The sequence below is a fragment of the Perca fluviatilis genome, chromosome 3, assembly GCF_010015445.1.
Source record: "Perca fluviatilis chromosome 3, GENO_Pfluv_1.0, whole genome shotgun sequence".
Taxonomy (NCBI): domain Eukaryota; kingdom Metazoa; phylum Chordata; class Actinopteri; order Perciformes; family Percidae; genus Perca; species Perca fluviatilis.
The window spans coordinates 10,354,520-10,498,698 of NC_053114.1; the positions used below are offsets into that span (position 1 = coordinate 10,354,520).

General features: G+C 41.4%; 2 protein-coding genes and 1 long non-coding RNA gene across 3 annotated transcripts; 2 read left to right on the forward strand and 1 right to left on the reverse strand.

Moving 5' to 3' along the window:
- Window positions 1-40,399: 40,399 nt before the first annotated feature.
- LOC120556222 lies at window positions 40,400-47,715 on the reverse strand. The gene is made up of 3 exons (XR_005638828.1): window positions 47,572-47,715; window positions 41,077-41,156; window positions 40,400-40,717 (listed from the first exon to the last, which is right to left on the reverse strand). It is a non-coding gene; the product is annotated as an uncharacterized LOC120556222 (long non-coding RNA).
- A 22,928-nt stretch (window positions 47,716-70,643) lies between these two features.
- On the forward strand, window positions 70,644-111,035 carry LOC120555943 (mucin-5AC-like). The gene is given in 28 exon segments (XM_039795154.1): window positions 70,644-70,846; window positions 75,523-75,608; window positions 75,929-76,153; window positions 77,146-77,188; window positions 78,250-78,364; window positions 78,695-78,785; window positions 78,869-78,975; window positions 79,620-79,848; window positions 82,982-83,083; window positions 83,213-83,330; window positions 84,524-84,662; window positions 85,569-85,679; window positions 85,903-85,972; window positions 88,732-88,873; window positions 89,930-90,093; window positions 90,173-90,261; window positions 90,375-90,501; window positions 91,802-91,900; window positions 92,009-92,057; window positions 97,709-97,761; window positions 107,738-107,867; window positions 108,094-108,226; window positions 108,346-108,525; window positions 108,641-108,880; window positions 109,279-109,435; window positions 110,499-110,519; window positions 110,522-110,626; window positions 110,881-111,035. Coding segments are annotated over 28 exon segments (3,483 nt in total).
- An 18,908-nt stretch (window positions 111,036-129,943) lies between these two features.
- On the forward strand, window positions 129,944-130,792 carry LOC120555947 (heterogeneous nuclear ribonucleoprotein A/B-like). The gene has a single exon (XM_039795167.1). The coding sequence runs from the start codon at window positions 129,944-129,946 to the stop codon at window positions 130,790-130,792; it is 849 nt and encodes a 282-aa protein (XP_039651101.1).
- The last annotated feature ends 13,387 nt before the right edge of the window (window positions 130,793-144,179 follow it).

Here is a 144,179-nt window from a genome sequence, read left to right on the forward strand (position 1 = left end):
GTTTTGCACGTTGTGCGACACTGCGAAAAAACTTCATCAAAACTACAGCAGGCAATTCAGCATCATTCAAGGAACACGTGGATGTAAGAATTTCTAATGTGTGATGTGTATTGTGGGAGTTAATGACAAAAAACCATTACAGCGCCACCTAGTGGTCCACATGTGTAATTTTTGGTAGGTGTGGTCCATGGTCCATTATCAATCTACCCTGTCAATTTGAAGTTGTTCACATTAGTGTAAGTGGTGAATCTAGAGTTGGGTCACATCGGGTCCCATAGGCCACGCCCACTTTGACCCCACGGTACTCCATTCTAGGGATGGCCTCAGGATTGGCCCTTGATGGTACCCATCAAATTTTGTATCAATCGGATGAGCCGTTCATGAGATATAAACTTTTTGTACTTGTAGCGCCCCCTAGTGACCAATTTTCATAAAACGCATGGGGTACCTCCAGAGGCTCATGACAAAGAATAATCTAAAGTTTGGGGTTGATGGCATTTATTTTGGCTGAGATATGGCAAAGTTGGTGTTTTCATCGTTAGCTACACAAATTTGTTTGTGCGTTATATGCGCAATTTTTATCGGATAAAAATTCTTTCCATAACTTTTAGTCAGGTCAGTCTGGAGATGCTAGATTCCAAGTTTCGTGCAGATTGGTCGCACGGTCTAGGAGGAGTTCGAAAAAGTATGTTTTTGATAAATCATGATATTTCATGCATAAAAGTCTAGGCGGAAATGGGCGTGGCCTATATCACGTGATTCAGCTGGATCCAGGGAACGCGTAGATGTATTGCTTTTGAATGTCGGGTGTACGGTGTGGGAGTTATGGGGCCAAACGCGTTTTTTCTGGTATAGCGCCACCTAGTGGTGGAAATGGGTGAATTTTTGCGCCTGAGGTCCTTGCAGGGTTGTGGACCAGTCCTGAAAATGGCAACTCCCCACTATTTACGGTTTAGGCTGCAGTCGGAGTTTTACGCGGAGAAGAAGAAGAAGAAGAAGAAGAACTAGAACTGCAAGCAGTTATGACGGGGCCCAAGCCTCCGATGCCATTCGCCTCCGATGCCATTCGCCTCCGATGCCATTCGCCTCCGATGCCATTACGCCTCGATGCCATTCGCCTCGGTACCCCCTCGATGCCAGGTCGTGCCAGAGCTCGAATGCGGGAGCCGATGCGATACGTAGGGGGAAACGTTGGTGAATATCGAGAGGTTTGATGCACAAGGTCTGCGGTACTCTGCAGTTGCAAATGTAGTGGTTAACAGTGCGTCTCCATGCATATACAGAGTAGCTTTAACACTTCTCTACCATAAACAAACATCTTAACCCCTGACCACAGGGGACAGAAAGAAATGAGAGAGTGACTGAAAGGTTGGAGGGGAGCCAGGTGTGGTGGTTGAAAGAGCAGGGGAGGTGGTCAGGTTGTTGTAAATGGTGTCGTGGCGATTGATATTTTCCTCCGAGGATGCTCACGAGACGCGTGGTTTAAAAAAACATAAAGTAGTCAAAAGTTGTTTGCATTTCAGAACCTCAGGAAATGGACAGTGGCCGACACGAGCAAACGCGCCTATTAAGTCGATAATAAAGCCGTAAAGTAGGCTTTCAACTCAGTAGGAGGTAAACATCACTATATATTGAGAAGTGTGAGCTGCAAGGTCTGTGATACATTCCCATTGCAAATATTCCATTAACATTGATTAACAGGGCAAAACACTTATACGTTGATTATAGCGCCCCCTAATGGCTGATCTTTGCAAAATTTGGTACAAATCCTCAGAGCGGCATGCCCAACGATCAACCTATCTACAGTTCTATATATTTTGAGTCATCCAGTGGAAAAATAAACATATTGAACATTATAACTCATAATGGACAAACTATTGACATTTCTTACACACAGTGTATCAATCTTGGATGTAACAGTATGGATTAATTTCACAAAGACCCTATAAACTCTGGACTTCAAGGCTGTACGCAAAACCTTCTGTAAGGGCTAGGAAGACAAAGAAAACACCAGCAGAAAGGGGCAACTGTTAGCTTTTAGCTCCAAAAGACCCTACGCTTTGACTATTTATGATTATGAAGTTATAAAGTTATTATTAAGAAGTGCCGTTTGGCGTTGCATACAACATGCTCGACCTCAGAAGGGAATAAAAGGCCCAAACTGGTATATTCCAACATATGTTGACTATATCGCCCCCTAATGGCCCATCTTCGCCAAATTTGGTACGGAGCCTCAGAATGACATGCCGAACGAGCACCACAAATTTCGTGTTAATTGCTTTTACTGTGGCAGAGATATTGCAATTGCAATTTTCCATTGAAATGCATTGAGTTAGTGGGCGAAACAAATAAACGTTGCTTATAGCGTCCCCTATAGGCCGATCTTCGCCAAATTTGGTACAGAGCATCGTAGTGGAATGTTGAAGAAGGATCTCAAGGTATTTGTTGATCACCTTCAATTTAACCGAGATATGATATGATACGTGCGTGGTAGCTAGCTAGGACAATTTGTTTGGTTGTCAAATTGGCATACTTTAACGTAGCAAAATGATTTCCATAACTTTTTGTCAGGTCCATCTGGAAATGCTAACTACCAGGTTTCCGTGCAGATCGGTTCGCGACGCCTAGGACGAGTTGAAAAAGTAGGTTTTGCACTTTGCGCGCGATACTGCGAAAAAACGTTTGCACCGGAAATGGGCGTGGCCTATATCAGGCAATTCAGCATGATTCAAGGAACACGTGGATGTAAGAATTTCTAATGTGTGATGTGTATTGTGGGAGTTAATGACAAAAAACCATTACAGCGCCACCTAGTGGTCCACATGTGTAATTTTTGGTAGGTGTGGTCCATGGCCCATTATCAATCTACCCTGTAAATTTGAAGTTGTTCACATTAGTGTAAGTGGTGAATCTAGAGTTGGGTCACATCGGGTCCCATAGGCCACGCCCACTTGACCCCACGGTACTCCATTCTAGGGATGGCCTCAGGATTGGCCCTTGATGGTACCCATCAAATTTTGTATCAATCGGATGAGCCGTTCATGAGATATAAACTTTTGTACCTGTAGCGCCCCTAGTGACCAATTTTCGCAAATCGCATGGGGTACCTCCAGAGGCTCATGGCAAAGAATAATCTAAAGTTTGGGGTTGATGGCATTTATTTTGGCTGAGATATGGCAAAGTTGGTGTTTTCATCGTTAGCTACACAAATTTGTTTGTGCGCTATATGCGCAATTTTTATCGGATAAAAATTCTTTCCATAAATTTTAGTCAGGTCAATCTGGAGATGCTAGTTTCCAAGTTTTGTGCAGATCGGTCGCACGGTCTAGGAGGAGTTCGAAAAAGTAGGTTTTTGATAAATCACGATTTTCATCGCATAAAGTCTAGGCGGAAATGGGCGTGGCCTATATCACGTGATTCAGCTGGATCCAGGGAACGCGTAGATGTATTGCTTTTGAATGTCGGGTGTACGGTGTGGGAGTTATGGGGCCAAACGCGTTTTTTCTGGTATAGCGCCACCTAGTGGTGGAAATGGGTGAATTTTTGCGCCTGAGGTCCTTGCAGGGTTGTGGACCAGTCCTGAAAATGGCAACTCCCCACTATTTACGGTTTAGGCGGCATCGGTCGAAAAAAAAAAAGAGTTTTACGCAGGAGAAGAAGAAAGAAGAAGAAGAAGAACTAGAACTGCAAGCAGTTATGACGGGGCCCAAGCCTCCGATGCCATTCGCCTCCGATGCCATTCGGCCTCCGATGCCATTCGCCTCCGATGCCATTCGCCTCCGATGCCATTCGGCCTCCGATGCCATTCGCCTCCGATGCCAGTCGTTCGCGATGACCCAGGAAGCTGCGCCAATGCGGGAGCCGATGCATTACGTAGGGGGAGAAACGTTGGTGAATATCGAGAGGTTTGATGCACAAGGTCTACGGACTCGCAGTTGCAAATGTAGTGGTTAACAGTGCGTCTCCATGCATATACAGAGTAGCTTTAACACTTCTACCATAAACAAACATCTTAACCCCTGACCACAGGGGACAGCAGAGAGAAATGAGAGAGTGGCTGAAAGGTTGGAGGGGAGCCAGGTGTGGTGGTTGAAAGAGCAGGGGAGGTGGTCAGGTTGTTGTAAATGGTGTCGAGGCCGATTGATGTTTTCCTCCGAGGATGCTCACAGGCGCCGCGTGGTTTAAAAAACATAAAGTAGTCAAAAGTTGTTTGCATTTCAGAACCTCAGGAAATGGACAGTGGCCGACGAAGGAGCAAAAAACGCGCCTATTAAGTCGATAATAAAGCCGTAAAGTAGGCTTTCAACTCAGTAGGAGGTAAACATCACTATATATTGAGAATTGTGAGCTGCAAGGTCTGTGATACATTCCCATTGCAAATATTCCATTAACATTGATTAACAGGGCAAACACACTTATACGTTGATTATAGCCCCCCTAATGGCTGATCTTTGCAAAATTTGGTACAAATCCTCAGAGCGGCATGCCCAACGATCAACCTATCTACAGTTCTATATATTTTGAGTCATCCAGTGGAAAAATAAACATATTGAACATTATAACTCATAATGGACAAACTATTGACATTTCTTACACACAGTGTATCAATCTTGGATGTAACAGTATGGATTAATTTCACAAAGACCCTATAAACTCTGGACTTCAAGGCTGTACGCAAAACCTTCTGTAAGGGCTAGGAAGACAAAGAAAACACCAGCAGAAAGGGGCAACTGTTAGCTTTTAGCTCCAAAAGACCCTACGCTTTGACTATTTATGATTATGAAGTTATAAAGTTATTATTAAGAAGTGCCGTTTGGCGTTGCATACAACATGCTCGACCTCAGAAGGGAATAAAAGGCCCAAACTGGTATATTCCAACATATGTTGACTATATCGCCCCCTAATGGCCCATCTTCGCCAAATTTGGTACGGAGCCTCAGAATGACATGCCGAACGAGCACCACAAATTTCGTGTTAATTGCTTTTACTGTGGCAGAGATATTGCAATTGCAATTTTCCATTGAAATGCATTGAGTTAGTGGGCGAAACAAATAAACGTTGCTTATAGCGTCCCCTATAGGCCGATCTTCGCCAAATTTGGTACAGAGCATCGTAGTGGAATGTTGAAGAAGGATCTCAAGGTATTTGTTGATCACCTTCAATTTAACCGAGATATGATATGATACGTGCGTGGTAGCTAGCTAGGACAATTTGTTTGGTTGTCAAATTGGCATACTTTAACGTAGCAAAATGATTTCCATAACTTTTTGTCAGGTCCATCTGGAAATGCTAACTACCAGGTTTCGTGCAGATCGGTCCGCCGCCTCCGCCTAGGACGAGTTCGAAAAAGTAGGTTTTGCACTTTCGGCGATACTGCGAAAAAACGTTTGCACGGAAATGGGCGTGGCCTATATCAGGCAATTCAGCATGATTCAAGGAACACGTGGATGTAAGAATTTCTAATGTGTGATGTGTATTGTGGGAGTTAATGACAAAAAACCATTACAGCGCCACCTAGTGGTCCACATGTGTAATTTTTGGTAGGTGTGGTCCATGGCCCATTATCAATCTACCCTGTAAATTTGAAGTTGTTCACATTAGTGTAAGTGGTGAATCTAGAGTTGGGTCACATCGGGTCCCATAGGCCACGCCCACTTTGACCCCACGGTACTCCATTCTAGGGATGGCCTCAGGATTGGCCCTTGATGGTACCCATCAAATTTTGTATCAATCGGATGAGCCGTTCATGAGATATAAACTTTTTGTACTTGTAGCGCCCCCTAGTGACCAATTTTCATAAATCGCATGGGGTACCTCCAGAGGCTCATGGCAAAGAATAATCTAAAGTTTGGGGTTGATGGCATTTATTTTGGCTGAGATATGGCAAAGTTGGTGTTTTCATCGTTAGCTACACAAATTTGTTTGTGCGCTATATGCGCAATTTTTATCGGATAAAAATTCTTTCCATAAATTTTAGTCAGGTCAATCTGGAGATGCTAGTTTCCAAGTTTTGTGCAGATCGGTCGCACGGTCTAGGAGGAGTTCGAAAAAGTAGGTTTTTGATAAATCACGATTTTTCATGCATAAAAGTCTAGGCGGAAATGGGCGTGGCCTATATCACGTGATTCAGCTGGATCCAGGGAACGCGTAGATGTATTGCTTTTGAATGTCGGGTGTACGGTGTGGGAGTTATGGGGCCAAACGCGTTTTTTCTGGTATAGCGCCACCTAGTGGTGGAAATGGGTGAATTTTTGCGCCTGAGGTCCTTGCAGGGTTGTGGACCAGTCCTGAAAATGGCAACTCCCCACTATTTACGGTTTAGGCTGCAGTCGGAGTTTTACGCGGAGAAGAAGAAGAAGAAGAAGAACTAGAACTGCAAGCAGTTATGACGGGGCCCAAGCCTCCGATGCCATTCGCCTCCGATGCCATTCGCCTCCGATGCCATTCGCCTCCGATGCCATTCGCCTCCGATGCCATTCGCCTCCGATGCCATTCGCCTCCGATGCCAGTCGTTCGCGATGACCCACGAAGCTGCGCCAATGCGGGAGCCGATGCATTACGTAGGGGGGAGAAACGTTGGTGAATATCGAGAGGTTTGATGCACAAGGTCTGCGGTACTCTGCAGTTGCAAATGTAGTGGTTAACAGTGCGTCTCCATGCATATACAGAGTAGCTTTAACACTTCTCTACCATAAACAAACATCTTAACCCCCCTGACCACAGGGGACAGCAGAGAGAAATGAGAGAGTGACTGAAAGGTTGGAGGGGGGAGCCAGGTGTGGTGGTTGAAAGAGCAGGGGAGGTGGTCAGGTTGTTGTAAATGGTGTCGTATGCGCCGATTGATGTTTTCCTCCGAGGATGCTCACAGGCGCACGTGGTTTAAAAAAACATAAAGTAGTCAAAAGTTGTTTGCATTTCAGAACCTCAGGAAATGGACAGTGGCCGACACGAGCAAACGCGCCTATTAAGTCGATAATAAAGCCGTAAAGTAGGCTTTCAACTCAGTAGGAGGTAAACATCACTATATATTGAGAAGTGTGAGCTGCAAGGTCTGTGATACATTCCCATTGCAAATATTCCATTAACATTGATTAACAGGGCAAAACACTTATACGTTGATTATAGCGCCCCCTAATGGCTGATCTTTGCAAAATTTGGTACAAATCCTCAGAGCGGCATGCCCAACGATCAACCCATCTACAGTTCTATATATTTTGAGTCATCCAGTGGAAAAATAAACATATTGAACATTATAACTCATAATGGACAAACTATTGACATTTCTTACACACAGTGTATCAATCTTGGATGTAACAGTATGGATTAATTTCACAAAGACCCTATAAACTCTGGACTTCAAGGCTGTACGCAAAACCTTCTGTAAGGGCTAGGAAGACAAAGAAAACACCAGCAGAAAGGGGCAACTGTTAGCTTTTAGCTCCAAAAGACCCTAGCTTGACTATTTATGATTATGAAGTTATAAAGTTATTATTAAGAAGTGCCGTTGACGTTGCATACAACATGCTCGACCTCAGAAGGGAATAAAAGGCCCAAACTGGTATATTCCAACATATGTTGACTATATCGCCCCCTAATGGCCCATCTTCGCCAAATTTGGTACGGAGCCTCAGAATGACATGCCGAACGAGCACCACAAATTTCGTGTTAATTGCTTTTACTGTGGCAGAGATATTGCAATTGCAATTTTCCATTGAAATGCATTGAGTTAGTGGGCGGAACAAATAAACGTTGCTTATAGCGTCCCCTAAAGGCCGATCTTCGCCAAATTTGGTACAGAGCATCGTAGTGGAATGTTGAAGAAGGATCTCAAGGTATTTGTTGATCACCTTCAATTTAACCGAGATATGATATGATACGTGCGTGGTAGCTAGCTAGGACAATTTGTTTGGTTGTCAAATTGGCATACTTTAACGTAGCAAAATGATTTCCATAACTTTTTGTCAGGTCCATCTGGAAATGCTAACTACCAGGTTTCGTGCAGATCGGTCGCACGGCCTAGGACGAGTTCGAAAAAGTAGGTTTTGCACTTTGCGCGATACTGCGAAAAAACGTTTGCACGGAAATGGGCGTGGCCTATATCAGGCAATTCAGCATGATTCAAGGAACACGTGGATGTAAGAATTTCTAATGTGTGATGTGTATTGTGGGAGTTAATGACAAAAAACCATTACAGCGCCACCTAGTGGTCCACATGTGTAATTTTTGGTAGGTGTGGTCCATGGCCCATTATCAATCTACCCTGTAAATTTGAAGTTGTTCACATTAGTGTAAGTGGTGAATCTAGAGTTGGGTCACATCGGGTCCCATAGGCCACGCCCACTTTGACCCCACGGTACTCCATTCTAGGGATGGCCTCAGGATTGGCCCTTGATGGTACCCATCAAATTTTGTATCAATCGGATGAGCCGTTCATGAGATATAAACTTTTTGTACTTGTAGCGCCCCCTAGTGACCAATTTTCATAAATCGCATGGGGTACCTCCAGAGGCTCATGGCAAAGAATAATCTAAAGTTTGGGGTTGATGGCATTTATTTTGGCTGAGATATGGCAAAGTTGGTGTTTTCATCGTTAGCTACACAAATTTGTTTGTGCGCTATATGCGCAATTTTTATCGGATAAAAATTCTTTCCATAACTTTTAGTCAGGTCAGTCTGGAGATGTTACGGTCCAGGTTTCGTGTAGATCGGTCGCACGGTCTAGGAGGAGTTCGAAAAAGTAGGTTTTTGATAAATCACGATTTTTCATGCATAAAAGTCTAGGCGGAAATGGGCGTGGCCTATATCACGTGATTCAGCTGGATCCAGGGAACGCGTAGATGTATTGCTTTTGAATGTCGGGTGTACGGTGTGGGAGTTATGGGGCCAAACGCGTTTTTTCTGGTATAGCGCCACCTAGTGGTGGAAATGGGTGAATTTTTGCGCCTGAGGTCCTTGCAGGGTTGTGGACCAGTCCTGAAAATGGCAACTCCCCACTATTTACGGTTTAGGCTGCAGTCGGAGTTTTACGCGGAGAAGAAGAAGAAGAATAATAAAAACTAGAACTTCAAGAAGTTATGACGGGGCCCAAGCCTCCGATGCCATTCGCCTCCGATGCCATTTGCCTCCGATGCCATTTGCCTCCGATGCCATTCGCCTCCGATGCCATTCGCCTCCGATGCCAGTCGTCCGCGATGACCCACGAAGCTGCGCCAATGCGGGAGCCGATGCATTACGTAGGGGGGAGAAACATTGGTGAATATCGAGAGGTTTGATGCACAAGGTCTGCGGTACTCTGCAGATGCAAATGTAGTGGTTAACAGTGCGTCTCCATGCATATACAGAGTAGCTTTAACACTTCTCTACCATAAACAAACATCTTAACCCCCCTGACCACAGGGGACAGCAGAGAGAAATGAGAGAGTGACTGAAAGGTTGGAGGGGGGAGCCAGGTGTGGTGGTTGAAAAGAGCAGGGGAGGTGGTCAGGTTGTTGTAAATGGTGTAGGTATCGCCGATTGATGTTTTCCTCCGAGGATGCTCACAGGCGCCGCTCGTTTAAAAAACATAAAGTAGTCAAAAGTTGTTTGCATTTCAGAACCTCAGGAAATGGACAGTGGCCGACACGAGCAAACGCGCCTATTAAGTCGATAATAAAGCCGTAAAGTAGGCTTTCAACTCAGTAGGAGGTAAACATCACTATATATTGAGAAGTGTGAGCTGCAAGGTCTGTGATACATTCCCATTGCAAATATTCCATTAACATTGATTAACAGGGCAAAACACTTATACGTTGATTATAGCGCCCCCTAATGGCTGATCTTTGCAAAATTTGGTACAAATCCTCAGAGCGGCATGCCCAACGATCAACCCATCTACAGTTCTATATATTTTGAGTCATCCAGTGGAAAAATAAACATATTGAACATTATAACTCATAATGGACAAACTATTGACATTTCTTACACACAGTGTATCAATCTTGGATGTAACAGTATGGATTAATTTCACAAGACCCTATAAACTCTGGACTTCAAGGCTGTACGCAAAACCTTCTGTAAGGGCTAGGAAGACAAAGAAAACACCAGCAGAAAGGGGAAACTGTTAGCTTTTAGCTCCAAAAGACCCTACGCTTTGACTATTTATGATTATGAAGTTATAAAGTTATTATTAAGAAGTGCCGTTTGGCGTTGCATACAACATGCTCGACCTCAGAAGGGATTAAAAGGCCCAAACCGGTATATTCCAACATATGTTGACTATATCGCCCCCTAATGGCCCATCTTCGCCAAATTTGGTACGGAGCCTCAGAATGCCATGCCGAACGAGCACCACAAATTTCGTGTTAATTGCTTTTACTGTGGCAGAGATATTGCAATTGCAATTTTCCATTGAAATGCATTGAGTTATTGGGCGAAACAAATAAACGTTGCTTATAGCGTCCCCTAAAGGCCGATCTTCGCCAAATTTGGTACAGAGCATCGTAGTGGAATGTTGAAGAAGGATCTCAAGGTATTTGTTGATCACCTTCAATTTAACCGAGATATGATATGATACGTGCGTGGTAGCTAGCTAGGACAATTTGTTTGGTTGTCAAATTGGCATACTTTAACGTAGCAAAATGATTTCCATAACTTTTTGTCAGGTCCATCTGGAAATGCTAACTACCAGGTTTCGTGCAGATCGGTCGCACGGCCTAGGACGAGTTCGAAAAAGTAGGTTTTGCACTTTGCGCGATACTGCGAAAAAACGTTTGCACGCGGAAATGGGCGTGGCCTATATCAGGCAATTCAGCATGATTCAAGGAACACGTGGATGTAAGAAATTTCTAATGTTTGATGTGTATTGTGGGAGTTAATGACAAAAAACCATTACAGCGCCACCTAGTGGTCCACATGTGTAATTTTTGGTAGGTGTGGTCCATGGCCCATTATCAATCTACCCTGTAAATTTGAAGTTGTTCACATTAGTGTAAGTGGTGAATCTAGAGTTGGGTCACATCGGGTCCCATAGGCCACGCCCACTTTGACCCCACGGTACTCCATTCTAGGGATGGCCTCAGGATTGGCCCTTGATGGTACCCATCAAATTTTGTATCAATCGGATGAGCCGTACATGAGATATAAACATTTTGTACTTGTAGCGCCCCCTAGTAACCAATTTTCATAAAACGCATGAGGTACCTCCAGAGGCTCATGGCAAAGAATAATCTAAAGTTTGGGGTTGATGGCATTTATTTTGGCTGAGATATGGCAAAGTTGGTGTTTTCATCGTTAGCTACACAAATTTGTTTGTGCGTTATATGCGCAATTTTTATCGGATAAGAATTCTTTCCATAACTTTTAGTCAGGTCAGTCTGGAGATGCTAGCTTCCAAGTTTCGTGCAGATGGGTGCACGGTCTAGGAGGAGTTCGAAAAAGTAGGTTTTTGATAAATCACGATTTTTCATGCATAAAAGTCTAGGCGGAAATGGGCGTGGCCTATATCACGTGATTCAGCTGGATCCAGGGAACGCGTAGATGTATTGCTTTTGAATGTCGGGTGTACGGTGTGGGAGTTATGGGGCCAAACGCGTTTTTTCTGGTATAGCGCCACCAAGTGGTGGAAATGGGTGAATTTTTGCGCCTGAGGTCCTTGCAGGGTTGTGGACCAGTCCTGAAAATGGCAACTCCCCACTATTTACGGTTTAGGCTGCAGTCGGAGTTTTACGCGGAGAAGAAGAAGAATAATAATAAAAATCTTTAGAAAAACAACAGGGTTCCACGGTCCGCTGGAGTGTGAACCGCGTTGCCTTGCAACACGCGGTTCCCTTGCCCCCTCGGGCTTGGACCCCTAACTAGAACTGCAAGCAGTTATGAACGGGGCCCAAGCCTCCGATGCCATTCGCCTCCGATGCCATTCGCCTCCGATGCCATTCGCCTCCGATGCCATTCGCCTCCGATGCCAGTCGTCCGCGACGCCCCTGGGAGCCGCGCCAGTCGCCCCCGATGACCCGCGAAGCTGCGCCAATGCTGGACCCGAAGCATTACGTAGGGGCGGCAAACGTTGGTGAATATCGAGAGGTTTGATGCACGAGGTCTGCTGTACTCTGCCGTTGTTCATCTCCATGCATGTACAGACTACTTTTAACAATTCTCTACTATAAACAAACTTCTTTACCCCCCTGACCACAGAGGACAGCAGAGAGAAATGAGAGAGTGACTTAGAAGGTGGAGGTACCGGCAGGTGTGGTGGTTGAAAGAGCAGGGGAGGTGGTCAGGTTGTTGTAAATGGCGTCATAGGCGCCGATTGATGTTTTCCTCCGTGGGTGGTCACAGGTGTACGTCGTTCATAAAAAAGAAATTTAGCCAAAAGTTGTTTGCATTTCAAAACCTTACGAAATGGACAGCGTGTTGATTATAGCGCCCCCTAATGGCCGATCTTCGCCAAATTTGGTACGGAGCCTCAGACCGCCATGCCGAACGAGCACCACATATTTCGTGTTGATTGCTTTTACTGTGGCAGAGATATTGCAATTGCAATTTTCCCATTGAAATGTATTGAGAAAATTGGCGGGAAATAAATAAACGTTACTTATATCGCCCCCTAAAGGCCGATCTTCGCCAAATTTGGTACAGTGCCTCAGAGCAGCATGCCGAATGAGCATCACAAGTTTTGTGTTGATTGCATTTACTGTGGCAGAGATATTGCAATAGCAAATGTCCCATTGAAATGTATTGAGTTATTGGGCGAAACAAATAAACTTTACTTATAGCGCCCCTTAAAGGCCGATCTTCGCCAAATTTGGTAGAGAGCATCGTAGTGGAATGTTGAACAAGGATCTCAAGTCATGTGGTGATAACTTTCAATTTAACTGAGATATGATATGATACGTGTGTGGTAGCTAGCTAGGACAATTTGTTTGGTTGTCAAATTGGCAAACTTTAACGTAGCAAAATGATTTCCATAACTTTTTGTCAGGACTATCTGGAGATACTAACTACCAGGTTTCGTGCAGATCGGTCGCACGGCCTGGGACAAGTTCGAAAAAGTTGGTTTTGCACGTTGCGCGATACTGCGAAAATACGTTTGTGCGGAAATGGGCGGGGCCTACATCAGGCAATTCAGCTTGATTCAAGGAACACGTCGATGTAAGAATTTCTAACATGGGATGTGTATTGTGGGAGTTAATGACAAAAAACCATTACAGCGCCACCTAGTGGTCCACATGTGTAATCTTTGGTAGGTGTGCTCCATGGCCCATTGTCCATCTACCCTGAAAATTTAAAGTTGTTCACATTTGTGTAAGTGGTGAATCTAGAGTCGGGTCACATTGGGTCCCATAGGCCACGCCCACTTTGACCCCTCGGTACTCCATTCTAGGTTTGGCCTCAGGATTGGCCACAGATGGTACCCATTAAATTTCGTATCAATCAGATGAGCCGTTCATGAGATATAAACTTTTGGTTCTTGTAGCGCCCCCTAGGGTCCGATTTTCGTTAAACGCATGGGGTACCTCCAGAGGGGCATGGCAAAGAATAATCTAAAGTTTGGGGTTGATAGCATTTATTTTGGCTGAGATATGGCAAAGTTGGTGTTTTCATCGTTAGCTACACAAATTAGTTTGTGCGTTATATGCGCAATTTTTATCGGATAAAAATTCTTTCCATAACTTTTAATCAAGTCAGTCTTGAGATGTTAGGTTCCAAGTTTCGTGCAGATCGGTCGCACGGTCTAGGAGGAGTTCAAAAAAGTAGGTTTTTGATAAATCACGATTTTTCATGCATAAAAGTCTAGGCGGAAATGGGCGTGGCCTATATCACGTGATTCAGCTGGATCCAGGGAACGCGTAGATGTATTGCTTTTGAATGTCGGGTGTACGGTGTGGGAGTTATGGGGCCAAACGCGTTTTTTCTGGTATAGCGCCACCTAGTGGTGGAAATGGGTGAATTTTTGCGCCTGAGGTCCTTGCAGGGTTGTGGACCAGTCCTGAAAATGGCAACTCCCCACTATTTACGGCTTAGGCTGCAGTCGGAGTTTTACGCGGAGAAGAAGAAGAAGAAGAATAATAATAAAACTCAGTCAACTCAGGGTTTCCCAATCCAGCAGCACGCACGTTCACATAAAAGAGGCGGTGTTTGCGCACCACAACCAATCGCAAATATCTACCAGAGCCGCATGTTATATAAGAAGAGCAAATTATAATTCTCCATAAATATGAAGAACACAGACACGGTTTTACAGAGAAAACGCAATACAGTCGCTGCTTCCTAAAACAGGAAGGAAAGCTGAAAAAAATAAATAAATGAATAGCCGACGCTGTAGATGTTTAAATCACAACGCTTATTAATATCACTTCCCCATCAGTCAGGACCAAGATCTGACCATAATTACACTTGTGCTTTCCATAAACTGTCGTTGCTTTAGCCTATTATTTCAGTTGCAACCCTGGCAGTGGGAAGCGATTGTGAGAGCAAATAAAAAATATATAAAAACATAATTCAAACCGATGTGCGCACTGGCGACACATGGCTCAAGAAGCCGATATGTAATTCCCTCCCATTAAAATATATAGGCTATATTTCATAAAAATACCCATGTTAACGGGGTTGTTGGTCTCTCAATGTTTAACTTTTATGAGTGCACCCCTCTCTCTCTCTCTCTCTCTCTCTTTAAATATTGAGAAGTGTGACCTGCAAGGTCTTTGATACATTCCCATTGCAAATATTCCAGTAACATTGATTGACAGGGCAAAACACTTATATGTTGATTATAGCGCCCACTAATGGCCGATCTTTGCCAAATTTGGTACAGCGCCTCAGATCGCCATGCCGAACGAGCACCACAAATTTTGTGTTGATTGCTTTTACTATGGCAGAGATATTGCAATTGCAAATTTCCCCTTTGAAATGCAATGAGAAAATTAGCGGGAAAACAAATAAACGTTGCTTATAGCGCCCCCTAAAGGTCGACCTTAGCCAAATTTGGTAGAGAGTATCGTAGTGGAATGTTGAACAAGGATTTCAAGTCATTTGTTGATAACTTTAAATTTAACCGAGATATGATATGATACGTGTGTGGTAGCTAGCTAGGACAATTTGTTTGGTTGTCAATTTGGCATACTTTAACATAGCAAAATTATTTCCATAACTTTTTGTCAGGTCGATCTGGAGAGGCTAACTACCAGGTTTCGTGCAGATTGGTCGCACAGCCTAGGACGAGTTCGAAAAAGTTGGTTTTGCACATTGCGCGACACTGCGAAAAAACCTTTGCGCGGAAATGGGCGTGGCCTACATCAGGCAATTCAGCATGATTCAAGGAACACGTGGATGTAAGAATTTCTAATGTGTGATGTGTATTGTGGGAGTTAATGACAAGAAACCATTACAGCGCCACCTAGTGGTCCACATGTGTAATTTTTGGTAGGTGTGGTCCATGGTCCATTATCAATCTACCCTGTAAATTTGAAGTTGTTCACATTAGTGTAAGTGGTGAATCTAGAGTTGGGTCACATCAGGTCCCATAGGCCACGCCCACTTTGACCCCACGGTACTCCATTCTAGGGATGGCCTCAGGATTGGCCCTTGATGGTACCCATCAAATTTTGTATCAATCGGATGAGCCGTTCATGAGATATAAACTTTTTGTACTTGTAGCGCCCCCTAGTGACCAATTTTCATACAACGCATGGGGTACCTCCAGAGGCTCATGGCAAAGAATAATCTAAAGTTTGGGGTTGATGGCATTTATTTTGGCTGAGATATGCCAAAGTAGGTGTTTTCATCGTTAGCTACACAAATTTGTTTGTGCGTTATATGCGCAATTTTTATCGGATAAAAATTCTTTCCATAACTTTTAGTCAAGTCAGTCTGGAGATGCTAGGTTCCAAGTTTCGTGCAGATCGGTCGCACGGTCTAGGAGGAGTTCGAAAAAGTAGATTTTTCACGATTTTTCATGCATAAATGTCTAGGCGGAAATGGGCGTGGCCTATATCACGTGATTCAGCTGGATCCAGGGAACGCGTACATGTATTTATTTTGAATGTCGGGTGTACGGTGTGGGAGTTATGGGGCCAAACGCGTTTTTTCTGGTATAGCGCCACCTAGTGGTGGAAATGGGTGAATTTTTGCACCTGAGGTCCTTGCAGGGTTGTGGACCAGTCCTGAAAATGGCAACTCCCCACTATTTACGGTTTAGGCTGCAGTCGGAGTTTTACGCGGAGAAGAAGAATAATAATAAAAATCTTTAGAAAAACAATAGGGTTCCACGCTCCGCTGGAGTGTGAACCGCGTTGCCTTGCAACACGCGGTTCCCTTGCCCCCTCGGGCTTGGACCCCTAAAAAAATAAAAATCCTTAGAAAAACAATAGGGTTCCACGCTCCGCTGGAGTGTGAACCGCGTTGCCTTGCAACACGCGGTTCCCTTGCCCCCTCGGGCTTGGACCCCTAAAAATCCTTAGAAATACAATAGGGTTCCACGCTCCATTGGAGCTGTGAACCGCGATTCCTTGCATTACGCGGTTCCCATGCCCCCTCGGGCTTGGACCCCTAAAAAATAAAAATCCTTAGAAAAACAATAGGGTTCCACGCTCCGCTGGAGTGTGAACCGCGTTGCCTTGCAACACGCGGTTCCCTTGCCCCCTCGGGCTTGGACCCCTAATAATTATATATTATAATAATATAGTTATATATATGTCAATGCAGAAAATCTGCGCACAGTATACCGGAAGTAAACAAGAAGGTAAACATGGCGAGACGCAGCACAGCACCACACTTTTGGAGCGAGGAGGAAACCAATTTCTTTATTAGTGTGGTGAAAACCATGAATATAATGTCTTTTGTTGACAGCAGAAAGTACAGAGATAGTGAGATTTATAAGAAGGTGACCGAAAAGGTATTGCTTCTTAAGGTTGTCCGTAGGCTACGTCCAGATGCTAACCGTGCGTCGCCGTTTACGTCGGGATATTGCCAATTTATTACAAATTCCATGTATACAGGAGTATCTCTCTCTGCTCACGCATGTAAACGGGTTATTCCGAATATTTCAGAAACCCGAATAGTGACCTTAACCCGACCATAACCCGAAAATTGACAGCTTGTAAACGTAGTCAGTGCTGCTAGTCCTCAGCCTGGCTCTGGGTTTGGCCCCAGCATCATAGGCCCGTTGATTCGGACAGGTTTTACAAATTAATACCATTGAACAGGTGGCTCGTTGCCATCTCATCAGAGCAGAGAGGGGGGAGAGACAGAGGACACTGCAGCTTAAGAAACCTCAGCACACCGGGCCCAGGTGAGTTGAGTTTACTATTTAGTGAACACACCTCCACAATGTCAACAGCCAAAAACACCATAGGGCAGTGATCATCAACTGGTAGCCTGCGGGCCATATCCGACCCACCAAAGCTTTTAGTCTGGCCCGCAGAATAATAATGAATTCTGAAAATATGAAGAAGTAAATGCGTTCTGGTATTTAGCATTTCGAGCATTCACAGCAGATAACATTCCACAGGGAGAGTGCAAACCCCCCTGTGCGTTTAACGTTAAGTCACATTTAACTAGACAACACCCAGGTAAAACAGACAAAATCTCATGCAGCTTCAAGCACACTTCGTTTGGATACAAGCGTTGCATTTTGGAACAGACTGCCGCTGGCGCAGATAAACTAACTACTACTACTTTAAGTAGGTACAATAAAACATCCATGAGCAAAAAATAAATTGAGTGTCAGCGTCAGTTCTGGCAGGCCAGGTAGTCAAGACGCTGCTAACGCTATTGGCCAACAATACGGTCTCATCAGCTGATCTGCTCCTGCTGAGCTGCATCAGCTGATCTGGATTGGCGCATCAGCTGGTCAACACCCCTCGCTGCTTAATGGCTACGATCAAGACAGGGCGCCCTATTTAAAGCAGATTCAGTTTGCTCCTACCTGCTTGCTGCTCGCTTCTCTACCGCCCGCCACCTCCCCGGCTCGGTTTCTGTTTATCTTAGTTTGCCACGAATCTTGCAATTTGGACAAGTTCTTGTAAACTTAACTGCTGGCTAGGGCTGTGCAATTAATCAAAATGTAATCGTGATTATGATTTCGGCTCCCAATGATCACAAAAACAGAATAATCGAAAACAAGAATTATTTAGCTCATTACGTTTTACAAGTATACTCTTATTTTCTCTAGTGTTCTGAATGAAAAAATAAAGTTTAAATAGGAAAAGTATTAATGCAAATTTCCCAGTTGTATGTGTTTTTTTACTGTTGATTTATTTAACTTTTTACACTGTTTTTTAAGTTCAATAATTGCTTTCCAGAAGTCATCGAGTAATCGTGTTAAATTATCGTGATTTCAATATTGACCGAAATAATCGTGATTATATTTTTTCCATAATCGCGCAGCCCTACTGCTGGCTAAACACACCATCTTCTCTGCTGGAGCGGTAAATCTTTGGATGCATTATAAAACCAAAACTAATGCATGTGGATACCTAATTTGCACGTGAATGATGCCATCGTCATTCTACGTTCCTGATGATGATGCTGGTTGTATTCTTTTGCAACAGCATACTACAACAACATTTCAGTAATCACAGTCTTTAACCCATCACTCCTCAGTGAACTGCCTCCTAATCTGAGATCATTTTCTAGTTAAAGAGGCAGTTATCATGGATTTTTTTCCCATGTTAATTTAGGAGTTTTATTGTATATTGTGAGAAGGGCAATATTTGAGATTTGAATAGGTCAAACGTGAGTATAATACAGATCTATTGCATTGCATGTTGAATACAGGTTTTGTGTGTGAAAAATACCAAAAGTCACCAAAGAGACAAGAGGGGCAACATCTCAAGGGCTTGTTCAGCTTAAGCGAAAATTCCTTCAGGACGACGACTTAAACATAATCACTTCTCACTCCCCTGAATGGATCAGCTGTCGAGGTGTTCAATTTAGTCTTAACCAATCAGAAGCGGCCATGAAAATCACAAGCCAATCACTGCACGACATCCCTGTTTTAAACCTGTCTCTCTCTCTGCTGCTCAGTTGCCATTTCAGAATACGAGCACCAACTCACCTTTTCACGGCCCGTGTCTCGCGTTGATCGCGGCGATGTCTATCCTAGAAGTTATTTTTTCTCTCGCTCTCATCCTACACACTGTTTTTCCGCATCTCTGGTGCATGACCCGCGGGTGCAATGGTGGCTCTGGCGCCTTCCCCTCCTGAAGTTATTTTCGATCGACTGCAGTCCTGGGGATTTTGCTCGTTCGCTGCACCTGACTCGCCGCACGGAATGCTCTGACCTGCTCATATTCATATTTTCATGAATATGAATGAATAATATTTTAGCGTGCTCTATCATTCAGTTGACGTTTTAAATTCACTTGTGCATTTACATGTGCATTTACAATGGTTTCGGCTTACAACTGATGTTGCTCTGGACCATGGATATATTAGCCCTGGCAGGTGACAGTGAAGTATGTTAGGGCTGAGCGCTACTGCGCAGCAGCTACCTGAGCTTGCCTACGTGGTTGTGGTATGACCAGCCGTCCGACGTGTTAGTCTTCTGGTGGCTGCATAGTTGCTCTCAATCATTCAATCTTGCTGAGACGGAGATTGAGTTATATGCTAGGTCATAATGTCAGCAAGGGGTAATTGTTGCTACCTAGAATGCTAGTTAACCATTAGTTATTTATCTTACCAGCTATCGGTAGCCTTTTTCCAATCATACGTCCGTTATGGAGCACACCGTGTGATACAAGGCATGGAGCATCTATACATTGTGTAGTTCTGCATATAAGATGTACTAATTAAGTCTTCAACGCTTCAGATGGAAGTTACGTGTGTCACGTGACGTTGGATATGGCAGTCAATGGAATGCTACCTCGGGGGTGTGCGTTAGCATCAACTGGGCTAGAAGGTTCGTGTTTTTGTCCCGTATTTGCGAAGTTTCTGGGCTTAAAGTACGTTCTAATACTCTGGCAGGGGTAAGATTCTTTTCTTGATAGGGAATGACACGTTGTTAAAGGTTCGTCTTCGGCGCTGTCGCGATATCGTCGGTAGTCATGCTGACGTCAGCAGGATGCATAAGGCACTATATTCTGCTTTTGTACATAAATATACTTGTTGTTGCCTGCTTGCTATCGTTTTGTGCATTATGCGCACTCATGGTCGGGTAGCGCACATTCAATATTTCATATATGGTCTTTCAAAGCAAGTATTCTCTGCACATTATTCATATTGTGCAATGGCGTCACATCGTCGTTCAACAATTTTAATTATTGACGATCTATCTCACAAGCTGCATTGCTCGCATCGGCTATTACTTTATTTTATCTTATATCTGCGGGGGCCTCATCGAGTTTTACATTTTATTACTTCTATTTACTAAGATGAGAGTTGATCATTTCCACTAACTTTCCTATGTTGGCAATATATTGGTGTGAGTCCTGCAAATCAGATTCTGACTTATTCCGGTAGATGTGTCGGAACCAGTGGCAGCCCAGGTGTCTAATCACTGCGCCATATTTCGGTCATGGCTGATCTCGGCGGTTGGTCTTTCATCATTAAAGTGCGTTTCTTACTCATGGGCGTGCCAACCTCAGCATGGTGCATATGGGTCGCGTGACTTCATGTCTGCATTGTGGTCATCGCAGCCTCCTATTTCATTGATCCTTCTTGCGGTATCCTATGTTTGATTTTGTTTACTTTTACCTAGATTCTGCAATGCCCGCTGAAGGTGAGTATTTTCTGTATCTACCCAGACACTTTCTATCTTATTAAAGATTACTTTAGGCATGTCGACACATTTAAATTGTCGTGGTTGGCATTCACTTGCTTCTCATAATCGTCATCGTGCGGATGGCTTCTCTGTCTTAACCACTCTAGCGTCAGTTGGTATCTGGGTACTACTAAGGCACTATGTTAACAATACCTGCGTGGCACTCGTTTTTCTTTTGCTAGTTAAGTTTTGGGGGAATCCCTATCCTAAGTTAGGTGGTGGTAGTCCATCTTACTGGGCAAACGGTGGTCGTTATTGTCTTACGTCATTGATCAAATTTGGCAGCAAGTCGTACAGTTTATCTCTGCATTATGTTTAAACAGCATTCATCTTGCAATGGAATTCTCCTATTTGCTACACCCTATGGATCTCATCATATCAATGTCTCATTATGCGCATGTTTTACACAATGTCTTTGCAGCACGGCCAGCTAGACTTCATATTCTGCATGTTCAACTGGTTTTTCTTGCAGCATGTTTAACCTGTCTTTTCTCGCAGCATGGGTAAAATACCACTTGTAACTCATCATCTATGCAGTGCATTAAGTGACATTTTCACTGACCTCGTATGCAGCTAACTCATGTCATTTGACCTCCTCAGGTGTACTCCTTACAACACTAAACTTCAAAACGCGGAGACGCTGCTTCTTTTCATTTGCACACAGTCTCTCCTCTGCGCTTTAATCTATGATCAACTACTCATTGCCAGGCTCATACTAGAGGTTTTCCCGGCTAACTTTTGGTTTAGCATCTTCTCAGTATTCAGAATAGGGGTGGCTTACATTGGGCTTATCAAGGCATTCATGTACGTCCCTGCAACATCTCGGCAGATGGTCTTCCTCTACTTAGTCTCTTACATTCGTCCCGATGTCAGCGACATCCTCGCAACCCAGAGATCTCTCAGGCAATCCTAGTAAGCATGCATATAACTGGTAGTGGTGTGTTTTATGATCTTTGATTCATTCTCACATTCATTGAGTGATTTTGCATAATCGTATGTTGGCATCTCTTCTACTCATGCTTTATTCTTATTTACACACCTGTACGCCGTGCGACGGTCATACATATATAAATCAAAATGAATAAATATAAAACCCGGACGCAGCAGCTGAGGATAAGACCAGGCTAACCCGGACGCAGCAGCCGAGGATGAGAACGGGCTAACCCGGACGCAGCAGCCGAGGTTCAAGTCGCCATGCCCGACATCAAGCGCAGTCAAACCCGGACACAGCAGCCGAGGTTCAGGTTACCATGCCGACAACAAGCGCAGCCAAACCCGGTCGCAGCAGCCGAGGCTTTAAGTCGCCATGCCGACATCCAGGGTTGTCTAACCCGGTCGCAGCGGCCGAGGTTTAAGTCGCCATGCCGACATCCAGGGTAGCCTAACCCGGTCGCAGTGGCCGAGGTTTAAGTCGCCATGCCGACATCCAGGGTAGCGTAACCCGGACGCAGCAGCCGAGGTTTAAGTCGCGAAACACCTCCATGTAATCATCGTCATCTTCATCCTCCTTATCATCGTCTTCACTTGCATTAATATTGTCGTTCTGTCTAATAATGCGTTTAATATCATCATCATCATCATCATCATCATCATCATCGTCAATATATTCATTTCTTATCGTATCATTTTCTTGGTCGGCTACTCTTGACGGCCTCAATTGCGGCCTAATTACATTTCACGCGGTATCATTCTCAGTTTCATCATGACATCATATAGTTCACCCAGTTCTCGCCACTTTCTTTTTGGGGGTTCATACTTCGGCTTCTACCCCTTTTTAAAAGTTTCTCAGAATTTTTAAATGATGGTGGAGTCTAATCTCCAAAGACTGTACTGTACATTTCACGCACATGTACAAACTTATCACTGTTGGTTAAAGGATTTGAATGCTGTCCCACCCAATGTTATCACATCTCAGGTAGACTCAAAACTCAATATTGTGCAACATTTTTACTTTACATACAAGTCCATGGTTACCACTAAATACACAGGTTATGTTTTCAGGACTGGTCCAGATCCCTGCAAGGACCTCGGACAAAAGAATTCAGCCACTTCCACCACTAGTTGGCGCTATAGCAGAAGAAACGTGTTTGGCCTTACAACTCCCAAACCGCACATCACACATTAAAAATAAACATATCCACGCGTTCCCTGAATTCAGCTGAATCTCCTGATATAGACCACGGCCATTTCCGCCTATACGTTTATGCACGAAAAATCGTGATTTATTGTAAACCTACTTTTTAGAACTCCTCCTAGACCATGCGACTGATCTGCACGAAACCTTTTAATCGGATGAAAATTGTAAAAATTATGCACGAACAAATTTGTGTAACTAGCTACGAAAACACGAACTTTGCCATATCTCGGCCAAAATAAATGCTATCAAAATGAAACTTTAGATTCTTGTTTGCCATGACCCTCTGGGCCTCCAGACGCCACGCCTACAGTGGGGTACTGATTCGTCAAAGTGGGCCTGGCCTATGGGACCCCAGTGGGAGACCAAAACATTGCAGAATGGAGGACGAAACAGAAACCTCACAGAATTCCCAACAAAACCCTGCAAAAAGCCCCAATAAAAGAAAAAGTCCTAAAAAAAACAGCTCGCCCTAAATCATCGAAGGTAACGGAATACTTCAAATTTAGTCCCAAATGTAAAGGTGTTGTTATTTGCGCTCTTTGCCAAATGGAGTTGGCATACCACACCAGCACAACAGCAATGTGGGAGCATCTGAAACGGAGGCACCCCATTGTCACTCGTGAAAGAGACAATAACAAGTAGTACTAACGTAATTTCATGTTTGCATAGTGTGTTGTGTAGCTTGAGCACTTCGGTGGTGCTAGCTAACTATCTTAGCTCTCCATGCAGTTTGTTCGTGCTAGGTTAGTAGCTAACGTTAACATTAGCTAGCTACTGGTGCCTAGTCAGCTTTGTTTAGCTAACGTTAGTTATCATCTAATGTTGGCTTGAATGGTAACTAGCTTACGGCTGCAGAACACAGCTATCTATGGTAGCTAACGTTAGCTAACGTGAACGTTAGCACCACCAAAGTGCACAGCTGCTAGATCTAGCTAACGGTAGCAAGCAGACTGCAGTAGCTTTGTACAGGAGAGATTTATGTTGGGACTGTAAAACTGAAAACAGGAATTTTATATTGTGTTAAACACTCTCAGGAACTGTGTTTTTTTTTTTGCACTACAACTTCAGAATTTTTTGAACAAGAGAGTTATGTTGGTACTGTAAAAGAGTAAACAGGCTGGCCTTTCATTTTGTATAACAGTAAAATAATTTTATTTTGTGTAAAGCAGAAGATTTTTTGCTGGTATTTATTTGAGATACATTATGGTTTTTATTAATCGAGAAACAGAAAAATAATCGTTATATTAATCGTCCAATTAGTCGTTAGATTAGTCAACTAATCAATAAAATAATCGCCCGATTAATCGTTTAATAAATAATCGTTTACCCCCAGCCTTAGTTTTGGCCAATAACTCAATGCATGTAAATGGGACACTTGCGATTGCAGTTTTTCTGCCGTAGTAAATGCCATCAACATGGAACTTGTGATGCTTGTTTGGCATGCCGCTGTGAGGCTCTGTACCACATTTGGTAAATGACCCCACTAATAATGCCCGAAATGATACCAAAGGTCTACACTAGTATATATAGGTTATGCACTCATAAAACGATGGATTGGAAAGTTTGTAAGTACACCAGAAGTTTATGTAAATAACACTTGCCTGCTGGCTTCTGCTCTCTGCTGTTGTTGTTGCTGCTGTGAGACGAGTGCTTAGGGACATCTACAAATTACAACACCGAAAAGAGATGCAACAAAAATATTTTTTAATTTAACTTATTTTTTAAAGTAAGTGCTGTAATATAACTAGCAGGAGACAAGTAATAATTGAGGTAAGTTTGGAGACATTACCTTATTTAGTCATTAAATTAATACATATTTTTGTTGTATCTCTTTTCGGTGTAGTAATTTATAGACGGCCCTAAGCACTCGTCTAACTGCAGGTAGCAGCAGCAGCAGCAGCAGCAGCAGCAACAGCAACAGAGAGCAGAAGAGAGCAGGCAAGTGTTCATAAACTTCTGGTGTACTTACAAACTTTCCAATCCATCGTTTTATGAGAGCATAACCTATATATACTAGTGTAGACCTTTGGTATCATTTCGGGCATTATTAGTGGGGTCATTTAAGAGATACAAACGTGGGTCCATTAGCCCCGCGCTAAGCTACTCAGCGGGTAACGCTACTCTACGCTAACTCGCCCAGTGTTAGACCCAGGTGAAAAAAGCTTCTGGGGGGGTGTTTGGCTCGAGGTCATGGTGCAAAGGACCCTAGGGTAAATTACTCCGAACCATCACTTTAACTGCTCCTCAGATCTCTGCAGGGTAAATCCAGACAGCTAGATATCTGTCCAATCCGAGTTTTCTGTTGCACAACTAAAACAACCTTTGAATGTACACATGTTCCACCAAAACAAGTTGCTCCGTGCGGTGCTTAATGCCGCCGAAGACGATTGTGATTGGTTTGAAGTAGAGATGCACCGATTACAATTTTCTAGGCCGATTCCGATTTCCGAGTTTTCATTGAATTTGACCTGCAGATACCGATTTTAGCTGATTCCGATTAAATTTTTTCTAACCACTTTACAGCACACACAAATATTTATTTTCTATCTTTTGTTTAATAGAACATTTTACATCTTGCATAGAACTTTTTTTTAGCAGATAATTGATCGCTATAAAATAGAACTTTATAAATGACTCCTGGTGTGGGAAATTCACACACTAAAGTGCCCAGAACCATTTCCTTCTTTTCACATCAAATATCCAACAAAAAAATGTTAAACTAAACATATGTATGAAAACAGGGAAAACAGGTAATGCATTTGTACAAAAGGCCGTCTATAAGCAGTGATTGTTAGAGTGCATGTCGGAAAATAGCGTGGACACGCACTTCACACTGCGAGCGGGCACACGTGCCACCCAGTGGAAAAGGGAGAGAAAGGAAAAGGAGACTCGCTGTACAAGGGATAACTAGCCAGTGGAGATCACGTGTGTGCATCCTTGAGAACTGTAAGTCGTATAACTTATGTTGTCAGTTCATTGTTAACTGGTGATTTCGTTGTTTGTGTTCTTCACCTGCTAGCTAGGTTGCACATGGCTGTTTAGTCGATAATTATACAACAATCACCATTAGATTGTTTGTATTTTATGTGCATTATTTACATGCTACAGTAGTTACACTGCATTAAGATAATGTAATTAATAGTGGGTTTATTGTTATTATGTGCTAGCCTATATATAATTCCTATGCATTGTGTATGCTAGCCTTTACAATATTATTTATTTACAACATTTGACTGGCATAAATGTCAGAATGACTCGCCGGTCATGGCCGATCATGTGAAAATCGGCCAATTCCGGTCACCAACCGGTCAATCGGTGCATCTCTAGTTTGAAGAAATGCCAATAAACCAGAGCACTTTTTGTGTGAAGGAAGGTCTGGCAGTGAGAGACTATCATCCACTTACTTTGTTTCTACATATTTTTATGGGATATCACTTTCAAAACAGGACTAAAACCCTAGCTACGTTTTTTATCAAACAGCTAAAAGTGAAACTTTGGGCAAAATAAGGGTAAAACCCCTACTTGAATAAAGAGAGGGAGAGCCGCCCTCGCAAGAACAAAGCTGCATATCAGAGTACTAATGCGTTATTTTCTGATTGTTTCACAGCACAACCTCAGCACATCTCCGCACAACCCTGCGGGAAGGTACCGCATTGCAGATTTTTGTGTAAATGCAAAGTTTCATCCTTTCGCTGCACGTGTGTGTCAATCAAAGAGAAACACCGACAGCAGCGCTCTACACACAGCAGACGGGAAAGGCAAGAAGCAGGAGAAATGTTGGTTACGTACTGTAATCCCAGATTCTATAAATATAGGCTTTACCCTCCAAGAGCTGTAGCTGTTGGGATAATGACAAAGTTGATGTGGTCAATGCCCAACTGTGCCACCATAGTACACAAGCATTCAACGCAATTCAATGAGTCACTCAAAAATCTAGCTAATACCAAAAACTACAGGGACCCATTTCAGGAAGGAGGTTTAACAAACTCTGAGTCTAACCCTGAACTATTACATGTCATTTAGCTGACTTCCAATTAAGTGCTTTCAACCTTGAAGGTGCAAACTCCAGACAACAAATAGTAAGTAACATTAGCTTTAAATAAGCAAAACTACAAAGAGCTATATGAAAGTGCAGCTTCAAGAAATATATATAATTTTTTTTTTATTATGTTTATCCGAGGTGTAGTCGGAAGAGATGTGTTTTTAGCCTTTGGCGGAAGATGCGTAGGCTTTCGGCCATCCTGATGTCAATAGGAAGCTCATTCCACCATTTAGGAGCCAGGACAGAACAACAGTCAGGATTTCGTTGAGTGATTAGTTCTCCCTCGCTGTGAGGGGACATCAAGCAGGTTGGCTGATGCAGAGCAGAGTGGGCGGGTTGGGGTATAGGGTTTGAACATGTCCTGGATGTATGCTGGGGCTGATCCGTTCGTCGCCCTGTATGCAAGTACTAGTGTCTTGAAGCAGATGCGGGCAGCAATTAGTAACCAGTGAAGAGAGTGGAGGAGCGGTGTAGTGGGAGAGAACTTGGGGAGGTTGAAGACAAGTCAAGCTGCTGCGTTCTGAATGAGCTGCAGGGGCCGGATGGCACATGCAGGCAGGCCAATCAAGAGGGATTTGCAGTAGTCTAGACGTGAGATGACTAGAACCTGAACCAGAACTTTCTGCGATAGAAGGGGACGTATCCTTCTGATGTTATGCAGCATGTATCTACACGATCGGGTAGTTGCAGCAATGTTGGCAGTGAAGGAGAGTTGGTCGTCAAGTGTCACACCCAGGTTTCTAGCAGTCTGGGTTGGGACTACCACAGAGTTGTCAATTGTTATAGTCAGAATTTGATTTAGAGATAAAGGGGTGAAAGAGCAAAGACTACTGGATGTGATGGATGGTAAGATGATTTCAGGAAGTGTAGTGGAGAATGAAGAGCATATGTCATATCTTTTTTACAAAGTAGTTGACAAAGTGGGTTGGTAGGAGGGAGGAGGTGGACTGGGGGAATCTAGGAAGTTAGAGAAGATGGAAAAATGTTTGTTTGGGTTGGAGAAAGAGGATTCAATTTTGGTTTGATAAAAAGAGGTTTTTGCTGCAGAAATAGAGACAGCGAAGTAGGAAAGAAGAGACTGATAGGTAAGCAGATCATCTGTGTTTAGATTTCCATCATTTCCTTTCCGCTGCCCGTATAGTTGATCTTTCAGCATGCACAGTCAGATAACTACGGAGCTGGGGAGGACTTGCGAGCCTGCCGTGAAGTAAGAGGGCAGAGAGAGTCAAAAGGACAGAGAAAGTCAACTCTGAGTTGATTTACCCTGAGATGTGAAACTCTGAGTTTTCGGTTCCAGAACAGCTGATTTGCATTGGTTCACTCAGAGTTAAAGGAATATTTCCCCATTGGAAAGATGAATATATATTTAAATTGGGTCACTTATGTAGTAGAAATTGGTGGCTTCTAGGCCAAGAAAAGCCAGAAAATGTGTTTTTGGCTCATGTGGATGAAAGACACTAAATCCCAGAATGCACTTGCTTTGCTGCTTTAGCGTCTACTCCCAAGCCACGCCTACCCTTTACAGACAGAGGCGATCATCTCAACAAGTGTGTTTTATTGTCATTTCAACCATATACACGAAAAAACGTTTCAAGTGGTGTTACACATTTAAAATATATACTTTTTTGCCACAGCTGATACATTATCCGGACTTCTTTCAGCGGATTGATTGATAGTTCCAGAGTGAACAGAACTGTGTCCATGGCAACGCTCTGCTATGCATGGCAACGGTGTGTTAGCCTTAGCAGCGGTCTGTTATCAAGAAAATAACAGACCGCATTCTACATTAGAATTCAACCAAGCCATAAAAGAAGGCTAACACATAGCTACTAGCATTAGCTCTTGGTGGGCTGTGGTCAGGGCTGGACTGGGACAAAAAATTGGCCCTGGCATTTTTGGCCCAGGCGGCCCACACCCACCGTGATTGGTCAGACACATTCCCTGCAGACAGTCCTCTTAAAATATGCGTGCATTCTATGATATGAGTTGCCTAGTGTTCTGCGTTCATGTGATCATTTTGGATCCTTCAAGAGGGGTCTAAAGACTTATCTGTTGATTTTACACTTAAATAATGAATTCATTCTTAGAGTTATGATTTGTATATTTATGGTATTTTTATTATTTGTTATTGATATTTGATATTGTATTGCCATTATTGTTATATTACTATTTTGCTTAATATTGGCTTAGCAACTTTAAAACAGTTTACTGTTAATTTTAACTATTGTAAGATTCACATTTTGTCGCTTTGGACATAAGTGTCTGCTAAATACACTCTTAGAACAGATGTGTTAAAAACAACACATAATGTGTTATATTTTAACACGTGCTGAATCAGCTCAGGGACAACACATCTTGTGTCAGATTTGACACAACTGATGTGTCAGTTTTTTTAACACATCTATTGTGTTAAAAAGCTCAACACAAAGATGTGTTATTTTTACACAAAGATGTGTTATTTTAACACAAAGATGTGTTATTTTTACACAAAGATGTGTTTACTTGTGTTTTGATGGATTAATGTGGAATTACAAATTTATGATTAAAAACATTTTGTTTAGATAATTTACATTTGTGCAATCAAGAAAGAAACACGTACATTTGTTCATGTAAGTTTATTACAGATTGCAATTTAGACTTTCACATTAAAAAATCATGTACTTAAATCTGTTTCTGTAATAGGTAATACATTACACTTAAACCAATCATTTATTTGAATTACTTAATTCCCATGTGAAGACAATTTTGTTTTAGGGACTCTCATCCATATCATGAAATAGCTTGTGCCTAACTAACTCCACAACCATAAAAACAATGCACTTACATTTACCTTGTATATTCTGATATCATGTTGAGACAGAATACAAGGCATTGGAAAAACATAAAAACAGGTAATAGGCAGCAATTGTCATCTTAGTGCTTTCAACATTAAACAATTGGAAAGTTGCAACCAAAGAGCGAAACATATTTACAGTGTAGTGAACATAACATCCAAGCTATACAATTTTGTACCTTGGGTTCAAATACAGCTCACTGCTGTCAAAGCTTGTCATATTATCTAAAGACTGAAAATCTGAAGTTTCAGCAAATGTAATCAGTTCATATTCTTTTGTTCTTTGCACTGCATAGGCATAACAATGGTCTTCAAAGTACTTGACTTTTAGGATCCTCACAAACATAAGAATCGACTCATTTACTGCCTGTGGCAAAATATGAATGACTTCACCGAACAAACGTTCTTCTCTATGGTCTGTTCTCAGTGGCAGTATAGAACCAGTTCTATGAGCCTGGCCATACACATCAACACAGTGAGACACAAATATGGTACTGGTCAAAGAAAGGTCAGTTTCAAGGGTTAACCTCAAGTTTTCTAACAAAAAATAAACGCTGTCTCAGTTCAACCCATTTAGGAGGAGGAGGAGCGTTGAACAATTTAATTGAAACTGATGATCCTATTTCTGATGTTTTGGAGATGTCCACTGATGCTGTAGCATCAGAGTCAAGGAAACTGTCTGATCTTGGTGACTGTGCAGCCTCTTTTGTGGACCAGATGTATGCGTCGTCAAATTTGACTTTTTGAGATGTGAAAGGAGTGTTAACTGTACAAAAGGAGTTGCTTTAGAGACCTGTAGACAGTTTGCAACAATCAACTGCTTCTTTGTTGAGTAGTTTGGATGTACCACATGACAGTGAGGCTGTTCAAGCATTAATGGAGGAGTTTTCCTTTGTTAAACCAAAAGAAATATCCATCATTGAAACTTTAACATTTCTATTCAAACATAAGATAATGCAGGACCTGTTTCTACAGAATAAGAAGAGCACTGATGACAAGATGCGTGATTACTGTGATGGCTCTCAGTTCTCCTCACACCTGTTGTTTAATATGTCCCCTGATGCTCTTCAAATACAACTTTATTACTTTGGAACAGCTGAATGACCAATTTCAAGTTTTCAGTATGGATATGGAAATGTAAAAAACAACACACGGATAGAGACGCTCTCTTTCTCCTTTCTCTCAACTTCTCCACCGTGTGTGGCGCGTACCCGCCCGCGGTGTGAAGCGTGTCAGCGCTATTCTCCCACATGTAGGGAACCTGGTGAGTTAACCTGCAACATGTCAGCTGTTTGGGGATTCTTCAGCGTGTGAGCAGAAGATAACAAGTTTACAATATGCAACACCTGCAAGGAGACAGTAGGGCGTGGAGGGACCACACCAAAATCTGTAGTAAAAACAACTTTGAACTCTCTTAAAAATTCCAAATCTAGGGATGTTTTTGGACTGGATGCCATGTTTATAAAAAGACATACAGGTACCTTAATTGAGCCAATAACAAAGTTAATAAATGCTTCAATTAGAGAACAGAAATTTCCGAAAGATTGGAAGTCAGCCATAGTTGTCCCAGTCTATAAAACAGGAGATCCATCTGATGTGAGCAACTACAGACCTATTAGCATTTTACCAGTTGTTTCAAAAATTGCTGAGAAATGTGTTGTTGAACAAATGACCACTCATCTCAACACTAGTCCTTACACACTGCATCCTATGCAATTTGGTTTTAGAGTAAATCATTCCACTGAGACGGCAAATTGCTTCCTCCTGGAGAATATCAAACTTAAACTAGATAAAGGAGGTGTTGTTGGGGCTATATTCCTGGATTTTAAAAAGGCATTTCATACTGTGAATCATCAAATACTAATTTCTAGATTAGCAAATTTTAATTTTTCATCAAACGTGCTAAACTGGATAAAGTCTTATCTTGCAGATAGGGTTCAGTGTGTAAGAGTGGGTAATGAAACATCACCATTTATGATTAATGAGATGGGTGTGCCCCAGGGTTCAATTTTAGGACCTCTTTTGTTTAGCCTATACGTAAATGACTTGCCATCAATTTGTATAGGGTGTGAAGCTCAGATGTATGCAGATGACACTATAATATATACGCTCATGCAAAACCAAAAAGAAGCAACTCTTTAAACTGAATTCAACAATGGAAAAATGTAACTACATGGCTTGAAAATTCTCACCTGTGTTTAAATGTATCAAAACTGTTTGTATGTTTTTTCTTTAAAGACACACTCTGTTTCAGATTGTGAGCAGAGTTAAGCAAAATTATACTTGAATTAAGGATTATTCTCATCTACTATAATATTGTATGATAAGGTGGATTAAAACTACGCTGAACCTTTAAGCCTGTTTTTTCTCTCTGTATAAAACAGCCCCAAAGTGCTAGGACAGAAAACATAATAATTTTATCATTATTTTGTAAGTAAATTCTTTTAACAAATAGCATCCTTAGTTGGGAAAATCTAAATTTCAAAATATACGACATCTGTCTAATGTTCAAGATCCCTAAATGCAAGCTCCTCCAATTCACTTGAATTTTATTAAATGTACCCAAGAATAGAAAGTCCACCTGGTCTGTTTCATTATACTTCGTTCAATTCCTTTCCCTTTCTGTCCTTTACCTCTCTTTCTGTCTCTTCTCTTTCTCTTTCCTCTTTCTGTCCTCTCGCTCTCTCTTTCTCTTTCCTCTTTCTGTCCTCTCGCTCTCTTTCTGTCCTGTTCTCTTTCCTCTTTCTGTCCTCTTTCCTCTTTCTATCCTCTGTTCTCTTTCCTCTTTCTTCTTTCCTCTTTCTGTCCTCTTTCTTCTTGCCTCTTTCTGTCCTCTTTCTTCCTTCTGTCCTCTTTCTTCTTCCCTCTTTCTGTCCTCTTTATTCCTTCTTTCCTCGTTCTTCTTTCCTCTTTCTTCTTTCCTCTTTCTGTCCTCTTTCCTTTTCATTTTTCCTCTTTCCTCTTGCTGTCTTCTGTCCTCTTCTTTCCTCCTTTCCCTCTTTCTTCTTTCTCTTTTCCTTCCTCTTTCTTCCTCTTCTGTCCTCTTTCTTCTTTCTTTCCTCTTCCTTCCTCTTTCTTCTTTCTGTCCTCTTTCTTCTTTCCTCTTTCCTCTTCTTTCCTCTTTCTATCCTCTTTCTTCTTTTTTTCCTCTTTCCCTCTTTCTTCTTTCCTGTCCTCTTTTTCTCTTTTTCTGTCCTCTTTCTTCTTTCTGTCTCTTTCTTCTTTCCTCTTTCTGTCCTTTTTCTTCCCTCTTTCTTCTTTCCTTTCTTCCTCTTTCCTCTTTCTTCTTTCTTTCCTCTTTCTTCTTTCCTCTTTCTTCCTCTTTCTTCTTTCCTCTTTCTGTCTCTTTCCTCTTTTCCTCCTCTTTTCTCCTCTTTCTTCTTCCTTTCTGTCCTCTTTCTGTCCTCTTTCTCTTTTCTCTTTCCCTTTCTGTCCCTCCTTTCTTTCCTTCCTCTTCTCTTTCCTCTTTCTGTCCTTCTTTCTCTTTCTGTCCATTCCTCTTTCCTCTTTCCTGTCCTCTTTCCTCTTTCCTTCTCGTTTCTCTTTCCTTTTTCTTCTTTCCTCTTTCTTCTTTTTCCTCTTTCCTTCTTTCTTTTCTTTCCTCTGTTTTCTCTTTTCCTTTCTCTTTCCTTTTTCTTTCTTTTCCTTTTTCTCTTCTTTTTTTTTCTTCCTCTTTTTTTTTCTTTTCTTCCTCTCGCTCCTTCCTCTCTCTCTTTCCTCTCTCTCTCTCTGTCTCTTTTTTCTTTCCTCTGCCTCTCTCTCTCTCTTTCTCTCTCTTTTTCTCTCTCTCTTTTTCTCTCTCCTCCCTCTTTCTCCTCCCTCTCTCTCTGTCCTCTCTCCGTCCCTCTTTCTCCTCCCTCCCTCTCTCTCTGTCCTCTCTCCATCCTCCTTCTCCTTCCCTCTCTCTGTCTCTCTCTCTCTTTTTTCTCTCTTTTCTCTCTCCCTCCTTCTCCCTTCCTCTCTATCTCTCTTTTCTCTTTTTTTTCTCTCTCTCTCTCTCCTGTTTCTCTCTGTTTTCTCTCTCTCTGTGCTCCTCTCCATCCCTCCTTCTCCCTCCCCTCTCTCTGTCTCTCTCTCTCTTCTTTCCTCTCTCTCTCCTTCTCTCTCATCCCTTTCTCCCTCCCTCTCTCCCTGTCTCTTTCTCTTTTTCTCTCTCTCTCCTTCTCTCTCATTCCTCCTTCTCCCTCCCTCTCTCTCTGTCCTCTCTCCATCCCTCCTTCTCCCTCCCTCTCTCTCTGTCTCTCTCTTTCTCTTTTTCTCTCTCTCTCCTTCTCTCTCCATCCTGCCTTCTCCCTCCCTCTCTCCCTGTCTCTTTCTCTTTTTCTCCCTCTCTCTCCTTCTCTCTCATCCGCCTTCTCCCTCCCTCTCTCCTGTCTCTCTTTTCTCTCTCTCTCTCCTTCTTTCTCCATCCCTCCTCCCTCCCTCTCTTACTTTCTTTAACTTATTGAACCAATTTCCACTTTTTCAACTATTCTTCAGCTTCAGCTAAAGACTTCACAATGTTCTACATATTTTGTCATTTTTCAGCTTTTAAAGCCAACTTTTTAACGATTTCCACTTTTTCAACTATTCTCACTATTTCAACTTCTTCTTACAGATTTCAACTATTCATCCAGTTAGCTTTAGCAGTTCAGCTATTCAGCATTCCCACGCATTTTCCGCAGGAAATGCATTTTCTAGTTCCGTCTTCCGTACGTTTTTTGGCTCTCTGTAACTTCTGCATACTTTCACCTATTTAAACCATTCAACTTTTCAAATGTTCAGCTCTTTCAGCTAATGATGGGACTTCTTCAACTTTTTTTCTACTATTTATACTTTTTTAGTAAGCTTTTTTAACATTTTTTTTAACATTAAAGTCAATGAGGAGCAGCCTTCAAATCCTTCAAATCCTCTTCTGCTTCAAAATGTATCTCCTCCTACATTCTTCCACCTACAGACGTGATTCAAAATTTAAAATGTTCACAAAATATTCAGCTATTCGGGGTCTACTTTTCAGGTTGATATCTTTTACAGTTTTTGTGAAAAAGCCTTTTAAGTTTAGTAATCTTTTCAGGATTTTTTATCGATTAAACAGGGTGTGTATTGCATTTGCTAGAGTGGATGACACTTTTTTAAATCGCTGATATGCCCACATTTTTACATTTATCCATATAAATTTTACACCGATACGTTCACAAAGGCCTTGTGTCTCTAACGGTCAAGTCGCTGTTTCGATAGCATGTACTGTTGTGGATTTATTAAGGATTGTTTGAAGGGTTCTCTCACACTGTCTCTCACTAATCAGGTGTGGGGATTAATGATCAAAGAGATGCTTTATAAATACTAAAGGGAAAGATGTTTGTCTGTTCTGAAGATAGGCGCGATGGTTATGGCACATGGCTAGGGTGTGGGGGGCCCGGGTTCAAATCCCACTGTGGTATATCAATCAGTGTGTCCCTGGCTAAGGTTTTATTTGACTTTTCAACTACTCTCACTACTTCAACTTATTTTTACGGTTTTAAGCTATTCATCCAGTTTAGCTTTAGCAATTCAGCTATTCATGTTTTATTTTGCAAACACACACATGCACACGCGCAAACACACACACACATATACACACACACAGACACACAAACAGACACACACAAAGACAGACACACATGCAAACACACACACAAACACACACACACAACACACACACATTACTCAAAAACACACACACACTCCCCACACACACACACACAAACACACTCCCCACACACACACACACACACGCCCGCTCGTCGTACACACACCACACTCTTCTCTCTTCTCATCTCTTCTCTTCTGCTCTCCTTTCTTCTCTCTTTCTCTCCCTCTCTCTTTCCTCTCTTTCTTCTTGTTCAGCCCCATTCTTTTCACCTAATATATTTCACATCTCATCTCAGCTAGATTGATGCTTTTTCGTTCTATGCAGTATATATCTGATAATAATGAAAATATTTCTTCTGCTCTCAGTGTCTGAAGTGCTGGCGTGTACTACAGGAGACATATTAAAGGCAGGTGCTATCGTTATCAGATCAAAGAGAAGTGTATAAACATTGCCCAGGCCCTTAGTAACCATGACAACACTTTCACAGACAGTCTACTGATTACTCCAGGCTTGCTGTAGGAGTCAACTAACTAGACTAACTATGATCATCAGTCTATATCATTTGCGTTCCACTTCTGTCTGTCTGTCTGAAAATCTGGGGAAAATCTGCTCAGTTTTGTGATACGCCTTTTACTTTTGGCTGGTTGAGCTTCCAAATGACAAGATGTCCATTTCGTTCTCCATTTGCTTCAATGATCAAACTCCTGGATATTTCCCAGCGAAACACTGAACAAACCACTTTTTGAAATCGCTGATATGACCACATTTTTACGTTTATCCATATAAATTTTATACCGATACGTTCACAAAGGCCTTGTGGTGCTCAGGATCACGTCATTTGACTGATAGCAGTTATGGTGTTGCCACAGTGAGGCTTTGTTTGAGAGCTTGCTCTCAGGGACTCTGAATAGCTGCAGCACCAGTGGTCTTCCACTTCTCTCTGAATGTCTTCTCTCTCCCCCTCTCTATCTCTGTTTCTCTCTCTTTTCTCTCTCCATCCCTCCTTCTCCCTCTCTCTCTGTCCTCTCCATCCCTCCCTCTCTCTCTCTGTCTCTCTCTCTTCCTTTCTCCATCCCGCCTTCTCCCTCCCTCTCTCTCTGTTTCTCTTTTCTTTCTCTCTCTCTCCCTGTTTCTCTCTCTTTTCTCTCTCTGTCCTCTCTCCATCCCTCCTTCTCCCTCCCTCTCTCTGTCCTCTCTCCATCCCTCCTTCTCCCTCCATCTCTCTCTGTCTCTCTCTCTTTCTCTCTCTCTCTCTCCTTCTTTCTCCATCCCTCCTCCCTCCCTCTCTTACTTTCTTTAACTTATTGAACCAATTTCCACTTTTTCAACTATTCTTCAGCTTCAGCTAAAGACTTCACAATGTTCTACATATTTTGTCATTTTTCAGCTTTTAAAGCCAACTTTTTAACGATTTCCACTTTTTCAACTATTCTCACTATTTCAACTTCTTCTTACAGATTTCAGCTATTCAACCAGTTAGCTTTAGCAGTTCAGCTATTCAGCATTCCCACGCATTTTCCGCAGGAAATGCATTTTCTAGTTTAACACAAAGTCTCAAGACCTGGCTCTTGGATAGTCAGACTTGTGAACATTTTTAGTCTCTTAGTATTTTTTATATTAATGTAGTATTGCTAACCTCTTGCTAACATGTTTAATTTTTTTGATATCTTGCTAGGTATTAAACTTAGCTCGCTTTGCATTGCTTGAATATGTATGAATAACAAATTTGTATTTTAAATATTTTTACCATCATATTAACCTGTCCTATATTAACGCATCCCTAATGAGTGATGTAACATATTTTATCTTTTCGTTATGGCTTATTACTGTTTTGCATGGTCGAACGCTGTTGAAGATGGCTTGTGGCCTATGTTGCTTGGCCGTGTTTCTATGCTTGTATAATATCTTGTACGAAATGTGAATACTGTTTGATGTTTAGATATGCTGGTGCTTTGCTGCTTCTTGTGGCTCTGCATGGCAAACAGGGATAGCTTCTCTGATGCTCTAGCTGTCTGTGTTGTGTCTTGTTGACTTCTGTCTGTATAATTTAACCTGTACTAATGTTTTCTTTCTTCCGGTTGCTCTGGTCTAACATCATCTGGCCAAAAGGACTACAGTTGAAAATTAGCCGGCTGGCTAACACTGGCACATTTACAGAAATGTTGATTAATGTGTGTTGTCCTTTATAAATAAAGAATAAGAATAAGAATAAAAACCCAAATCACATTTCTTTAGTGTGATATTAGATGTGAAAAGAAGGAAATGGTTCTAACATTGCTCTTTAGATGTGTGTGAATGTCCCACACCAGGAGTCATTTATATAGTTCTACTTTATAGTGATCCATTATCTGGTCAACACATGTTCTATTAAAGAAAAGATAGAAAATAAATATTTGTGTGTGCTGTAAAGTGGTTAGAAAAAATTTAATGGGAATCGGCTAAAATCGGTATCGGCTGGTCTAACTCAAAGAAAATCGGAAATCGTTATCTGCCTAGAAAGTTGTAATCGGTGCATCTCTAGTCATAATGAACTTCAGATCCAATGAGAATGCAGTTAAACAGACGGCATCTCAAATGTGGTGCCTTTTACTGGTCTTGCCCTTTTTATTAGGAGGTCTTGTAGACAGAAAACGTCAACATTGGCATTTATTTATTATACTTAGGGAAATATGCATCGTCATCTTTGCACCAGTTGTTACAAATGGGCTTGCTGTATACCTAAAAGAGCTGATAAAAGAGCACCATACTCTCTTCAGACTACTTTATGACAAAAACCTCATTCCAAAACATCATTTTATGATACATTATCCGAGGATGATGATTTTGTTTGGAACTCTGTCTAAACTTTGGTGCATGCGATTTGAAGCCAAGCACAATCCATTTAAAAGACTAGCATGCAGTTTGTAACTTTAAACGTGTCAAAGACATTGGCTTTTAAACATCAGGTTCAACAGATGTATCACTATAAGCATTGTGATAATATATCTAAGAAAATAGAAGTGACCAATGCCTATCTTGTTAGTGTAGGGTCATTGAAAAAAGCTGATGTTTTGTTAGAAAACTTGAGGTTAACCCTTGAAACTGACCTTTCTTTGACCAGTACCATATTTGTGTCTGACTGTGTTGATGTGTGCTGCGTGCACCTCCCATCCCAGCACTGTTTCGTGAAGCAGTTAGGTGTGCATGTCACCCTTTGCAGGTACTGTGGAATTACATGGTTTCTTTTTGTTTTATATTTACTGCACATAAACCATGCAAACATTTTGTGAGTTCATCCCGTTTGAGAGGAGTGGGACTAAATAAGCCAGTCACCAAGGAATGAAGCAACCTACCAGACTTGGCATGTCCAAAAACCGTGGGTACTTGTTGAATATTTCAAAGTCAAAGTCAAAAGTCAAGTCAAAGTCAAGTTTATTTCATCCATAAAAATGGAAATTACAGTGCTCACACCCGCCTAATACAATACAATAAATACAATACAATACAATACAAAATTTATAAAAATGTACGTTTAAAGGTACAATATGTAACATTTCTGCTTTAAAATGTCTAAAAATGACCATACCTATGTTATATATTTTTATGAGTTGTGTTCTTACACTATCCCAAATGTTTCCACCAAATGTCAAACCCAGAGAAATCTGTTATTTTATTTTCAGACACGGCACGTTTCCTTTAGTCGCCTGTCAGTGGCGTCATATAACCTTTCACCCTCCAGTTATTCTAACTTCCGTCAGAACACTGGCACCAAGATGATACGTTCAGGAGTAATTGTAAATCATGCAATGTCACAGAAAAAAAATACTTGTAACCGTAATACTGCTTTTTTTTTGGCCATAAAGCATCATTTTGTGATTAATTACATCCCACTTTTTATCACAGTAATACAACAGATACCTTATTTATTTAGAAAGTTCAATATCGACAAGTAGCTAACATTGATGCTAATGCTTTGTGGGTAACATTATGAGGTTACAACATCATTCAACACGCTTTAGTATGACTGTTTCGACCACAGTTAACAGGACTGGGCTAACCCACGAATAACTTCACTAGCAACGTTAACTGTATAGATAGACGATTAATCTAATGCTAATTTAGCCAGCTAGAACACCCCGGTCTGTCTGCCTCACTCCCCGGGGGCAGAGACTCAGTCGGGGATGACAGCTGACAACAGCCCCGGGATATATAGCTAGCTAGCTATCGTTAGCCCCCAGTCAGCTATCAGCCAGCTACTTTTATTACAGCAACCCCCCGGCCAGAACTTATCTCCAGTGCCTGGTGCTTACGACGCTAACGGCAGTTTAATTAAACGTCGGGAAACGGACCATATCAGAGCAGGCACCGAGTCACAACAGCGGCCATCCATAGAGTTAGCTACATCTCCGCAGCGCTACCGGTGTATGTGCTGAAAATCTCCTCCCTGCCGAATTTCTCCCCTCTTCGCGTTAAGCTGTCTTTACGGTTAGCTAAATTAACCTGACAAAAGGTGAGTTAAGCACCAAAACGAAAAGTTAAGATTACTGAAAAGTGAAGGGGAGATAATTCCGGGCAGCTGGGAGATGTTCTGCTGCTGCACAACCGGCATCGAACGTCCTGGCTCGCTGTCGCGGAGATTCCCCCGACAATCCCCACCCACACCTGTCTCTCAGCCTCGTTTAGTAGCTAGCTAGCGTTACAACAAACCCCGTCCGCCCCGGTGTTGAAACGATCCAAAAGGTGACACTGATATGTGAAATATTTTGTGTTTTAGCTGCTGGCTACTGTTAGCTTGCTGGCTCACGAGCTAACTGGTCAGCTACAAATAAAAATCTAATCAAGAAAAACGTAATTATGTTGGGGAAACTGCAGCTATTTTATTAGAATGAATAAACGTAACGTGAATAAACTTGAACGGGTAAACTCGTCCGTGAACTGATGCATTCTAACTGGCAGCGAAGGTGTTTAACACTTAAAACTCCCATAATTCCACGCAACTTCCCAACGTCATCAAAAGTCCAGTTTTACCGTCCATTGTTTTGGTTGAGAGACCCCTAGTGGCAGAAAGTTACATATTGTACGTTTAAAGTGGGGGAGTCCTTAGTAATCCAGGATCTGCGACATGTGTACGTTTTCTCCATGCCTGACTTGATCGCTGAAAGGTTCTCAGCTGAGGGCCGCAACCGTTGAATCAAGGTGGCTCACTCATTTGTGCTGCTGGCATGCCCATCCTCTGTTGTATCAGGCTTCTCGGGTCCAGTGCAGTCATTGGTCACTTTTCGCTTCCTATAATGCCTCTGCTTTTGCTCGAGATTGCGTCTAAGGTTGTGCAGTTTAGTCTCTAGGAATCCACAGTGAGAGACTGGATCATAGTAATGCTCCTGAGAATGAAAGGAGATATCAGTGAACAACAATTTTTCAGTTCTCCTTAGTGGTATGTGGGTCGCAAGCAAACAGATTAGACATTTGCTAGAACATTTTAATTGAAACAGAACAAAGGCTGTGGTTTTAGGCTATGGAAGCTATATGTTGTATAGCAGTAAGACCAACCTTAAAAAATAATCATGAGATTAAAGTTACCATAAAATATACATATGCAATTATCTTCACCTACTAAACACTCACAAAGGATACTGCACTGCCCTGATGACCTCTTGAAGCACTGTAAGTTCAATAATGTATTCTGGAGCCTTATTGTAAAATTAATATTTAAAAAAATCAATTCTAAAAGAAACTTTACAAATCCTTCCCCTTGTCCTTCTGCTCTGACACTCAGGGATGGGAAGGTGGTGATGATGCTTCTCTGCACTAAGAGGGTAACTGGAAAAAAGGACAAAAACATTGTCACTTCCTCATTCAGTGACACTGGTCATGCTTAGGGTTGGGCATCGAGAACCGATTCCTAATCGGAATCGTTTCAAAAATTACGATTCCATCGGAATCATTTCTGTATTGGAATCGTTTTGGAATCGTTTGGAGGATTTGGTTTCAAATCCGATCATCACTTCCCAATTTAACAAGTGCAAGTTTGGGTTTCCGTAGCAGCCAGGTGCTTGTTGTGTTGCAGCCATGGAGCACAGTAAGCGGCGCTCTAGTGTGGCTTTTAGTCCATGAGCCAGGGCCCCAAATTTGGGCCATCGGCATCATCTGGGGGGACAAAGGCTCATAGTGATTTTTGGCAAGGTATACACCCCTAGTGCTAGAAAAATCACGATAGCAGTGCAGGGGTGGTAGCGAATCACTTTTTTTCAGCTCATGAAGTTACTAACCCCCTAAGATAAATTCCGTTTTTGAAATCTGGTGTATATCTGCTTTAGGCTCGTGGTAGGGATATTGTCAATATTCTATAATATGGTGCTTGGTATCGTTGGAAAGGGGAGCTTTTAGGCTTTCATTTAAGCTCAGTACTGAATCTGTCTGTCAATCACAGAGGTCACATGACTTCTTTAAACCAGAAATAACACACATTTTCTCCCAATTTCCGCCTAAACCGTGTGCTTTCTTTTATCCCTGGGGCATGACAGAACACCAGGGACACAAAACTCAACAACTTCAATACTCAAGGCACTCTGATGATTCAGAAAATGTACAATATAACCATACTATTTATATGTGAGAAGCCTTAAATTAGACTTATGCAGCCGGCCACAAGTCTTCAAAATAGAATTTAGAAGCCAATAGAATTTAGTAATATAAAATACTTTATTAGTTCAACAAAGAAGCCGCCAAAGCCTCTTTATTCATGTACAGTTGTAATAAAAAGTAATTGTTTCAATAGTGTTGTCAACATAACACTTGTAAGTGGTTTAACAAAATTCTACTATCATGTATTTTGATATTCAGCCACTTTAAGTTAGAATGTCAGAAAGTATCATGCACGTAATGTTGATGGATCTTGACAGTTTGACAAGGTTTTGTCAGTTTTGTGAAAAGATCGTTGGTTCAGTTGACTGGTTATAACAACACTACCAACTATGCCATCTTCAATCAACTTCCAATGAGTTCCAGGGGTATTAAATGTAAGTACAAAATACTTTTTCTCTTGTGCTTGTGAATTGATGGGGAATAGACAGAGGGACATTATAGCTATAGTAAGGGTGGGCGATATATATCGTCTACGATAATATTGTCGTTGTTGTGTTAACGATTTGCAAATTGACATTATCGAGTATTTAAATTACTTAGAAAATAACACTTCAAAACACGCATTGGAACGCTACACATTCACTAATGTCAACAAAGATGGCGGCACACGAATGTGCAGCGGCTGCTAGCTCTCCTGTCGGTGTATATTTATACAAGTACAGCCACACTGACCTAACCAATATAGGACTACGATACAACACAGCCGTTACAGGAGCCTTCCAGGCGGCTCATAACGCGTCCGAGAGAGCTACCAGCCAGAACGGACGCTCCGTGGATTGTTGTCGGCATCTAGCACGCTGAGCTAGCTACCGGCAGGATCGAGACAAGAACTCCGGCAAGACCAGAGGAGGAAGACTGCATTTTTTTGCAGAATGAATGGAGTACTGACCGCAGGGTCGTTGCCCAGCACTGCTCACCTGACCTGGAAGCCCTGTTGGTAATATACAGGCCATTTTATTTACCACGAAAACAGCACGCCGCCGTCTACACAGCCCCCGATGCAAACGTACAACGCACAAATGTGGCTCACTGCTAACCATAGTGAACAAACTGCAGCGCGATCACCTGGAGGGGATACATATTGTAGCAGGGGACTTTAACAAAGTGACCTTAAAGTCCGTACTCACCAGCTTTACCTCTCCCTTACCTGGGCCAGTCAGATCATATCCAACTACTCCTGATCCCAGCATACATCAGATCACATCCAACTACTCCTGATCCCAGCATGCAATAGATCACATCCAACTACTCCTGGTCCCAGCATACATCAGATCACATCCAACTACTCATGAGCCCAGCATGCAATAGATCACATCCAACTACTCCTGATCCCAGCATGCATCAGATCACATCCAACTACTCCTGATCCCAGCATGCATGCGTCAGATGACATCCAACTATCCTGGTCCCAGCATGCATCAATCAGATCACATCCAACTACTCCTGGTCCCAGTATTGTCAGATCATCATCCATACTTTCTGATCCCAGCATGCATCGGATCAAATCAACTACTCCTGATCCCAGCATGCAATAGATCACATCCATCTCCTGATCCCAGCATGCATCAGATCATACAACTACTCCTGGTCCCAGCATATCAAATCAGAGCTCCTGATCCCAGCATGCATGCAGATCACATCCAACTACTCCTGATCCCAGCATTCATCAGTCAGATCACATCCAACTACTCCTGGTCCCAGCATACATCAGTCAGATCACATCCAACTACTCCTGGTCCCAGCATACATCCCGGTCAGAAGGAATATACAGCCAAGTAGGACTATCAAAACCTGAGCTGACACTGCCCTATCCCAGCTCCAGGACTGCTTCCAACAAGGACATGGTTGTGTGCAATATATATAAGAACGGTTTTCATTCAACATTGAGCTCATTATCTTATTTATTTTCTTTAAAATGTAAGTATTTAAGTAAAAGAAATTCAAAGACATAAAATACTAATACTATACTAATACTAATTGAACTAGTGTAGTACCATTGAATTCTGAGTAAACATTCAGTTGTACACCTCTGCTGTAATGTAAATTGTGCAGCATACAAGCACGATGAAATCATAAAAATAACAAAAGGCTCTGTTCTGTAGATCAGGAGTAGTTGGATGTGATCTGACTGATGTATGCTGGGACCAGGAGTAGTTGGATGGGATCTGATGTATGCTGGGATCAGGAGTAGTTGGGTGTGATCTGATGCATGCTGGGATCAGGAGTAGTTGGATGTGATCTGACTGATGTATGCTGGGATCAGGAGTAGTTGGATGTGATCTGACTGATGTATGCTGGGATCAGGAGTAGTTGGGTGTGATCTGATGCATGCTGGGATCAGGAGTAGTTGGATGGGATCTGATCTGATGTATGCTGGGATCAGGAGTAGTTGGGTGTGATCTGATGCATGCTGGGATCAGGAGTAGTTGGATGGGATCTGACTGATGCATGCTGGGATCAGGAGTAGTTGGTGTGATCTGATGCATGCTGGGATCAGGAGTAGTTGGATGTGATCTGACTGATGTATGCTGGGATCAGGAGTAGTTGGATGTGATCTGACTGATGTATGCTTGGATCAGGAGTAGTTGGATGTGATCTGGTGTATGCTGGGATCAGGAGTAGTTGGATGCGATCTGATGTATGCTTGGATCAGGAGTAGTTGGATGTGATCTGACTGATGTATGCTGGGATCAGGAGTAGTTGATGTGATCTGACTGGCCCAGGTGAGGGAGAGGAGCAGTTCTGTATGCTGTCTTGATGTTAGAGTATACATGGTCTAGTGTGTTCTTCCCTCTAGTAGCACACTCTACATGCTGGAAAAAGCTGGGGAGTACAGACTTTAAGGTCACCTTGTTAAAGTCCCCTGCTACAATATGTATCCCCTCCAGGTGATCGCACTGCAGTTTGTTCACTATGGTTAGCAGTGAGCCAAATTTGTGCTAATGTTTGCATCAGGGGCTGTGTAGACGGCGGTGTGCTGTTTTTGTGGTAAATAAAATGGCCTGTATATTACCAAGAGGGCTTCCAGGTCAGGTGAGCAGTGCTGGGCAACGACCCTGCGATCAGTACTCGATTCATTCTGCACAAAAAATGCAGTCTTCCTCCTCTGGTCTTACCGGAGTTCTTGTCTCGATCCTGCCGGTAGCTTAGCATGGGTAAACCCTGACGAACTTCCGGCAAATTTTAGATTTGCTCTGCAAGTCAGTCTGGCGAAGAACCCATTCAAACCCATTTCCAATGTCCTCAAAATTGAGGAACCAATCCCAACCATTGAGGCGGGCTTTACACCAATCCCAACCATTGAGGCGGGCTTTACGCGACGACGATAGCGTAGCGACGGCGAGCAGCTTTTTGTTTACATTCAACATGACTGCTACCGAAGCCGTGCTTCACGTGCTCGGTCATGACCAGCGAGCGGCAGGTCAGTCTGACCTATGCCGATTTCATGCAGGTCAATACTACAATTAACTGACAACTTAAGTTATACGAGTTACAGTTCTCAAGGACGCACGCACACACGGACAGAGACACGGTCTCTTTTTCCTTCTCCTTCTTCTCAACTTCTCCGCTGTGTGTGGCGCGTGTCCGCGCTATTCTTGCACATTAGGGAACCTTGTGAATTAACCTGCAACATGTCAGCTGTTCTGTTCAAATTCTTCAGCGTGTGTGCAGAAGATAACTTTGCAATATGCAACACCTGCTGCAAGGAGAAAGTAGGGCGTTGAGGGACGACACCTAAAACCCAAATAACATTTTTTTTTTGTTGGATATTGGATGTGAAAAGAGTCACCCGGATCGTTGGTCTGATTGGTTGAAGGACTATCCAATGGCGCCCAGAGGCATTTGAGCGGCGTACCTTTGGAAATGAACTGTCAGTGAACCTTTCCCAGACCCACTCTCAGTTACAACTGAGAAGGGTCTGGTGTCAACCAGGCTACCGGTAGCTAGCTCAGCGTGCTAGATGCCGACAACAATCCACGGAGCGTCCGTTCTGGCTAGGTCCTCCGGGACGTTATGAGCCGCCTGGAAGGCTCCTGTAACGGCTGTGTTGTATCTTAGTCCTATATTGATTAGGTCAGAGTAGTGTAGTGTTCCAATGCGTGTTTTGAAGTGTTATTTTCTAAGTAATTTAAATACTTGATAATGTCCATTTGCACATCGTTAACACAACGACAATATTATCGTAGACGATATATATCGCCCACCCTTACTATAGCTATAATGTCCCTCTGTCTATTCCCCATCAATTCACAAGCACAAGAGAAAAAGTATTTTGTACTTACATTTAATACCCCTGGAACTCATTGGAAGTTGATTGAAGATGGCATAGTTGGTAGTGTTGTTATAACCAGTCAACGGAACCAACGATCTTTTCACAAAACTGACAAAACCTTGTCAAACTGTCAAAATCCATCATTACGTGCATGAGCTACTTTCTGACATTCTAACTTAAGTGGCTGAATATCAAAATACATGATAGAAGCATTTTGTTAAACCACTTACAAGTGTTATGTTGACAACACTATTGAAACAATTACTTTTTATTACAACTGTACATGAATAAAGAGGCCATTTGGCCCTGGACTAATAGGGTATTCTATTTGTCCATTCTATTGGCTCCATTCTATTTTGAAGACTTGTGCCGGCTGCATAAGTCTAATTTAAGGCTCTCACATATAAATAGTATGGGTATATTGTACATTTTCTGAATCATCAGAGTGCCTTGAGTATTGAAGTTGTTGAGTTTTGTGTCCCTGGTGTTCTGTCATGCCCCAGGGATAAAAGAAAGCACACAGTTTAGATGGAAATTGGGAGAAAATGTGTGTTATTTCTGGTTTAAAGAAGTCATGTGACCTCTGTGATTGACAGACAGATTCAGAACTGAGCTTAAATGAAAGCCTAAAAGCTCCCCTTTCCAACGATACCAAGCACCATATTATAGAATATTGACAATATCCCTACCATGAGCCTAAACCAGATATACACCAGATTTCAAAAACGGAATTTATCTTAGGGGGTTAGTAACTTCATGAGCTGAAAAAAAGTGATTCGCTACCACCCCTGCACTGCTATCGTGATTTTTCTAGCACTAGGGGTGTATACCTTGCCAAAAATCACTATGAGCCTTTGTCCCCCCAATGATACCGATCAACCCCCCTGGCTCATGGACTATTTATTTTATGTTGAAAAAGCTGTAAAACTGCAAACCACCGTTGAATCAAAATAAAACTTTGCTCTTATTTGTGAAAATAGGCATGTGACCCGTTTCAACTCCAGAGAACCGGAATCGAAAGGAAGAATCAGAATTGGAATCAGAATCGTTAAAATCCAAACGATGCCCAACCCTAGTCATGCTGATACTGGTGTTTTTGTTTCAGTGCAAAATATTTTTAAAGTTAGATATTCTTGCCAAAGTGTGGTATGGTGCAATAATAAAAATCTAATTTTTAGAGCGCGTTTCAAAACAATGTTACAAAGTGCCTTTACAAGAGCAAAGACAATAAAACACAAACAAATGACCAGATATAAGGTAAAAACAGCAAGAAACAAATAATATTAAAATACAGTTAAAATAAAAATAGATACTTACAAACCACACCTCTCCACCAAATCTCCTATGCACGTCTTCACAAGGAGCTTCCTCGATGGCACTGCCAGGATACCTGTAGTCTCATACTCTGTAAGAATCTGTGGGGCTTTCTTCTGAAGGGGCTGACTGGGTTCTTCCATGTTAGTGGTAGGTTGAGTAGAGGCAACAAGAGATACATTTTATTGCAGTCATATTCAAGGTCTTGAAAAAACAGTTTCAACAGAACTTAGAGACAAGCATTTACTCAAGAAGCCTAATTTTTAACTTTAGTACATACATTCATCAACACCTTACCCAGCTGCCCAATATGCTATATCAGAACACTGCTAACTGTACACACACACACACACACACACTCGCGCAGTACACAAACACTTTCTTATAAGGACCATGAATATCTTCTAGTGACAGTGACTGCTCCAGCAGACTGTTAAAATAACACACTGCTAGCATACAACGGGCATATGGCTCATAGAAGCAAATGCAACGTTACTGTCAATTACCGATATATGTAACGTTGACGTTAACCTTATCTTATGAAATAAAGTAACAACTCAACTGTTAGGTGCACCACTTGTTACGGGGTTTCCAATAACCGCAGAGCAACTGCAGCAACTTCATGTTATCAGACGTTAGCTAACGTTCACATTAATGGCTGTGTTATGAGTCGCTTTTGAACTGCTAACTTCTAACCTAACGTTATTATATTAACGTTACCACGTTTCATGCCGACTTTATCGATAGAGCTGGTAACTTGCTGTCCCACTCCCAAACTGAATTTTACATGGTGTAATTTTGATAATAAATACAGCAAAAATAAACTTCAAAACCACAATGGACGTTTGGTGTAACTTAAGTAACGTTACTTTATGTTACAGTTAATGTTGAACAAAATGTAAAGGTTATTGTTGATTTACTTAAAAATAGAATTTAGTTGGTGTATTATAATAGCCTGGATGCCAGCCGAACTTAGCCCCGCCCACAAAATTCGAGGTCGGGAAGTTCGGTCTGGAGTCGCTCCGTTGAGAAGCAATTATTGCCCGAACAGTCAACCACGTCACCAAAGAACGCTTGGGTTGGATTTGTTGAGATGTGTAGATTCCACCATCGCGTCTGTTACAGAAGATATCGACAGCGCATTCATTTTAAAATCCTCAGCGGAGGAGCCTCAACAACTGCCCGAAAGCACAGTAGCGTTATATGGTGGAGCGAGATAGAGAGAGACTAAAGAGAGAGAGAGCGTTATATGGTGGAGAGAGATAGAGAGAGACTGAAGAGAGAGAGAGCGTTATATGGTGGAGAGAGATAGAGAGAGACTGAAGAGAGAGAGCGTTATATGGTGGAGAGACATAGAGAGAGACCGAAGAGAGGGACCGCCGGCGCTAGAACAAAGCCGTGAATCAGAGAAATAAAACGTGTTTTCGCCGATTCATCTCTGGAAATGCGACTGTAGCGAGCATGTCACTATCATTAACGTTATCCACATTTATATTTACAAGAAACAAATGATATATCCAGCTTCAAAAAAGTCTAAAAGTCGGAAGTTAGAACGAATGCATTGTGCAAAGAGTGGTTGCTATGGAGACGATATACAGTGTTGAGTTCTGTTGACGGTTGAGTTGAGTTCTGTTGCTCTGATTGGTTGGAGGTCTATCCAATGAATGCAGAGGCATTTTTTTTTCCTGGTTCGGTTGGAACACGCCCCATAATCACAGCCCAATGGAGCGGTTTCAGACTCACATTCTGACTAGAATCTGAGTATGACCACGTCAGGCTAGTATTATAACGTTATACATGCCGAATTTACCTTAACACGTGGTTACCATTCTAGCTTGAGTGAGGAGTCCCCGGTAGCGTCATGCTCTGGACCCGTGTGATTTCAGCAAAAACTACAGCGACACTTGACTGGGGTGTGGCTGTTTAACGTTAGCTAAGGTTAAAGCATGCAGGAATATTAGTTAACATTACTTTAAGTTATTGTATTTAGCCAACGTAACGTAAATAATTAGCTAGCTCGAGATATTTGGAACAACAGCCAGCCAGTTAACTGTCAGCAACTAACCAACATAATAAGTTACACCAGATGTGTTTTATAGAGACAGGCGACTTTAAGAATCCTCAACACAACTCTATCAGAAAAGCCCGAAACGCTAAAGATGGCCGTTTCCCGCCCCTCCCGCTAGAAAGCTAATCTGGAATTGAACCTTGCATAAATGTTAACTTAGCTACTTGAATATGAGATTTGCGCGGAATGGAGAATCCAGCCAACAACTAATATCAACAACACTTTGAATAAACACTCAATTAAATATGATCAGATTGACTTGATATGTCAATAAAATAGCTAGCTAACAGTTAAAGTGATGGTTCGGAGTAATTCACCCTAGGGTCCTTTGCACCATGACCTCGAGCCAAACACTCCCCCAGAAGCTTTTTTCACCTGGGTCGAACATTGGGAGAGTTAGCTAGAGTAGCGTTATCAGCTGAATAGCTTAGCGCAGGGGCTAACGGACCCACGTTTGTATCTTGTAAGTTACCCCACTAATAATGCCCGAAATGATACCAAACGTCTACAAGTAGTACAAATAGGTTATGCTCTCATAAAACGATGGATTGGAAAGATTGTAAGTACACCAGAAGTTTATGAACACTTGCCTGCTCTCTTCAGCTCTCTGTTGCTGTTGCTGCTACCTGCAGTTAGACGAGTGCTTAGGGCCGTCTACAAATTACTACACCGAAAAAGGGTTACAACAAAAATATTTATTAATTCAATGATTAAATAAGGTAATGTCTCCAAACTTACCTCAATTATTACTTGTCTCCTGCTAGTTATACTACAGCACTTACTTTAAAAAAAAAAAAGTTAAATTAATAAATATTTTTGTTGCATCTTTTTTCGGTGATGTAATTTGTAGACGGCACTAGTAGGCACTCGTCTTACAGCAGCAACAACAACAGCAGAGAGCAGAAGCCAGCAGGCAAGTGTTATTTACATAAACTTTTGGTGTACTTACAAACTTTCCAATCCATCGTTTTATGAGAGCATAACCTATTTGTACTACTTGTAGACGTTTGGTATCATTTCGTGCCTTATTAGTGGGGTAATTTACGAGATACAAACGTGGGTCCGTTAGCCCCTGCGATAAGCTATTCAGCTGATAACGCTACTCTACGCTAACTCTCCCAATGTTAGACCCAGGTGAAAAAAGCTTCTGGGAGGGTGTTTGGCTCGAGGTCATGGTGCAAAGGACCCTAGGGTGAATTGCTCCGAACAATCACTTTAAGTTACCAAGAAAAACAATTCTAACTTAACAAGAATGGTCACATTAGCATTTGCTCTCTAGCGAACGTTAGCTAGCTAAATTTAGCATTACCTTCTGCCTAACCAACTGTATGGTCCTTACTCCAAAATCTTCATATATTTCATAACGTTGACATATTTTTCATTACATGAAAAATTACATTAAGATGAACTAGTAACGGATACATACCGTAGTGTCTGACGGCATACCAGGCGATGCGACCTCCATCGTTGTCTCCTTTGTCTTTGTCTCTGTGGCGCGAAGAAAGGTTTCTTTTTTTTTTCTTTTCTGTTCTGGCTGCACTAATACGTCACGTTGCTGGGCAGGATTAGATTCATGTTGTGGCTTTGTCATTATCTGCATTTTAATTGTTGTGTATTTTCATTTATTTCATTTTCTACTTTTAGGATTTTATTTGCTAGTTTATGTCTAAATTATAACTATGTTTTGTGTGGTTAGGGGTTATCAATGCCCATAATTTCTATAGGCCTAGTTTCTATGCTAATACCATACTCACAATTGAGATATATCAGATTAATTAGGCTACATTAGGATACACCTCTTTTCAAATTTTGTAAACTATACGCATGTTGGCCCAATAAATCTTCAAATATTAGATTTGGTGATTTGATGAAGATTATGATGAGGGTAAGAAAAAGTCCAATAACTGGACATTTCATTTGGCTTTTATAGTAGATATAGGCCTACAATTTAATTGAGTAACATAAAACAGGCCTACAATTTAATTTAAAAAACAGGTCCAACACAGTTACTGAGATACTTGTTTTTGGTGAGGCTGTTGTTGGACTGAAAATAACACATCAATTGTGTTAAATTGTCCAACACATGCAGTGTGTTAAGATATTTTTATGCTTTTTTACACATTTTATGTTGATATTTGCACAAAATGTGTAAAATGTGTAACAACACATTTTTTGTGTCATTTTTTAACACAACCCTTCTAAGAGTGTACTATAACCATAACTACAACCATAACCCTTCCCAAAAGCTACAATAAAGCTGAGAGTAGTACAGTAGGCCTATATGCCCTGGAAAAGAGCACCAATACAAGAGAAGCTAATTAAGCCATTCAAGGAACACTGATGCTTGTATCAACACTGATTTTATAGATCACACAGACTTTCCAGCTACCCAACAGGCCAACCGCTAGCATTTTCAATGTAAGCTTAAACAGTTAGGTTACCTGACAACCACTAACTTTAATGTTACTGCCAAACTGCTTGTTATCGTTATGATGTGACACACCCACACACACACACCCGCGCGCACACACACCCGCGCGCACACACACACACACACACACACACACACACACAGTTCCTGTTAATTTGCCTACTCCTTACCACGTCGTCATCTACCTTTTCCTCACTCGCACCCATGGCCCTGTCATGGTCAATCTCCTCCTCCTCGGCTTCTTCATGTCACGTTATGATGCTGTTTCTGCTTCTCTGTATAGCCAGCCATCTCTCCTCCTCCTCGACTTCAGGTAATGCTGATGTCAGAAATTTTGGCACATTTTGAGGAATCCGCCTGAATCCCCTTTTTCTCCTGAAATTTCTCTGCACCTCCCTTGCACTTTAGTGGTCGTTTGTCATTTTAACGTGGATGCTAAACTTCCAGCATAACTATTTTACAGCTCGTGTCTCACGGCTGGGAGGCGCGGCCATAGTGGAAATCATAAATTTGCGGCCCAGAGTGGGGAAGGGGGGTTCCTGGATTTGATTGGGTCAGGCCAGTGCCAATAAAGAAAATTAACCAATGGGCCGCTGTGAGTTCTTTATGGGCCGGCCTGGCCATAAAATAAAAAAAGGCCTATTTATATCGGCGATTCGGCCCAAAAGTGCGTCGGCCCACCGGGAAAATGCCCGGTATGCCAGATGGCCAGTCCAGCCCTGGCTGTGGTATAAACATCGAGTATAAACACAGCCGTAAATTTGCGTGGGATGTAGAATGGTCGGCCTTTTACAGTCACAGACTCCACCAGCAGTTAGCAGTTACTTGGATACAAATCACCCCATTTCTGCAACAGGCAGTCCGTGGTAACACAGCCCACCTCCACTAGCTAGTCTTACCCGGTGACAGAGCAGCAGGCTGGATTGTCCACAGCAATATTTCCAACAACAAAAACACAGGAGTCTCTGAACTCACGTTGGGAGTTTCGTTGAAGTTGGATGTAGTCCAGTTTGTTTAATGAGCGGACACTTGCGAGCAGGATTGGTGGAACAGGTGGCCGCTGATGAGGTCCCTTTACCGGCCAGAGCCATCGAGCACCACCGCTGGTCTCCATGCAGGCGAAGCTCGCGTAGTGTGTCGAGTATTGCGTCTGTAATAAAGTGTCCTGCATATTCTCCGATCCGTACCAATGTATCCCGGTGGTACACGTGTGCGGTAGTTTGAATGCACATAATTGTTGTTCTAAAATTTCCTACGGGATGAACAGTTTCTGCTCCTGCTGAGAAGCTAAGCGAGGATTCATGATGGCTGACACTCGTTTTTTCCTCGGCAATCTCTGGAAAAAGCCGACAGTCCAAGACCCCTATGGGCTATGCGGAAGGGGCTCCTAATACTGGCTGTAGTCTTACAATACAGAGATCTCCCCTCTCAGGGGGACATGAGGGAGGGAAGCACGGTCATTCAAAAATACTACCGGGTTTCTACTGATACAAAGCTTAATGCTAAATCGGTGAAGTGTCCCTTTAAGCATGTGCACCACCACTATAAAAAGGCAGCATTAATGGAGCCATGATACTAAGATTCACCATTGCAACAACCACAAACAAATCGGTCGGCATACTTTACCTCTCTGGAACTGGAACTACCCATGTGCACATACAGCGAGTTTGAATATATATTTTGTTAAAACCGCAACATGGCTGCTGCTGCAAAAAAACACCTATAATTTCATTTAGGTGCAATTCTGCGGGCGGAAAAGTAAGCTACTAATCCCATTCTGAGGCTGCAGCACCATGTCATTAACAGAACTATAATTTATAATCATTTATAAAGCCATTAATTATTTTTAATGGCTCTCACTGGTTTATGTTCAGGGAACACTACAAAAACGTTTAAAAAACATTTCAGAGCAAGGCACACTCTTCTGACGGCTCTGCATACAGTGGCTTTACTAATATGCTCCGCATCACCAATGTTGTAAATAAAACTTCTGTTTGCCAAAAACGTAATGCCACACAAATAGCATGTCCATGATGGGTGATGTTAGTGATATGAGGACGGATAAGGTTATGTAGGCTACATATCTGATCGACTATGAAGAAAAACGAGACTTCTCAAAGGTAGTTATCTGGAAATGAAAATACATGTAGTCTGGCCTCAATATCATCTCCCGACGTATGTTTAACTCTCTGCGGTAACACTTTACAATAAGGTACACAAAAAAATGGGTAGTTAATGATTAGTTACTGTTTTTGAAAGGGTAGTTACCCTTTTTCGGAAGGCTAACGAATGGTTAGTTACCCTTTTTGAAAAGGGTAGTTACCCTTTTTCAGGGTAACTACCCAGCCGGCAATGACATGTGGGGCCCAGATGAGGGCTTCATGGGCGGCAAATGAGGGCCCCATTATGGGCTTGCACCCAGGATCCACATTGGGGCAAGTCGTGGAAGCCCAGACATACTAAAAGTGGGACCTGTAAGGGTACTGCATGGGTCTTAATTGGGCACTTCATGTTAGACCCATTTGGGACCCACCTGCCCAAATGGGTCTAAAGTGGGTTTGCACCCAGGATCCAGCCGTGGATGCCCAGATGGGCTTTAAGTGGGACCTGTAAGGGTCTTATGTGGGTCTTAACTGGGTAATTCATGTCAGACCCATTTGGGCCCCACCTGCCCAAATGGGTCTAAAGTGGGCTTGCACCCGGGATCCAACCATGGCTACCCAGATGGGCTTTAAATGGGCTCTGTAAGGGTCTTATGTGGGTCCTAACTGGGTAATTCATGTCAGACCCATTTTGGCCCCACCTGCCCAAAGGGGTTTAAAGTGGGTTTGCACCCAGGATCCAGCCGTGGATGCCCAGATGGGCTTTAAAAGGGACCTATAAGGGTGTTATGTGGGATCTTAACCTGGCAATTCATGACAGACCCATTTGGGCCCCACCTGCTTAAAGGGCGTTTAAAATGGGCTTGCACCCAGGATCCATACGGGGGCCAGCCGTGGATGCCCAGATGGGCTTTAAGTGGGACCTGTAAGGGTCTTATGTGGGTCTTAACTGGGTAATTCATGACAGACCCATTTGGGCCCCACCTGCTTAAAGGGCGTTTAAAATGGGCTTGCACCCGGGATCCACACGGGGGCCAGCCGTGGATGCCCAGATGGGTTTTAAGTGTGACCTGTAAGGGTCTTATGTGGGTCCTAACTGGGTAATTCATGTCAGACCCATTTGGGCCCCACCTGCCCAAAGGGGTTTAAAGTGGGTTTGCACCCAGGATCCAGCCGTGGATGCCCAGATCGGCTTTAAAAGGGACCTATAAGGGTGTTATGTGGGATTTTAACCTGGCAATTCATGACAGACCCATTTGGGCCCCACCTGCTTAAAGGGCGTTTAAAATGGGCTTGCACCCGGGATCCACACGGGGGCCAGCCGTGGATGCCCAGATGGGCTTTAAGTGGGACCTGTAAGGGTCTTATGTGGGTCTTAACTGGGTAATTCATGTCAGACCCATCTGGGCCCCACCTGCCTAAAGGGCGTTTAAAATGGGCTTGCACCCGGGATCCACACAGGGGCCAGCCGTGGATGCCCAGATGGGTTTTAAGTGGGACCTGTAAGGGTCTTATGTGGGTCCTAACTGGGCAATTCATGCAAGGCCTATCTAAGCCCAACCATGAAAAATGGTTTAAGGAAACACTTGACGCTTTGAACTGCAGGAAATATATTGTTAAATTGAACGACAAAAATTATCTTTAAAAAAACAATTTAAATGTCACAACATACCGGTAAACAAATCAAAAATATATTTTAATTGAATCTCTGAAAAAACAAAATCTCTCCAAAAAATACATTAATACAACATTGTTACATCGAAAAACAAACATAATCTTTAAAAAACAATTTAAATGTCACAACATACCGGTAAACAAATCAAAAATATATTTTTAAAAAATCTCTGAAAAACAACATCTCTCCAATAAAATACATAATACAAAATTGTTACATCGAAAAAACAAACAATCTTTAAAAAACAATTTAAATGTCACAACATACCGGTAAACAAATGGCGTCTGTGTGGTGGACGCTCCTTTTTCTCTTTGGGCTCTTGCAGCCCTCTCCCCTCCACGGTCACGTGCGCCGGTAAACCACTTGAACAGCGCCATTTCCACTTCTTTGCGGTTCACATTTTGAGTCATTGCATTACTCTTCAGTGCACCTAAAAACAAAGGAGCATAAGTCAATTAGCAAGGTTCATTTTTGCTCCAACAAGTGCATGTTCTGCTCTTTCAATGGGTTGACGCACAGGTCTGCTTCAGAGCTCCGTCTATCGTGATATATTAATTATTGTCCAACCTCTCCCGCTGTTTTTCCTTTTGGTTAGATTCTACATCAGATTAAACAGCACAAACCAAAATTACAGACCACTGTACAATCTGCAGTGTTATTTTTCTGGCAAAATAATATTTCAACTTACCTCAATTTGTGAATGTCTGATAGAAGTTCTCCTTGAAGTCACAGCTAGCAGCAGTGCTTTCCGAATGGACTGCTAACGTTTTGAGCGCGAAACAAGGCCTTTGCATACAGGCCCCTTATAGATGTCCTAAGAACTGCCTGACCAAATAACAATTAAATACAGTAAAATTCGTAAATTGAGAGAATTAACAAACGTTAACTGCTCCGCTGGCTTCATTATGAATGGGCCTAATTAGGTGTTGTGTGCATAACAGGCGGAAAGAGTACTGAAAATCTGTACTCAAGTACAAGTACTGTTACATTGCTAAAATATTACTCTGTTACAAGTAAAAGTACTGGTGTTAGAGAAATACTCAAGTAAAAGTACAATTTGTAAAAAAAAAAAAAAAAACTACTCAGAGTATTAGTTACTTTTAACCACCGTCACTTCTCCAGACTAGGGCTGGATGTGTGTTTTCCTTTACCAAAAGTTAAAATGCCAACAATCTATTAATCATTAATAATTGATTAGATACAAATCAAGTGTTTTTCCCTCATTTTTTTCTCAAACAGATCTACTGTACCTTTTACAGCCAACACATCAGTCATTGTTGGTGTATGAGCTACACCTTGATAGAAACACATGCTACTCCTTGGTCCAAGGACATCCAACAACACAGAAGTGGAAGACAGATTGATGATGAGGCCTCCTGCAAGTCCTTTTCTAACAAATATTGAATTACAATTTCCTAAGAGGTAATAAATGCATCATATTCATGTCCATAAAGGGACTAGCTGTCTGTGAGCTATTTGGCCTCATCTTCAAAAATGAAGTACCGTAAAACTTCGAATAGGATCCCGGAGTTTTATTTGATCAAATAGACCATTGGGACAGGCATCTATGGGATGTGGATAACCGTATGGGGTTATTTGTAGGGATGCTTGACATTGATTTTGTACCGATATCCGATATACCAATATTGTCCAATGCTTAATTTCCGATGCCGATATTAGCCGATACAGATACCGAAACATATGATCGTTTATAGGCTTACTGCCCACTGTTCCATGACTCCCTTGATACTGGGGATTTGAATGTTTTGAAGGACTAGCCAGCAACCGGTAGGCTAACTGGGGTGCGGTGCTTACTACCCCTTCGAGAGAAGATGCCAACTGAACATTTCTTTGACTGAGGTAAACTGAAAACAAATAGCCACACAAGAACAAAAATTCAACTCATTCCACTCATTGGGGCTTAGATCTGCCCTGCTCAAGAATTTATTTACTCTACAAACCCTGTGTGTATGCTGGTTGGCCCAAAACCTACAGCAACACCCAAATTTTGTCTGCATTCACTTTGAGAGGAAACAAGCTTTCCAATAAGGTATAAAATGACATACTTTAGTCATTTTAATCCATTTCAAAAACCGATACTGATATTTACCGATATTGAATTTTAAAGCCAATATCGGCCGATAATATCGAGCATAGTTATTTGTCTAAATATGTGTTTCTGCCCCAAGGGACAGGCGTCTGGGACTGGGCTATTATTTGAAGTGTTACGGTAGGCCTGCAACCTTTCTGAGAGTCCACTAATCAGCATAATTCAACACAGCGTAAACTTTGATCTATTTTGATGTTTTTTACATTTTTGGGAAGTTACATTTTTCATTTTCTGCATGATTAACAAAAATGACTGATGGATTGTTTTGGCAAAAGATCTACATGTATGCAATGTTTGTTCTATATACCCATATATGTGTTCCCAGTTCAAACCCATGCCCACTCGGCACATAAAAATGCCATGCAGGACCCATATATGTGTTCCCAGATCAAACCCATGGCCACTTGGCCCATAAAAATGCCATGCAGGACCCATATATGCATTCCCAGTTCAAACCCATGGCCACTTGGCCCATAAAAATGCCATGCAGCACCCATATATGTGTTCCCTGATCAAACCCATGCCCACTCGGCCCATAAAACTTCTATGCAGGATCCATATATGCGTTCCCAGTTCAAACCCATGCCCACGGTTCACATAAATATGCCAACTTGCACAGCAAAATGCCATGTAGACCCAATATGCATTCCCAGTTCAAACCCATGGCCACTTGGCCAATAAATATGTCATGCAAGACCCATATATGTGTTCCCAGATCAAACCCATGCCCACTCGGCACATAAATATGTCATGCAAGACCCATATATGTGTTCCCAGATCAAACCCATGGCCACTCGGCACATAAAAATGCCATGCAGGACCCATATATGCGTTCCCAGTTCAAACCCATGGCCACTTGGCCCATAAAAATGCAGGACCCATATATGTGTTCCCAGTTCAAACCCATGCCCACTCGGCCCATAAATGTGCCATGCAGGACCCATATATGTGTTCCCAGTTCAAACCCATGCCCACTTGGACCATAAATATGCCATTCAAGACCCACATATGTGTTCCCAGATCAAACCCATGCCCACTTGGCCCATAAATATGCTATGCAGGACCCATATATGTGTTCTCAGTTCAAACCCATGCCCAATTGGCCCATGACTGTCCCTCATGGGGCCCATGTAATCAGCTCATATGGGCTTCCTATGTGGGACTCATACTACAAAACCTACATGGGACCTGCTGATTTCACCCAGCCAAAGCCCATGCCCACACAGTAACCATGGAACCCGTACTTAACCCATCTGGGCCCCACATGTCATTGCTGGCTGGGTACCCTTCTGAAAAAGGGTAACTACCCTTCTGAAAAAGGGTAACTACCCTTTTCAAAAAGGGTAACTACCCTTCTGAAAAAGGGTAACTACCCTTCTGAAAAAGGGTAACTACCCTTTTCAAAAAGGGTAACTACCCTTCTGAAAAAGGGTAACTACCCTTTTCAAAAAGGGTAACTAACCATTCGTTACCCTTCTGATAAAGGGTAACTACCCTTTCAAAAACAGTAACTAATCATTAACTACCCTTTTTTTGTTACCTTACTGTAAAGTGTTACCCTCTCTGCAGAGTAATACAGCTTTTTCATCAACAGGATCATTGACAAAAAGACATGCCATATTTTTAGAAGAAAAAAGAACTTTTATAGTCTGCACACTTTTAAACACAGTTAATAAACCAACACGTCTTTTTATTCATGCAGATGACAACACTGTGCTAAAATGCGCCTGATACAGACTGAATGAATGAATGAGGAAATGAAAGAGAGCTGTGTCAGAGGGAGGAGACTGAGAGAAACTTGAAGTTTATTTAAGAAAACCTGCTTCCGACCAGGTTATGTTCACAGACTCAGTTACCATAGTAACTGACTCTGAGGTTAAGTTACCTCTCTTTCTGAAACGGGCTGGAGTTACCCCTCCTTCTCAGGTTTAAATAACCTCCCTTTCTGAAGAAACCTTTCTGTCATCTCACTAAACCTGCTTTCTGAAACGGACCCCTGGTCGACTGTGTACAGTAATGAAGTTTACTGATCAGAAAAGTGACGCCGCTCCCTAGCTGTGTCTCCATCCGCCAAACCAACAAATCAGATATTAGTAAAACATATTGTTTTGATGCGGCATTTTATGATGGTGATGGTTGAACCAACAAGGACAAAATAAAATGCTTATTTTTAAATATGGGATGAAGGAAGGACACTGGCGTTAGTTGGGGCAGGCGGAGCATTTTTTGGGGGAGTGGGATGGAGTGGGGGGTGCCCCACGTGCCCATGCTTAGAACTGGGACTCATACTATTTATATCTATATATCTATATAGTGAAACCCCTTACTGTGTATTTTAAATTACATTACACATCTATATATTTCATTCTATATAATTCTATACCTATACCACTTTACTGCTTTTTGCACTTCTGGTTAAATGCTAAACTGCATTTCGTAGTCTCAGTACCTGTTCTCTACAGTAACAATAAAGTTTAACCTGATCTGATCTAATCTAATGAACTGTGTTGTGGCTGTGATTTGCTGAACCTCTTATGAAACAACAGGATTCAAATAGCATGACTGAAAACAATTGCTGATTAGCAGGCCCTCTTCACCCAGCCACATAATCTCATTTGGGTGCAGTAAAACAATATTAATGGATCTATAATGAATTGAGGTGAATTGAAGTAATCTCTGCATTCCATTCATATTGAGTCACTGTTAAGTCTTGCTATTGTTAAGGATGACTGCTGGTGATAAGAAAACAAAAGACAAAATTGTTTCTCTCTCAGATATCTGATCACACCTTGAATAGGTTTAAGCTTTTATCGCTTGAGTCAAAATTCATAATGGTGATCTATTATTCCCACAGGTCTAAATCAGATTTGGTAGTAGTGGGCGTTTCCTACTTGAACACTGAACAATTGCCTAAGCTGTATCCTGAATGTCTGAGCCTGAAAAGACAGAACCTTTACTTTCCTTTTCACTGGTCAACAACGAAATACAACTACTCAAATACAATACAATACAATTACACATTTGGGTTTTAGTTTTAAGCAATGGTTATGCCCAGTCCTTAAAGTTCCTTTAAAACTCACTGGTAATGTTTTGAATGGCTCAGTTCAACCAAATTAAAAAACAACACTTTCTTTCTAGTGGTATGTCTTCATACTGTTTTTGCTTTTTGCTTTGCTTTGTGCAGGTATTGAGAAATCAGTCTCTTCTCCTGCCCCAAAAAAACCCAATGGCAGCAATTTAGTATGTGGTGCTCACAGCATTGAAGACTTGGAAAATTAACAGCATCCACTTTTTCTAGGAATAATTTCCCTCCAGGGTTTTTCCTGGCTCAGAATGGGCCTTTGACGATACAACAAATGATACCCACTTTATTTCCTCTGTTCTAATGATTTGTTATGCACCACTTTATGGTGGAAATGTCAATCAATCAATCAATCAATACCATTTATTTGTCACATGAAATCATACGAGGTACAATTCCAGTAAAATGTAATCCCATCAGGTCCTTGAACTTGTGCATAATTCATTATAAAGCAGAATGGCCATCAGATCGACACACAGAAAAAGAGTCACCCAGTTGAATGGCTCTGGCACTCAAGGCTAGCCCGACAAGCCAGCAGAGGTGGAAAAAGTACTAAAATATTGTACTCAAGTAAAAGTACCAATACTTTGATTAAATATTATTCAAGTACAAGTAAAAATACCTATCTGAAAAATTACTCAAGTAAAAGTAATAAGTAGTTCATTTAAAATGTACTTTAAGTAAAAGTTACTTAGTTACTTTTAAAAAAAACTGTAAAACAGGGGGGGGGGATCTCTCCCATGTAGTGAAAATAGGACAAGGGGTCATAAATCCAAAACTATTTTGTTTTTAATTAAAGAAAAATCTATACAAAGGTATAAACATCTATACAAATGTATACACATATAATAACAACATAACATATGTCAGACAAGTTATTTAAGACCCTTAGAATGGTATAATGTGCAATTTTAGTTCAGACCATCCCATAAAATGTTTTCAAACAATAAATTGAAAGTGAAAGTACCATACATTGTTAATTCTGAGGGTCATCCTTCTTTTCTTCACAAACAAACAACAGATATAATGCAAATCAAGGCCAAATCACGTGTTTTGACTCCATAAAAGGGTTAGACCTAGGGCTGGGCGATATGGAGAAAATCAAATATCACGATATTTTTGACCAAATACCTCGATATCGATACCGCAAAGATATTGGATTGTTGACTATTGGTGCTTTCACAAATTATTTACACAATGAGATTTTTGATAAATAATCATCAGTAATGTGGATATAACGACTAAGTGGGTAAAGGTAAATAATAGAATAGTTACAACAGTCTGATAAGTTCAGAAAATGACATCACTTTACTGTAATGACCTTCGAAGTCACTGTTCCATTATCTTTAATGTGACTATTATTTGCCACTGTTCATCACACCCCCAACCGGCCCCGTCAGACACCACCTACCAAGAGTCTGGGTCTGCCGAGGTTTCTTCCTAAAAGGGAGTTTTTCCTTGCCACTATCGCAGTAGCCACTGCTAATGCTTGCTCTTGAGGGAATTACTGTAATTGTTGGGGTTTGGGAATTTATAGAGTGTGGTCTAGACCTACTCTATCTGTAAAGTGTCTCGAGATAACTCTGTTATGATTTGATACTATAAATAAAATTGAACTGAATTGAATTAATGCAGCCTTTAAAACCAGGAAGAGGCAACACTCATGCCATATTACGATATCCAAAATCTAAGACGATATCTAGTCTCATAACACAATATCGATATAATATCGATATATTGCCCAGCTCTAATTAGACCCATAGACTGTTAATTATATCAATATAAACAGACCCTAATGTTCACAGCCCAGACTAGCAGCTAGCTTCTACACACCTAAGTAGCCCCTATGACCTAATTAGATGTACGTGAATTAATTTAGCCAGTCTCCTACATACATTGTCCTGGCAGGAGTGGGGAATTCATTTTCCCAAGGGGCCACATGAGAATCAGGGTCTGTTGTGGAGGGCCGGACCAATAGGCTAAACTTAATTCTGTTCAATATTAATTTTATGTCAGGCGACACATTCTCAAACATCTCTTTTTTTCCTCTGGGCATATTAACGCAGCAGAGTCCACCAAACACTCTTTAATAAACTCCCCTTCAGAAAATGGCTTACTGTTTTGGCGATTTGTGGTTTGTCACAAAGATGGTCCTGACAGCTGCATACCTGGATGCCTTGTTGCTTTTGCGGCATACTAGCAAAGCTTCAGATGTAGGTGCGCACTCTGCCTCAGTCAAGTCATTTTTGAGGGATAACAGCTGATTTACATCCATGCTAACGTCTCCCGCTCAGTTCGCCACTCGCCAACACATCCATGGGTCCGACGGTGCGACCGGGTGCGACCGGTGCGACACATGCAGTTCTTCTTCTACTTCTTTTTAATTGCGACTTGCAACCAGAGAAGAAGAAGCTGCATACGTTCGCGCAAAATAAAGAATGCTGGTGCATTCAGGGTGCATTATGTGCATTACATTACAGTCTATGGTCTGGTGTAGTCATTCTGGGCACGATTTCTTTTCTTCCTTTCGTTTTTTTTTTTACTCAGTAACGGATGGGATTTGTAATGTAGCGAAATACAATCCTTCAGTCAAAATGTAATCAAGTACATTTTAAAATACTGATTTTAAAAACTACTTGAAAAATACAAAATACACAAGAAAACTCAAGTAGTAACGTGAGTAAATGTATTTCGTTACTTTCCACCTCTGCAAGCCAGACCCACATCAAGATGTTGGGTCTGGGAACACACCATTGGCAGAGCTCAATCCAAGGGGCGGGATAAACGGTTGTCTTTCAAATTCCCTTTGCACACAATAGGATAGTGCTACAACCAACCAGAGCAACGCTAGTTGATAGATTAAACTTTTGCCGTATCCGGTCGGCAAAACTCCGAACACATCTTCCTTTTTTAACCCTCATATTATGTTAAGGGTCAATTTGACCCATTTGCGTTTTTGTGTTGACCAAAATACTGGTTAACCTATCTTTTTCTCCATGAAATTGTATGACATTTCCTCATTTAGGGTCATGAACTTGTTCATAAAATCTGGACACACTGATGTGTAGTGGAATGTCTGTTCAGAGTTTGTATACAAAGATGATGTTGCGGGTCATTTTGACCCGGAGACTTTCAACACCCATTTAGGTGTCTGTGTGTGTGTGTGTGTGTGTTTGTGGGTGTGTGTGTGTGTGTGTGTGTGTGTGTGTGTGTGTGTGTGTGTGTGTGTGTGTGTGTGTGTGTGTGTGTGTGTGTGTGCGTGCGCGTGCGATGCTATTGACGATCCGGATTGTGAATTTTCCTATGATGAAGAGGATTCAGGGGACCAGTCTGGTGTAGTATACATTAGCTGAAAACAATGGGCAGCAATCATCCTCAACATGGACAGCTAAAGAATCTAACATAAAATGGTCAACATCAAAACACTGACGCCAAGGCAGACTGTCATCAAGATGACTCCAAGCCCCACAAGATTTTCTGCCACACTAGTTGATGATATTCAATCACCATTTCATCTCTTCATATCCCAACCAATAGATAGGATCATAGTGGACATGACCAACTTGCAGGGAGGTGTGTATTTCAAAAGAAATGGAAGTCACTGGATCAGATTGACTTGCATGCATACATTGAAATCCTAGTCCTCTTAGCGTCCGCAGCATCCACCCATGCTCTGCAGTGCCACGTTACATCCCGCAACACCCTGCTGTGATGCTCATACGCGCAAGAGTAGTCAGGATCCGGTATTGGAGACTGCACTACTCAGTATGACACGATGTGCCCTGCTATGACATGAACTTCCATGACTACCTCAAAGTCACTGTTCAATTATCTCTAATGTGACTATTATTGCCACTGTTCATCACATCAGCAACCGGGCCCGTCAGACACCGCCTACCAAGAGTGTGGGTCTGCGGTGTTTTCTTCCTAAAAGGGAGTTTTTCCTCGCCACTGTAGCAACAGCCACTGATAATGCTTGCTCTTGGGGGAATTACTGTAATTGTTGGGGCTTTGGAATTTATAGAGTGGTCTAGACCGACTCTATCTGTAAAGTGTCTCGAGATAACTCTTGTTATGATTTGATACTATAAATAAAATAAAATTGAATAGTATTAGCTGGAGTGTACAAGTCAAAGGGAGAAGCAATTGTCAGTCTGTGGAATGATGAGAGTGGAAGGCCAATATTTCTAGCAACAATGTCTTTTGAGTCAATTCATACGAAAGCTTGGGTGTTCCGCAACACCAGAGCTGGTCGAGTGAAAGAGACAAACTAGCTGAGATCAGAGATGTATGGGATGAATGGGTCAAAATTGTACCTGTCTTGTACAATCCTGGTCCCCATGTCACTGTAGATGAACACCTTGTTCCATTCAGGGGGCGCTGTCCCTTCAACAAGCCCAACAAGCCTCCCAAGTATGGCATCAAAATATGGGCATCCTAGGATGCCAAATCTAGCTACTATGCATGGAATATGCAAGTGTATACCGGAAATATTTTCACTAAATAATTGGTAAAAACAGTTTTGGGGGAAAAAATGTTTGTGATGAGGAAAAAAAGTTTGTTTTGAGTGTATTTGCACTGTACGGGTCATTTTGACCCGTAACATCATCAATGTCATTTTTTTTCAACATAATACGAGGGTTAAGAATGACTTCTGTGCCTAACTCCAAGTCTTCCAGAGTCGCAGCCAAAGCTGATTTGAAAGACCGCTGTTCGCCAGCAGCAGCAGCCATCTTCTTTGTTTTCAAGTAGCAGGGAATTAGGGCCGTTACAGAGTCAACGCATCGGTACGCATACGAGTCCGCAAGGTTACGCATCGCTACGCTTCGGCCGCCATTATGCGTCGATGCGTAGCCAAATGTGTCGTCCCAGTTTTTGATACGCGACGCGCCGATGCGCACAATACTATGCGTTGTCGGTGGGGACGACACTGCACGTATTGTACATTAAAAATATTGAATCAACATATCTGTGCAATTTCGTCAAACATAGGACTACTGAGTCACATTTTTCGGTATGTATTAACGTTGTGTGTAGTCTATGCTGTGTGCCCTCCTCAAGAGGCGAGAGAGAGACCCAAATGTATCTATATATTTTTAAAACCTGCTAAACCATTTATAAGCGACCTTTTATCAATGTATTGGTCAGTGCTACCCAATCGTAGCATACTGTACTGGTGGGGAAACAAGCATCTGATAAAAAGAAATCAGCCAGCCAGCTGCTCCCTGACCATAGGTATATATCTATGCTCCCTGACAAGAGCCACTCTCCGGGAGGGTCTGGCTCTGTCGACCGAACACCGTGGAGCACTCTGCTACCCCCTGTTGCATGGGCGGTGTATTGCATTTCACGCATTGCCCGTGACGCTTGGGTCTACTTGCGTCCGCTGTTTAGACTATGAAAGGGAGCGCGTCGCTCGCGATGCTTGTTCGCGTTGCTCGCGTTGACTCTGTAACGGCCCTTAAAGCGGAACCGTCGCAACTCTGCCGTCCTTATGTTAAGCCCGCCCATTTACTGTGACCAGAATTTGTTTTTTCCAGCTTGCAAGGCAACAGAGAGTTGCTAGACGGACCATGGCTGCAAATTACATTTGCTGCCGCTAGGGTGCGTCTAGATTTCTAGCATCTCCAGGCAGCATCCAGCCAAGTCTCAGCAAAAGGACACCACAGCTCCTGACATCCTGTTGGAACACAGCACACTGACACTGCATACTGGCCAACAGGATGCCTAGCAGAGAAGTGGCAGTCGGTGTTTAATTCCTCCACACTCCTTTGATGTAGAGATGGAGATGGACGCAGAGATGATCTTGCTTGTCCACATAGTTGGGAACATAGCCATAGGTCGTAGCTGATAGCCATATTTACCTTTTCCTCTGTTTTTACTCTGATGTTTACTTTTGAAAATTTGACTAGCCAGCTGGTTAGCTAGCTTAAGCTACCCGAGTCGGCAGGAGGTTAGCAGAGTCGGCAGTAGACTGGCAAGTGGATTTCCCTAGTGGAATCCCTATAGCCACATGTTATGACCGTCCAACATCAACCACAAAGCACAACTAATATTTGTAAAATAGAAATAAATTATGCATACGGAGAGGCAACTGGAGAGTTTTGCGCTCTAGAGCAGTGGTGGCTCCTGAAAAAAATTTCAGGGGGTGCAATTTTTCTGATAATGATTACGGTGACCCATTCAATGGGTACATTAAGAATCAGAAAGATTTCCCCTCTAGCTACATAAGTTACAGGTGGAGAGCTATGTAAGAAATTAGCATCCAGGAGCCTTCATAAGCAAAAATGAGGCTCCATATTCCACTTATTCATTACTTACATTAATCCAATGTTGTGTGATGTAAAATAGCTAAACAGGACACATTTTTTAAAAGATAAGTCCAGCAACAACATAAAGACAGGTGCAGCATATAAGTCAATACCAGAAGCATTTATTGACTGATCTCAAAAGTATTGGCTTACAAAAGCAAAATACGTTATCACAGTACAAATAATCAAGGGTGTTCTTTCACATTTCTCAACACTGCATAAACAATCTGCATTTCCATAAACACATGAAATATCAGCTGAAAATACAGCATCTTGGTATTTGTTCAGATTGCAGGATCAGCAAGAGCTTTTACCACATCTACAACATTTCAAATGTAATAATCTTTTAGAGTAAAGGGAAGTGCACACTTTAAACAATAAATAGTAACAGCATGACAATAACAAGTAGACAAATTGTTGAGAGAAGTGGATCTTTAGAACAACATTTTCTGGAATGTAGGATATCACCAAAGTGCAGGGCTGGACTGGGACAAAAAATTGGCCCTGGCATTTTTGGCCCAGGCGGCCCACACCCACCGTGCTTGGTCAGACACATTCCCTGCAGACAGTCCTCTTAAAATATGCGTGCATTCTATGATATGAGTTGCCTAGTGTTTTATTATTTGTTATTGATATTTGATATTGTATTGCCATTATTGTTATATTACTATTTTGCTTAATATTACAACCATAACCCTTCCCAAAAGCTACAATAAAGCTGAGAGTAGTACAGTAGGCCTATATGCCCTGGAAAAGAGCACCAATACAAGAGAAGCTAACTAAGCCATTCAAGGAACACTGATGCTTGTATCAACACTGATTTTATAGATCACACAGACTTTCCAGCTACCCAACAGGCCAACCGCTAGCATTTTCAATGTAAGCTTAAACAGTTAGGTTACCTGACAACCACTAACTTTAATGTTACTGCCAAACTGCTTGTTATCGTTATGATGTGACACACCCACACACACACACCCACGCACACACACACACACACACACACACACACACACACACACACACACACAGTTCCTGTTAATTTGCCTACTCCGTACCACGTCGTCATCTACTCTCTCTTCCATCTTTTCCTCACTCGCACCCATGGCCCTGTCATGGTCAATCTCCTCCTCCTCGGCTTCTTCATGTCACGTCATGATGCTGTTTCTGCTTCTCTGTATAGCCAGCCATCTCTCTTACCTCCTCGACTTCAGGTAATGCTGATGTTGAAGCAGCTACTGCTGTAGTAGCTGCTTCAACATGTCAGAAATGTTGGCACATTTTGAGGAATCCGCCTGTAGATTTTTAATCTTTTTCTCCTGTAATTTCTCTGCACCTCCCTTGCACTTTAGTGTTCGTTTGTCCATATTAACGTGGATGCTAAACTTCCAGCATAACTATTTTACAGCTCGTGTCTCACGGCTGGGAGGCGTGGCCATAGTGGGAATCATAAATTTGCGGCCCAGAGTGGGGAAGGGGGGTTCCTGGATTTGATTGGGTCAGGCCAGTGCCAATAAAGAAAATTAACCAATGGGCCGCTGTGAGTTCTTTATGGGCTGGCCTGGCCATAAAATAAAAAAAGGCCTATTTATATCGGCGATTCGGCCCAAAAGTGCGTCGGCCCACCGGGAAAATGCCCGGTATGCCAGATGGCCAGTCCAGCCCTGCCAAAGTGCTACTTAATAAAAGCAAAGTAACATCCCAAATAAGTGAATTAACAAGTGAGGCTTGACCTAGTGTGGTCTGTGCATCTTGGCGTTACACATTGAAGACCAAACCAGAATGGTGAGGTGCTGCTAAGTTTAACTAAAGAATTCTGATATTTATTTTATTCCGAATTACTTACTTCAAAAAGGCGAGCAGGAGCTTTTGATAGAGGCTACTGAAAACACTGATGCAAGTTATTAATAAGCAATTTGTATAGACTTCCATATTCTGCCCTCTTGTATAGATTTGTGAAAATGAACATGAACAGTGATAGACATTTTGCCTGAAAACAGCATTTGAAAATAATTTATAGAAAGGTAAACACAGCTATTTGGCTTTGTAAAAATGAACAACCATATTCTGGCCATTTGCATAGATTTGTAAAAATGAACAACCATATTCTGGCCAATTGTATAGATTTGTAAAAATGAACATGAACTAATAAGTTCAGTCAGGTTGAAAATCGCCCCAAAAGGGGCGGGGCCATTTGAAGCACGACTTTAGCCTGATTGGACATTTAGTGGCAGATCAGACGTCTAGATTAGAACACTGATAATGACTGTTGCTGATAGAATTGGTTAGAAAAAAAATCCCTTCCTTTTCCCGTTTGGCAGTGTGTCACCATATCGCCCTAATGAACACACCGCCCCTGCTCTAGAGCCTTCTGTCTTTATTTATGTAAAAGAAAACACAAAACTAAGGCAGCAGGTGACAATTCAAAATATTAAAACATAAAGAATATAAAACTTGAATAAAACTTTAATACATGAACTCACCGTGAACATTATTTCTGCCTGAATCACGTCAGATAGACTTTCATCGGCAATGGTGATTGTCGTTAAAGATGTCATCAAAACCTCAGTGTGGACCTTATTCTTACGTTAGAGTACTCGCGTATGGAGGACTAAAAATGACAGAAGGAAAAATAAATAAATAAATAAAAATAGAAATAAATAAATAAATGCAGAAATATAGTGAAAATAAATACATTTTGGTAACATAAATGGCTATTTCTGTATTTTTACATGTATTTATTTATGCATTTCTATATGTATTTATTTATGTATTTATACATTTATTTATTTATTTCTGTATTTATATATTTATTTATTTATACATTTATTTATTTATTTATATATTTATGTATTTATGTATTTATATATTTATTTATTTATATATTTATTTATTTATACATTTATTTATTTCTGTATTTCCACATTTATTTTTCCCTGCACTTGTATGCTAATTGAGTAGGGGGTGCCAACACCAGTCTGAAGAAGGATTGGTTAGAGCGATGTGATCATATCTACTACTACTGCCTTGATTTCACTGGTACAAAGAAGCCTACTCTGCTGCTTATGTGCAGGTTGAACACCCCTATACAGCATAGTGTATATTAATGATAAACAACTAGTTTTTCAAAACTGGAGGAATATATAACCACCATAAACGATATTTTGAGATGAAATTGTGATAAAATAACTTCTGCCGTGGAGTCCACCCAGGCCATGGATGTATTAAGAGAAGCAGGTTAGCACTAGAACATAATCGTTTTGTTGGCTAGGTGTTTGTGCGGACATTGTGAGGCTATGGCGTCGGCGGTGGACAGCATGTGTTGTCGAGAGGTGGATGCCTACTGGGCACTAGTTGAGGGTTTAGTCCCGGCCACGGACATTACCTGCCTGACGCTCCATCCCGGCTTTGATGCCTGCTGCCTCAACCCGTTCTCGCTGCAGGTAGCATACCTCAACTTCAGACAGGAGTATGGCCCTCTCCAAGCCAACAGACCAGAGTATGTTTAGATGAGAGTAATTTATAACACTATTATATTATTATACACTTCTATTATAGTCGTCAGTTTTCTACACAAATAACAAACTGTATCAAAATAATTAATGTACATACTGTAACTACTTATATATAGCCATATTCTACTGCACTTCATACTATTCCTCCTGCACATACAGTACACTTATTCTTACATTACCGTTTCTGCACTACAATGGTACTGTTACCACACTGCACATATCTGTCTATGTGGTTCATACTGAATATCCATATTTATCCTGTTTTTCTTATAATATATTCTGTTAATACCTTGCATATATCTATATTCTTACTATGTTACATGTACATGTTGTTCATTACTTACACTTAGTTATACATATTTGATTTTTTTTCAATTCTGGTTGGACGCAAACTGCATTTTGTTGCCTTTGTACTTGTACTCTGCACAATGACAATAAAGTCTAATCTAATCTAATCTAATGTGCTTTATTGATGCTGAGGGATTAGCAGATTTTTAAACTCTGATGTGCATACATACCTTCATGGAATAGAATAACTGAAAATGTTACATCAAATAAGTCTATCACTCTTGATCATATTGACTATGTTAACAGGATTATCAATATCAACATTGCACCCCTATCATTCTCTAGGCAATTCCGATACACAGCCTACAGGCAGGTGGTCCGATAGACATATGGGTTTCTGGGCAGGGAGATCAGGAAGGCAATACCAGCTTGTGTTGTGGCCGCAATCAGGAGGCAGTTTCCAGAGGAAGGGAGGAAATCAATAAATATATTTTGTTTTCACAAAATGAACACAATCACAAAGTGTCTTGTTGTATAAAATGTATTCATAATTTCATTGATAGTAACTAGGAGTGTTGGGCAAGTTACTTCCAAAATGCAGTTCATTTTAGATTAATAGTTACTGTCATTTCAGAGTAATTAGTTATATTACAATATTACTGTCTCTGAATTGTAATCCTTTACACTACTTTTGCATTACTTTTAGAAGTTTGACTTGGCAGGTAGCTTGTGAATTTCACCACCAGATCAGTAAAGTCTCATCTTTATCAACTTTAATACATCATAACAAGAGTTATCTCAAGACACTCAAGTCACAAATAGAGTAGGTCTAGACCACACTATAATTTACAGGGACCCAACAATTCTAGTAATTCCCCCAAGAGCAAACATTCAGTGTGACAGTGGCGAGGAAAAACCTCCCTCAGGAAGAAACCTGGGACAGACCCAGGCTCTTGGTAGGCGGTGTCTGACGGTGTTGGTTGGGGGTGTGATGAAAAGTGGCAATAATAGTCACAATAAAGATAATTGAACTACGACTATAAATAGTAGTTGCAGTAGTTCATGGCGTAGCAGGGCGTTACAGGATGTAGCAGGGAACTGCACGGCGTAGCAGGGTGTAGCAGGACCACGGCGACAGCTGCAGCCATGATTTAAGGGCCACCCAAGTCCAAGGAAAACTGCTAGGCAAAAAAATAAAATAAATAAATTAAAAAAAGAGAGTGGTCACAACACATGCACAACCTAATACAGTCCAGTATGAAATGTCTTCTTCCTACCATTAGAAGTAATTTGTAAATGTTTATGTGTCATATACAGCTAATGATAGATACGAGCGAGTCTAATGTAATCAAGCGGTGTCTTGGTTCTTGGCAAGTTTGAGTTATTAACCAAGCCTTGTTTCTGGTGCATCTTAGAGGATTGTGTTCACGGCAATTCACACATTATCGATGGGGAAGTACAGTACATCACATACAAATACACGTCATGTTATTTTGGTAGTTATGTTAAGTTAAATGTTAGAGAAGTGAATGTTGCTACGTGGTAGCTAGGCTAGGCTGTCACAAGGAGACCGCGCACCAGGCTACCGAACGAGACCGTAAGGACCGTAACCGAGGGTAGCCTACTGCACGAGTCTATATTCAAACAGGTGTCTAGGTTCTCGGCAAGTTTGAGATATCAACCGATAGCAGAAGCCTTTATTTCTCGTGCATCTTAGATGATTGTGTACATACAAATTAATAGATTACATTATTGATGGATATCACATACAAATGCACGTCATGTTATCTTAGGAGTTATGTTAAGTTAAATGTTTGTTACGTGATAGGTAGGCTGTCACCAGGAGACTGTGCACCAGACTACTGAACAAGACCGTAACCGTGCCTAATGCATGAATCATGTAATCAAACGGGTGTCTAGGTTCTCGGCAAGTTTTAGTTATCAACCGATAGCAGAAGCCTTTATGTCTCGTGCATTTTAGAATTGTGTTCATGGAAATTCATATGCTACATTACCAAGGGGAAAGTATTAGGCCTATATCACAGACAAATACACGTAATGTTATCTTGATAGTTATGTAAAGTTAAACGCGATCACCCCCACCCCGCCGCCGAGGGCACGCGAACCGGTGACCGAATCTATTAACTCGGTAGGGCAACCAACGACCGTCCGGTTGAACCGACTCCCGTAAAAGAGTCGGTTGTCCCATCACTACTCATAGCTAGCTTAATAAAATGCGGGGAAAATGGGGGTGTTTGGGCTAGCTAGCTGCCTGCCAACAGCTCATAGCTAGCTAATAAAATGCGGGGAAAACGGGGGTGTTTGTGCTAGCTAGCTGCCTGCCAAAAGCTCATAGCTATCTTAATAAATGTGGGGGTAACGGGGGTGTTTGGGCTAGCTAGCTGCCAACAGCTCATAGCTAGCTTAATGAAAACTGCATTGATGTCAAGGCAGACAATTACGAAAACCTGTTCTAAAGCTCATTCTCTCCCTCTCTCTGTATACTGAAGCCCTGATGTTAGGATTTTGCAATCAGCGCATTTTTAATCCAGATGAGGGAATGATTTCAGACGCAATTTTAGCTACTCCTGTCATCAAATCATCAGCTACCAAATGTTTGCTAATGCAATAGCCAAGTTAACATGTATACTAGTTAGATGGTGGATTGCCCAATACATACACGCTCAAATCACTTCTTTATTCTGAAATTATTAGGTTAAAACATTACAAAATCAGACAAATTAAGAGTTACAAGAATTAAAAGTAAGACTTACTCTGCTAAGAGCTCTTTTTCGGTGCAGGAATTTCTGCAAGTGCAAGCTAGCACTTGGTCCTCCCGCGCGCCAGATTCAGGTGAAAGCTTTGATGGTGGTGGACTTGATTCCATCGAGTGCACCGAGGGAACAGCATCGGTAATCAGCCTCACATTGTCCTTACTCCAAAATCCCATCCAAGACTCCAACAAATCTCCAGGTCTATAACTCTCCGGAGTGAAATGAGCACCACAAACGACCGAGTGTGTGGTGACAGACGCGGCAGTGAAGTCTGCTCACTTCAACTGCACAAAACGCACCCAAAAACGAAAAACCTTACTTTTCCTACAAGGAAAATGATGTACACGATTTCCTGACAGACTGGACTTTGTGCAACCAGCACAAACACAATAAATTACTATTAATTCAGTTATGAATTGAACCTGCACATTGCTCTTTAAGCACCGCCCGACTCATTACACCGTATTACACACTAGCTGCAGCATTCATAGGTAGCCTGCGTCCAGAGATGGATAGATGGATCGTTTGCTTCTGTCTGGTTAGCGACACGGCCCCCAGCTAACCAATCCTTCTTCAGACTGATGTTGGCACCCCCCACTCAATTAGCATACAGGCGCAGGGAAAAATAAATGTGGAAATGTGGAAATACAGAAATAAATAAATGTAGAAATGTGGAAATACAGAAATAAATAAATGTATAAATAAATAAATGTATAAATAAATAAATATATAAATAAATATATAAATAAATAAATAAATAAATATATAAATAAATGTATAATACATAAATAAATACATATAGAAATGCATAAATAAATAAATAAATACATGTAAAAATACAGAAATAGCCATTTATGTTACCAAAATGTATTTTTTTTCACTATATTTCTGCATTTATTTATTTATCTCTACTTTTATTTATTTATTTTTCCTTATGTCATTTTTAGTCCTCCATACTCGAGTAGTCTATAATAATTTAATGTGAATACTGGAATATGAAAATTTCTTAAAATGTCAATCCCTAATATGTACCTACCATTTCTGGTTTGAGTCCCACCAAATGACATTAGAAAGAACGCATGTACCGCATTGGCTTCACTTTTCAGACCCGGAGGTTGCCACTTGGTTAATTTGGCACTAGCAGATTAGACATCTTTATTGTCCACTCAGTGGAAATTTTCATTTGGCCTTACAGACATGCATACACTTAATACTTAAGACTTCCTCTGCCATGTGTTAGAATGCATGAGATAAAACAATCAATTAATAAAAGAAATAAGTGGGCCAAACGGCTGAGATAAAAGTATGAAAATAATAACAATTAGAACTTAATTAGTCTTAAATAGACATTGTAAAAATAAGCGGCAGTAACTAAGTAAGAGATAATGTAGAGCGAGCATCTGTTTGCATGCTCTGTGACCTCACCCTTCATATTAGTTGTTTAACAAGGAGTGAACCAGGGACCATGGAAATAAATGGGACAAGCAGTCCAGCATGAATCACCATGTAAAGCTATGGGATTGCCACTCCCTCACCTGCCACATTAAGACCTTGCCCCCTGCTATAAAGAGCTGGGCTGCCCTCCCATCTTACCTCAGAGTTTCTGTGGATCAGCAAATGGCTATGGCAAACGAGTGGCTGCTGTGGCTGACCCTGTCTGCCATCGCAGCTGCTTGGCACAGCGGTACATATATTCATTTCCATTAGGCAGCCAGAAAAATATAACAAATGGGACTGTTAACTTTTAACATGTTTACTCATGTGCTACAGCCTTATTGTGTTCAATGTAGTTTGAGATTTAATTATTGATTACTTGACAAATAACAGAGGCAAAGTCTGCTGTGAACACCTTCTCCTCCCAGATTCTGGAAAAATTAACAGGTGAGTTTGTTGGTTAATAACTGTAAACTGTTTTCTTATGTGTGACAATTTATTAATGTAGGTAAATACCTGGGTAAAACATGGCTGCTGTTGTAGTGTTATGTCTGATCTGTTTTTTTGTAGGTGTGAGTCTCATCCACAATGGCCAGGTTTGCAGTACGTGGGGTAACTTCCACTTCAAGACCTTTGAAGGAAATGTTTTCCAGTTGCACTCGACTTGCAACTACGTCCTGACCTCTTCATGCAGGAGCAGTTACAAGGACTTCAACATCCAGATAAGAAGACAGGAGGCTGGCAACCATCACACCATCAAAAACATAATTATGAAGCTGGAGGGTTCAGAGCTGTGTCCGGGTTCTCGGCAGTAAGTCGGACTCGTTTCAGGTGAGGGTTGGCCTCCGCCAGGGCTGCGCTTTGTCACCAATCCTGTTTGTAATATTTATGGACAGGATATCGAGGCGTAGTCGGGGTGGGGAGGGGTTGCAGTTCGATGGGCTGGGGATCTCATCGCTGCTTTTTGCAGATGATGTGGTCCTGATGGCATCATCGGCCTGCGACCTTCAGCACTCACTGGATCGGTTCGCAGCCGAGTGTGAAGCGGTTGGGATGAGGATCAGCACCTCTAAATCGGAGGCCATGGTTCTCAGCAGGAAACCGATGGAATGCCTTCTCCAGGTAGGGAATGAGTCCTTACCCCAAGTGAAGGAGTTCAAGTACCTTGGGGTTTTGTTCACGAGTGAGGGGACAATGGAGCGGGAGATTGGTCGGAGAATCGGCGCAGCGGGTGCGGTATTACATTCCATCTATTGCGCCGTTGTGACGAAAAGAGAGCTGAGCCAGAAGGCAAAGCTCTCGATCTACCGGTCAGTTTTCGTTCCTACCCTCACCTATGGTCATGAAGGCTGGGTCATGACCGAAAGAACGAGATCCAGGGTACAAGCGGCCGAAATGGGTTTCCTCAGGAGGGTGGCTGGCATCTCCCTTAGAGATAGGGTGAGAAGCTCAGTCATTCGTGAGGAGCTCAGAGTAGAGCCGCTGCTCCTTTGCGTCGAAAGGAGCCAGTTGAGGTGGTTCGGGCATCTGGTAAGGATGCCCCCTGGGTGCCTCCCTAGGGAGGTGTTCCAGGCACGTCCAGCTGGGAGGAGGCCTCGGGGAAGACCCAGGACTAGGTGGAGGGATTATATCTCCAACCTGGCCTGGGAACGCCTCGGGATCCCCCAGTCGGAGCTGGTTAATGTTGCTCGGGAAAGGGAAGTTTGGGGTCCCCTGCTGGAGCTGCTCCCCCCGCGACCCGACACCGGATAAGCGGACGAAGATGGATGGATGGATGGAGGGTTCAGTAGTGGAGCTCTCAGAAGGCTCAGTGGTTATCGATGGAAAACCGTAAGTTTTTGCTAAAAACCCTAACCCTTTCCACTCTGCCAGCACAAAGTAGAGATTCTTACTTGACGGTACATATGGGTCATATTTAATATTATAAAACGTGTAGCTCAAATCAAGCAATCTGATTGGTTCATAGCCATGATATAATAACCATATACAACACCTATGATTCAAATGAATTTGCATAATAAGTATCATAAAAAAAATAAAAACAAACAGACGTACTGATAGCTGGTGCCACGGAGGGAAGCCGTTCATCTGCACACACTGCCATGAGAGAGAGCTGGTTAAAATTCAGCAAAGTATCCCTGTAAGTGTACGCTATATTTAGAATATTTTCACTGTTTAAGCTTGCTGTCGGACAGCCCTTTCCGACAGGAAACTGAAGCCATTGTCTATGCTTTCTTCAAAGCCACCAGACTCCATTGACAAAAACAGTAATTTTACCTATCAGAAAATGGGCGTTGCTTTTTCTACCGTTGCCTTGATCAGTTAGTTGCTGGTCTACTCCTGTCTTGATTGGTTAGTTTGTTTGTGTTATTGTGTGCCTTTCTTTAGCGTTAAGCTACCTGTGCTGCGTTCCATAGCAACCGCCTCAGTATGTGCAGGCAGCCAGCCCAAAAGGGCCTATTTTATTGTGAACATTATTATTTATTAATCTAAATTTGAATGTGACTTAACATTTTATATTGTCATACTTGATGACCGTTTTATATTGCTCACTTCAGTCCATATGTTGTGATATATCACAGCTAAGGGGACTGTCGTCCCTCCATTTTGCTTTGGGCCGAACAATGCCCCTTAGGTGTGATATAATCACAACATACCACCATAAATGATGCTCTATGTAACCTGACAGGAACCTGGATTGATAGTCAGAACCTAAAGACATCAGGCCCAGAAGTAAAATTCTAAATATTGGCATCCACTGCCACCCTTTGCTTTTACACCTTCTCACATGGTTAGATACCACTGACAGCTCTATTCACAATGTGCCTTTGGCTGTAGGAAAAAAAGTAAAATAATGGCCAAAATAATGTGACTTCTTTTTGTTTTTCCAGAGCCAACCTACCATTCAGTCAAGCAGGAGTGCTCATTGAGAAAACTCCCACCTACATCAAAATCAAAGCAAAGCTGGGTTTAGTTGCTATCTGGAATGAGAAGGACACTTTTATGGTAGGATTGTAGCTACATAGTAAAGCCTGTTATGACCATTATTGTTAAAATTACTGTCAAAGTATTTTAGTTGAATAGAAGTATAACAGTGTTATATTCATGCTTTATGATGTAACAAGTGCAAACATTTTTTGGTGGGTTTGACCACAAAATAACTGACCGAGGATATGATTTAAGGCATATACATATATGTATACTTTGAATTTCCAAAATGAGTTTTGTGATCAGAATTACCATTTGGAAACAGTGGAAACTGTGGTAAACTTGGCGATTGTAGTCTAAGGCTGTGCTGCAGAGTGTGTGCTTATATCAATGGCTTTGTCCTCCCAGGTGGAACTAGACCTTAAGTACAAGAACTAAACCTGCGTTCTTTGTGGAGACTTCAATGGGGTCCAGCTCTATGATGAGTTCTACAGCCATGGTACACTTTGACCCACTTTAACAATTCTGTCAATGTAGGCATGGGCACAGAACTAAAATGTTTCTTTATTATCATCCACACAGGTGTAAAAATATCCCCCATGGATTTTGCTAACTTCTGGAAAATGGATGGTCCAACTGAAAGCTGCTCTGACTACACGCTGGAATCAACACAAAGCTGTAACAACATGGTAAGGCTTAACCAAGAAACCAAAATGGAAAAAAAGTTCTACCAATGCTCAAACTCCAACCAGTGCAAATACAAGAAGTGATACCCAGCATGGGAGCAACAACAGTTATAATCCCTCAGCATACTAGTGGCAACTGGCTGATAGGTTCCGCTATCCATCCGTACCATGGAGGCCATTCCCAACTTTAAAACCTTCCTAAAAACACAGCTATTCCAAAAGGCCTACCCCACATGACTCCACTCTCCATCAAAATCATGGATAGATTGCTCTCTTTTAATTTTCTATCTCAATCTTCTAAATATGTTTGTTTTAATGTAATTATATTTGCCTTTTTAACTGTATTTTTGCTTGTTTTAACTGTAAGGTGTCCTTGAGTGCTATGAAAGGCGCCATAAATAAAATGTATTATTATTATTATTATTATTATTAACAGAAGCAGGAGTATAGAGCATACAGGAGTGGATAGTATATGTGTGGCCTTTGTTACAAATTTGACAGACTTGATACAGAAATGTTGCATCTTCTTGGCTTTGCATGCCTAATAACTTGCTCTCTTCCTGTCTTTTCCTCTGGTTCCATTCCTGTCTGTCTGTCTGTCTGTCTGTCTGTCTGTCTGTCTGTCTGTCTGTCTGTCTGTCCTGTAGAAACCTCTGTGTGAGCAGATCCTTACAGGGCCATCCTTCAACAGCTGTCACAGTCTGCTGGACATTGCCTCCTTTACTTCTGCCTGTGTTGCAGACCTCTGCAACTGTGACAATGGCATGAATGAACACGTTGACCCCTTCTGCCTGTGCAACACTGTGTCGGAGTTCTCCAGACAGCGTGGACATGCGGGTGGCAAACCCCAAAACTGGAGAACCAAAGAGATCTGCTGTGAGTACACTCATTAGACACTGCTAATGTAATAGTCCATGGGAAGGAGAGGTTGTCTACCCTGTCTGACTCTGGGCTTTTGCCCAAACAAAATGTCTCAGGCACATGGGTTTACTGACTCAAAACATCCAAAGACCAAAAATCAAATGAAGATATACAAATCCAAGGAGAGGGCAAATTAGTGAAAAATGCTACAACTGAGCTATGTACATTTTGTGAACTAAAAGTCCTCCATACAACGATATCCGTTGTTTATTCCTACCCTCCAACACATAAGTCATAATTGCTGCTTGAACAAAAGACTTTGTCTCACATTCACTTACACAGACCAGTCCCTCATTAAGTAAACAGTGAGGTCAGAGTGAATGAGCTGATTAATATATTGGAGGTATCCAATTTATAACCAGAGGTGGGTAGTAACGAGTTACATTTACTCCGTTACATTTACTTGAGTAAGTTTTTGAAAAAATTATACTTCTAGGAGTAGTTTTAAATCACTATACTTTTTACTTTTACTTGAGTAGATTTGTGAAGAAGAAACTGTACTCTTACTCCGCTACATTAGGCTACAACGAGCTAGTTACTTTTCTTTTTACCTCTTTGGTATTCTACGCGTCATTGTATTATCCCCCCGCGTATGCCTCATTTTAATGTTTTATTTTGACCATTGACATATATATAATGGACCAATAGACCCCGTTGCTCTGGACGGAGACCAGTGAAGGCTATTAGAAGCACTTTTCCGGTGATCTCTTGCGTTACTGCGCAGCCTCCAACTGAGAGAGACAACGTAAATGTGACGTGAGCAACGTGTCTGAAAGTTGTAAGTCTTCTGGTAGCTGTGCCAAGAGAAATCTCAATCATTCCCAATCTTACAGATGGAGAGCGTAGGTATATGTAAGGAGATAACATAAGCACAGGCTAATTATTGCTAACTAACATGCTAGTTAACATTAGCAATTAAACCTAACAGCTAATGTAAGTCGAAACTGCCTGCGAGCTTCTCCTGTACTATACGGTAATTCCTCTACTGTGCGACAGTAAGTCACTTGGTTATGACACAATCGTTAGCCTCATCTGCTACGGAGCCATAACGTGAGGTACAAGGTAATGGAGCCTTTTATAGGTTGTTGTGTTTCTTTAGAACTAAACAATGGACAAATAGAGTCTTTAAACGCTTCAGATGTAAAGTTATTCGCAGTCAAGTGACGTAAAAAAAAAATGGCGGTCAGTGGAATGCTAACAGGAGGTGATACCTTTGTAGCAACAAAATGGCGCCATCGGAGGTTCGAGTTCTGAAGCGAAGCTTACCCCCTTGATTTTGACAGAGAGAGAGAGACTTCCACTAAAGGCTCTACCACGTGACTGTGTTTCACCAATCAAACGTAGTTGTGCAGTCTTGTCACGTGACCATACTCAATCTCAGCGGCGGGACAGGTTAGCTTTACACCCGCAGCAAAACAAAAATGACAATGCCAGAATCAACTGTCGGCAGAGGCCAGATCAACATATCCTGGATTTATTATTTATTACCCGGCTTCACCTAACTTAACAACCTCGGTCCCGCAAGCTGTGTCACGACGGTGGTTAACAACTAGTTCAATTAACCATCAGGGTTTCCCAATCTAGCGGCGCGTGTTCACATAAAAGAGGCGATGTTTGCACAACATGACCAATAGCCACATATTTTACATAAGAAGAGCAAATTATAATTCTACATAAATATGAAGAACACAGATACGGTTTTACAGGCAAAACGCAATACAGTCTCTGCTTCCTAAAACAAGTGGACAGCTGGCAAAAAAAAAAAAAAGCTGACGCTGTAGATGCGTACATCACAACGCTTATCAATGTCACTTATCCCCTTCAGTCAGGCACAAGATCTGACCATAATTACACTTGTACTTTCCATAAACTGCCGTTGCTTTAGCCTATTATTTCAGTTGCAACCCTGGCAGTGGAAGCGATCGTGAGAGCAAATAAAAAATTTAAAAAACATAATTCAAACCGCTGTGCACATTACACACGGCTCAAGAAGCCGAGAAATAGCCGATATAATATAATAATATAAATATACCGATCAGGGAATGTTAACGGGGTTGTCGGTCTCTAAATATTTTTTGTATGAGCGCACCCCTCTCTCTCTCTCTCTCTCTCTCTCTCTCTCCGCGCACCGAGCTCCGCCTGATCTTCTAAGAACGGTGATCGCCGTTATCAATCGAGTATTGATTGGTCAGTAGGCGGAGCTTTTAAACCGGTTGATCTCTGATCTCCAATTTAACCTGCTCCCGACCATGTTAGGCGTCCAGCATAAGTTACCACGGCGATTGAACCCGGTAACAAGTGATCCACTTTCGTGATACAGAAAACCCTGGTGAACCTGAAGTTACCTCATTAATGCCAAATCTTGCTTCGTAGTACAGGCCTCTGGCCTCATAATGAAAGCATGTTTACCTTAGTAAAAGTGCCAAACAGCAGCTACATTACCTTGTTCTAGTTCTGCCTGCAGAACCTGGTAAAAAAAGTATAAAGGTTTGGAAATTTGTGTTACTTATTTTTGCTTATTTATTTTTTTTATGTATTATTATTATTATTTTATTGATTTTATTTTTTAAGTACTTGAATTTACCTGGATTATTTTAATTTAGGCTATTTTGTAATTAATTAATTAATTTTAATTTATTTAATTGATTGGATTAACTATAATTTGCCTAAAGATGATTATTTTGTCTGATTGAATGCTTGTGTTAAAAAATAAATCAGAAGTTACTCAACAGTTACTCAGTACTTGAGTAGTTTTTTCACCAAGTACTTTTTTACTCTTACTCAAGTAATTATTTGGATGACTACTTTTTACTTTTACTTGAGTCATATTATTCTGAAGTAACAGTACTTTTACTTGAGTAAAATTTTTGGCTACTCTACCCACCTTTGTTTATAACATGCGGTCAACCCCACCCCTTCTCAAAGCTTAGGAGTTCTGGGAGGATACTTTTGAAGTGTAGGTAGGCCATTGAGGGGCTGGAACCAAGCTACGATAAGGTAGTTTGTGTGAACAAATGTTCAGAATAAATAAGTAGTAAAATAAGGTAAAATAAGTCAAGTGCTGAAAAAACAATTGATGTAATCACAGGGAAGTCATGTCCCGACAAAATGGAGTACAAGGAGTGTGGGAGTCCCTGTGCTGATACCTGCCCCAACCCAGAGGCCAGCCACACCTGCTTCTGCCCTGCAGGTACAGCACAGTCATGACACACACACACACACACGCGCACACACACACACACACACACACACACACACACACACACACACACACACACACACACCTGTTACAGTGCAGTAATTCTTTGATCACTTTTAGGCACTGTGCTGGATGATTTAAACGGAAAGGGTTGTGTCCGATTAAACGAGTACTCCTGCAGCTACAACAGCAAGATCTATGGACCGGGGGAGTCCTACTCCAGTAACTGCAAAAAATGGTATGATATAGGCTACATTATATCAGTCTGTCTGCATGTAACAGAACACTTCATAGAATTACACATATTTTATACATATGACAGGATGGATATGGTGGACCTATGTACCTTAGTGGGATTATAAGTGATTATAAGTGGAGGTGAGTGAATATTGGTGTGCAAATGAGTTTCTATGTGCCATTCATTGTCTCAATTCTGTATGCATGCAAATGCATCAATTCGGCTGCGAAGGAGAGTACCAACGTTAATCCGCACTGCTCCTGGCGACTGAAGTGGGTGTTTTTGTAAAAAGTCAACTCTATAAATTACCCTGAGTCGAGGCAGAACAGCTGAAGGACATCAGAGTCAAAACCAGAAATTTTTTTCTCCATAAGATATGATCCAGTTTCAGTTTTTCTGTTGGCCTAATAGTCAATTCAGAGAGTATTGAAGACCACATTTACTCACCATTTTTGGGGAACCTTGATTTGCAGCCCAAATTATTATGCGACGATTCAAATGTAGCAGTGTCGTACTGCCACTGATTTTAGTTAAGCACTTCTCCCAGGAGATCATACATAGTGTGAGAACAGCCGTTTAGGGCTCAGTGGGGGAATCACAAGTCAGTGTAGTATCAAAATGATTTTTGAAGCTGTTATTTAAAGGTCCCATGACATGGTGCTCTTTGTAGGCTTTTATATAGACCTTAGTGTTCCCCTAATACTGTATCTGAAGTCTCTTTCCCAGAAATTCAGTCTTGGTGCAGAATTACAGCCACTAGAGCCAGTCCCACAATGAGCTTTCCTTAGTATGTGCCATTTCTGTGTCTGTAGCTATTGAGGAGTAGAGAGGGGGGGGGCAAGGTAGAGGGTGGGGGTGTGGCCTTGACCAACTGCCACTTTGCTCGTTTGAAAGCCATGATGTCTCTCTCTCATGGATGGGCCAAATTCTCTGGGCGGGCAAAGCAGAGAAAGGTGAGGTAACCTTCCAGATCGGCCCATCTGAGCTTTCATTTTCTCAAAGGCAGAGCAGGATACCCAGGGCTCGGTTTACACCTATCGCCATTTCGTGCCACTGGGTGACCATCGGCAGTCTGGAGGAATGCATATTAATGTTAAAAAACCTCATAAAGTGAAATTGTCATGCCATGGGACCTTTAAGGTTAAATAGTTACATAATGTTGCTTCAAGATTAATTTGTGTGTGTGCTGACAGTGTGTGTGCGAGTGGCCAGTGGATGTGTATGGAGCAGAACTGTCCAGGAACCTGCGCTGTGGAGGGAGGAGCCCACATCAACACCTTCGATGAAAAAGTCTACACCTTCCATGGGGACTGCTCCTATGTGCTGGCTAAGGTAATACACATCATCATCTGTGCTTTTATACCACACACACTTCTGTCATGGTAACACATGCCTATACCAGCCATCAACCTGTCAAAGCTATTAATAATAGTAAGTTGTGATTAGTGTTGTAAGGGAAAAAAGGGAGTAGAGGTATGAATGTCATCTCTGTACCATCCCATATAATAAATCAGTCTATTTAAAATTTAAAAGGGGAAATCTAATATGTGACACAAATGTAATCACCTAAGATCAAGGCTTGAAAACTGGTATCACTTTACAACTGATTGGCATGTTTTAATAGCTCGCTAACATTAACAAAAGAATCAACTAAATATAAGTTATAATACAAAATGTGTGTTGAACATAAGAATAAGTTGATATTGTTTTTTTGCGATGACTCATTTTCACTCCTGCCACCTAAAAAGAAGCAAAATTGTTGGATGTTACTGTTTTCAGGTTACATAATGTAGGTATTGTAGGAATTTGGTGTAAACAGCATTACTAACTTCAAAAACTATTTTTGTTACAGTATGCAGGAATATAGTTCATTGAATAAATGTTTAGCTGACAAATCCTCTACATTTGAATCTATCCCATAATAATCCGGGCTGCTCTAATTTCAAATTAAAGATCCCCAAAAATGCAGAGTAAATGTGGTCTTCAATACTCCAACAGCAGAATATTTACTTAACTATATTAGATTAGAAGCCATGCACAACACATGAGCTCTCTGTGTCAATAGATAACCAGTACAGTGTAAAAAAAATACATAGAACACGCTTAAATTTAAAAATAAAAATGGGACTGATACATCCACTGATACATCTACTGGTATTCTTTACCCTATACACTCTTATCTGCAGGTATGTCGTTTCAGTTCAGCAGTAGTTAAATGTTTTTTGTTTGTGTGTTTAGGACTGCAGTGGATCCCAGTTTGTGGTACAAGGAGAACTGGAGTAGTGTGGACTGACTGAGAGCGAGACCTGCCACAAGTCTGTTACCTTGGGTTTGTCTGGAGGGGTTAATGTGAGAATTATACACACACACACACACACACACGCACACGCACACACACACACACACACACACAATGTGTATGTAATTCAGTATTTAAATATTCCAATCTTGGAACTAGATTGCATCCCTCGCAGTAAATATCAGGTCCACTTTTATTTTTATTTTTTTATCATTGAACACACTCAGATTGTAAAGTTTTAAATAATAACATCTCATCTCCTTTCATATAAAGGTGATCAAAATCCAGTCCAATGGCAAGGTTTTTGTGAATGGCATCTACGCTCAATTACCCTTCTCTGCTGGTGAGAGACACTCCACTGTACACTATTCACCTTAGACTTTCTCTCTGTCTGTCTGTATGAAGAAAAAGACAGCCACATTGTAAGCTACAGAATATTTTTCTATATACTTAAGTTACAGTTAAGCTGAATTAGTGAATGAAGAGTGAATAAACACTTAATTTCTCTTCATCTGAAGCTTCTCAGTTAGTAAAGGTTTCATTGTAAGACCCAAAGATATCTGATCTCTTCCTTTTTTTCTCCTCGTTTAAATAATGTCTAAAATCCTTCCTCATGTACATTTATATAATAAACAATTAGAGCTGGTTTCTATATTCCATAGATTCTGAATTCTGTAAAGTGAAATACTGTAAATAAAATATAAATTACTTTATTAATTAATATTAATTTAATAAATTATATTAAAAAAGAAATCTTTATCACATTGTGGTTGCAGCCACTGCTTTACAATCAAAAGTGTCATTTTTGGACATGGAGCCGCAAAATATATTTGAGCCTTATAATTAGGCTATCAACATTAGTAATAGGTCTCAATGAGCATTATCTAAGAATAGAGGCTTTGCTATATTAATGAATGATTCTTTGATGGATTCACAGTCCGTGAACAGATTTACACGCCTTACTATCTCCTGAGCTGCCAAAAAACTAGCAGCAGTAGTGGAGTTTTGAGATTTGATCCAATTCTTAAGTGCATTTGCACTTAAGCAAAGCACTCTGCTCTGCTTTATGCAGCAGTTCCAAAATCGTTTTCTCTCTCTCCACTCCGGCTTAATAATTTTCAACAAATGCAGTGTGCTTGTTCTGGAAACATCTTTTAACATAACTTTTTTTGGATTTGGAATCCATAGCTATTCTAAGGAAACTCAAAACCGAGGATTAGGCACCGTACCGTAGACATAAGTAGGCTAGAATGCACATTTTATTTTACTGAAATGTTATGAAAAGGAATAATGTAAAAATCACTTTAGGCCTACAACAATGAAAATAAACCTTATTCATTTCCATATAATTTTTTGTCAAAGCCACAGGGAGCAACTGGAGAGAAAACTCACGAGACTCGCTGCCTGACGACCTATCCTAACCTTAAAGTGATGGTTCGCAGTAATTCACCCTAGGGTCCTTTGCACCATGACCTCGAGCCAAACACCCCCCCAGAAGCTTTTTTCACCTGGGTCGAACATTGGGAGAGTTAGCTAGAGTAGCGTTATCAGCTGAATAGCTTAGCGCAGGGGCTAATGGATGTATCTTGTAAGTTACCCCACTAATAATGCGCGAAATGATACCAAACGTCTACAAGTAGTACAAATAGGTTATGCTCTCATAAAACGATGGATTGGAAAGTTTGTAAGTACACCAGAAGTTTATGAACACTTGCCTGCTCTCTTCAGCTCTCTGTTGCTGCTGCTGCTACCTGCAGTTAGACGAGTGCTTAGGGCCGTCTACAAATTAGGCTACTACACCGAAAAGAGTTACAACAAAAATATTTATTAATTCAATGATTAAATAAGGTAATGTCTCCAAACTTACCTCAATTATTACTTGTCTCCTGCTAGTTATACTACAGCACTTACTTACTTAAAAAAAAAAGTTAAATTAATAAATATTTTTGTTGCATCTCTTTTTGGTGTTGTAATTTGTAGACGGCCCTAAGCACTCGTCTTACAGCAGCAACAACAACAGCAGAGAGCAGAAGCCAGCAGGCAAGTGTTATTTACATAAACTTTTGGTGTACTTACAAACTTTCCAATCCATCGTTTTATGAGAGCATAACCTATTTGTACTACTTGTAGACGTTTGGTATCATTTCGGGCATTATTAGTGGGGTAATTTACGAGATACAAACGTGGGTCCGTTAGCCCCTGCGCTAAACTATTCAGCTGATAACGCTACTCTAGCTAACTCTTCCAATGTAAGACCCAGGTGAAAAAAGCTTCTGGGGGGGTGTTTGGCTCGAGGTCATGGTGCAAAGGACCCTAGGGTGAATTACTCCGAACCATCACTTTAACAGTTCAAGGGATTATCATGATCAATGCCTACCTCAACCACCTTGCGAGACTTTTGCAAATCTTGGGTTACCATCTAAACACAACCATGGGACAAAAACCATGAAATGAGCTGTGTGGTTTAATTCCTGACAGCAGTCAGTGAATATCGTTGCCTGTGGCTGTGGCTGTATCAATGACCTTGCTGTTGCACTAGCAACACCTACTGGTCGGCCAGGGAGTAGGAAGAGGGTGTGTAAGTGTGTGTGTTGTATGTTAGACTCTGTTATACTCCCCTGATGAATCCCATTACTGGCTGATGAAAAGGAGTGGCTGGTGTCCTCTTGTGTCTATGTGAGGTCAAAGATCAACATTAGAGTTAACAGAGACAATGACTGCCATGTGCAAAAGAAACATGGAAATGGCACTGAGAGTGATTGGCACTATGTTAGTTATTCCAGGCACTGAAATAAACAGCATGAGCTCAGTAATATCACATTTCATGAGAATCGTTATCCAACTTCTACAGAAGCTGATTCTAATAAACATATATGTTTCCACATAATCCTCGCCAACTACTTGACCATCTTAACTGCAGATCTAGCATTATTTGATTAGCCTCTGGCCTGGATAAGAACACAGCTTGCAGAAAATTAGATATTTCACTTTTAATATGCTTAACTGTGAACTGTTTTCCTATCTGATGAATAGTATTTCATTGTCTCCACCCTTCCACCCTTTTAACAAACTCCCATCCTCAACTTTTCTCGTAACCCCTAGCTGGGTTCTCCGCCTTCAGAGGGTCCTCTTACTACCTGCTGGTGCAAACGTCTGTTGGTGTTCTGTTGGAGGTGCAGCTCCAGCCAGTCATGCAGCTCTACGTCAAAGTGACTAGTGACTACCAGGTCAAGACCTGTGGTATGCCTATAAAAAAAGATCTGTATGTGCCCTCAGACATGAAAGACTAATGAAAGCATCCAACAGAACTCAAACAGTGATGGCGTTATTGATCCCAAATGGTTGTTGCAAAATATGTTGGGTATAGGCATATCATGTATGCTTGTTAAATTGTAAAAGAAAGTCAGTATTACAACAAAAACACGTAAATATGCATCAAAAGTAAGTGTGAAAAAGCTAGTAAGGATTGTGACATAAATACAAGTTATCCAATGATGTAGTACTGGTTGCCTTGATATCTTATTTTGTATTTCTTTGCTTCATGAAGCCAGAAGTGCTTAGTAAATATTTGAAGCAGTAATGTCAAGCTACCCTAAACCAACAGGAGTGTGTAATATGTATTCCTATTTTCAAGGTTTGATCAATTTTCAAACCATATAGAGAAGTTACTTCTTTGGAGGTGCTGCCATTTTGATAAAATTTAAACAAACTGTAGAACGTTTTGATTATTTTTATTGATCTTAAATATGTCATTGATGGACTTCATGATTGGCTGTAATTAATAAAAGAACAGCATGTAAGTGAAATTTGCAAATCCCAAGTGCATAGAGCAGATTTCTCTCAAATTTAGGCAATATTTGCTAGTGGCACAATGTGGATCACTTTCCCCATATTGAATATTAATGTTTTGGAATGTGGCAATATTGATTAATATTCAATTATCAGCAGGGCCACACGAAATCTGCGGACACAAAATTTTCTGCTGATTTTAAACAAATTTAAAAATAAAAGCTCAGAATGTTAATACATCTCCACTCTAAGCAGAAAAACTATCTAATTCCGTAGTTTTTCATTCTGGATCACCGCTGAAAACTGATAAACAAAAATCAGCAGATTCCATTTGGGTCTGCTTATCACCCTGTTTTGGTATGAAAGAAGAAGAAAGCTATAGAAAGACAAAAAGATGATGAAGCCATGGTGACAAGTTTTGATTCTTCTGCCCTGTGGGGAAAGAGTACCCACAGAATCAATCCAATGTGCTGCTTATGTGTTGGCATTATTATACTTGTCTGCCTGCAAGTCTGTGTGGGAACTTCAATGGTAACCAAGCTGATGACTTTCTAAAGCTCAGTGGCGTTCCAGATGCCACAGCACCTGGTTTTGTCAACAGCTGGAAGACACATGCTGGTTGCCCTGATGTTAAGAGCAACTTTGAGAACCCCTGCAGTCTTAGTCTGGATAATGGTAGGTATCATTTTAATTCTCTGTAATCCCTGTGGGTTCTTCAGAATAATTAATGTTGGTCTGTGTTTGTCAATAATAGAGAAGTATGCCCATCACTGGTGCTCCATGCTGAGTGACCCTCAGGGAGTGTTTGCCTCCTGTCACTCAGAGATCAGCCCTGACAAAGAGGTAAGACTCATAGCTACAGATTTGACATATTTCTGTGGACTGTACCTGGACCACTCTTAGGACCTGTGACATTACCTCACACTGCACCGCTTTTTTATTTTGTCTCCTCACAGAACTGCATGTATGATAGCTGTAACTGTGAGAAAAGTGAGGACTGTATGTGTGCAGCAGTCTCCTCCTATGTCCATGCATGTGCAGCTGCAGGAATCCAGCTCACCGGCTGGAGGGCGACCATCTGTGGTGAGTAATGACTTCTTGTGAAACAGAGCCAAATCAAACCTTTGGTATTTTATTTGTATGGAAGCAATGTGAGACCATGATACAGTTGTTTTTACCTTGTAGAAACATCTTGCTGTGCTTTGAAACTTGTGCTTTAGAAGGTTTATACTGTGTTCAGTAGCCTGCTTTGAGTAATAATAATAATAATAATAATACATTTAATTTATGTAGCACTTTTCATAGTACTCAAATACACTTTACAGTAAACACAGCAAAATAAAAACATTTTAAAAAAGTGAAGCAATAAAACCAACACAAAATCAATCATATTAAAACCAAATGAAACAATACGACCAGCAACTAACAGTAGATGAAATGTAATATAGTGTAACATCCCTTTGGAGTCTTCTGACATATAAGCTCAAGTTTGATTATAAATAAAGCAATAAGACTATCTGCAGTGTTCTATTCCAGCTTTGGCAGCACAACCAGTTTACAATGTTCAAATGTTGAAACACTATGATAAAAATATCTCTACCAAACAGGAGTTGAACCATTAACCAGAGCATTATGTAAGAGTTCATCTAAACACTGTGCTATGGAGGACACCGTTATTAGTATAGATGGGGAGACAGAGAAAAGAGAGGGTTGAAAAGCTCCACAGATAAAAGACAATCCTGGCATAGGCAGAGAGATCGCAACACTGCAAGAATGCTATTACTCTGAGAGTCCACTGGGGAGTGGTATGTTTCCATGGGACCATGTTAATGATCCCTTATCATGGTCCCATGGCAACATACCGCTCCCCAGTGGACTGTTTAAGTCAGGCTTGAACTAGCAAAAATGCTAATGTTTCTACTTTAAGCTACCATTGTACCATTTGAACCCCCACTGTGTGTGACATGTAGTTGGGACCATTGTCCATTTGTCTACAGAGGACACTACACTCCATGAAGACAGTAAGACAATAAAGTATGAGTTGAGACAAGCCCAGCAGTAGAAAGTCTCTCAAAGGTTCTCTTTTAGCTGACATTTCTTTTCAAACAATGTTTTTATTGCCCTGTCACTAGCATATAGGGCACAAGATGGCAGCCAACCAAAAGCAATAGAGTTCTAACACTCTGGGGCCCCTAACTAAAACCGGTAGCTGCCTGAAGAGTAAGAAAAACAAATTCAACAACCTGAAACACTACAGCAAAATAACATCTGCTGTAAAATTGTAGCACAATAACACTGGTATGGTCCTTTAAACATATTCATGTGGCAGGATTGTGCAACAGTCTCACAGTTCTTGACTGATTCTGTGCTCTGACTTCCTCAGAGAAATATGCTAGCTCATGCCCCAGCAGCACGGTCTACTCCTACAACGTCACGTCCAGCAGTCGCACCTGCCGCTGCATCAGCACCACAGACCCCAGCTGTCACTTCTCTTTCCCGCCAATCAATGATTGTATCTGTGCAGAGGGAACCTATCTGGATGACACTGGGAAGTGTGTCCCGTCTCAGGCTTGTCCTTGTTATCCCTAAGGCTCAGTGGTGCCTCCTGGACAGGTCGTCAACAAGGATGGGGTCATGTGGTAGGAAAATGTTTTTATTGTGTTATTGCAGTGATGTATATGGAATTTGGTAAGTTCAAATGTTACACCTCATATCTTATTTTTAAAGCCCCAATCCATAATGTTGTAATGAAGTAGGCTTATATTAATATAAAGAAAATGAAGAGTTTGACTCATACATGAAAAGGCATTTTGTGTGTTTCTAAACCAATCATAATTACAATTATTGACTCGTTGTAGTCCCTCAGTGCGTTTCCATGCAGTTTAAAAACCCAATTATATTTGAGTTAAAGAAATACCCTGGTTTCTCAAAAGCCATGTGAACACCTTACCCAGCCAAAATATGAGTTTCCATAACCCGGTTAAAAGACCTAGCTCCTTTAGTAACTGGGGTATGTGTGTGTGTATTAAGTGTCTAAATCCACTGAGGACTTTGTCATGGCAAGTACTATCAAGAAGACCCATTTCTGGATGGACAAAGAGACATTACATTTTGGGTGAGGCTATTTGCACCCCTGGTACAATTAGCAGTGTATGCTATTCGTACCCTGGTACAATTAGAAGTGCTATTCGTACCCTGGTACAATTAGAAGTGCTATTCGTACCCTGGTGCAATTAGAAATGAATGCTATTCGTACCCTGGTGAAATTAGAAATGAATGCTATTCGTACCCTGGTGAAATTAGAAATTAATGCTATTCGTACCCCACCGGTGCACACAGCAATGTGTTCTATTAATACCCCATCTGGTACAAATATCAATGTATGCTATTTGCACCCCTGTGCATTTACAGTACCTTGACATATATTTACACACAGTTATCCATACTACTCATGTATTACACCTTTTTGGAATATTATCGCCCTGACATTCTTACCCTAACCATAACCAATCCCACTTATCTTGCCTAAACCTAACCAACCCAACCAGAGCAGGCATATTCATGAGTCTTCCCCTACCACCCTGCAAAAAAATGTTTGCGTTCCCCACTAACACAGAACGTTTAGGGAACGTTGGGGATCGTTAGTTTTTGGTTTTCTAAAGGTTAGTTCAAACCAAACCAAAAACTAATCTGACTTTCGCAATTGCATGCAAATTATCTAATCCAAAATGAAAAAAAACAAGATCACCTCAATGGGGAATCAAACTCCAGACTCCCAGATCAAAGCTCAGTGGTCTAACCACTCACCTAACAGCTCTTGCAGAATGCTGTACAACTATTTACCACTTGGTGTCTTCAAGCTGCGGTTGCTAGGTAACCATACTGTATACAAAAAATAGGTACTAACCTATATTTACTGACTGATTCAAACATCGATTACTTATGCCTCACAGAGACTTGGTTAACCCCAACAACCCCTTTATCTGTTTTTTAAAATCCCAGGGTATAATGTGTACAGACGGGACAGAAGGAAAGGGAAAGGGGGTGGAGTCCTGATATATGTGAAAAACAGCATTCAAAGTCAGCAAATAGTCTTTCCGGAAAATAACTTGGAATGCGTGGGGGTAAAACTTACACTATCTCCCCAAATGAATTTTACTGTCTTTGCAGTCTACCGCCCCCCTACTGCCACAAATGAATTTTATGATTGTCTAAATGTCATACTTAAACAACATGGAAAAATGGAAGTTATTCTTATGGGTGATTTTAACTTAAACTGGCAAGACAAAACACGTAGGAAAAAGCTTAAAGATATTGCCAAAACTTGTCAGATGAAGCAGATGATCCATAAACCCACAAGAATAACAAAGTCTTCCCAAACGCTTTTAGATTTAATTTTTACAAATAAACCAGATCGAATTAGAAAGATTTATAACCTCATTACTGGGTTATCAGATCATAATCTTACTCTGCCATCCAGAAAATTGTCAAAAACTCGCTTTAAAAATCAGAACTCAATGAAGGGGAAATCCATGCCTTTTATCGCTCCAAAGGACATGGCCTTCATTGAAAATGAAATAAAGCAAGTAAATTGGCATACCACCATTGGTAGCATGCCCTGTGAGCCAGCCTGTGCTGATTTAATGTCAACTATTAAAGACATTATATTAAAATACACCAATAAAAGGGGCAAGAAAACAAATAAAAAATATAATCTACCCTGGTTCAACACAAAACTCTGGGAATTAATGAAAAAAAGTGATGCTTCTTTGAAAAAGTTTTTAAAATCAAAATTAAATACTGATCATCTGATTTTTAAAAGTTTAAGAAATAATGTCACACAACAACTTAGAAAGGCTAGAGCAAATTTCTTCCTTAATGTTATTAATGAGGCAACAGGAAACCCAAAAACGTTATGGAAGAGCATTGACAAGATACTTGGACGGGAAAAATCAGCAAATAAACATTTAAAACTCATGGTGGATGGCTGTATCCAGGATGATGACCAGATTATTGGGGAATGTTTTAATGAGTATTTCATAAATTCAGTACAAAAATTGAGTCTAAGTTTTCCAAAAACTCAACTCACACAAGCTTTTACCTATGATGATTCTGCTTTCAAGTTTTCCCTTATTAACACAGAGAAAGTGGAAAATGTAATCTCACTTTTATCTAATAGCAAAGCTAAAGATGTATATGGTTGTGATACTGCTTTTTTAAAACAACACAAGACATCTATTATGATACCTATCATGATTATAAATAAGTCTTTTAATGAAAATGTCTTTCCTAGTGTGCTCAAGCCTGCCATTGTCACCCCTGTGCATAAATCTGGAGATACTCAAGTGGTCTCTAATTATCGACCCATCAGTATTCTCCCAGCTGCATCAAAGGTTATTGAAAAATGGTGGGAGCAGTCGTCTTAGATTTACGCAAAGCCTTTGATACAGTTATCCATGAGGTACTGATACACAAACTGGCCAAATATGATATCTCCATAAATGTCCAAAATTGGATAAAATCATACTTGATAAATCGAAAACAATGTGTGCAAGTAAATGGAACATTGTCTACATTTCTTGCATCCACTGTGGGAGTTTATATATTAATGACCTGCCTTCGGTTTGCAAGGGCATAAATATTGTTATGTATGCTGATGACACCGTTTTATATACCCATGGGAGAAGTGCAACAGACATAGCAAAGAAATTATCAAGCGTCATGAGCAAGGTTAGTGACTGGTTACATAATTCGTGTCTCACATTAAATGTTGAAAAAACTGTAACCATGTTCTTCACAAATCGATCTAAACTTAAAACTTATCCTGAAATTTTAGTAAACGGCCAATATATAAAACACGTGGAGAGATTTAAATATCTAGGGGTAACTCTAGATTCAACACTTAGTTTTAAAGGTCATGTTAAAAATTTGTGCAACAAACTGAAATTCAATTTAGTAAATTTTAGATACATAAGAAACTCTCTCACCACTGAAGCATCTAGTACATACTTAAATGCAATAATCATTCCCCACTTTTTATACTGCATTACATCCTGGTCTCAGGCATGTAAAACAGTCATAAAACCCTTGGAATCTTTGTATAAAAACTGCCTCAAGATTCATGACAAAAAAACACGTCATTATAATCATTGCCATATACTTGTCAAATATGATCTACTTAGTTTTGATAATTTAATAAAACACTCAAATGTGTCTTTGTTACATAAAATCATATTCAGTGCTACTGCTCCCCCTCTGAAAAAGTTCGAAACACTACTCCGAAATAACAGTGCGAACAACTCGAAGCGTTACAAGGGGGGAGTGTAGCATCCCACAACGTAAAACCCAATTTGGGAGATCCTCTATCTCATGTGTTGCCATGAGACAGTGGAATGCCCTCCCCACGGAACATATTTTATGTACAAATTCTCACACCTTCTCATGCCTAACAAAGAGTTGGTTGTTGAGTAAACAAGTTTGCTCACATCTATAAGATACTGTATTTATGTGGGTGTGTGTGTGTGTGTGTGTGTGTGTGTGTGTGTGTGTGGGTGTGTGTGTATGTGAGTGTGAATGTGTGTGTGTGTGTGTGTGTGTGTGTGTGTGTATCCTTTATGAATGAATATCTGGAGTTGCATGTACTCTAATGTGCCTAAGCTGCTGCTGAACTCTTTCAGTGTGTGTGCTGGGAGGGGAGAGAAAGAGAGAGTGAGTGGGCTGATGGCGCCCCTGTTTTTACTAAACTGTTTGTTCTTAATTACTATGCACATCATGTCATTTATATATAGTTTTTAAAATTGTAAATTTTTTGTTTTGTTTTAAATTTGTCATACCTGCCCAGGGACTACAGATGGAAATTAGCAATTGTTGCTATATCCTGGCCCAAGACATATTCTCTTGTTTAACAAGTTTAAAGTGCCTATATTATGAAAAAAACACTTTTTCTGGGATTTGGGGTGTTCTTTTGTGTCTCTGGTGCTTCCACACACATACAAACTTTGAAAAAAATCCATCCATGCTGTTTTGAGTGAGATACGGTTTCTGAATGTGTCCTGCCTTCAGTGTCCTAGTGAGCTGTTCAAAATCGGCCTCGGACTGTGACGTCACAGTCCGAAATGAGCTGGCTAACCACAACCGTTAGCTCGTAGCGTTAGCCGGCTAATGCTAGCTTTAGCCAGCTAACGCTAACGCTAACGCTAGCATGCTACGTCGTTCTCAATAGCAAAGCACTGCTACAACACACACAAGTTCACCATAATCTACAAAAGAACTACTTCCATGTGCACCCTCATTTAGAAGTCTCCCAGCTAATCCTGCCTCTTAACTGACCAAAGTTGGAGAAACAGGCTCTCTTTTACTGTCTCTAGAGTTAGCTAGCTGACATGCTCTACATCTGAGCTACTGCGCATGTGCGAGTGCAATCAAAGATAGTACAGAAGAAGAAGATGAAAAGAGGTCTCACTCTGTAGCTAAAACAGAAACCAGGTGAAAAGAGGATCTGCAGCAGTGAGAGAGAGCTGTGCAGTACAACAACAATATGGTGTTTTTTGGTGAACCATGTAAACCTATTCTGGTAAAACCTTAAAATACAGTTAAGAACTTGAAAATGAGCATAATATGGGCGCTTTAATGTTTATTTGTGCACTGTCCCTGTTTCAAATAAATCAATTTCCATTTCCAATAGTACTAACTAACAAACTAACGGTTGTATGCTTTCACTGAAGACAGAAAGCGCAACTGTAGTATCCATTTTCCGCTAGAAATTCAATTGTTATAAACTTTAGAGACAAAACTTTCCTAATATGCCAGTTTCTGCGGTCATGGAAGATGAACATCCCCCAATGATTTCGGTGCACGCGAGCAACGTTTTTGTTATTGTTACGTCACAGGGTGTGAATAGCTCAGCTGTGTGGCCGAGGCTATTCGTACCGGGGGTGCAAATAGACACTCCGTTAAATTACACTTTATTTAGCTGGTGCTTTTATCCAAAGCCACTTCCATTCACACACTGATGGTGCAGCATAGGAATGATTCAAGGTTCAATGTCTTGCCCAAGGGCACTCTGATTTTAGGATCGGTAGGTTCTACCACCTGAGCCACAGACAAAGACAAATTTGTTCTTGCTTTCAAAGTTGTTGTGATCTTCCACTCCTTTTGTTCACAGTTGGAATAAGGGCCTTTAGAAAAACAAGTGAATATTTGTTATTTGATCTATTTGTGATATACTGAAAGTTTCCTGCAAGGTTTTATATGTATGCATATTAAAGTTTTTTTTATATTTCTCCACTAGCACCTGTAAAGAGGGCAAACTCAGCTGCATTGGAGAGGTTATTATACAGCCAAGTAAGTTTTATAATACAGAATCATCTGATATATAATAGCCTAAAAGTAAGTGCTATTACAGTTGGTATTCACTAGCTGTTACTGGAATTTGTGTTTATGAATGTTGTGGACTAGGAAAGAGCAGGCCTTAATAGATCTTATACCATGGTCTGGGTGAATACTCGATTCTGATTGGCTGCAGGGTGTCCATTAAAAAGTGATGTCCCAGCTAGCAAAAAGTCGTCTATTAGACGTTGAATAGACGTAAATCTTCACGTAAGTCTCCTGAAGGTTGAAAATGAAAATTGAAAAGACGTCAAATTTGTCCGACTTTTCAACGTTGAAAATTGGTCGATCTTCAACGTCTAATTACGGTCTCCTGAAGGTTGAAAATGAAAATTGAAAAGACGTCAAATTTGTCCGACTTTTCAACGTTGAAAATAGGTCGATCTTCAACGTCTAATTACGGTCTCCTGAAGGTTGAAAATGAAAATTTAAAAGACGTCAAAGTTGTCCAACTTTTCAACGTTGAAAACTGGTCAATCTTCAACATTTACTCAATGCCTATTTACAATAGTCAATTCTCAAATCACAACACATTAACATGCCAAATAACATTTTAGATTATCATTTGAATGAAACAGAGCTTTAAAAAGTTTAGTTAGAATAGCTTTATTTTATAAAACAGCACATTTTAAATAAAATAGTGCAATAAACGTAAAATAAAAAAGTTTTTAAAAATGAGGTTATAGATGAGTGAGGAGGTTTTCTGGTCAGAATAAAAACACTTTGAAATGAGTTATGACTATGACATTTAGATATGTTGTACAGTGGAGAGTGCTCTACTAAACCAAGCTGATTCCAGCTCCATAGTCTGTCACTAAAAGAAATGGCAGTCAGGAAATGTGGAAGTTCCCATTCACTCTATGACAGTTGTTAAGTATTGCACTGGATATCTATGTATTTTAATAAAACTAGATACTTTGAACCTTTTCAAACTCAAAGGTGGGCCTGTGTTGACAATACCTGACCAATTTGGTGTTCCTAGCTTCATGTTTAGGCTAAGCGTGCTCAGTATTATAGTTGTCATTTTAAGTAAAAAGGAACTTGTATTGAACACATACCAAAATTGAACAACATGAAAACACACTAAAAGAAAATTAATCTTAACATCTACTAAAATAGAACATCTAATAAAAAAGGAATCTTAAAAGTACTAAAATAAAACATCTTATAATACAAAATTAATCTTAACCAATCTATAAAACACAATTAAAAAAAACTTTTACGTGTGAGTGTTTGTGTGTTTGTCTAGGGCTGCAACTCTTTTCTGTCACCCAATGCGCTGTCCTTTTCTCTGAAGTCTTTTTTGACAGGTGGAGTTGAGCCTTGAGCGCAGTCAACGCCACCATCAGCCTGCCGTACTGGCTCATCCTGATCGGCCTTCTCTGGTGTCTGTTGAGAAAACACAAAACACAGTGAGGTCTGGTGTAACAGACATAAAATGGATCGAGTCTTCAAAGTACATATCTTAGAGTTTTACTTACATTTTGCAGCCTCGCCATAAACTCCCTCTCCTCCTCCAGTCCCGAGGTCCCTGAGGGGGTGAGGGCCTTGTGGAAATGCTCCCTCATCCTCTTTGACTGGGCCACGTTCATGCTGAGGGTGTAGAAGCAGTCAGCTGTGGCCGTGTTGTAGCACATAAAGGTGGCCACCATCTTCCGCTAATCGGCAGGCCGGTTGTTCTTGGCCTTAAAAAAGTATAAGAGAAAAGATTGCTACCGTTAGTTAAGCCAGCAGATACACACACACAAACACACATCACTTTGCATGGCAGGCTTCCATTGGAGATAGACTATTTTGGCTATTTTGGAAAGAGGGATGCACACTTGCAACTCTGGGATCGTCTGTTTGGCCCCCGTAGGATATTAAAATGGCCATCTTGTGGCTTTTCACTGCCAGCTGGTGCAGGACAACGTTCCAGGTTATGTCTGTGAGGCACTTTGTGACGGTGCGCAGCATGCTCACCGCATCCATCGCAGTCAGGCGAGACTGGGCAGACGGGGTTTCCCGAAAAAATATTTGAAGAACTGCTGTATGTTCCTCAGGTAGAAATTTGCCGTTGTGATTGTCTTGCCTACGGACTGGAGGTGGGCTGTGTATCTGCAGAACATAGGCTTTGAGTTAGTCACTGTTCACATCAGGTGTGTGTCATAACCACTTCACAATAATTCACACTAACTTTTGGAGGCCATCAATGTTCCTTAAAAACAGCCAACTGAACAATTCTGTCCGTCCCGTTGCCAGGTAAAATATAAAAGACCTGACCCTCGACACCTGGTAGTCCCGGAGGTAGTTTTCTGTGAACACACATATGTCCTACTTTTCTTTCTTACCAATTGAAAGAGGGAATTTCAGGTTCCTCATTCCAGGGCTACGTCCACTGCCCTGGAAGAGGTTTTTCAGGCTTGTTACTGGCTCCTGCTCCATTTCCTGCTGGTCCAGCAGCATGAACGGAGGCTGCTCCCCAATAGGCTCTAGCTGCTCCTGTGTGTGTTGAGGATGAGGCTGATGCTGCTGAGGCTGAGGGGTGTGCAGCTGAGAGCTATTTTTCTTCCATAGCATGTCTTCTTTCAGACTATTACAAAAAATACAGATGCACATTTAGATGTTTATTTTACCCTACTTTGTTTATCAGCCCAAAAGTTAGCATTAGAAAAAGCCTTGTTTGCATTTAAACAATTTCAGAAATATACAGGAAAATGATTGTCTTAATGTCCGTAAAAAGGAAGAAGAGGGAAGTGTCATATTGTTAAAATGTATTACCCTATTCACCTGTACTGTATGGAACTTACATTAAGTTACCCCAAACTTTCCAGTTTCCTTCCTCTCTATATTCTGAAGGTATAGGGATTAGTTCATATTAGGGGTGGTACGGTTCACAAAACCCACGGTTCGGTTCGTATCACGGTTTTAGGGTCACGGTTTTCGGTTCTGTACGGTTCTTGTTATTTTTTCTTTTACTTTAACACTCCAGAATATACTTCAGCATATAGCTAAAATTAGCATATTGAGTGCATGTTGCACAAAACATGCACACAGTGGCAGTGGCATTGTTTTATTTCATCATAGCTACCATGAAATCCAAAATGTTCCCACACACCAGACTATAAACGACGCTGGCGCATCCTCCAGCTCTGGGCAGCCTCTCTCCCACTTGACATTTCTGCAGGTGACGTGACCTGCAGCGGCACCCCACTCCACTTGAGGAGCGGTCGGCTCGGTGTCTCTCAAAATCTGATGAAAATCTTTTAAACTGACCTTTGTCGATCTGAAATGAAGACAGATTCAGCAACTGCATGGCCTATTTCTTGCTTAAAATATTTTCAGAAACACTTTTCGGTGAACTTTTTTAGTACAATATGAGATCGTATTCTGAACGAGCCGCCATGACAGTCTGTTTTGAAATTAGGGACCAGCCAGACCCATGTGACGCAATCGTCCAATCAGCTGCCATGGGTTGCGTTTTTCACGCCCATCCCGCTCGTCATTTCCAGTAAGTGTTAACATAGGTGTATAAAGTGGGCACTACGGCAGTAAGAGGTTAGTGCACATTAACAGTGTACTGACGAACCGTGCGGTACACACATGCTCCGAACCGAGACTAGCGAACCGAGCGGTTCGGGTGTTTTTTCATGAACCGTACCACCCCTAGTTCATATATCATTCAAAAGCCTGATTTATGTAAAAGGTTATACCTAAAAACGGCACACTTCTTGGCTGTCCAAAATTCCATCTGTAAAAATGTGTGTAATCTACTCTATAAATTTGTTCTGTATATTCATCGTTAAAAATAAAATGACAGAGATAATGTCCAGGGTGTTTTTTAAAACAGTGTACACCACAGCCCCAGGCAGGAACCAGCGATGTGTCCGCCTGTCTAGGTCAGCCTTACATTTTGCATTTTTTATTTAAAAGGAACTACATAAAGTATTTAATACATAACTTTTAGTAATGTTACACAAACAATTAAAAACACATGCAATATGGAAACGTGAGCATTCAAAATAGGCTACATGATAGCTGAATACAAATTTTCCTCCTTTTTCTGCTTGTTCACTTTTCAGCCAGTAAGATGGCGGCGTTTTAATACAGACGTAACGTACCGCCGAGGACGGTGACAGAGTTTCCGGTGAAAAAAGCTTTTGCCGCCCATTTTTAAACTTCTAGCTAAATTAAAATATCCAAAAATAATTTACCATTGGCATGTCTATTACTAACGGTCGGTGGATTAGCTATCGTTAGTAACATTTTATTCATAAACCTCTCCTTAAACCAAGCTAAACCAAGTTAGCTAAATCAACGTTTTACATTTTAGCATGCTAATATTTGTTGTAGCATTAACCTGTCTAGCTAGCTAGCCAATGTAGCATATGATGACTCAGATATATCTAAATAAAAAAGAAAAACAATTAACTTATTAGATAACGTAAATTTGAATGTGCACACAGACATAGAAGATAACAACGATACAGCCTTGAAATGTCTCAATTAACGACTCATTTGAAATAACTTAATTAAGTTAGTTACCCTTTATAAGCTAGCTAGCTGAGTTATGTTAGCTAATGTAACGTTACAGAGTTTATTCTACAAGCACTGTTTTAAACAAGCACATTTCCAGCAACAAACTACAGGTAAAATGAAACTGCTTGCCTCGCCTCCCTGCCGTGTGTCGTTTAGAGGAGAAAATAATAATATAGCCGATGGTCCGATGCCAATAGCCAACTCACCGGGAGACAATGTGGGGGTGACTGGGTTACGCCAGTTGATGAGGTGCGCTCCTTTTTACTCTGTGTGAAGATCCAGCAGGCGGGGTGCCAGATAGAGCGCACTCTTCAATGAGTTTCTGTCTCCGCCCCCGATATTGTCCTTTGCTGGGATCTATTTGCAACGCATATCGTGTTGGATTTATATTTTATAAACGAACCTAGCTAGCTAAATCAACAGGCTATTATTATGAAATTGACCAAGTATTTCTAGTCTTATTACTCACTAAGCTAAGAGCACTTTTACCACTGCAGTAAACCAACCACACCGTTATTTTAGCATGTATGGCTTAATCTGTCTTAGATGATCAGTTGAAAACACGTAGTCAAACAGTCTGGCCGAAACTACTTAGTTGAAATCACGTTGTTAAACAGTCCAAGGCGGACCGACTTATTTTCAACCATATTTCAACGTTGAAAGACGGTAATTGTTTACTGGGGTAGGACACCTACTAAAGGAGTTCCGGTGAAACGGACTGTTTACTGTTCTAAATGAATGCGCTACATTAAATCAAAAAGGAAATATGGATTTATTATTTCCAACTCGTCCTCTGAACACCACAGGATGGCGCTAAAACACACAGGCTGCAAGAAGTAAGTTATACTGCCCCTCTGGACTGACTTTGTTTCACAGAGAATAACGTTATCTCACATCCTGTTCACTGTTCAGGTCGCTGCTTCAGGCTGCGCCGCTGCAGCCGACAGTAACGTTACACATCGCGGATCAAATTCTTCGTAAAAGTCGTTATATTGTTTTGGGGACAATGACATGGCTGATAGCTAACTTGTCTTGTTGTTCAACATACTGTCAAATTATTTTTACTGATTGCCAACTGTACAAAATGTTATTGACTTTGGATCTTGCTAGCATAACGTTAGCTTTCTGGCTCGTAGCTAAACTGAAGGGTTCTATCAGCTGAGCAGACTATATAAATATCTCCGGTTGCTATGGGAGGCATGTCGTATCTAAGGTCCTTCCTAATTCCTGGGGGAGTCTACAACGTTTGCATTGCATAAGAACCTGATGGATGGGAATGATTGTTCCAGGTATTAGTCAAACCGTCAGGCGTAACCAGGGAAACGGAGTTATTGTTTGGATAATCTTTAGATTTCGATGTTTTAAAACTTTCGAACTAATGTTTTAAAAATATGTTATTTGGCAAGTGACCATGGTATAAGCGGGTTAATGCCCTTCGAGGTGTCCATTGTCAGGTATTAATGGACTTCAGCGGAGGCAACCGTCTGATGCCGTCGTCCATTAATACCTGACAATGGACACCTCGTCGGGCATTAACCATTACTGAGCTGACAGTAATCTCTATTTTAAAGTGCCCATATTATGAAAAAAATCACTTTTTCTGGGATTTGGGGTGTTATTTTGTGTCTCTGGTGCTTCCACATGCATACAAACTTTGAAAAAAAACCTATCCATGCTGTTTTGAGTGAGATACGGGTTTCTGAATGTGTCCTGCCTTCAGTCTCCAGGTGAGCTGTTCAAAATCTGCACGGCTTTCTACGTCACTAGCCGAAACGAGGGGCCTAGGGGGCTAACCGTTAGCATGCTAGTGCTAGCATGCTAGCTCGTTCTCAATGGCAAAACACTGCTACAACACAAGAACACACAAATTCACTAATCTACAAAATAAATTGTATAGAACTACTTACATGTCCCTGTTCTGCAGGTATTCCACGCAAGGTTCCAGCTAATCCTGCCTTGTACTGGCCGAAGTTGGAGAAACAGCTAGCTAGCTCATGTAATCCTTACCTAGCTACTACACATGTGCGACTGACAACAAAGATGTTACAGAAGTTGAGAGGTCTCACTCTGTAGCTAAAACAGAAACCTGACACATGGGTAAAAAGAGGAGCTGCAGCAATGTGCAGTACAACAAAAATATGGTGTTTTTTGAAAATTAAACCATGCATCCCTATTCTGATACAATCTCAAATTACAGTTATGAACCTGAAAATGAGCATAATATGGCCACTTTAAAGCCAAATCTAGAAGGAGAGCCTTAGCATAACTAAAATAATTGGCTGTGCCATTTTAACTAATTTTATATATTTTATATAATATATATAATTTTATATTTAGATATACAGTAAAAGGATAATGATCTCATGTATGTGTGTTAAGTACAGAGCTGGAGTCAAGACGTGGTTAAAGATTGGAGGCAGGAGGAAACGCTAGCTTTGCTGGTTTAATGCACCTACCAACACATTTTAAAGCTCATTTGTTAAATCTGTACAAAAAACAGCTAAATTCTGTGAAGCTGCACACAGTTACTGTGCCCAGCTGTTCCAACACGTAGCTGCCTCTAAAACCTTTAATGATCATTTTTACGTTTCTGTACAGGTCAAACAAACAAGATACAACGTGAGCTTTAGATGTGTTGGTGTCAGCTCAGTATTTACTGTAACACACAGACAAAATTGATGAAAATACAATAAAACTACAATAATACAAAAGTCCAGAGGAAATTGACCTGCAGCACACAATTTTATTTAACGATTTGTAGCTTAGAGACTGGAAGCACTTTCTGTTACAAGGGGAACTCATTCAATCAAAAGTACTCACTTCCCGTACTCAAGTAGAATACAGATATTTGTTTAAAAATACCCTGGTAAAAGTAGAAGTACTGATTTAACTTCTTCTAAAAGTAACAAAGTACAGGCTTTGAAATTTACTTAAAGTATAAAAGTAAAAGTAGCCGTGCGAATGACAACCATTTTTTATGCAAAGCTACCTGGACCACACAAATGTTACTAGAGTGCAAGCTGAGAAACTTCAGTGGACATGGAAAAAAGGCTCTTTATATGTCATTGCCTTAAATGGATGTCTGCCAATAGGCCTAAAACATCACAAATATGATTATTGTGACAGAGACTGGGACTCCAGGTTAATAAGATTCTGGCTGAGTAGCAAGATATGAATTCACAGATCCAGTTTTTCTTTTTTAATCTTTTCCCTTAAAATTTAAAGGAATCTACATGTATGTGTGTGCTCAAATATGGCTTCTTGAAAGAAAATAAAAGATAAAATATGAATTACTAAACAGACATTAATTAAGAAGTTACCCATACTTTTAGAGTTTAGAGCACATTCACCAGGAGTCATTCTTGATGCCTACTATCTCAAACATCTCTCTCAGATAAGGCCAAGGATGACTGGAAATGTCTTGCTGCTTCATTTTCAATCATTTCGCCGTCCATACTACTATGTGCTAACGTTACCGCCATCAAGCCGCAATGATTTGCCGCAAATTAATGCCACCGAATCTGTCGAGTCGTCTTGTGGTGGTGCGTCAAGTGCAACCTATATTCCCATCCAATTAGACTTAATTCGGTATTGATGACGTGAAAAATAATAACGATAACTCCACTGAAATTATTTAAAACTAAAGTAACGAGCCAATTTTGTAAATGTAAGGAGTAGAAAGTACCAATATTCGTGTTAAAATGTAAGGAGTAAAAGTAAAAAGTCGGCACAAAAATAAATAGTAAAGTAAAGAAAAATATCTGAAAAATCTACTTGAGTACAGTAACAAAGTATTTGCACTTCGTTACTTCCCATCTCTGATTCTGGGGTGAAATTTTGTAAAAAAAATAAAAATGATTAGCCCTAGAAAAATTTTACATTCAATCACATCAAATAGGCTTATGGTTTAGTTTTACATTAGACCATCAGTTGTTTTTTTTTGCATGCTTCTGCCTTTAGCCTCCAAAAGCTGTGGTGTTTTTTGCTGCCAGGAGATATGTTTACCTCACTTTACGGCAAATATGCTCCTCTGAAGGCTTTGAATATTCCTCTGGTATCCCGGGAATAAAAAATTTGAAATTGATATTGAACAAAAACAAAAGAGCTGCTGACTCTCATGCATCATCTTGATTCTCAGGCTGTGTATGTGTGTGAACAAGATTCATTTTAGAAATACATGAAAGTAATTTCAGATATGTCTCTTCTCAGCAGCCTGTGCTCCTCCCATGGTGGCCTTCAACTGCTCTGCTAATGACCCAGTTGCAAAAGGAACTGAGTGTGAGAAGAGCTGCAAACACAAGTAGAGTGAAATGCTATAACAATAAAGCTATAACTTTTCAGCAGGTACTTGATTCTTTTGGTTACACCTCCATCTGTGACTGACATGTACTACACTTTTTTTTCCGATTGCTAAACAACAACTAGAACCACGTGCAAACCTCTAACTACAATCTGCACAGCAGCAGTTCATGTGGACCAAACTCTAGTTCGTTTTTCATAGCTTGAACAGTTTTCAAAAGCTAACACACTTATCTCATGGCTTTAACAACCATTTACAGAACTTTGTTTAAATGCTAACACACTGCTTTCAAAACTGTTAACCACACATTCAAAACAGAATGGATTTCAACCTGGTGCATTTCAAACACTGCTGATTGCAATTTAAGCTGCAAACTTAAGCATGTGTCTTGTTCGACACTTGTTAGTGAACACATCCAGTACCAGTCAAAAGTTTGGACATGCTTTCTCATTACTGTATATATATATATATATATATATATATATATATATATATATATATATATATATATATATATATATATATAGGAAAAACATCAGAAATCCTTTTTTTCCAGAAATGTACCAAGATAGACAGGTTGGTGGAGGGATAAGAGTGGTAGGGAGAGTGCAAATGCGGAGGAGGAGGAAGACCTAGAAGAAGACAACAAGATGTAATTTTCTAATGAAATAAGGGCTACACTTATAGACCACATTGTTAAAAAAGATTTTTAGAAATGAAAAATGCATGTGGAAGAAGTTCACTTTAAAGAAAATATAGATTTGTGTCTCTCAACTTATTCAAACTGTAAAGATTAAAAGTTTATAATTTCTGTATTGGTTTTTGATGGTAGTGTTTTTCTCTCAGTGTGTTCTGAGTGACAGTGTGTGCTAACTCGATGAGGATTGTTCAAAGAGTTTCACTGTACTGAGCCTGTTTTGACATGTGTGAAGAGTTGTGTTGCTTGGAATGAGTTTTGCAGGTGATGTTAACTGTTTAGGTGACTGTTCGTAATGCAGACTGTGGTTAGAGTTTTGCACATATGGCTTCAGTTGGGACCACTGTTGTTTAGCAAATGAAAAAATAACTGTTAACAAAATGTGTTTTATTATAAACATGATGCCATCTAATCAGTATCTGTTTACAGCACTTGTAAAGACAGGAAGTGGCACTGCACTACCAACCAGTGTGATGGAACCTGCTCTGTCTATGGTGATGGACACTACATGACTTTTGATCAGAAGCGCTTCACGTTTGATGGCACACATAGTACTAAATAACAAATAATGAAACCAAAATCATTAACTTTTACCTTGTCCTACAAAAGGTCTGGTTTGCTGCACAAAATCAAAGGGATGCCATACTCTTGGATGTTGCATGCAAGCAGAGACAGACAATAAGCATTTGAAATGTAAACAGTGTGTGTGTGTGTGTGTGTGTGTGTGTGTGTGTGTGTGTGTGTGTGTGTGTGTGTGTGTGTGTGTGTGTGTGTGTGTGTGTGTGTGTGTGCAGGACTACTGTGGCAGTGCTCAGAGTAATGGAACCTTCAGAGTGGTCACTGAGAATGTTCCCTGTGGAACCACAGGAACCACCTGCTCCAAGACCATCAAGATCTTCCTGGGGGTAAACAGTCATATAAAATGTTTCAAAAAAACAACTTCAGTTTCCTGAGATGTTGAGATGAGTGAAATTAGCAGTGCATGTATAAAATTAACCAAAATACATTTTGGTTAATTTTTTAGAGTGCAGAACTGATTCTAGCAGAGGGAAGCTACCAGCTGCTTTCAAGTGGAAATGAATAAACAGTTCCATTCAGTTACAGCACTATGGGCATCTACTTGGTAATTGAAGCCAACAATGGACTAATTTTCATGTGGGACAGGAAGACCACCTTGTTCATCAAGCTCAGCCCAAAATATAAGGTAACACTGCAGTATGTGAAAGGAGGTGACTACAATTGATCTGTTCAGACAACAAAAGACAATCTTTGTTTTGATATTGATGTTGACCAACATAATGTAAGGAACTCTTTTTCAGGGTTATGTGTGTGGTCTGTGTGGCAACTATGATGACAATGCAAATAATGACTTCACCACAAGGTGCCATGCTGTGGTGGTAATCCCACTGGTGTTTGGGAACAGCTGGAAGGATTCACCAAGCTGCCCCGATGCTCACAGCATCACCAGCCCCTGCACAGCCAACCCATACAGACAGGCGTGGGCCCAGAAACAGTGCAGCATTATCCAGAGTAACGTCTTCTCTCCCTGCCACTCCATTGTAGGTTGTTGTTGAAGTGGAGACCATGTTAAACTAATAATAGAGTCCAGCTTGAAAAAATAAATAATTTATCTTGCCCCCTTTCAGTGTTAAGTTATTATATATTATTGTATATCATTTGATAATTATTTGCAATGCATTAACATTTACGCAGTCTAATGTGGTGAGGAACTATTTTATATACTGTCGCGTGGTTTAATCTCTGACAATATTCTCTATAATGTTCACATTACCTGTACTAAAATGCTGATATAGTTAATTATAGTAGAGTAATTAGTAACTGTTGGATGACTGTAGTGGAGTAAAAAAATAATTTTTTGACTCTTAGCAGCAGTACCTTTCCTGCTCTTTCATACCTGTTTATAACTCATTAGTGTATACTGCTACACTTGTTTTAGGTGGATCCTGCTCCATACTATGAAGCATGTGTATTTGACTCCTGTGCTTGTGACACGGGTGGAGACTGTGAGTGTTTCTGCACTGCTGTGGCTGCTTATGCTGAATCCTGTAATCAAGCTGGCGCCTGTATACGATGGAGAACCCCAAAGATTTGTCGTGAGTAACAAAGATGAAACTTATTTTTAAGATAAAGAAAGACAAGTTTAACAGGGTTGCATCAAGTAGCAAGCAAAACTATCCAATTTTGTAGCTACTCAGTACTGTAATATCACTATACTATCAAATCTGTAATAGCTTGTATCAATAACTCATACAATATAAACACAATTATAACCATTTGTCATCATCAGTAATAGCTATATTTATGCCCTAGGCCTTTTAAAGACGGAATCTTAAATGCTGTTGATTCATTTTGAGATCTGGGACCAATATTTATCAAAGTTCTGAGAACTACTATTGCTGTAAGAACCAACTTAAAAAGTTATTTTCTAAAACTGAAGAATAAGACACATTTATCATGCAATTTACTCTCATCTACAAGGGGTTTCAGACTAATCTTTCAGAGATCATAGTTCTCAAGTGTTTACCACTAACTGAAGAAAAACTTCACAGGATCAGTAACGTTAAAGGATTTCATGATTACTATATCATTTTCTTAGGAAACTATTTGGGTAAATTCTTTATTATTTTCAGCACCATTTAACCCAGCCAGGGACAGACTGGGATTGAAAATGGACACATCAATAATCATCACCATTAGCATCTAACAATTAGTTCAATAAGTTTGCTACATCACATCAACCTTTTTTAATGTCCCACCCCATCCAGGCTGTGATTGGGTGATTCACTGATGTTTTGGTCACTCCATGAAAGCCCTGAAGGTGGCTGCCATGCACTGCTCTTGGTAATAGCTCAGCTGCTTTATCAAGCATGTCCATGCCCTCTAAGGGCCAGTCTGAAAAGGGATTATCAAGCTGATCATTTTCATTTAAAACTAGGGCAGTGGATACCTAAAGGTTAAAGGCTTTCCATCAGACACCAAGGCCACTTTATTTTAACCAATTTCCAAGAAAGAGTATTGCAATGCTCTGGTTTCAGGGCAATGTACCATGTCTGCCTAGTATAAAGGTAAAAAAGGCTATGAACAACCACAAAAATCATGAATGGATCTGAATAATCCAGTCTGGGATGTGTCTATACTAATTATTTTTTTTCCTAGCTATCTTCTGTGATTACAGTGAATGTGTGGTGAATGTGAATGGCACTACATGCCATGCGGATCTCCATGTATGAAATCCTGCAGGAACCCCTCCGGCAGCTGCTCGTCACAGATGCCTCCTCTAGAAGGTACAACTGATAAGTTTTCATAACTTGACCTAACCTACAATCACATTAAATTCAATTGATGCACGTCAATTGTCTTTTTTATATTGGCTGTATTAAAGTTGTGTTTATTAAATTGACGAATAATATCAATATCAATGCCAGGTGATCACAAAAACTATTTTAACTGGTGGAATCCATGGTTTGGCAATAATGCCAACAAGTAATAAATAACCGATTTCTTGCATTGTATAAACAGCCGTTTGCTTTTTAATTAGGTTGCTATCCAAAATGTCTTCCTGCTCAGCCATACTTTGATGAGGATACAATGACATGTGTGTTAAAAAAACAATGTGGCTGCTACGATAAAGAGGGGAAACACTACAATAATAGTGACAAAGTGCCAACAACTGAAAACTGTCAAACATGGTAGGTCTACATTACATGTCCCAATCAAGGTTATTTGTGGTAGGTTAAAATAAAACAAATCAAAACTGACATATTTCATGTTTTCTTTCTTGAAGTACATGCAGTTCAATGACTATCCAATGTCAGTATGATGCCCAAGGTATGCAAATATTTGGAGAGATTGTTGGTTGTAAAAATATATACTTATGTTACATCTCCTCTTTTGACAGCCTGTACTTGCACATATAATGGAAACAAATATCCCCCTGGAAATGTAATTTATAACACAACAGATGGACATGGTAACTGCATCACAGCAGTGTGTGGAAATAATGGCACCATTGACCACAGTCAGGGCCGGTTCTAGCCCTTTGGTTGCCCTAGGCGAGATTGAGTTTTGCGCCCCCCTCCCCCCCAGTCTTGCATTACCAGATCTCCACAGCGCTGTGTCAGCAATAGAGTAGCAATGTATGTTCATTTTAGTTTCTAGCTTCCATGTAAGTTAGATGGCACCAACATTTGGTCTAATCATAACTGGTCTGGCAACCCAAAGGCCAGTTCTTTGTTTCCAGATTTGTCTGCATGGTGACTTATGATGGGGGGGTCTGGGGGTCCACCCCCTGAACATTTTGAGCATGAAATACTTCATTTCCTGCATTCTGGTGAATAATTATGCCCTTTTTTTTAATTTTTTTTTTTACCTTTTTCTGAATCAATTTGTGCTGGAAATATCTTTATCTAAAGGGAAACATAGATTACAATCCAAATATAAAAACATAATGGAATATTTTGCAGTAAGGCTCTCAGGCATTCTGTATTGCTTTCATCTATTAATTCTCCTTTGGATCGATGTTTCTAATTATATCGGAGTCAGCACACATGTAGCCTAGGCATCATTTACTCTTCCCACTTTTGCTTCTTTTGTTGAGGAAGTAACCACCTTAAATGTGCATATTAAAATGATTCACCTGAATGATACATTAATTCATTTTAATGAATTAATAAACCCCTGGACTGTAATATTTCAGATGTGTTTGAGCAAGATTTCTGCTCATGTTCAAAACTTTGTGCACATTCAAAATACAGTATATCTCAACTGTGTTCTCTGAGGTTTGGAGGAGTTGTGATATTGTGAGAAAAATAAAGTGATAATGCAATAGGCTACTACAAGAATAAAGTCACTATATTTCAGAAAATAATTCACCTGCACCATAGTCTGCTGTACATTACGTGATTGCTCTGTTGATACGGTAGATCTCAGACCTCCTGACAGACACAGAGCCCCGTTTGGGACGCTGGTCTCTGAATGAGATAGTTTAGGGAAGTGGCTGTAGGCTACGCTGCTCTACATTGGAGGTGGAAACACAAAACTATGCAGAAATAGGGACACATCTGCCGCAGCATGCCCACAGCAGAGCGCGTCCATTATAACCTGAAGCTGCACAGACCAGGGAAGGCGCGCTGCAGCAGCTCCGTGTCTGTGCCGCTGCTCGTCTCTGTTTTTACAGCGAGAGTGGACACTAAGCGACGCACAGGTCTGCTTCAGAGCTCCGTGTGTTTGAGTCTGACCCGTAGACTGGAAACGTCACATAATGAAAGGTTGAAAAGTAAACGTGTGACTGAGGGGGGCGCCCTAGGATGATCATGTTTAATAAACACGTTTTATTTCGCTTGTCATTCATAATCCTATTATTAATGGGAAGTAGACCTAAGGGCGACACGGCGCCCCCAACACTTTTGACGCCCTAGGCAATCGCCTAGGTCGCCTATAGCAATCGCCGGCCCTGACCACAGTTCATATAGATGCCCAGTATCCACACCGACAACACATGTGCCCATTACAACAACTATTATAGCCAGCCAGTCTACAACCACCTTTGTTTTTTCATCAACCACACAAGGTATGTGCAAGGTATTCATTTTGGAAAGTGAACACAGAGTAAGCTGTATTATACTATGTACGATTCACCACATAACCAACACATATATCATGTGTGTCCACAGAGCCACACACAGTCCCAGTTTCATGTAATCCTTGTAATTGGTCGCCATGGTATGATACCAGCTTCCCGACACTGGGAACTCCAGGAGGAGACATTGAAACATATGAAAAAATTAGAGAGGCAGGGCACAAGATATGTGCCAAGCCAAGCCAGATCCAATGCAGAGCTGAGAAATTCCCTAATGCCACCATTGAAAATGTGGGACAAGTGGTGGGATGTAATCTGGCGAATGGGCTGACTTGCAGAAATGAAGACCAGTCAGGACCACTGGCCTTATGCTTTAACTACTGTTACGACCCCACCTCTGCAGTGCAGGGGAGGTTCGTCCTACAGGCAGTGGGTCGTTAGTGATTGGAGCCACCTGGGCTCAGCGTATTTAAGCTGCTTCTAACCACTCTGTTTTCTCTCTCTGCTCCTCCAGGTATGATCCTGTTTTGTTTGTTCCTTTATAGTTTTACTTAGTTTCCACTCAGTCATTTTCACACAGACTCACTCATTCATGCAGTTTACAGACACCTTACATTATGACATTCTCACACCTCATTCCTTTTTCTTTGTTTAAAGTTAATAATTTTGGTTTACAATAAAATATCTTCTTGATTGGCCTATACTTGTTGTTGGTGTCCCCTCATTCTTTGCCACAGGCCATGAGCCGGTTTGTGACAAGTGGGGGCTCGTCTTTAAGTTAAAGTTAATTATACTTTAGTCTTGCTTTAGTATTTGAGTTTACTTTGACAATTTTCCATAGTTGGTTAAAGTTTTGTATAGATTGTTTTTGCCTTATTGATTTGTTTATTTGTAGTTTGGCTTATTTTGATTATTGTTTTGTAGTTCATTTGGGTTAGTAGGTTTGTTAGTTTAGTTCAGATTGCTAAACTTTTGTTTGAGGGGATGCTTTGGTATGGCCAATATTATTGGAGAGAGCATTGAGAGCCATGTGTTCCTTTTGTTCAGTTAGCTTTATAGCAAAATTTTGGTTAGCAATTCACTCTGGGCCTGTTCTGGGTTATGGTTTAGGTGGGAGTCCTCTCCTGTTGAGGCTTATCAGCGAGTGCCCATAGGAGGCTTGTGGTGTTTTTGTTTTAGGTGGCAGTGAACGTGGGTAGAGCTTCCCTTTTCCCTTACATCGGCTCGGGAGCACCTCCGTGGATGTGGGTTTTTGGTTGTCTTTTCCACTCCGCTGGTTTTGTGTGCATAAAATCCCACATGTGACTGCACGAAGACCAGGGGCTAGTTAGTTGTTTTTGGAGGATAGTGGGGTGTGGCTCCTGTCCTTAAACCCAGACTGGCAGCGGGTGAGTTGTGTATTTTTTATTTATTTATTTTTTTCAGCATTTGTAATAGTTGTATTGGTTGAGGAAAATGTCTTCCATTTTGAGTAGTTTTGTTCAAGCTCCTTCAGAGGTAGCTTTAGAGTTGTGTACTAAGGAGCAGTTGATTGAAATTGCTGACCATTATCAGATTGACATTGCTGATAAAAATCTTAAAGGGATACTTCACCGATTTAGCATTCAGCTTTGTATCAGTAGAAACCCGATAGTATTTCTGAATGACCGTGCCTCGCTCCCTCATGTCCCCCTGAGACGAGAGATTTCTGCATTTGGGGCCTGCACGGAGAACAGCGGTGTCGCTCAATGCCGCTAGCCGGCTAGGGGACATCCTCATCGGCTAGGTGGAAAGCTAACGCTAGCTGTCCACCTGTCCCAGCCATCCTGCTTGCAAGTGTCTGCTCATTAAACAACAAAGCTGGACTACATCCTCCTTCAACGAAAATCCCAACGTGAGTTCAGTGACTGCTGTGTTTTTGTTGTTGTGGAAACATGCCTGAACAACAGTGTACCGGGACTATCCAGCTACCAGGCTGCTCTCCGCCGCCCATGGAGGTGGGCTGTGTTAAACGGACTGGTGTAGAAATAAAATCCAACTAGCTACTGCTAACTGCTGGTGGAGCTTGTGACTGTTAAATGCCGACCATTATCGGACATTCCACGCTAATTCGCGCTTGTGTTTATACTCTGTGTTTAGCTACTCCAATGCTAGTATGCGTTAGCTGAACTTTACGGATCCTGCTTGCAAGTGTCCGGCTCATTTAGACCACAAACTGGACTACATCCAACTTCAACGACACTCCCAACGTGTAGTTCAGAGACTGCCGTGTTTTTGTTGTTGTGGAAACCTGCCTGAATAGTGTACCGGACTGTCCAGCTACCAGGCCTGCTAGCCCTCCGAAGTAGAGATGCTCTGTCGCCAGGTGAAAGAGGTGGGCGCTGTTAACACCGAAGTGGCGCAGAAATGTGGTGATTTGTATCCATTTAACTGCTAACTTCTGGTGGAGTTTGTGACTGTTAAATGCCGACCATTCTACATTACACACTAATTCACGGCTGTGTGTTTACAGCCCAACGCGCGTAATGCTAGTATGCGTTAGCTGAATCTTACGGAGCCTATAAAGTGTGTGTACTAAATGTAGCCTGTTTCGTATGTCGTTTTTATATAATGTCGTTTTTATATATGTTAAATGTGTAACACCACTTGAGTCACGGTGAAACGTTGTTTCGTGTATATGGTTGAAATGACAATAAAACACGCTTGAGTTGAGTTGAATGCCTCTGTCGGTCTGTCAAGCGGTAGGCGTGGCTTGGGAGTGGACTCAAAGCAACGAAGCAGGTGCATTCTGGGATTTGGTATTTTTTCATCCATATAAGACCAAAACACATTTTCTGGCTTTTCTCGGCCTAGAAGGCACCAATTTCAATTTTTTTTTCACATTTCTACTACATAAGTGACCCAATTTAAAGATATATTCAGCTTTCCAGCGGTGAAATATTCCTTTAAAGAGACCGTTAAGGCTAGATTAAAGCAGGGTTTAGGGAAGCAGGTGTTCTTTTGGGTCAGTCTGCTAGTAGTGAGGGTGCAAGTTTTCAGTCTAGCCCTTAACTTTTGAACAGCAGAGGGAGTTGTTGCAAATGCAATTAGAAATAGCGCGATTGCAAAATGTCAATAGACCAGAAGGAGTACCACAGTTTGAGGTTTCACAGAATCTTCGTTTGTTGCTAAATTTGAGTCAGATCCAGATACATACTTTACTTTATTTGAGTGCGGGAGCTAGAGCTTGGTCAGATTTGGACATGACTATGTTGTTGCAATGTGCACTTACAGGAAAAGCACTTGAGGCTTTTTCAGTACTGAATGTAGCTGATAGTAAAGTTTTTGCTAAAGTTAAATCAGCAGTTCTGAAGGTCTACGAGCTTGTGCCGGAGGCATATCGTCAGCGCTTTCGTTATAGGGAAAAGCTAGATTCACAAACCTATTCTGAGTTTGTTTGAGATTTGACTTCTGCATTTAATAGTTTTTGCACTGCTTCTGAAGTTAGTACTTTTGAGGGTCTGTCTAACTTGATTGTGTTAGAACAGTTCAAAGATTCTGTGTCTGACCAGGTTGCTACATACATTAATGAACGTAAAGTTAAGTCTCCAAGTGATGCAGCAGTTCTTTCAGATGAGTACAGGTTAAAACCTAAAAGCCATTTTGAGTCAAACAGTGACATGTACTATAAAAATAACTTTACTCCTGGGACTAGTAGGTCATCTTTTTCTGGAGCTTTGTTTCAAAGGCCTCAGCAGAAGTTTGGTTCTGGGGGACCTACGGCACTGGTTAAGGCTAATACCTGTCACTATTGTGACTATTATTATCGAAAAAGTTAGGTCAAGCTAAACCTGCTGTGATGGCAGTTCCTGTTACAGCCTCTGACCACCAGGGTGAGTTTTCTCAGCAAATAGTTGTTTGGTTCTGATTCTTCCAAAGGTGATTTTTCAGCCTTTCTTTCAGATGGTGTAGTGTCTTTGGTAGATGGCAACCACAATGTCCCAATTAAGATCTTAAGAGACACTGCCCCACTAACACAGAACGTTTAGGGAACTGTAAGAAATAAAAATAATCAGTTGCTGGCTGTGCTGTATGAGGATACAAATTATAGTTGAATAGTATTGTGTGTTTAGTGGAAGAGCACTGTGACAGCTTAGTCAGGCAAAATGAGAAAAGGATACTGTTGTACGTGCAGAAAGCAGCACTGTATGACTGTGGTCAGAGAGAACAAGAGTGCAGCAACGATCAGTTTGATATCAGTTTGACCATGAAAATAAGTTACTCCTCAACCTGTGACAGGCAACAGCGGCGCATTGTTCTCTCTGACCATCAGCATAGCTAAAGTCTGTCTAACAACTGATGAAGAGGGCGTGTGCCAAAAGACTGGGACCAGTCTGTGCACCAACCAGGGGACGCCAAGTCTAAACAACGGTACTCCAACTTTTAATAAACAAATCAAAATGCTCTTAGAGACTGATTATATGAATTCATGTATAAGCCAGAAAATTCAGTCTGATGAGAGAAGCCTGTGTGCCTGCTCAACTCGGACCCGTGTACACGTTTATGCTCTTATGATTTTACTTAAATAAATACTTGTTAAACTTTTAAGTCCTCTCTTTGTCTACTTAGTGGATTTTTAACACTCACAGAACATTGGGTAACGTTAGTTTTTGGTTCGAACTAACCTTTAGAGAACCAAAAACTAACGTTTAGGGAACGTTCCCTCATGGTTATAACGTTCCCTAAACGTTGGGGAACCAACCAACGGGAACGTTCTCCTGTGGTTGCACGGTTACCTCCACACAACGTTCCCGTTTGGTTGTTTTTGGTTGTTCTGAGTGCGGTTTTGAAAATGTTTATTTTTACCAGCTCCATTTAAGTTTTTGAAGTAGCCTAGCAGTCACTTGATTTAGAGTCACGCAAAAATTACTGGTCTTACAAAATTGAAGTAAGAAACAACATAGCAAGAGAATAAAATAATTTTTAGGCTGATAACAATTTTGTTAAAAACAATACGTTTGTGCTTGATTTCGTTTTTTTAACTGTATTAGGTGAAAATACTTAAAACAAGAATCTATCAATAGAACGATTTTCACAACTAAGAAAATTCACTTGTTTCATTTCTAACAAGTGTCTCAGTCCAGTGTACAAATCCTACAGTTACACCCCCACGCCAGTAGGGGAAATGTTTCCATCGACCCGTTTTTATCCGAATTAAGTGATATCGAATGAAAAATGCCTTATGGAAACGGTAAAATCCGACTGAATTTCATGAATATCGACTCAAATGAAATGCGTTCGGTCTCATCGGATTTTCTCTTGATCGATATACGGCTTATGCGGTAAACGCTGATGGAAACGTTATTTGCCGAATAAATGATGAATTGCGATTAAGTTTTAGGTCATTTTATGGTTGCAACCCACAATAAAACGAAGAAGAAGTTTCAGTTCATTTCCGCCCAGTATTTCCGCTGTGTTTGCAAAACAAAAACAGACAAACGAGGAGACAAGATACTTTTTTTAATTTAATTTACCAGAAAAATATAACAGCTATTTTAGATAGCAAAAATCTAAGAAACTCCATCATTTATCAGGAGCTCGCGAAGGAAATGACCAACAGTTACGACAGGGACATTAAACGCTTAACTTGAAAAAGCTTAACGTGGTTTAATGTATCTAAACAACGATGATCATCACCAGATTTATCATGGTTATATCTTGTCATGAACACTTAAGCCTGTCAAAAAACTAATCCAATCCACCTTTATTTATAAAGCACTTTAAAAACAACACTGTTGACCAAAGTGCTGAACACAGTCTATGAATAAACCATAACATACAACAGAGGCACAACACAATATTAATAAAACGATAAAAATAAATACAGCAATACAAAACTCAAAGTCAACCCTCAAACTGAGTTAAAAGCCAAAGAAAATAAATGAGTTTTAAGACGAGATTTAAAAACAGCAAGAGACTCAGTCAGTCTGATGTGCAAAGGCAGCTCATTCCAAAGTCTCGGAGCTGCCACGGCAAATGCACGGTCACCTCTGGATTTATGTTTGGTCTTGGGGACGACCAGTAGTGCCTGGTCAGCCAACCGGAGCAAACGAGAGGGGGTGTAGGGCACGAGCAGATTAGACAGGTACTGGGGGGCCAGGCCATGCAGACATTTAAAAACAAATAACAGAATTTTAAAATCAGTGCGAAAGTGCACAGGGAGCCAGTGGAGTGATTGGAGGATGGGTGTAATATGGTCAAATTTTCTAGTTCCAGTTAAAAGACGAGCAGCTGCATTTTGGACTAGCTGTAATCGTGCCATATTAGATTTGCTAATACCAGTGTAAAATGTCAAAAAAACTAAATCGAAATCCAACGATTATAGAAGTTATCTTGCGTTAATATTTTCTTCATCAGTGGCCGTATTAATATTATTAATATGGCGAGGAAAAAGCTTAACGTGGTTTAATGTACCTAAACAATGATCAATCATCACCAAATTTCTCTCTCATATTACCCATCATAACCACGGAAAACTGTCAAATAATCTAACCCAAAGTCCAATTATTATGGACGTTATCTGACATAAAGCGTTTATGCTTCAGGGCAGCGGAGCGGCTGGGGGTTGACTCTCCACGGTTCTCATTGGCTTTATAAGTCCTAATGTGAAAAAGCTTAACATGGTTTAATGTATCTAAACAACGATCAATCATCACCAAAACATCCTCTTCTATATTGCTCCTCATAACCACTTAAAACGGTCAAATCTAACCCAATGTCCAAATATTATGGACGTTATCTGACACATTAACGTGAGATAACTTATAATCGTTGGATTTCGATTTAGTTTTTTTGACAGGCTTAAGTGTTCATGACAAGATATGACCATGATACATCTGGTGATGATTGATCGTTGTATAGATATTAAACCACGCTAGGCTTTTCACGATCGCCGCTTTAGAATGTCCCCTTACGACAAGCCGTGGGACATCCTGCGGTATAAATGGAAAGCGGCTCAAACAGCGATACACGGCTCAAAAAAGAGAGTTGTCTCGCAGCGGTGCCGAAGGGAAAATATAAGGCAAGTTCCACCTTTTTGATGAGCTGGATCATATCCTCAGCCAAAGGTCCATCTGAGCTTAGGCTATAGCTTGGCTTCTAATATTAACAACTACTTTTGTCTAGCAAAACTTTGTTCGCAGAAGTTCGCTTGAATCTTGTGCGATTCAGTTCAAAAATGAATGGAAACACCACAAAATGTCTCAAATCAATTCGATATACAAATTTAATCGCAAAACAGCATGTGACGTCATTACGCACAGGTTTTAATTCGCTTTAAAGCTGTTGGATGGAAACACACTTTCACCAGCTTTATTCGCATGAGGTTTTTTACCGAACTTCAGATAATTCGATTGACAAGTGGATGGAAACTTAGCTATTGTCGGCTGTCAACAGTAAAGACTTTCCTCCGCTCAAGACTGCTAGCCCGTATGCTAACGCGGGAAACAAGTTAGCTTTCCACAGCTAGCTAAGCTGCTAGCCCTAGTATGGAGGATACATCAAAGTTGGCCACAGAGACTGAACCTTCCCTCGGTGATGTTTTGTCCACCATAAGGAACCTGGACAAGGTGAGAGATTTTGGTAAAAAAACTTAAAGAAAGCTCCGACATGGTTGCCAGCATTATACAGCGTCAGCGAGTCGAGCTGAACTCAGTCGGACTCACTGAATGCACGTCCAAATTGGAGGCTGTAATTCACCATGTGTTCTATTAATACATCCATGGTATTATCTTAGGATACATCTGAGGGATGGCTGCTGTAAAGCCCGTTACATGGATTTAACATCATTAGCGTTTCCGAAAACTGCCGGGGCTATCAAGCTAAACAATGGAGTTAGTTAACTATCTAGGTAGCTAGCTAACATTAACGTAATATCTTACATGTCCCTAAGAGCCGATGTGGGTTTAGGTTTAAACACTTATCTTACGATACATCCGAGGGCTGTATGCTGTAAAGCCGGTAACGTGGATGAGAGATAAAGCCATGGATGTATTAACAGAAGCTCTGTTCACAAAACTGCAGGCTAACCTAGCATAACATAATGATTACACATCCTTGGTTGTCTAAATACATCCATCGTTTATTTAGATAATCATGGTAAGACCTTAAGTACAGACTACATTATTTACACTTCATATATTCTTTTTGCAATCAGTACAAATTGTATGGTCTTTTATTTCAGATGAATCCATTCCACAAGCAAGAAAGCATTTCAGGACAGAGCGTAAGTTAACATTTATGCATGCATTTAAGAAACCAGTCATATTTCCTACCATAATTCTACTGAAATTCAACCTGGTGCATATCACGTGACTGTTATAATGTATAACAATTAATTATTCCATAGCCATGAGGACCTCCATTACCCGCATGGCACAGCGGATGGACACATTTGAGGAAAAGATGGATGAGCTGCTCATGCTCTTAAGGAGCTCCCAGTCACCTCCCTCTGCTCCAGTCGATGACGTGTTGCTGTCGCCCTGCTCAACAGTCATCGAGCTGTAGGAGTTCAACAGGAGTCTCGGTCAAAAGGAGAGGAGGAACAAAATGGTAATTAAGTGGCCCTACCCTGCCCTAAGATAACCCTATATAATTGCATAAATTAAAATATCATAACTGAACTGACTTCTCTTACAAAATGAGATTGTACAAGCTCTCCACTTTGTTCTACATGTGTAATTTGTATTTCTATATTTGTTTTACAGCAACTTTTTCTGACAACCTTTCAACCAATGACGTTGTAAAACCATATAGCCTACAGGGCAGAAAGACAAAGGCCTTCCAGGACCTGACAATCTGCAGGGTTATAACAGGCAGGTGTTATTTTATTGTTCACATCAGTATTATGCGTAGCTTGGCTGATAAGGGGTTTTAATTTGACTTGTAACTTTGCTTCTTCTTGCTACTCTATTGGCCTCTCAGAAAAACTTCCCCGCGCTGACTGCAGCAGACGTGGAGGACCCCCCAGTGCTCCCCCTCACAATATCCAACAGCCTAGTGTCAAAGGTCGACTCATTCAAGTTTCTGGGCTCCATCATTTCCCAGGACCTGAAGAGGGAGATCCAAGATCCTTTAAAGAGCTCTGCAGAGGATGTACTTCCCTACGGCAACTGCAAAAGCATGGCCTACCACAAGAGCTATTGGCCATCTTCTACACTGCTGCCATCCTCCTGCCTCCTTCCCCTCGGAGCTACAGAACAATCCCTGCACACAAACAACCAGACACAAGAACAGCTTCTTTCCCTCTGCCATCACTCTCCTGAACTGCTAAGTGGGCTCATCCCCACTTTGGCCATTCACCTACACATTACATACTTTATCATTCCAATATGCATCTTGCACACTACATTTCTGCCCTGCAAAGGCAAAAGACCTTAACTTGCTAGTGTGAAACTGAGAAAAATGACTTTAAAGTTTCTGTTTTGTCCAGGCAAAAGTATTATAGGTAAAACTCCCAAAATTTGACAACTAGTTGCTATAATTAAGAAATGTTTGTATGCAAAAAATCTTGAGCTCAAAATTGACCTTTGATCCTTGTTTGGCAGTTCCTGTACTCTTCCTTTATATCATGTGCCAAAAACAAGGAGTCATGCAAAGGCAGAAGGCAGTAACTGACATATAATCAATATTTGCTTGCTGTTCACCATACTTGCATCCATTATAAGAACACCTAACCAAGGTCTAGTCATCATGTTATTTGTTTTAAATTATATAGAAAACCTTTGCTTGTTCCTATTTACTGCTATAATGATCAGGATAGTGTGACAACACTAACACAGTTTAACAGTATGACAGATAAGTAACTTTGCAGTACAGTATGAAAAAATACAAGAAGTATTTTCTCAAAGATAATTTAATTATAATTGAATACAAAGGTATATTTATTGTTTAACAATAAATATATAATGTTTAACACTAAGGGCCACCAAACTGCTTAAGATGCACAGTCAACAAGCTCGACTTGGATTACTACTTTTTAATTCTGAGATAACATTTAGGTTAGCATACTTTGTACGGACATTAGCAATAACTAGCTTAGTGCTTTTATGGATGTGTGAGATTTGACATGAACATCTGCAAGAAGGAAATATAGCTCAAACACGTATGGATTGTTGTGGATACAGCAGATGACGTGCATTGCTATGGATTATATTTTCCATGGATTATATCGGATTGCATGGAAAGGTAGGATGCCAGCTGTGTATTTAATAATTGGTTTTCAGCGTCTGATGTGAGGCTCCTCCAAGTGAGGAGTTGTCAGCATCAACGTTAGCGCTGTAGCTAGCAATGTAGCTAGCTCCGGGCTGTCACTGACAGAATAGGAATCATCACTTTATTTGATGTCATGTGTATGTTACGTGGTTTGGTGACAATTAAAAGCGGCAAAGTAGGCTATGACGAGGCTAGAGTACAGTAAGATCACGGCGGTACAGTAACCTCTCTCTTGATGCCTGGCTAAACAAAGTCCGAACACTCAACTTCAGCGTGCAGAGATCCGTAACAGCTGTTATGGCGTTCTGCTGTGGTTTCTCGTATGGTTTTGGATGTTACGGTTGTCTTTATTTTCTTGTTAAAACAATGAAATTGACTCACGATATTTATTCACATGATAAAGGAGGTCTCAAATACCCCAAAAGTGACATTAACTAATTTTTGTAGGGCAGATTTGCATTCTACATTTATACAATATATTGTGTTAATGTGCCTATTGAGAATGAGGAGATTTCGTCACGGCACAGCGCCCTGCCCCTAGAGATCCCCCTTCCGCCATTTTGAGCTGAATGTGTTCATTGTTTGTGTTGGTAGCAGAGGAGGTTCATCTGTTTTTCGCTAGTCTAGATTCAAGAAAATTAACTATTTTAGAATTCCTGGAACACACTGCTGTGTCAAAGACTGCTTCAGTTCCACACACGATTTTCGTGGAAACCGTAGGAACCATGTGTTACAGTTTTTTCGTATCCCTACATGGAAAAAGCACAAAGGAGAGCATTTGTCCGATGTGATAATGAGACTTCGGATTTCTTGAGTGACTGCAATTAGGAAAAAAAGGACATAACTTTTGACCACATCTCCCTGTCGATGAGTGTGTTCTCTGCATTTTCATTTGGGTAAGTTCTCTTAAAATCTCTTTAAATGTGTTTGTGTTGTCGGCTCTTAAAGCCACGAAGTGCACCTAACGTTGTTGCCTAGCCTGCTAGCTAACTACAGTGTTAAGCATAAGTGAATACACCCATGCTAATCATTTAACATTAGCCTGTTAGCTGGGTCGTGTTGAAGTTAAAAAGTTTAAACACAATGTACTTGCTAGATCTAATCAAATAACTACACTGATTAGCATTGGTCTGGCTCACACCGTCTGTAGCTTCTAAAGAATTAATCAGGTCATGGCTGACATTGTCAGGTGTAACAGGGAGGAGTAGGGAATAGTGGACCCAAAATGCAGAGGCAGGCAGGCAGGCAGGAGAATGTAGTGGTGGAGGGTTTAATAGTCCATAAAAAACAAGAGCAAAAAACCGGACACCGGGAGACGCGACAGGAACACACAAACACAAACAATGATCTGACACTGGACAAGGGGAACACCAAGACTAAATACACAGACTAATGAGATAACACAAGACAGGTGACACAAGGGCTGGGAAACAGGTGAAACACATTAGGCAGGGCAGAGCAATCAACAAAAGGAGGGAAACACAAGACAGGAAGTAAAGTGGACAAGACAAGACAGAAAACCAGAGACTTCAAAATAAAACAGGAAACAGAGCACAAAACAGACCACCAAAATAAGACAAGACACCAAAACCATAACAGTACCCCCCCCCCAAGGGACAGATCCCAGATGTCCAAAAAAAACAAGAAAGGAGCAAAAGACAAACCAGGGAGGGAGGAGGGGGCCCGGAGGAGGGACGACCCAAAAAGTCAAACTAAATCAACCCCGGAGGGGCGAGGAAGGCACTGGAGACACTCGGGGCAAGGGAAAACAGAGAGAGACCAGAGGGAAAAGAGAGTCCTGGGGCACGGGGAACAGGGAGTCCAGGAGCACAGGGAACAGAGAGTCCCGGGGGCACGGGGAAACACAGAGCACTGGGGGCACAGGGGGCCACAGAGAAGGCAGGATGCTTCAGGCGGCCGGCGACGAAGGCAGAACCCCTCAGACGGCCTAACAGAACGGTGAGGGTTCGTAGGAGGCCGTCTGCAACGGCGAATCCCCTCAGGAGGACGAACAGGACGGGGAAGTCTCTCAGACGGCCGTCGGCGAAGGCGATACCCCTCTGGAGGCCGTCGGCGAAGGCGATACCCCTCTGGAGGCCGGCGGCGAAGGCGATACCCCTCTGGAGGCCGGCGGCGAAGGCGATACCCCTCTGGAGGCCGGCGGCGAAGGCGATACCCCTCAGGCGGCCGGCGGCGAAGGCCGAACCCCTCAGGAGACTTGGCAGGCCAATGAAGGCTAAAACCCTCCGAGAGCCGGGCAAGCAACGGGTCAGCTGAGCTGGAGCCAGGCGAAGAGTCAGCGGGGCTGGAGCCAGGCGAAGAGTCAGCTGAGCTGGAGCCAGGCGAAGAGTCAGCGGGGCTGGAGCCAGGCGAAGAGTCAGCGGGGCTGGAGCCAGAAAAGCGGGCTGGAGCCAGGCGAAGAGTCAGCGGGGCTGGAAGCTAGCTGCGAAGTCAGGGAGCTGCTAGCTAGCTGCGAAGTCAGGGGAGCGTAAGCTGGGTAGCGGCGAGTCAGGGGAGCTGCTAGGTAGCTGCGAGTCAGGGGAGCTGCTAGGTAGCTGCGAGTCAGGGGAGCTGCTAGGTAGCTGCGAGTCAAGGGGGCCGCTACACGGCCGGGACTCAAGGAACTCTAGGGGGCTGCTAGCTGGCCTGGACTCAGGGGAGATGCTAGCTGGCCTGGACTCAGGGGAGATGCTAGCTGGCCTGGACTCAGGGGAGATGCTAGCTGGCCTGGACTCAGGGGAGATGCTAGCTGGCCTGGACTCAGGGGAGATGCTAGCTGGCCTGGACTCAGGGGAGATGCTAGCTGGCCTGGACTCAGGGGAGATGCTAGCTGGCCTGGACTCAGGGGAGATGCTAGCTGGCCTGGACTCAGGGGAGCTGCTAGCTAGCCTAGACTCAGGGGAGCTGCAACACGGCCCAGGGTCAGGAGAGCAGCACGTCAACCCCGGGCCAGCAGAACTGCACGTCAGCTCGGGAACAGAAGGGCCGCACGTCAGCTCGGGAACAGAAGGGTTGCACGTCAGCTCGGGAACAGAAGGGTTGCACGTCAGCTCGGGAACAGAGGTCAACAGGGGTGCCGACAAGGCACAAGGGGCAGGAGCAGGCCCGACCACAGACAGGACACGGGGACCAGGAGTCGGCTCGTGGCCACTGGTAGGCCTGGGAACACCAGACAGCACTGGGAAAGTCACAGAGCGAGGTTCAGGCTCACCGTTAGGAGACTCCAGGAAGTCTTGAATCCAGTCTGGGAGGGAGCTCCGGAGCCAGGGATGAGCGGAGGCGTCTCGGCGAGCAGCCTGGAGAACTGCCTCCTTGGCCTTCCGACCTCTAGTGAACCTCCACTCCCCAACAGCACAAATAAGCCTGCAGGTGAGGTCACTGAGGTCGTATGCCATTGTCTCTGCTGGGTCCATGGTGGTCAGATCATTATGTCAGGTGTAACAGGGAGGAGTAGGGAATAGTGGACCCAAAATGCAGAGGCAGGCAGGCAGGCAGGAGAATGTAGTGGTGGAGGGTTTAATAGTCCATAAAAAACAAGAGCAAAAAACCGGACACCGGGAGACGCGACAGGAACACACAAACACAAACAATGATCTGACACTGGACAAGGGGAACACCAAGACTAAATACACAGACTAATGAGATAACACAAGACAGGTGACACAAGGGCTGGGAAACAGGTGAAACACATTAGGCAGGGCAGAGCAATCAACAAAAGGAGGGAAACACAAGACAGGAAGTAAAGTGGACAAGACAAGACAGAAAACCAGAGACTTCAAAATAAAACAGGAAACAGAGCACAAAACAGACCACCAAAATAAGACAAGACACCAAAACCATAACAGACATTTAGCATATGAAGAAGACTCATTGTCCCCACAGGAAAGGTAACTTTCCTCTGTCGAGCCAGACGTGATTAAGACAAAGAACGAGTATTGCTGTAGTTTGGAAACAATTGACACCGTCTAGGTAAGATCCTGTGACCGGGTGTAGGTCACTCAAGACATTGACATTCACCTTTTCTTTTGAGAGACCTCTGACCAATAGGGGAAGATTTCATTTGAGGAACCACCCAGATGTAGGGGAATAAATGTGTGATCCGGGGAAGGTCTTGGCACTTCAATCTGTGACCCGCAAGGGAAGCAAGTTGAAGTCCACTGTTTACAGTGTATTGTTTGTCATGTCGCATGGCTGCTAACTTGTGTCCCGACAGGGGAAGCATGTTTGCAGTCTGATGCTGGTAGTGTTTTATGTTTTTGTGTTTTATGTTTAATTGTGTTTTGACTGTCGTTTTCACCGTGTTTTATTAAACCTCTTGCTTGACTTCCAATCCGAACCTAGCCTCTCCTTCGTCCTCAGAAATCTAAGAACACGTCATTTTGTAAATAATCTAACAGTCGCTGTCTTTTGTGACATTTGTGTTTGTAAAGTTTAATGTCCGGTGGCATTTTCATCTCTTTTTATAATCAGTTACTGTATATGCGTAACGTTAGCAGAGATTTAGAAACGTGTGTGTTTATCAGTTGTAGCTGCAGGATGGGTAAAGCTGCTCCTGTTAACTTCATTAGCAACGTTAAATGAAAGCTAAAACTTTTTTTAAATGTAAAAAGTATAACGTTCCGTAACGTTACGTATTAGCATTCATAACGATAAACATATTTTTCTTGTGTTTGCTGTCTTTTAACAGGGACTAAGGAACAAACGGAGGCGGTCACTGAGGATGGAAAAGCAAAAGACAAGCAGGGAAACAGAGGCCAAAGAGAGATGTTGAATAGATTATTTGCTATATTAGAGATTGTCATTCAAAAAATAAATGCATTAAATTAACTGGTTTGTCTGTCATTAAGTTTTTTGGTGTGTAATATAATATAAACTGTTTTTCCATCAAATTATGACCTGGACATAATAAACTTCTAACTGAATAATTATATTCAGAGGCTACCTGTTTTAATAACTCGTTAGGTATACAAGCTCTACAAAGACATTAACGAAACGTATCTTTATTATAACATTTATTCAAACATGACTATATACTGTATACTAGTATATTCAACACAAAGTGACGATCAGACTCAGCTGCAGATGATGGTGTTGCCTCAGGACTGCAGACAGAAGGAGAAAGCTTTAGGTTAGCTAGTCCAGTAGTTATTCAACCTGTCCTGGTAAGATTAGAATTGTATCAAGTATATTTAAGCATAATGTAACATGAAGGTACTTCATGTTACTGTAGTGGTGTAGTTTATTCATCATGGTCTTAACTGACAACTTGTAGTGGGTGTTTATCAATGGTGTTGTTATGACTTTTCATATGTTGGATGTAGCCTTGTAGCTTGTGGGTTTACAGTACTATTTAACCTTTCTCACTTGCAGTCTACTGCATATCTTACTGCCTGTTGCAACCTCCATTAGCTGGTAGCGTTTACTTTGTGGGTGCTGATCATATTTTGCACTGCATTTGTTTAAAAGCTTTGTTGCTACAAAGGTAACACCTCTTGTTAGCATTCCACTGACCACTATTTTTTTTTTTTACGTCACTTGACTGCGAATAACTTTACATCTGAAGCGTTTAAAGACTCTATTTGTCCATTGTTTAGTTCTAAAGAAACACGACAATGTATAAAAGGCTCCATTACCTTGTACCTCACGTTATGGCTCCATAGCAGACGCTTTTGTAAAAATAGGCTAACGATTGTGTCATAACCAAGTGACTTACTGTCGCACAGTAGAGGAATTACCGTATAGTACAGGAGAAGCTTGCAGGCAGTTTCGACTTACATTAGCTGTTTAGGTTTAATTGCTAATGTTAACTAGCATGTTAGTTAGCAATAATTAGCCTGTGCTTATGTTATCTCCTTACATATACCTACACTCTCTGTCTCTGTAAGATTGGGAATGATTGAGATTTCTCTTGGCACAGCTACCAGAAGACTTACAACTTTCAGACACGTTGCTCACGTCACATTTACGTTGTCTCCGTCAGTTGGAGGCTGCGCAGTAAAGCAAGGGATCACGGCAAAAGTGCTTCTAATAGCCTTCACTGGTCTCCGTCCAGAGCAACGGGATCTGTTGGTCCATTATATATGTCAATGGCTCAGACACCGCCCAAATCGTGACGTGACAGCAAACTACCATGACGTATGTCCTCATACTCAATATGTATGTTGTCTCTCTTGTGCAGTATGTCTATATGGCAAATAAAACTGATTCTTATATAAAAATGTTTTTTTTTTTTTTTTGGTACCATGGTTGTTAGTTTTTTAAATGTTATGGGATTGTAAAAAATAACGTTAGAGGAACGTTCCATAAAGGTTGCAACGGTGGGGGAACGTTAGGGGAACGTTCTCTAAAGGTTACAACGTTAGGGGAACGTTCTCTAAAGGTTGCAACGTTAGGGGAACATTCTCTAAAGGTTCGGGGAACGTTCGGAGAACGTTCGATGTAACCAAAAACGAACGTTCCCAGAACGTTCAACCAACTTTCCATAATAACCAAAACAAAACCAAAACCTTACCAAACCTAACCTTCAGGGAACGTTCGCGCAACCAAAAACGAACGTTCCCAGAACGTTCTGGGAACCAAAAATTGTTAGCTGGGTGGAGCTTTAGATTCTTTTCTTTTGGAATCTGTTTTGCCGTTCTCCAAGGAGTCTGATACTGGCAGTTGTGTAGTGATACGTGGCATGGGATTAGTTCCATTTTTTTCTCCTTTACATGACATTACCCTTAAATGTGGTCTGGTAGAGGGCGATGTAGCTGTTGGGGTTAGACCCCAGTTGCCAGTAGAGGGAGTGCACATGATTTTGGGGAATGACTTGGCAGGTAGTAAGGTGTGGGCAGATGGCAAAATAAACATCTTTAAGAAGCAAGCTTCAGTACTCCCTGCGAAGGTATCTCCAGATTGCAACTGTGTGTCTTCGGAGGTATTTCCAGTTTGTGCTGTTACCCGCTCTGCCTCATGCAAGGAGGATGCGGGGAAAATGTTTGTTGGTGGTCTCAGCTGGGAAACGAGCAAGAAGGATCTTAAAGATTACTTCACTAAATTTGGCAAGGTGAAAGATTGCACCATAAAGATAGACCAGCAAACAGGCCGGTCAAGGGGCTTTGGCTTCATTTTCTTTAAAGATGCAGCCAGTGCAGAAAAGGTTCTGGAACAGAAGGAGCACAAGCTAGATGGCAGAGTGATCGACCCAAGGAAAGCCATGGCCATGAAGAAGGATCCAGTCAAGAAAATCTTTGCGGGAGGCCTTAACCCGGACACCTCAAAGGAAGTCATTCAGGAGTACTTTGGATCCTTTGGAGAGGTTGAGACCATTGAGCTTCCACAAGATCCAAGGACAGAAAAGAGGAGGGGATTTGTGTTCATCACATATAAAAAAGAGACTCCTGTCAAGAAGGTTATGGAGAAGAACTACCACAATGTCGGTGGAAGGAAGTGTGAAATTAAAATAGCCCAGCCCAAAGAGGTCTACCGGCAGCAGCAGTATGGCGGCCATGGATATGGAGGACGCAGCAGGGGCTGTGGAGGCCAGGGCCAGAACTGGAATCAAGGTTACAACTACTGGAATCAACCTGGATGCAACCAGAACTATGGCTACGGACAGTCAGCCAGGGGACACGGGGCAACTTCTAAGAACCGGGATTGAGTTGTTGTTTTTTTCCTCTCTTTTGGGGAATTTTTTGAATAGGGTGGGAAAAATTTTGGGCTGAGGGTGGGACCCTCATTTTAAGGGGTGTTACGACCCCACCTCTGCAGTGCAGGGGAGGTTCCTCCTACAGGCAGAGGGTCGTTAGTGATTGGAGCCACCTGGGCTCAGCGTATTTAAGCTGCTTCTAACCACTGTTTTCTCTCTGCTCCTCCAGGTATGATCCATTTTCACACACAGACTCACTCATCCATGCATTTTACAGACACCTTACATGACATTCTCACACCGGATTCCTTTTTCTTTGTTTAAAGTTAACAATTTTGGTTTACAATAAAATATCTTCTTGATTGACCTATACTTGTTGTTGGTGTCCCCTCATTCTTTGCCACAGGCCATGAGCCGGTTTCTGACACTACCAAGTCAGAGTTCAGTGTTGTGACTATAGTGCATGCCAAACAGAACCTACTCCTTCTACAACACCTTCAATACCTACAACGACTAAAGATGTTACCAAAACACCTTGTCAGGAAACATTATGCTTCTAAGGCCCGTTCCAGGAAGGAGGTTTAACAAACTCTGAGTCTAACCCTGATGTCTGAGTTGATTTACCCTGAGATGGGAAACTCAGAGTTTTTGGTTCCAGAACAGCTGATCCGAGTTGGTTCAATCAACTCGGAGTATGTTCACTCAGGGTTACGCGCGTGCACATAAGGCAGTATGAATGGAGCCATGATTCTACGATTCACCATGGTAACAACCACAAACAAACGGGTCGGCGGAAATACTCATGCGCACAAACAGCGAGTTTGAACATGCATTTCGTTAAAAAAGCAAGACAGCGGCTGCTGCTGCAAAAGAGAGAGAATTGGTGTGGGAGAAAATTGCTGCTCGAGTCAATGCGTACGCATTAACAGTGTATTCATTTCATATTTAATCACAGTTAACTTATAATATTAGGCTACTGGTGAAAACTGGAATTGTAGGCTACACCTATAATTTTATTCAGGTCCTGCGGGCGAAAAAGTAAACTATATTATTCCCATTCTGAGGCTGCAGCACCATGATCATTAACAGAATTATAAGTATAATCATGTATTTCTTTTTAATGGCTCTCACTGGTTGTGTCCAGGGAACACGTTTAAAAAACGTTTCAGAGCGATCACACTTTTCTGACTGCTCTACATACAGCGGCTTTACTATTACAGTATGATCCGCTGCTGTTATAAAGAAAACTGCCGTTTGCAAAAAAACGTAATGCGACACAAAGAATCTGCTGGGATGTTAAAGCCTGTCCACAATGTTGAACTAGTGGAAGGATAAGGTATCTACATATCTAATAGACTGTGATTAAAAAATACCACTGAAATCGGTTATGTGGAAATGAAAAAATTCAGTATCATTTCCCGACGTAAACTCTCTGAATTAATACAGCTTTTTCATCAACGGGATCGTCGACAAAAGGATATGACATGTTTGAGGGAAAAAAAACATTTTATAGTCTGCCTAACATAAACCAATACGTTTTTTTTATTCATGCAGATAACAAACTGCATTAAAATGCGCCTGATACAGACTGAATGAATGAGGAAATGAGTTTCCCCTCCCTCTCAGCGGGAGGAGACGGAGAGAAACTCGAGGTTTCTTGAAGAAAACCTGCTCCCGAACAGGTTAGGTTCACAGGCTCAGTTACCATAGTAACTGACTCCGGGGTTAAGTTACCTCTCTTTCTGGAACGGAAAACCCAGAGTTTCCCTCATCTCAGGGTTAACCAACTCAGAGTTTTCACTAAACCTGCTTTCTGGAACGGGCCTCAGGTCACAATGGATACATTCTGACTATCCTGAATACGGTAATGGAGGTGGGGACAATGAAACCATCAAACAAATCATCCAGAAAGGATTTCACATCTGTGAGAATCCAGTGGCGGTGGAAAGTCGGGCAAAGCACTATCCGCTGACTCCCCTAAATCAATTGAAACAAAAAGTGACATATAATAACCAAGGACTCCTGTGTGAGAACAGGTTACAGTATCCTCCCATATGTTTCAATTATGAAATAAAGGTAAAGTGTTGCAAGACAGTGATGTGCAGCACATCACCAAAACCTACTGTTTCTGTCACAACCATACCGACTAAACCACCTTCTCCTACAAACACCCTACCCTCTACCCAAACTGAAACATCTCAGCCACCTATAACTACTAGTACAACCACTACCACACCTTTTACCACAGTTCCAACTACAACACCTTCAACTCCCTCAACTACAGTTCCAACATGAACATCTTCAACTACGACAATCACTACACCTTCTACTACAACTGAATCAACAGCTCAGCCACCTACAACTACTAGTACAACCATTACACCATCAACCACAACTGAAGCACCAACCACTAGTCAGCCACCAACATCTACACCTTGCCCAGGGGGACATGATGTGACATGTGGGTGGTCAGAATGGATCAATCGTGGCAAGCCCACACCAGGCCCTGATGGTGGAGACAATGAATCCATCCAGAACGTAATTTCTGCAGGTTATCATATATGCTCAGCTCCTGAAGAAGTCCAATGTAGAGCTATCCTTTACCCAGGACTTTCCTTGTCACACTTGGGATAAAATGTGATTTGCAATAAAGGTGTTGGTCTCATATGCTACAACAAACAAGGGCTTTAGCAAGAGTGTTTTGATTATGAGATTAAATTTAAATGCTGTGGGTGTCCAACACAAGCTCCTTCTACTACAGTTCCAACATCAACATCTTCAACTACGACAACCACTACACCTTCTACTGCAACTGAAACAACTACTCAGCCACCTACAACTACTAGTACAACCATTACACCATCAACCACAACTGAAGCACCAACCACTAGTCAGCCACCAACATCTACACCTTGCCCAGGGGGACATGATGTGACATGTGGGTGGTCAGAATGGATCAATCGTGGCAAGCCCACACCAGGACCAGATGGTGGAGACAATGAATCCATCCAGAACATAATCTCTGCAGGTTATCATATATGCTCAGCTCCTGAAGAAGTCCAGGAGCTATCCTTTACCCAGGACTTTCCTTGTCACACTTGGGACAAAATGTGATTTGCAATAAAGATGTTGGTCTCATATGCTACAACAAACAACAAGGGCTTCAGCAAGAGTGTTTTGATTATGAGATTAAATTTAAATGCTGTGGGTGTCCAACACAAGCTCCTTCTACTACAGTTCCAACATCAACATCTTCAACTACGACAATCACTACACCTTCTACTACAACTGAAACAACAACAGCTCAGCCACCTACAACTACTAGTATAACCATTACACCATCAACCACAAGTGAAGCACCAACATCTACACCTTGCCCAGGGGGACATGATGTGACATGTGGGTGGTCAGAATAGATCAATCGTGGCAAGCCCACACCAGGCCCTGATGGTGGAGACAATGAATCCATCCAGAATGCAATCTCTGCAGGTTATCATATATGCTCAGCTCCTGAAGTCCAGTGTAGAGCTATCCTTTACCCAGGACTTTCCATGTCACAGGTGGGATAAAATGTGATTTGCAATAAAGATGTTGGTCTCATATGCTACAACAAACAACAAGGGCTTCAGCAAGAGTGTTTTGATTATGAGATTAAATTTAAATGCTGTGGGTGTCCAACACAAGATTATTCTACTACAGTTCCAACATCAACATCTTCAACTCTCTCAACTACAGTTCCAACTACAACACCTTCAACTACGACAACCACTACACATTCTACTACAACTGAAACAACAACTCAGCCACCTACAACTACTAGTACAACCACTACACCTTCTACCACAGTTCCAACTACAACACCTTCAACTCCCTCAACTACAGTTCCAACTACAACACCTTCAACTCCCTCAACCACAGTTCCAACTACAACACCTTCAACTACGACAACCATTACACCATCAACCACAACTGAAACACCAACCACTAGTCAGCCACCAACATCTACACCTTGCCCAGGGGGACATGATTTGACATGTGGGTGGTCAGAATGGATCAATCGTGGCAAGACCACACCAGACACTGATGGTGGAGACAATGAATCCATCCGGAACGAAATCTCTGCAGGTTATTTTATATGCTCAGCTCCTGAAGAAGTCCAGTGTAGAGCTATCCTTTACCCAGGACTTTCCATGTCACAGGTGGGACAAAATGTGATTTGCAATAAAGATTTTGGTCTCATATGCTACAACAAACAAGGGTTTCAGCAAGAGTGTTTTGATTATGAGATTAAATTTAAATGCTGTGGGTGTCCAACACAAGATTATTCTACTACAGTTCCATCATCAACATCTTCAACTCTCTCAACTACAGTTCCAACTACAACACCTTCAACTACGACAACAACTACACCATCTACAACAACTGAAACAAAAACTCAGCCACCTACAACCACTACACGATCAACAACAACTGAAACACCAACCACTAGTCAGCCACCAACATCTACAGTTCAAACTACAACACCTTCAACTCCCTCAACTACAGTTCCAACCAGAGCGGCCCGAGGCATAAGCGAACTAAGCGGCTGCTTGGGGCCACCAGGGGGCCCCCAATCGAGTGTTGTTTTTTCTCCTTAACATTCGCCGACGGTCCCATCTGGGCTCCCGTAGTTCAGAATGGGCCCAGCCCTCCCCCCGCGCGCTTGCCATGGAGATACATAAACAACATGGCAGCGACAGCGGCTAATATTAGTTATTTTCTTAACTAGTCGTTTCATTACTTACTTAACCATAATCTCCGACGAAATGACCGGCAGCACATGGTGCTCTTCACCCGGCTCAAAGTCACCTATTCTCGAATAACTGAACCACGAACTACCGCTCACCTGACGGAGTATGGAGTTATATTCCTATCTTTAATCAAGAGCGCATTCTTTCAATTTGAGAGCATGTCTCACTGATATTACGTTCAGATTTTGTAATAATTTCCCTCAAAACCTTGCTCTCACACTCAAATAGTCACTGCTCGCGCTTGGATTTGCTCTGCTTGTGCTCAAAGTTTGTGCTCGCGCTTGGATTTTCTCTGCTTGTGCTCAAAGTTTGTGCTTGGACTCAGATATGTTGTTGTTTGGACAGATTTCCTGCTCTCAGCTTTGAACCTTCTCCTCGCACTCAGGCTGATTCTGCTCACTTGCAAAGTTTCTGCTCTCGGATTTCTCCTGCGTGCTTGGATTTTTTGTGTGTTATAACCCTATCAAAAGTCAACAACCAATAGAATGCCAGCTGTAGTGTTGACCAATGAAATGATCCCAACCCCGTTGAGGGTGCGTTCACTTTACTTTAGAACGTCTGTTGGGGGGGGCTGTGACTGTAACCTGACTGTAACCAAGTTTATATATCCCCGCCCGTTTATAGCTTTATTATAAGTATATGTCAACAATGTGCACAGAATGGTGCGACGCACCTGCACCCGTTAGGAAACGGGAGAAAGCTTTGAAGTGGGACGTATGAAGTTATGTCCACAACTACGAGGGTGAGTAACATAACTTAAGCACCTAGCTAGCTAGCTAGCATATGGCGCTAGCATATAGCCTAGCTTGATGTCCAGAAACAAATATATGTTCTTTATTGTATAGCTAGCTAGATTGAACGACATATGACGGACAGTGTGTGTATATGTGATGACCCTACTTTGTATTTTTTCCTCGTTTGGTTAACCATGTTCCTGGGATTTGGCTAATTTCATGTTAGAGCCAGTAGTAAAACATAAACTGTAATATAACTGAAAGAACACAAGAAACTGGATTGTTTGTGTCAGTTTTTGCATCATTGTTGTGTGTTGTTCATCAGAATTTAGTCTTCATTCCTTCATATAACATTAGTTTGAAAATAGATTCATAGCAATCTGTATAAAACGTAATGTTAAGTTCAATTTTATCACTATAATAAAAACAGATCTAGAAATGATATGGTTTCTTATTTGCTCCTTAAATAGCAGTTATTTGTTTAATTAATACAAAGCAAACTGAACTGAAAAAACAAGTATTTTGTTTTACTTTCTTTTCATCCAGGTGGGGCTGAGGGGTTTGACCCCTGTTGATCTGTGTGTCATATCACCAACCCATGATAGCTAGAATTCACCCTGCTACTCCAGATCTACCTGCTGTATGGCTGGCTACAGACTACAACCATCTGCTCCAGATCTACCTGCTGTATGGCTGGCTACAGACTACAACCATCTGCTCCAGATCTACCTACTGTATGACTGGCTACAGACTACAACCATCTGCTCCAGATCTACCTGCTGTATGGCTGGCTACAGACTACAACCATCTGCTCCAGATCTACCTACTGTATGGCTGGCTACAGACTACAACCATCTGCAAGTTTTGTTTGTAGTGAACATCATCAACAGCTGCACTTAAAGTCTCCTGGGTTCATATGGGACTTGGTTGTTCTCCATACTGCATCAAACACTGTATTATTTTTTTGTGTTATATTAGTACAGACAACAGTAAGTATCATTACTTAATCACAGTATATATTATTCTGGTGTACACTGTTGACTTGACTCCATGCTATTGACTATACTTTAGCTTGCCACCTCAAAACTTTACCTTAATTGCTCTTGTATAGTTAATCAATAACGTTTCTACTAGTTGTACATACCTCCTATTTAATTGAATTATTCTTAATTTGTGTTGCCATACCTGAATCATCCCTCTTGTGAACACTAGGCCTATCTTATCTTTATTCATAACCCTGCTCACAAACTCACCTGAACCTGGGTCATCTGTTTGCCAATATCAATGTTCCTGCTACAGTAAATCCTATAGGCACATTGTACTGCTTCACCGTAGTATGAACCATACACTTTTAAGGTTTTGTGTCAAATATTGTGCAATTTGTTATGAATTACTCATTGTTTTGACAAGGTAAATTAAAGCTATTTACCAAGTGTCAGCTCTGGTAAATTTAATTGTACTGTTTTTTTTTTTATAAATGTTATGGAACATAAAAAAACAATTTGCCTTGATCAGGGTTTTAATTTGTTGCAAATGTGAACATGGTTTTAATAATCTGTATCTTATTGCTCTGAAAAACTACAATGATTTAAGAAATAGCAGTGATACTTATCAACATTTATTGAATTGATTGAATATATGGACAGACATTACAGGCACCTATTCATGTCAACAGAGAAAACAATAATTTGTTCTCTCTTTTATCACTTTGATTATACGCTGATGGTGCAGAAAAGGGTGAAGTCCTTGTAGATCTCTGGCACTTTGAGGACAGACCGATCCAGGAACTCTCCACTGTTGTCTTTGTATAGTATGCTCCTATTAAAGACAGATTCATAGACATCAACACGTAATATATTAGGTGTACATAGCTTGCTTTAACATCATTACTATCTTACCTTACCTTCTCTGATTTGGTTTTGTGGACATCAGTAATTTTCTCTCCCAGGCCTGGTTGTGCACCCTGTGAATTTAAGCAAGAAACATAAGTGTATGTAACATGATTTTACTATTATATTATTATTATTTTTACAATTGCATTATTATCAGACTTGCCAACCTTCTTGGTTTGTGCTACTGCTGCCTGTCCGCTGCACACAGGTGAGTGATGTGCTGACTGGCACGGGTCCCATGCACATAGTGCAGCTGTGATGCAGCTCAACGGGTACTTCAGTCCCACCTGGAAGAAGAAGAGAAACAAACCAACAAAATACTTGTTCTTTCTGCTCAGTTTGCTTTGTATTAATTAAAAAATTACATTTAAGTTGCAAATAAAGCATATCATCTCTAGATCTGTTTTATTAGTGGTGAAATTGTACTTAACAGACTGGGTCCGTGTACTTTTCGTTCATTTGATTTTCATTTCATAAACAGGTATTAAAAACAAATGGTTATTTGATTTTCGTTTTAAATCCTGGGGATCAGACCTCCGTGCTGGGTCTAATATTCTAATATTAGCTGCTGCAGCTAGCTAGCAGCTAGCTACCAGCCCTGTGAGCTTGGCCCCGCGGTTCGCTCCCCGGTGCTGACTGACTCTGGTCCGTCTGCAGAGCTGCGTTACCCGCTCTAGCTGACCTGGGAATCTACCGGCTCGTGATTTATTCATATTTTATTTACTTTGCAGTGATATGCTATGCACTGATGTCAGGCAGGCTTGCTGCTGCTTTTAGTCTGAGCCCGTGAGATAACTAAACTTCCTTTGAATATAACGTGCATATAAATAGCGGAATAAATAAAAGTCCCTGAAATAAATATAAGTAAAACATATGTATTTAGGCTATTGAACTATAATGACTAATGCCTATATATGTATTGCCTCATTTATGTATTTCATGTTCCATTTCATAGCCATATTTATTATGTAAAGGGGCAAAAATGGACGATCAGTCGCTCAGGAAGTTATAGACTACAGTTTCCCTCAACAGCAGCGGGACATTCTAACGCTTAACGTGAAAAAGCCGCGTGGTAACTTAATGTACCTAAACAATGATCAATCAGATATCAATCAGTTATCAGTCACATAACGTCCATAATAATTGGACTTTGGGTTAGATTTTTTGACAGTTTTCAGTGGTTATGAGGAGCAATATGAGAGAGAATTTGGTAATCATTGATCATTGTTTAGGTACATTAAACCACCTCTATTTGTTTCTGGACATCAAGCTAGGCCATATTCTAGCTAGCTAGGTGCTTAAGTTATGTTACTCACCTCGTAGTTGTGGACATAACTTCATACGTCCCACTTCAAAGCTTTCTCCCGTTTCCTGACGGGTGCGGAAGGAGTGCGTCGACCATTCTGTGCACATTGTTGACATATACTTATAATAAATCTATAAACGGTGCGGGGATATATAAACTTGGTTACAGACAGGTTACAGTGCAGCCGCCCTCAACAGACGTTCTAAAGTAAAGTGAACGCACCCTCAACGGGGTTGGGATCATTTCATTGGTCAACACTACAGCTAGCATTCTATTGGTTGTTGACTTTTGATAGGGTTATAACACACAAAAAATCCAAGCGCGCAGGAGAAATCCGAGAGCAGAAACTTTGCAAGTGAGCAGAATCAGCCTGAGTGCGAGGAGAAGGTTCAAAGCTGAGAGCAGGAAATCTGTCCAAACAACAACATATCTGAGTCCAAGCAAAAAGTTTGAGTGCAAGCAGAGCAAATCCAAAGCGCGAGCACAAACTTTGAGCACAAGCAGAGAAAATCCAAGCGCGAGCACAAACTTTGAGCACAAGCAGAGCAAATCCAAGCGCGAGCAGTGACTATTTGAGTGTGAGAGCAAGGTTTTGAGGGAAATTATTACAAAATCTGAACGTAATATCAGTGAGAAATGCTCTCAAATTGAAAGAATGCGCTCTTGATTAAAGATAGGAATATAACTCCATAACGGAGCGTGTATTGGACGGAGCACCATGGAGCACCGTCAGCTGTTGAGACCCGGCGTTGAGGAACTCGGTTGCAGCTCAACACATCTACTAGAACGCACCATTAAGCCGCTGATACGACCGAGCTGTGATGGAGGTCTGTAGCGGCTTAAACAACTAGCATTCGCCGCTTTATAGCACGGAGCTCCTCTTCAATGTTTTTTTTTTTTTTTTTTTACCGCTAGTTACTACGAAGGAGCTTGCTACAGGTATGCTACACTCATGAGACCATGGCATGTGTTCTGTCCTCGCTAGACGTGTCACTTCCCTATCCAGTTAGACAGACAGTGAACAGGCGAGATGTTGATTCATGGCTTTTAATCTCATGAATCTTTTCTCATTGATCTTTAACATTGTAAAACTGTAAACAAAGAAAATACAGCAATTAGAATTGTACATATTATTCAAAGTGCATAGCTGACTGCACAGTATTTCCTGCCTAAATAAAGCACTCAACTGAACATTAAATCAACACATTGAGCATTAAACGTTACATTTTCATGTACATTTGATAATTATATTCTTTGTTTTAGGAAATAGCTCGAAATCACGGAGTCCAAATTAGCCTAATTAACATAACAAAAGATCGCTAGCATACGGCGCTAACTACTGCCCATGTATTGCACAATCACTTTTCATCACGGATTACACCAGCACTTTACATTTCGTTTATAGCACATTTGCATCTTTAGCTAAATGAATTTACTGTCAAACATGTTAAACCTACTAACCATCATATTTACATGACAAATAGTAACTTACAGCCTTATGCGGGCCACGACTTCACCAAGCGAGCCGCTCTTCAGCCATGACACTTACAATGAACTCAACCCCACGCAGATAAAACGGAAGTTACCAAACACGGTCCTCGCCAGAAGAGGGCGCTTAAGGCTAGACATAACCAAATCAAACTACTGAACCATTACACTCCCCGTCTGGTATAAATGCTTTTATACCACTATTTAATACTTATCAGTCTTTGTATCACTACTTTGGGGAAGCAGGAGAATAAGTTGAGTCACTGGGCGCAAGTAAACACGAGAAGTCCCTTGCTTTGACTTCCACTTTTCTGATCCTCTGGTTTTCACTTGGGATGCATTTAGTAATGAGTCCTATGGGCCATTCATTACGTTTAACTTGGTCATCTTTCAACAAGACTACATCCCCCACTTGAATGTTATCTTTGTCTTGAGTCCATTTCCTCCTTGGCTGAAGTACTGACAGATATTCTTGTCTCCAGCGCTTCCAAAAGGTGTCTGCAAGACCTTGAACATGTTGCCATTGTTTTTTATACATGTCCTTTATGTCAAATGTCCCTTCAGGAGCAGGAGCAGCTCCTGCCTTTGGAGTTAGAAGCATAGAAGGAGTCAAAATAGTTGGTGAATCTGAATCAGTGCTTATGGGAACCAGTGGACGAGCATTAATGATTGCCATGACTTCTGCCATTAGTGTTGTGAGGACCTCATGGGTAAGGCGAGTTGGACCTGACTGCAGTAACATGGCGTCTAGAATGCGGCGAGCGATGCCAATCATTCTTTCCCATGAGCCGCCCATATGTGATGAGTGAGGCGTGTTGAATGTCCATGTGCAGCCTTCGTTGCTGAGGTAGTCTTGGATCTCAGGGTGATCGGTACTGATTTTTAGCTCCTTACAGGCTCCGATAAAGTTGGTGCCGCGATCTGATCTGAGAACCTTGGAAGGTCCTCTAACTGCGAAAAACCTTCTCAGTGCATTAATAAGGCATGAGGTGGACATAGATTCAATTACTTCTATGTGAACTGCACGAGTCCCTAAGCAACTAAATAAAACTGCCCAGCGTTTGCTCTCTGCGGCCCCACCCCTAGTCTTGCGAGTGACTACACTCCAGGGTCCAAAAACATCTAAGCCGACCCTAGTGAATGGGGGCTCCATGGTGAGTCGGTCTTCTGGGAGGTTGGCCATTTTTTGTTCAACGGACTTCCCTCTAAGCCTACGACACGTGACACACTGATAGATTACACTTGAGACTAGTTTCCTGCCTCCGATGATCCAAACACCAGCGGATCGCAACGCTCCCTCAGTGAGGTGACGACCTTGATGAGCGACGCCTTGGTGATAATGTCTCACAAGCAGAGTTGACACATGATGTTTTTTAGGGAGTATCAGAGGGTGTTTTTCGTCATATGGAAGGTTGGCTAGAGACGTCCGACCCCCCACCCTTAACAGCCCATCTGAGTCAATGAAAGGGTTTAGAGTCCACAAGGGGCTTGTTTTGGGGATTCGTTCCCCTTTATGCAGTTTCTTAATGTCCTCTTTGAATGCATATTGTTGGACGCTTGAGATGACTGTAAGCTTAGCTTGAGTTTGGGGATTTGTTGTGTTTTGATCTGAGGCTTTGGACTTGTTTCTAGCTAGGGTAATGAGTTTTGCCATACCTCGTATGAGATGTTTCCACGTTGAGAATCGTTCGAACCGGTGTGGTCTGAGGGGTTCGATACTGGCTTTAGTTGCATAGACATTCACTTCTGGTCGAATCTCTGAATCATGCTCTGGTTCTATTAGCTCGAACTCGTTTACATCTGCTGTAGATGAACTCTGGGGCAGTTCCTTCGACAAGAATGGGGGTCCAGTGAACCAGTATGTTTGCGGCAGTAGAAGTGTTGCTATTGGGCGAGTAGCAATGTCTGCTGAGTTGTTTTCTGAAGAGACATGATGCCACTGTGTTGGTACTGAAGATTTTCTGATCCTAGAAACTCTGTTCGATACATAGACATAAAATCTTCTTGACGTGTTGTAGATGTAACCTAGTACAATCTTACTATCCGTGTAGTACTTTACAGCATGAAGCTCCAGGTCGATTTCTTGACATATAAGCTCTGCCATTTCTGTAGCAAGGACAGCGGCACATAGCTCCAGCCGTGGAATTGTGTGAGCTGGTTTTGGTGCTAATTTAGCTTTGCCCATGACAAATCCGGTGAGGTGCTGTCCCTGCTCATTGACAACTCGCAAGTAGGCGACGGCTGCTATTGCTGTGGATGAGGAGTCACTGAAGACACAAAGCTCTCTGTGTTGTGTTGAGGAAAGAGACAATGGTATGTACGGTCTCGGAATGTGTAGTTGCTCCAACTCGAGGAGAGAGTCTCTCCATACAGACCATAGTCTTTCTTTGGCTGCCGATAGGGGGTCATCCCAGTCGCATGGTTCGGAGGTTAGTTCTCTTATGAGTGCTTTTCCCTGTACAGTTATAGGTGCAACAAAGCCTAAAGGGTCGTACAAACTATTAACAGTGGATAGCACGCCTCTTTTGGTGAATGGTTTTTGTTCTTTAGAGACTTGAAATGTGAAGGTATCCGATTCAAGACTCCAGCTGATGCCTAAACTTCTTTGCACAGGTAATGGGTCAGCGTCTAAGTCAAGGCTTTTGATGTCTTTTGCCAAGACATTTGCTGGGAATGCCTCCATGACCTTGCTGCTGTTTGAGGCAATTTTGTGTAAACGCAGATTCGACTCCGCTAACATTTTCTGTGTTTTTTGCAGGAGAGCGATTGCTTCACATTCAGTTGGGAGTGAGGTTAGACCGTCATCTACGTAAAAGTTCCTGGTGACAAAATGCTCTGCGTCCTTGCCATATTCCTTCGAACCGGCTTCAGCTGCCTTGTGGAGCCCATAGATTGCAACAGAGGGAGACGGACGGTTTCCAAAAACATGGACTTTCATGCGATACTCGATAACCTCTTTTGTGAGGTCGTTGTCTTTAAACCAGAGAAAAAAAGGAAGAAAATATTGAAGATATGGGCAGCTTTTTTTTAAGAAAGGACATCGGCTTAAGCGGTCACAGCCCTCATGCTTGGCGCTCGAGTCAAAAACAACACGGATTTGCTTGGGTTTCTGCGGATGATACACCCCAAACATGGGGAGATACCAACACTCCTCATTCAGCTGTATAGGGGGTGCGACTTCTGCTTGCT

Coding starts and splice junctions, on each gene's coding strand:
- LOC120555947 (XM_039795167.1), top strand. CDS start 129,944: ATGATTTTGGGGAATGACTTGGCAGGTAGTAAGGTGTGGGCAGATGGC.